Source organism: Convolutriloba macropyga, chromosome 4, assembly GCF_964194025.1.
Source record: "Convolutriloba macropyga chromosome 4, txConMacr16.3, whole genome shotgun sequence".
Classification (NCBI taxonomy): Eukaryota; Metazoa; Xenacoelomorpha; order Acoela; family Convolutidae; genus Convolutriloba; species Convolutriloba macropyga.
The window spans coordinates 33,202,807-33,327,806 of NC_134471.1; the positions used below are offsets into that span (position 1 = coordinate 33,202,807).

General features: G+C 36.1%; 3 protein-coding genes across 7 annotated transcripts in view; 1 reads left to right on the forward strand and 2 right to left on the reverse strand.

Annotated features, from left to right (window-relative positions):
- Nucleotides 1–12,834, forward strand: part of LOC142337628 (uncharacterized) — a 93,319-nt gene extending 80,485 nt beyond the window's left edge. For all 5 annotated transcript variants that reach the window (XM_075386997.1, XM_075386998.1, XM_075387000.1 and 2 more), the window contains 3 exons: nt 1,864–2,574; nt 6,046–6,178; nt 12,654–12,834. In XM_075386997.1, the coding sequence (XP_075243112.1) occupies nt 1,864–2,574; nt 6,046–6,178; nt 12,654–12,807 (998 nt within the window). In that variant the 3' untranslated portion in view covers nt 12,808–12,834. The remainder of the gene's footprint in view (nt 1–1,863; nt 2,575–6,045; nt 6,179–12,653) is intronic.
- Nucleotides 12,835–14,484: 1,650 nt separating this feature from the next.
- Nucleotides 14,485–101,025, reverse strand: LOC142337626 (TPR repeat-containing protein DDB_G0287407-like). The gene is made up of 9 exons (XM_075386993.1): nt 99,062–101,025; nt 92,672–93,085; nt 92,379–92,559; nt 65,061–65,309; nt 47,117–47,236; nt 37,090–37,218; nt 17,323–17,476; nt 16,498–16,706; nt 14,485–14,742 (listed from the first exon to the last, which is right to left on the reverse strand). Exons 1-9 carry the CDS (start codon nt 100,990–100,992, stop codon nt 14,701–14,703), a joined length of 3,429 nt encoding a protein of 1,142 aa, XP_075243108.1. The 5' UTR covers nt 100,993–101,025; the 3' UTR covers nt 14,485–14,700.
- A 427-nt stretch (nt 101,026–101,452) lies between these two features.
- LOC142338399 (galactosylceramide sulfotransferase-like) lies at nt 101,453–109,555 on the reverse strand. The gene is made up of 5 exons (XM_075388157.1): nt 109,143–109,555; nt 106,579–106,713; nt 105,806–106,009; nt 105,347–105,506; nt 101,453–101,806 (listed from the first exon to the last, which is right to left on the reverse strand). Exons 1-5 carry the CDS (start codon nt 109,445–109,447, stop codon nt 101,603–101,605), a joined length of 1,008 nt encoding a protein of 335 aa, XP_075244272.1. The 5' UTR covers nt 109,448–109,555; the 3' UTR covers nt 101,453–101,602.
- Nucleotides 109,556–125,000: the final 15,445 nt, after the last annotated feature.

Genomic DNA, 125,000 nt, shown 5'->3' on the forward strand with positions numbered 1-125,000 from the left:
AAAGTAGGAGACACAGCTTGTATCGCTATTTCGCGTTTTAAAATTGGACACTTTTGCAAACATGGGATGCGCAATTCCCTTCAATTTTGCCTGATTTTGCTTAAGAGTCTATTTTTTGAATCAATGTTGCATTTTGAATCCAGAGATGGACAGATCGGGTAAATTTGCCCGTCACGATTTGGGTATACCTTTTGCAGCGTAATGTTCTGAGCACTACGAGGCTCGGTACAAATTATACAATGTACTTATTTTAAAATGCTTTTTCATCTGAAAAGTCGACTAATTGCGTTGGTGAGATCTCAGGTTCGTATTGCACAAAGCTGGTAAACTTTAGCATTTTTTTGCATGAAAGAGCTGCTTATTTGCATATATATGCAATTTAAAAAATGGTTAGCATGATCATCGTTTTGTAAAATTCTGTCAAAGTTTTTTGCGAGAAACTATAAGATAAACTTGTTCTTGACAAGGGGTCGGCACTATCGTGGCAAATTGATTGCAAAAAGATCTACCTAATTAAATTATAAAATCTAGTTCTTCTAAAAAAAATAATTTTGTTGATCTTTAAATCTGTATAGAGCAATGCCATACAAATACTTCGTTTTAATGATGTGTCAGCCATGCTAAACCAATAAGATATTGACAGTGTTTTGAAACGGTTGAGACATTGGGCAAAAACTCGATTAGGCGAACCAATTTATTGTTGCCATTAGACGAAAATCCAGAAATAAAATTTTGTGGAAATTAGACGAAGAGCGATTGATACACTTAAAAGAGGTACTTCAAAATCCTTTCCTTGCTATAAAGTTGCCAAGTATCCCCAATTAAAGTCTATACATGCATTTGAGCTATTGAAAGTACCTAAAGAAGTACAACTGTTTTTAATGTTTTTGCAGCTTTCTTACTCTTCTGAGTGCCATAATATTGATTTTGAAATAGTTACAGGGAAAGCATTTTGAAAGCTTAAAATTTATTTGTAGCTTTAATGTAAATGACCTAAAACTGAAAAAAGCACACAAGATTGGGTGAGTTGGGGTAAAACTACATCGTGAAAACGCTCCAATATTGAAAATTTTTGTCGTTTCTTAAGCTGTTTCTCTGCGAAGTCAAATGTTACAGTCCCGTAATTATATTATAAGATGAAACAGGATATTGCAGCACCCGCTGTAAGTGTTTTAATTGGTTTTTGTCCCAATTCCACAAAAACTTAAGTATAAATTTTTCGCCTAATGGCTACAAACATTCCTATCGCCTAATCGAGTTTTGCCTAATATCCTACTCCCCGTGTTTTGATCAAATTTAATTTGTCCAGCAACTGAGGCGTTACAATCTCGGAAGCTTATGCCAGGAGTGATAGTGCAAGTTTTTAATATTAACTTGAAGAGATTATTTTTTGAACTTTATAACTGATGCAGTTTTCTTTTTTTTGTCTACCTATCATAGTTAACCTCAAAATATTAAGTAACTTTGTCTAATGATAAGAAATAATAATAATGATAACTTTGGTTCCTATTCAATATCCGCATAACATCATTTGGCCACAGTGACTTCGTCTAAGTTGACCCTCTTTCTTGTTCACCACACTCCAGACTCTTCCTTTCATAAGAAGCATTGGTGTTTTTTCGCGACTATGGCCACTGTTTTGTGAGTCTGGAAATCACCATCAAGTATTGATGAAAAATGAAAGTGTTCTCTGAATTCATGAACAAGAGAATAAAGTTTTGTAGATATTTTGGTAGAAATGAAGCCATATATTTGAACGTTTTCTACAGGGCCTGCTATCCATACCATTATACCATTACTGTTCAAGTTTTTCAGTATCAAGTTCCCTCCATAATACCTATGGAGGAAAAGACTTTTTTGTAGGTATTAGAACCAGTTTAGTGGAAAGTCACGCAGTTACACATGCCACTACAACAAAAGGAAGCATAAATATCAACAGACAGCCCCTCGCCAAAATCACAGATGACGTTATTGAAGAACATCAATCTGATCAAGTAGAAAACGGAGAATGTGAAAACTCTGATGACGTCATCGAAACAAAGATGAGTAACGACGAAAAAGATCAAAATCGTAGCGTCCCAACAAAAAGTACTTCTGATAACAAAAGTGTAAAAGATTCTGCTGATGACGTCAGAGCTACAAAAAGCGAGGCTGCTAAGAAATCGAATAAGCATTTAAGCTCGGAGCTAAAATTCAGAAACAGTTCCGAACCAGAAAAAGCAGCAAATGTCATTAACAAAAATGGTAACACACGTAATAGTACGAGCATCAGTAGTTCTTGCAAAACAGATAACATGATGACCAGTCCAAATTGCGCTGACGATGAAATCAAGCAACCACCAACAAAAACGTCAATAATTGTGCCCAAATGTCAAATAAACAATCGAGAAAGGAGTCAAGTTGAAACTACTTCAGAATCTAAGCAAAGTAAACGTGTCAATGAGCAATTAAAAAGAGCAACGTCAAAACATTCAGACTTTTCTTCAACGTTTTCGTCAACTTCAAGCAGTCGTCAAGCTGTCCAAAGAAAAGGCAGCAAAAATGAGGATCTGGAGTCAAGTGCAACAGCTCAGGGTACGTTCTCAGCTCTTTTAAAAATCTGAACTAAGCGTCAGCTTCGTCCCTTCTGCCACTGAGCCATCCAGCTATACTAAATTTCTGAATCTTTTAAGGCCTTCGTTTTTTTTTGGTTCCCATAGATCAGTTTTAATTTGAGAGTACTTTCTGAAATTTCGAACGCAGTACCCCCCCCCTTGTTGCGCTCATTTTGGTCTGAAAATATTGACTTTCGATGTGGGATATTAGCTGGGGTATTCCTTCTAGAACGATCTAGATATTCCTTTGCTTTTTGTGTGTGAAAAATGGGAAGAATTTGCTATTCACGCAAAACACCTCGCCAAACATTAAAAGTTTATAATATGAAAATCAATTGCACGGGTTTGGGGTAATTAAAAAGAAGGCGATATTCCCATCAATGAATCATAGTAGTTTTATTTTTTAAAAAAAAACGTTTCTTATTGGCAAAGAATTTACACGCATTATGCTTCCGTTATACACAGGAAAATTACAATGCGTTTATTTTAATTTATTCAAAAAAATTCTATTTGACTGTGGCGCAACGGTACAATGACTGGCTTTTGAGAAACAGATTATTAGGTCGGTCCAAACCACGAGAGAGATAGCAAAGGCGATATTGGGACGTAGAAAGAACACTAATGCACGAAAAATTAACGTTTCTTTTAGGGTCCCAATCAGCTCTAAAAAGAGTTTTTAAAAATCAAGGATATCCCATCGATGAATTTTGTTTAATAAGAGAAAAAGCGGTAATCAACCATCGATGATTCACCAATGGAGTTGTTATAGAATTACAATGATCTATCATGGAGTTCAACGGGAACCTAATCCAGTTGGGTTCTCATGTCTACTTTTTCAATATTAGTGTTTTTGGTGAATTCTAAATAAAGTTATCCAATATGTGATTCAAGTTTTTCATGTGTTATCCTTAATTTGCGAAATCCGATGTTTATGTTTCTTTTTCGTCATCACTCTTTTAGCGTTTTATACCACAGCAAAGGAACACAAATGTATTTCCTACACCTGTGCTTTTTTTCCAGTTTCTACATTATTGTCATCCAAACTAAACTCTCGAAGATTTCATGCAACAAGTCCTTTAATTTATTTCGCCCTACTTCCTTAGTCATCCTGAATTTAAGTACTGATGATTAAATGCAGTAGAGATTATTTTTTATCGAACAATTGGTTGTCCATTTATTAAGCTGTGATGAATTGAACAGTTTTACGATTATGCGATGGAACATTGTTTCCTTTCGCATGATCCCCGTTGAAACTGATCTTACGCTTTTTAAACAAATTGTTTTTGGCGGTTAATTTTTAAGTAATAGTTGGAAAATTTACATTTGCATGTAAGAATTGATTAGTGTTCTCGACTGAGTTCAGACGAACCTAAGCCGAGTTAAAGCAATACGATTATTCAATGAGGCATCAAAAGTAGTCCACATATTATTTTAGACGACTTAGTTGAATATGCGAAGACAAATGACTTCTGAAAAACATTTTTTTTCAAAAGAGAGTTTGTCAAATTAAGAACTTCAACACATCAATCAAAACAAAACAGTGATATAAAAATCAAGGGGAATCAAGAAAATCAATTGAATCAACAGAGACGATACAAACAAAGTTTGTATGCACAAAGTTATGTAGACCGTGTTTTTTTTACAAACGTATATAAATCTGAATTTTTGTTGTCTCAAACTTGAAAAAAAAGGATGCTTGAATTCAAAAAAATCAAATCCAGGCTATATTCTACACTACCAACCAGTTAAGATTTAGCAAGAGGGATCGGAACAAAAATATCATTGTTTTATTAATTGCTCTTGAACGAAGTTCATAGCAATGATTGTAGACGTGTGTGTCTTTTTTATGCAAAATTTTTGCTTGACAATTTCGACTTTTCGAGTGACTTTTACGCCCTTGACTTTTTGCGTTTCGCGTGATCTAAAATTTGCTCTCAATCACAATTTCAAGCAGCTGAACTCAATTGGCGGCAATTTAACACTAAAAATCAAATGAAAAGTGCGCCGAAACTGGTTGTCATTTTTTACTTTGTCTTAAGTGGTGTATGTTAACCTCTAATGTGGTTATTTGACGCCCACTATTGAACTTCTTAGTCCCATCCCCCTCCCCCTCCCCCTCCCCCCCCCCCCCCGAATGAAGCAGGCTGCAATTGATTAGAGCTCCCACTAGTCGTTCGAGAGCAATTCTTCCGGCGATTAGTCGGCTATGTTTGATTTGTTCTTACATAATGTTCAAGTTCAGGGTATACTTACTGTTCAAATTAGGAAAGAAGAATTGGGGATTCATCTCGTACGAAAAACCTATTTAAAATCGCAAGCTATCGATATCACTACCCAAAACGCCAGGTTGACATAGTCAAGAACTAAATTAAAGTAACCAAATTTTGTGCTCTTCTCAGTGTACTCGACTCTGGTGCTGGCAAATTTTCTATAGTTCTATGTACTGTTTTGTTATACAACTGAAGAATCTTGGAGATAGATGGTGTACAACAATTGTAAGGAGAAAGGGGACATCAGTTAACGAAAACTGACAGCAACGAAAAATGGTCATTATAAAAACTTGACGCAAATGGTTGATTTTCAAATAAGAATTCATCAACGAAATCAAGCAAAAGAAAACCATCTTAATTTCTTAATTAAAAGTAAACCTTTAAAAATTGTAAGATTTAACTTTTGCTCGCATTATTCTTAGTTAACAAATATGTTGAAATAGTCAAGAACTTTACTAAAGTAACCAAATTTCGATGTACCGAAGTACCCAACTTTTCCCATAGCACTTGCCTTAGAAGACGGCAAAGTTATAAGAGTGTCATATACTGTTTTGTTATCGTACTCATAAATCTTCAAAAAAGGTGGTCTGAAAATAATTTCAAGGACATAGTGGCTTCTGGTTACGAAAGAGTGGCAACAGCGAAAGATAATCATCGCACAAAATGGACGGAAATTGTTGACTTTTTCTCCCAAAAAATATACCAATATTTAGTTTCGTAATTAATAATAAACTGTTCGAAATCATAAAATCAAATGAAACCTCCCTCCCATTATTAATTAACAAAATGCTCTAGTCTAGAACTTGCGGAGACTTACGCGGAGGCATCGGGAATCTAAACGGGAGTTCATTAATGACTTAAAAGTCGAAGTTTCTACTGGCTGTTGAACTTGGGTCTTCGTGAGGCCGAGCAAAATACGATACTTATATTTTAAGTCAGTCAAGTACAGTTTTTATTCCTTGGACGGAAAATTTTCAGTTTTTTGTATATACTTTTTTTTTTAAAAATGCTGTTATAGATTTTTTGGCTCCCTGAAATTTTTAGGTGGCCACGCGGCAGCTCCAAACAGAATTCCAGCGTCACTATCAGCTAATTTTGTTCGAGCAGGTTTTTTAGTGGCCCGATGTATACACTAAGTTATATCTGCATAGTAAGAAAAGACTTGCCGTTTCTGCCTCCAGGTCTCAGCAACTGTAACTACTTCTGCATGCCCGAAACTGATACTCAACCAAACTTCCAGTTCGCTTCAATGGACAGTGAACAGGAAGCACAGTCAACTATAAATGTCCGTACATTAGACACCGAGTTCTCAAGGTATTATTCAATTTTCTTCGGTTTACAATAGATGGATTGAGACTTTTCGAGTACAAAATTCTAGGAAAAAAAAACAATTTGCTCGCTGCTGAAGTGTCTGTTGAGGGTTATGTTTTTGGTTGCATAGGCCTTCTGAACAGTGCATCAGAAATAGTCTGTATAGTAGTTTACCGTTATTCCACCTTAACTAATTTGGTCAGCACCAAATGAAGCATCCCCGTGAAGCAAAACAGCCAAGAGATAACGATCTTGTTTTTTTACAAAATGTGAGATAACTCAGCAATGTCGTGTTAGGCCTAAATTTTCACAGCAATTGTTGACATGTCTTGATCTGGGTAGTGATCTTAGCAAAATACATAATTTTAAAAAAAACATGAAATAACATACAAATCGTGACATATTGGTACCAAAAATTTTCCGTGAGTAAAATTTTGACTAGACATTTGCAATTGGCTTCAAACACTTTTTTTGCGAATATATTTATATTGCGGGGTCATTTTCTGTTTGTGCGCCCTCATGTACGTTATGCACTTATGCACTCTCCAGGTACAGAGCACGTGTCATCATCCCGGGTTTAAGTTTCTCAGATTTCATACTCGGATCATATATGATTTCAAACTATCCATAACTGATTTCCTAAAAGCAATTTTGTATCAAGCAAACAAATCATATATGAGCCTTGTATGACTACCAGGAAATCATATATGATCCTAGAAAGATTACCTAGAATCCTTTATCTGTTTTTCACAAAATCTTTTGCCAATTACGTTTTATTCATTTTTGTTCGGTAAGGCATCACCGAGAATATTTCAAAAAATGACTTGGTGGTCTGCCAAAAAAACCCAAACGAAGAACATCATTTCTTAATTGGAAACTAAATAAAAGAGTTAGTCCGAGTATATAACCTAATTTTTAGTATTTTCTGAAGCCAGTTTATACCTATAAATGCTCATTTAAAAGAAAAGTTTGAAATGCGCATATTTTAAAGATATTCTTTGAGCGCAAACAGAAAATCAAATCTGGATTGCAAATGGGATTTAATTTTTTATATGACCTTTGACTACTTTTTATAGGCGCCGGTCAATGTTTTATGTGTCATATATGACCTTGTATAATTTCCAGGAAACTTTTTCAACTTCAATAGAATTTAAGAAATAAACACTTTTAAGAATTGTAACACTTTTGTATGAAGCTTGTAGTTTCAAAATTTCTAGTAAATTATATATGACCCTCGTACGACTACCATCATCTGATACAAATCATATATGACCCTGTATGATTATTAGAAATAAAATAGGACCTAGAGCAGTCAAGAGTTTCACCTCTCGGCAAACGGACAAACAGGGTGAGGTGTTTGCCGCTCATAGCAGTTTGGATGGCTGACTTGGTGGTGCTGAATGGTCCATATTTTTAAGGGCTAAAGTGATTTTAGGAAAAAAAATACATCAACGAGGCTATAAACCTCTTTTTTATGTTGTATCATCAATGTTCACTTTGCCGAGCCTCGGATGAAATTGTAAATTGTTCGCACTATCATGTCCTTAGGTTCAATGTGGGGACTGTCTTCAGGGGCAAGCCCCTCAGTCAGTCCCAATTTTACTTTATAATGGAAAAATCACAAGTCCGGATACTTTTCAAAAAAGAAAGCGTTTTTACCTAGAATTTTGGCCAAACACTATCACCCAGAGATATATATGCCCGAGAGGCACATTTTTGGCTTCAAAAATCACTTAATTGAAAATTTAAATTGTTTAAGACTTCAGCGTTGTTTGGTCAAGTATTTGAAAAATTGGTCAACAATTCAAATGTTCATCTTCAAATTTTTCAAATACTTTTACTTTTTTATTTTTTGGTCACTCGCGTCCATAAATAACCTTTTTGGATAACTGACTGGACTTTACAAGAAATCATTAGCTTATTTAGGTTAACAGTAACCTATAAGAAAATGGCACTTGTGACTCCCAACGGCTGAAGAAATGTTGATCAAAAATAACGTTCGAAGTGCTTATACGCCGTAACTAGACATCTGTGACCCTTTTTTAATGGTAGACAATCTTTATCGTAGAGATCATAGGTTATAAGGCACTATGAAATTTGGCATAAAATTCAAAAAGTTGTGAGCTGGGATGACTTTTCTCAAAATGTTTTGGCTCACCCCCTCCCCCTCCCCCCTTTCCAAACAAGTAATATCTTTTCTCACAAGCATATTTGGGAGATGAGAGCTAGAGAACTTACCAATCTCGCAATTTTGGGGTCGCATGTAAATCTCACCAAAAGTTAGCGTCAAGGTTCCGAGATCGTAAAAAAGTTAGCAAACTTAATCGGTAGTTAAAGGAATACTATCTGGCAGAGCCCCTACCCCGCTATCTGGTGGGAAACTTGTTAACTGTTATTCTGAAGACAACCACTTAATACAAAATCAAAGGAAGCTATGATAGGAAACACCGGATATCAAAATATAGCACAGCACTTGCTTTTAGGGTTGCAATCAATATGCAGCCACGACTCTAGGTAAAATTCTCACGAGGAAACGAGCCGTCCTGCGGTCTTCTTTTGCTTGATCGATTTGTTTTTTCTCTGACGTTTCTGAATATTTTCCCACCAAACGGGTTAAAATCAACAGTTATGGCCTGAAGAGCATTGAGTCACTGGGCAGCTCCATTAGAGTGCTATTGATCTTTTACTTTCCTTAAGCAGCTGAGAACTCGTAAAATATTAGCGGAAAGCCCAGAGTGGTTATCATAGATACTTCTTAGTGCTCATACCAGGTCATATCTGGCTTGCGTGATTAAAGGCATTAGACAAAAAATCAATCTTACTCCCAATGTGATCCCATCGTTTATGCAGTAAACTACTGATACCGAAAAAAAATCTGTCAACGCAGCCATTCTTTGAAAATTGTTGCTAGATTGTAATCAGATTGCACATTAATCTTTCAATTTTTCTCAAACAAAGTTTAATCTAATTATTTTAGCCCTGTTGTGTTTTTTAATGTAACTTTTCTGTTTGACCAATCATTCGTTAAAGCAATTCTTCGTTAATGTTTTAACTTTCAACGACTAAAAAACGGGATAACCAGTTAAAACCCGGAGGGTATGGAGTGACTGAGCAGCTCTCGTAGATCTTGACGCCATACTGGTCTCTACGTATAAGATTTGCCGAACAGTTTTGAGGAGACAATTTTTTAAATTTCATTAATAGTCTTTAGGTTTTGATATAGTCTTTAGGCTTTGAAAGTTTTTGTATGATGCTTGTATGATTAAGATCTTTAGTAAATCATATATGATCCTCGTACGACTACAATGAATTTTTACAAAAATTATATGACCCGGTACGATTATTAGGAATCAAATATGACCTATAGCTGTCAAGAGCTTCGTCTCCTGGCAAGCGGACAAACTGGGTGTGGTGTTTGCCGCTAACAGCAGTTCGCGTGGCTGCCTTGGTGGTGCTGAATGGTCCATAATTTTTTGGGCCAACATGATTTTTGGAAAAAAGTTACATCAACGAGGCAATAATTCTCTTTTTATGCTGTATCATCAATGTTCGCTTTGCCGAGCCTCGGTTGAAATTTAAAATTGGTTGAACTATCATGTCTTTAGGTTCAATGTGGGGACTGTTTCAAGGGCAAGCCCCTCAGTCAGTCCCAATTTTACTTTATAATGGATGTGCCAAAACTACAGTTCCGTGACCCCCAACTTTTTTGACGGAAGACAACTATTATCGTGGAGATCATAGGTTAAAAGTCAACCATTTCCAAATAAAAATCAAAAATCACAAAAAGTGTCAAAAATGACGTTTTTTGAAAAATTTTTGACTTATGTGACTTCTGACTTCTATGCGCGCTATGACATTCCTACCTGTGCTTGATCGAACAGCACTACGAAAGATTTGATAAAAATGGAACAATTGGGAGCTGCGATGACTTTCCTCAAGAAGTTTTGACTCACCCCCCCTTCCAAACAGGTAATATCTCTTCTCACAAGCATATTTAGGAGATAAGAGCTAGAGGACTTAGGACTTATCATTTTCTCGCCATTTTGGGGCCACGGGTATAGTCTCATTAAAAGTTAACGTCAGGTTTCCGAGATTGTTAAAGTGTTTGCACACTCGATCCTTAGTTAAAGGAAAATTATCTGGCAGTGCCCCTACGCCGCCATCTGTGGGAAACTTGTTAATTGTCTGTGTGAACACAACCACTTAGTACGAAATCAAAGGAAGTTATGATGAGAAACACAGGATATCAAAATATAGCACGTGCTTTTTTGGTTGCAAGTAATATGCACCCACGATTCTGGGTAAGAATCTCACGAGGAAGCGAGCCTTCCCGCTGTCTTCTTTTGATTGATCGATTTGTTCTTTCATCTGACGTTTCTGACTATTTGCCTCGAAAAAGGCTACGGTCAACAGATATGGTCCAGACAGTATTCGGTCACTAGGAAACTCTATTTGAATGTTACTGATATGTTTCTGTTTGAATGTTGCTGAGGACTCTTAAATTGATAGCAGGGAGCCCATAATAGTCATTTTAAAAATTTCTTGGCAGTCATACTAGGTCAAAAAATAATTGTACGATTTCTTAGTAGTCATTTAAGGAATACGCAAAAAATCGAAATAACTCTCAACATAATCGAATTGTTAAAGCAGTAACCTACTGATAACAAAAAATTGTCTGATTTTCTATTTAACAATATGTGAGATACCTCAGCAATGTCTTGTTAGGCCTAAATTTTCACAGCAATTAATGACAAAACGCCAGTTTTACAAATTGTGAAACTTTTAACCAAAGTTTCCTAGCGTAAATTTTTGAGAGGATATTTGTAATTGACTTCAAACTAATATAATCATATTGTGGGGATCTTTTCCTTTTGTGCGCCTCCCAAGTACATGACGCACTCTCCGAGTACAGAGCACGTGTTCCCGGTTAAAGTTTATTAGATTTCTTACTAGGATCATATATGATTTCATGCCGTCCGTATGCGATTTCTTAGTACGATCCTTGTATGAAACCAAACGAAATCATATATGGTCTTTGGCAGATTACCGGGAAATTATATAGGATCCTTGTAAAACATACTAGAATCATACATCTGTTTTTCATTAATCTTTTACCATTTACTTTTTCAGTGTTTATTTGGTAATGCATCACCTACGAGTTTCACCAGCATGACTTAGTGACCCCAATGTACAACATCTTTGGTATAGTTGGGCACTAAATAAAAGTGTAGATCCGTGTATATAACTGATGTTTTGATATTTTCTGAAGCCAGTTTCTACCAGTAAAGGACCATTTATAAGAAATAAATACAAAATTCGCAAACAACATCAATTTGATTTTCTGAGTATGTTTAAATTGCAAAATCGCGCGCAAAAAATCAAATATGGATTGAATATGCGATATAATAATTTTATGCGTCCTCTGACTACATTATATAAGAATTTTGTTGCCAGTTATTGATGCAGGTATGATATAAGACCTCATATGCTTTCCAATAATTTTTTAACTTCAAGAAAATTTGAAAAATGTAGTTTTCAGGCTTTGAAATTTTTTGTATGATGCTTGTATGATTAAGGTTTTGGGTCTTTCCCATTATAGCCCCCCCATGAAAATATAGCCCCCCATTATGGTGTATTTACCATGATTGGGGGGCTATAGGTTATCTGACCACTAAGCTGCGGGGGGCTATAATGGGAAAGACCCAAGATTTTTTCTAAATCATATAGGATTTGTGTACAAGTACCATGAATTCATGCAAATCCAACATGAACTAGTATGATTATTAAGAATCAAATATGAACAAGCACGAAATTAAAAAAAGCTGCATGATAGGTGACTTGGGATAACACTATATAGCACGTGCTTTTGGTGTTGCAAATAATTATGCAGCAACGGCTCTAGGTGAAATTCTCAAGAGGAAACGAGCCGTCCTGCGGTCTTCTTTTGCTTGATCGATTTGTCTTTCCTCTGACGTTTCTGAATATTTGCCCACCAAAACGGGCTAAGATCAACAGTTATGGCCCGGAGAGCATTAAGTCACTGGGCAGCTCCATAAAAATCAGTCTTACTCCCAATGTGATCCAATCGTTAAAGCAGTAAACTACTGATACCGAAAAAAAATCTGTCAACGCAGCCATACTTTGAGAAAAGTTTCTGGATTGTAATCAGATCCCCCCCCCCTTCCCTCCCCCTCACGATTGACACCGCTAAACCCCTAAACCCCTGCCCCCAATCCACCCACGCACCTCACTCCACCACCACGCGTCCTACACCAACCCCCCCCCCCCCCCACCATCCCCCTCAAGTTAATGCCTTATTTTTTTTTCTTCCCACCCTCTTAAGATTAAGCTTTAATAACCCAGGCAGAGCTAGCTCTACCGAAACCAACTACGCGTCATTAGTTTGAGAGCAATTCATTTCGTCAGAAGTTAGTCGGCTATATTTTCAAGTTTAGCTCCACTGAGACATTTGTTCAAGGTCTGTAGAACTGTACCAACAGCATCATGGGATGGGACCTATACACCATTTCCTACAATCGAGTGAGTTCAAAGTGGGAGTGGCCATCACTTGTGCAGTCACAGGGGCACTTCTCGTATACTTCCTAGTGCTCAAAAAACAACAACAAAAATGAAGTTGATTGAATTTATGATTGTTCATAGACTGTTTCCTTAGTAGCTGGTAACATTGAGTGGAATTTTCGAGTCGTGGAGAAAGAAGTCAATTGCAACTCTAAATCTTCTGATTCATGCCCTAGAAAACAATTTTGACAGCAAAATAGGATGAGTATCTTTTTCCTCACACAAGAAACGCCCAACACCCACCCACCGCAGGTTATCACCGTGGGTAATTGACAATACTTTACCTTCATGTTATCTATCAACTGTAAAAATTGTTCCCATCTCTTACTATGCTATACAAACAAACATCAGAAAAAAGCACGTATTAGAACAAACCTTTCTTATTTCAATAAGTTTAGGTTCACACAAAAATTTCGCGGTTAAAGCCATGGCGACAGGGGCTATAGATTTGTAACTGTATCTGCATATATTACAAATTGATAGCGCATCCTTCAGCAATAGCTCTGTAGAACCCGCAGTCTTTAGCATCCAAAGAAAAAATAGAGCAAAGAAGAGAATTTTGAGCTTCATACTAATAGTTTACATCTCATATTTCAATTTAGTAAATTTTGCATTACTAAATTGTTTCAATTGTTGTAAATTAACAGTAAATTTCAGTTGTTGTAAATTTCAGTAATTTCAGTAAATTTCAGTAATTTCAGTAATTACAGAAATTTCAGTTGTTGTAAATTAACATTCCTTTAGATTAAAATATCTGTAGTTGCGCATAACTTATCGAAAGCTGAAGTCATTTTAAAAGTCAAGAATATCTTTTTGAGAGTTAAATTGAGTGTGACCAAAATGTCAATCACGCAAGTGAACCTAAGATACTAAAAAAGCCGCCACAGACCCAATTCTTCTTCTTGAATGAGTTACAAAAAGCAAGCAGATTTGAAGGCGGCGAGGCATTATATAGTCGTAACAGAAATATTGACGAAAGATCTCCGTTGTAACGGGAAAAGTTACTGCATAGACATCAATGAATCAGACAAGCAAAGAAAATAAATACGACAGTCGGAAAAGTGTCACAACAGTCAAAATTCTCCATGTAGGCCGAAACTGATCATTGCAAAAACCATAACTGACCGAGTAATACTTGTCACCAATCAATGGGAAAGATCAACTGAAAATGTAAATTCAAGTCTTATACTGAAAACAATAAGTTCTTCGTTATGGCGTCACAGCTTTTGAACTCAACAAATAACCGCAACAACTGAAAATAGTATGTGCTAAACTTTTTAATTATAACTCAAACAGATGCATCCAATGAGGAAATTATCAGTGAGCTGTTGACATATACCATGATAACAAAATTTCAGCTCAAATATCCAATAAAAAACGATTATATTGAAAAAACTTAGTTATGGCATCGCAGCTGTGAATAATATACTCTTTGATCACTTTTCTCTTCATTTGTTTTACAGCCTGAAGCTCTATTCTGATATGTTTATTAACTACTTATCTGTTCTGTTATAGATGTCACGAAATCGCAACAATATTTCATGAAAATGATCACGCCCTAGCTTGATGATTCAACTTCGTAATGGTTTTTTAACTTGTCTACTGTTTGAAAAAAAAATAAATTTCTACATAATCGCAATGGATCAGATTGGGCGCTCCAATCCGTACGGTCTAACAGACACCTGATCTCAGCTCTCCTTTTTTATTGCCTGTTTTACCCGCAAAAAAAACAAATTGGTTACTTAAATTCAGTGAAATGACAATTTAATAATATTTTGGTATTTCAAACCAAGTGAAACAGTTCAGAACAGTAAAATTTATGTGCATACTGATAGAATGTTTTCTAGCAACCATTGTCTTCAATATGTTTTTATTGTGATCGCTGCAACATTGATCAAACATTTTCAGACAAAAGAAATCTGTTCTGTCCTGCGAGTGTTCAATCTTTATTCTACGGGTATTCCTGCTTTGGCCATTCGTTGAAGAATCTGAAACAGCAATGATAGAATTAATTATAAATTTTTGCATATAAATTATAAATTTGCGCGTCATGTATGCAATTGGGCAGATTCAAGCAGCAGAAATCATAACAATGTTTGCAATACCGTACCTTAATATCAAAAACTTTTTATTAATATCAGAAAGCTTAAAATTAAAAGCTTGATATCAAAATGCTTAATATTAATACTTTTGAGGGGTCATTGCACCGCAAAGGCAGACCTGAACTGTGTTTGGCTGGTTTTCCTCTCGTGGAATTCGGTTACGTAAATTGCAGATTTCGGGCTACACCCTTTGTATTCTATATTCTGCAAAAATGGATTTGCTGAATGCCTTTTCGCAATTTCGCTACGTTCAAAAACGGGAGCCCGTTTCAATATCCGGTAATTGGACACCCAAAACTTGTTAACCAAATTCCACGTCTTTAAAATCCACATTGATAAATTCCAACGTTTTTGAGATAATTGTACGATTAATTGCGCTTAATTATAGTGGGATTAAATCGTCGCTTACGCTGGTCAATAAATTTGAGTTAACCTTTTGAGAAGTGTCTTACTTTTTTTCCAAATTTCATGCCGAAATATTTTTCGGTAACGATTTTTAGTCTAAACTCCGATAGGTTCGATAAAGGGAATTGCTCAACGTTCAAAAATAGAATTCAAGCTACGAGCTTTGGAGCTTGGATTCGAATATTCCTATTTTTTTAATTTTGAGGAAATCGGTTTCCAATTTCCCTTCGAAATAGCCTACCTTTTGAATGTAACACAATACAGCTTCATATAGATCCCCTGTTTAAACATAGCCAAACGAAAATAGGTCACAAATTAAGTCAAATGTGACCGAGGTAAATTAAGTCTTCCTTTGCTCTGCAACGATTGTTTGCCCTGAAGCTTTACATGAATCATTTTACACATAAACATTTTTTCTGCAGCAGCCAAAAGTATGTACATAAGCTACAAATGTATGATTATATTCTATTCAGACTTAATTTTGGGTTATGAGTAATTTTCAGACTATACAGGATAAGTTTAACCTGGGCCAACTCTATGGCCTCAATTTAATCATAATGAAGAAAAACTGCACATAAAGAAACTTAAAATATTCTAAAGATATTTAGATGTTTTAAAATGTTTAAGTATTTAATTATTTAATTTAAAATGTTTAAGTATTTAATTAAGTTTTTACTCTTGAATCAGCGCTGAAAAGCTCTGAGACTCATGTCCGGGAATTAATTACAGGAAAGTTAAGTCTATTCATTTTATAGAAACTTATCTTAGATTCTAAGATTGGCTGGTGACTAGAGAGATTTACAGCTAAGCAACAAATTCATTTCTGGACAGAATTTGATCGCTTACCAATATTTGTGCAATCCGTTTCCAGCCTTACAGAAGTTTTCAAAAGCCCTAAAGATCGCCAGTTCTCCTCAAAAACTTCTGAGTTGTAAGGCACCTTAGTTCAGCACGCACAGGATTCAAACTGGTTATAGTGAGCCTTACAAAAAGTTACACATGCACGACAACGACAATCTGCCTCCATTTTTGACAAATTATTGCTCATCAAGTTGGAATCATTTCCAAAAGAAATTGCACATATTTTTTCATTTTTTACAGTTCTTGAATGAGTTTACTCTCCGAGAGGTATAACATTTACACGCCGTTAGTTCTCGTGTTTTATATCTGGAAACTATGATTGAGCTCCGAACCAATCGGTTGACAAGTAGCCTCGGTAGAAGAACTCTAACTTACAGTTTGCACATCTTCCTCGTTGCCTTTTTCCTTGTGATACTTGAGGTACAATCTGTTCATGAAGGGCACAGACATGTGTAGAAGACCCATCTGGTCCAGGAGCTTCCCCCCGAAATGGAACCAGGGAGTGCCTTCTTCAAACTCACCCATATTGCACATGGCCATTGCTATGTTCTCAACTACCAATGCAGTCTCATGGGACATTAAACCTATATAAACAAAACCCCTGGTAGAAATTTTCCCGATAAAGGTAAAAGACCTATTTTGATTGGGTTTTTAGGCTGGGAAAAACGGTCAATGCCTTTATGAAGTGTTGACGGGTTTGATAGTTTTCGACCGCCTTTTAGGCGCAAAAATGGTCGTTTTTGAGCAGCAGTTAGAAGATGATAATTGTAGACCATCTCTTCATAGCCATTGCTATTTTTAAAAGACAAGATTTCCTCTCTTTCCTGTACGTTTTTATTTAACGTGTATCTCTAACGTTTTTCTCTAATGTGTTTCTTCCGCCGCATTTGACCAAATTTTACCATATAAGGGAAGTCAGATTATTCCCCTAAAGTATTGGAAATTATATGAAGGAAATTAATTAACGATGATTGTACTGATATTAAGCTAGACCTCTATAGCTACATGGGAAAATTTTTCCGCTTTCTCTTTTTCAACAGCAAACACACATTACATTAAAGAAATACAAGTTTTCAGTCAGAGCAAGTATCTATCTTAAGTATTTGGTTAAAAAAAGTCAAATTTAAACGGAAGCGTGATCATAAAATGCTTGCTTCTATGAAAGGGCTCAACTAATCATAAGTTTGCTAATTTTCTCACCAATAGTTTTCCGGAAAACATTATAGGCGCTCTGATAATGTGAAGAAGCAGCCTCGAAGTTTTCACATGCCATCTCCAGATTACCCAGGCACATGAGAGTCACTGCAATTGAATGATGAGTGTCTCCTAGAAGCTGTGTCTGGATATCCCACGCCTAAGGCAACCGAAAATACATTTGTGAAATTGATGTTACATTATTGACCGCCTTAGGAAATCTTGAGACATTTATACTAATTGATCTTCAATTGGTAATAAAAAATGATTACCATTGATGACCGATTGATCAAACTAAATTGTTTACAAGGGTTTATCATTTAAGTTTATCAGTTTCAGTTTTAATTTCAACAGGCACTTGACAGTTGTCGTTGATTGCTAACGTTATGGCTGTGCAGGCCTCCGTTAATGCTGATTATTTAAATTCCATTTTCCTCCAGAACTTTGTCACCCTCTATAATAGACAATGGATTAATGGAAGTAATGGAGTAATGGAAACCATTAGCAGTGCAAAAAACATAGGAGATTAAATGTTGAATTACAATCAACATAATTGAATTGTCTTATGACTTCCACATCAACAATTTTCCCAGCAACATCAAAATTGTCGACCAATCACGCGACGCTATATGCTCAAAAATAGATAAAATATGTGAAAACAAAAAAAATTTTTTTTCAAAGTGTTGTAAAGTGAGCAAAAATTACAACAATCTATAAAGCGGTTAAAACTGCGCATCATTACAATGCAAACTCCAAACAGCAAAATTGCCGATACCGATGAGAAAGGAAACAAAAAGGGGGCAAACACAAAAAAATTTAGTGAAAATCAAAATCTCAAAAATTAGTTGCTTAATACTAAAGCTAAGCAAGAAAAACTAAATAACTACATCATTAGAATAACCTAGGCATGCAAGTAGTAAGATAATAGGGTACTAAGATAGGGGGGTTATCCTACGAATAAATACGTGTGATAATAGGGGGTTTACCTTGGCGGCGCTACATGTAAAACATTTGACTGTGGCCGTGCAAGGGTGATACAGGTAAACTAGCTTTCTTCTGCCTTTATTCCTTTCCCTTAGCGCCTTTCTCCGGTTTGTTAGATTTGTAAGAAAAGATTGAATTGAAACCAAACTAAACACTCAAAACAAAAATAATATATACACTGCGTATTACTACACGCAGTTTCACCAAATTTGCATGCAATTAAATTAGCATTAGCGCCGTCTGATTTTGCGTGCTGGTTCTTCTTCTTCGCTGCTGCTTGCTTCTTCAGCTTCAAAGTTTATGAAGGGGTTTTCAGAAGAGGAGCTTTCACTGGAACTGGCGTCAATATCTGCATTATCGTCACTGTCAATATCAGATTCAGTTATCTGCTCAGTTACTACTAAATCCGGGTCAAAAGTTTCCCAAGAGCTGGTGGTGAAGGCTGGCACTGAGAGAGCTGCTGTTGAGGAAGTTTGAGATACTACAAAATCATTATCCCATTCTGGACAAGAGCTGAGAAGTAAGTTTGAGTAACTGTCATTATCCCACTGAATATCAGCACTAACCCAATCAATTTCATCGACACCACAATCAACGGTCTCATAATGTCCGAAGAGTAGAGTATTTGTACCGCAGGGTAGAATATACCGTTTCAAATCAAACGCTGAAAGGCAAATTTCGTTGGTTGTAACAGTTTCCAATACATGATTATCGGACACTATTCGTGTGTTTTCAGTACGAAACACGTTCCTGTTGCAGTGTGCTCAATAAATCATCATGCCGGAGACGTTGTTGAGCGGCCTTTGTTACTCCTTTAGCCGAAAGTTTTCGACAACCTAAAGAGAAAAATAGAGCCTTTAATCAAGTCTTTAAATGTTGACTAACCCCCTATGTATATAATAATAAGACTAATGCCATTCAGAAGCCTACTAACAACCTTTGTAATTTAAAGATAGATCTAACATGCTTTACAAAAACAAAGAATACTTACTTTTTGAGAGTATTGAGTATAATTTCGGCTTTAAACATGCAAACTCCTTAATAAAATCTCCCGCAAATTCGTCCTTAAACTTGAGAACTACCCGTTTATTTTCTGAACTGTATAAATAGTGATCGTTCGGATAATTGGAGAAATCGAATGCGCTAACAACTGAAGCTGGCTTTCTTGCTAAATCCTCATAAAAGTCTGTACTCCGGATTTTATATAGTAAACTATCCGTGTCACTATATAACAAACGACAATCAAAATGAGCGCGCATTGCGTAGTAATGGAAGCTGTACACTTGATACTTGGCCAGATCAAGTATAGTTGCTCCAATTATTGTTGGGGTATTCCAATAAATCTTTCTAGTGCGGAAAGACAATGCCACCATATTACCTCCGAATATCATGAACCGATCAAACTCGAACCTTGAAATGGAACTCAGAACTTGATCAGCATCTCCCGCAACGGTAAGCTTACTTCGTCTGCGTTTGGATTCGCAATTCTTACCATATACTCCATGGTTCATGAGCTTATAAAAGTTCTCTTCAAATTTATTGCTAGCGGCTTGACGTTTATTACTGTTGAGTGTAATATTCGGTGCTAACCAATTCGCTTGTTTGAACTGTAGGACACGGTGTACTTTCGCAATTATTAGCCCAAGACTAACGTATAACTTGAGAAGTTTGTAATGCAATACGTAGTTCTTTTTGTCGAATAGCGTTTGAAGCAGCTTTTCTTTTAACTCAAGTTGATGTTCGCCCAACCAATCATCTTGAACAATTTCCTTGGTAGGGGCAAGGGGAAAGTCTCGGTGGTCATCGTGTAAGTGAACAGGATAATTTAAGTCTACTTCAAGAAAATAACCAACTGAAGCGTCGTTAGGGGTATTGAGGATTTCGTTAAGGGTAATTTCTACGTTAAAGGTAAATTCCCCCACTGGTAGCTGGTCCATTTGCGTGCCATCTTCATAGAGATTGTTTGCGTCTCAACAGAGCGCATAAGTTGACTCCTCAATGGGGCGGTAATCTGATAAATACTTATTATTTGCAACAAAATGACGCTCCTCGTAAACAGATGTTACTCCTCCTCGTATTGCTGGTTCAATCATGTCCAAATGTTCTCGTTCTGTCATCAGCTCAATGTTTGCCTTGCATATCTTTAGTGACGCTTCTTTTGCCATATTGGGGAGAGTGTAGAAATGCATGCAGTCGAGTTTGTATGTTCGAAAGCTAAGTTCACGTTGAATCTCACATATACAGGCCAATAATGCGCAGTCCTGTTTAAGGTATGCGTCATGATAGTCTTGTAAATTTTTGCACCCCGTTAACTTCCACATCTGGTTAGCATGACTTATATTTTCTTCACTAACAGCCAATTTTGCGCCTTCAAATGTATTGCGCCATTCTGAGAGGGGTGGTAGACGTTCCTCAGAAAACTTTGTACGATCACATACATAAAAATAAGGATAATATCCTTTTTGTTTGTGTAAGTGTGCGTATGATTCGGAAACCGAGCGGAACATTGCTTTCATGATATCAAAATGTGTGTCAGGCAAAATTTCCACCAGTTTTTCCAGCTAAATGTTCATCATTTTGTACGAATCGATGAATCTTAAATACTCGTAAATTTTTTAAATTCTTCCTTCTTGAGTTGTAATAGTATCAATCAAAACTCCGAATGTCATTGATATGTATTTCTCATCTGTAGACGGAATGACTTTTATTGTTGTGGTATACTCACAGTCGTTCAGAGCCCGACAAATATGGTGTAAGTCATAGTTTTATTATAAGGCGTAAAATTAACATATCGTCTCGCTCGATTACACTTTTCATGTGCCTAGCCCAAGAATTGACCACTAAAATGACAATGGTATAAATCTATGCTCTCTTCGGGGTAAAGTTCGCTGTCAAATGGTTCTTCGCATATCCAACAGTATGTAGCGCTATTTTTGTCCAAATTTCTACGATTTCCGTTGTAGAAAGGAAACTTTTTTTTGCGTTCATGTATGTCCCTTGCTAAGGAATGCAGCATTCGAACAAAATTGCCCATACAGTCTTCTGAGTTGTACACATGATGAAAATAGGAAACATTCGAATGATGATCAACAACTGCCAAAGCAAAGCAAAATGGCTTGTGCTTTTCAATCACGCGAGTTGATGATTGGTCAGTTGCTGCATCACATCCAGCGACAAGTAGGAGAAACGATTCAAAGTCAAAATAAATGACCAGAGGAACAAACCACGTGGCTGAGAAATTTGATAATTTGTATTCATTTTTATCTGGTGATGGCATTTGAATAACTGCAGGGGCATTTAGATAATAGTTTTCAGTATGAATATTATAACTTTACAGTCCATCACGACACAGCCAGAAACAATTACGACAAATGTGATAACCAAATCTGAATTTCAAATCTCTAACTTTACAAACAACTTTCAAAAGGTCAGTAATGAGAACATAGTGATAAATGTCGTCATCATAAAGAAGTAAAAGATCCATAACAAAATCTGATTCAAAAGAGGATAAAGTGGAGGGTAAAGATGTCCTTTAATATAACCAAAGACGTTGGTTGCCATTTCATTGAGAGTTTCAAAGGCTTTCATTTGCTCAAATCCCATTGGCATTTCAAATTCGCCTACAGGTTAGTGAATGTTCTGTTGTTGATTTGTTGCTGGGGATGTTTTATCAATATGATAGTTCCTGTCATCTCTATCAAAACTGATTCCATGATGCCCATGATACGCTGCCACGAAACAAAAATTGAAACAATTTGCATCGTCGTGGTTTCGAAAATTGAGCAATCCGCGACAGTTTTCAAGCTTAAGGGCTAAGGCAAGATAGGATGAGCCGCGAATTGGTCGGTAGCGGGCAAATTTGGTGCGAGTTTGATTATTTTTTCAACAACCCAACCACTTCCAGATGAAGCAAACGTAGACAAGACGGCCATCATTTTCTCCACCATACTCCAGTACAACTCGTCTGTGAGACTCTCTACGTAAATGGGCGACATAAGAGAGTTGGCATAAATTTCAATGCGCTCCTCCGTTTCGGTTGAGTTTTCATCTTGATGCAGCTTCAATAACTGTACTTTTACCGCAAAATGTATTTTTTGGGGCCCTTGGCTGAGCCGTTGCTCAATTAGCGTTGCAATTGCAGATATTTGATTGAGCATGAAGCTCCCAAGATCTCTGTCAGCTGTATTATTGACAGTTTCGTAAGTTTGTGACACACCGTTGAAGTCTGTCTCCGCTGTAGCCTCCTTCGGTTGGTATGCAGGTCCAAAAACAGGCAGCGAGTGAAGGGAGTTCATATGCAGCGCAAACAGGTGCGCATCATTGAATCCCATCAAGCACGATCGGCAATAGTTTGTAAACTTCGAGTGGCAAGTTCGCATATGCTGTTCCAGTTCAGACAGTTTCCGTGAATTGAACGCACATAGGGAGCAGTTGCATACAGGGAGCCCAACGTCGTCTGGATGAAATTTATGTTGATGTCTTGAACGGTTCCCACAAGCGCTAAACGTAGCGGAACAGAAGTTGCCTGAATAGACCATTTCTTAGAGTTTTTGTCGAATTTCAAATTCTAAAACTGATCTAACTACTTTCCTTATGGTACTTCATATGCTAATTAATGACAGATGTTAATGTGACATTAATTTCCATATAATATATATAATGTTAACAAAATTTTTGTAGATTGAGAAGAGTATTTCTGGATATAATGTTGAAAAATCACATCACGTCATAGTAGTTGTATTAGTTGAAATTTTGTTATGAAACGAATTTGTATGTTTACGTCATAATGAAAATCTTTTCTGAACATGTCGAACTTGATCAGTAGCAAAGTTTCACTTTCTTTGGCTCAGCAGATTTAAAACTGTAAAAACTGATATAAAAAGTTATATTCAGCTTTCAAAAAAATGAAATCACACATTATTGAAACAAAATCAAGTTAGCATCTCCCTATGTAAAAAAAGTTTTGTGGTGATTAATTAAGTTTTATTTTCAAGTTAGTCAATTAAGTCCATTAACGAATTCTCAGGTAGGCGTTTCTTTGGTGCATTGCAAATCTTTGGCGTGTCTGTGACACCAAAAACACGTGCTGGTTCTGGTGTTTGAAATTGTGTAGCTGACAGTAACACTGTATCAAACTGGTTATCATTGAACAGAGCCGTAGAATTGTTCTTGTGAATTGCCGCAAAGAGAGAGGGACTAGATGTCGGTGTTAAACTGGGACTCGGATCAACTGCTGGTGTTACTGGCAAGCTGGCTGAATCCAATTGGGATTGATTTTCTGGGGAGCAAGGTGATGACTTTATGCTCCACATGTCAGCTAAGTTTTCACAAGCTTGATAAGCCCCTAGCTGGTTTTCGAACAGAGGCACACAGTCGCAATCGTAGCGAAACAAAACTCGTTTAACGTCGTCAGGTAATTACTCCATGCCAAGATGTTGAAATGTTGGCAAAATTTTTGGAGGTGTCGAGTTTGATTATTTTTTCAACAACCCAACCACTTCCAGATGAAGCAAATGTAGACAAGACGGCCATCAATTTCTCCACCATACTCCAGAACAACTCGTCTGTGAGACCCTCTACGTAAATGGGCGTCATGAGAGAGTTGGCATAAGTTTCAATGCGCTCCTCTGTTTCGGTTGAGTTTTCATCTTGACGCAGCTTCAATAACTGTACTTTTACCGCAAATTGTATTTTTTGGGGCCCTTGGCTGAGCCGTTGCTCAATTAGCGTTGCAATTGCATATATTTCTCTGTCAGCTGTATTATTGACAGTTTCATAAGTTTATGACACACCGTTGAAGTCTGTCTCCGCTGGAGCCTCCTTCGGTTGGTATGCAGGTCCAAAAGTAGGCAGCGAGTGAAGGGAGTTCATATGCTGCGAAAACAGGTGCGCATCATTGAATCCCACGAAGCACGATCGGCAGCAGTTGGTAAACTTCGAGTGGCAAGTTCGCATATGCTGTTCCAGTTCAGACAGTTTCCGTGAATGGAACGCACATAGGGAGCAGTTGCAGACAGGAAGCCCAACGGCAACTGGATGAAATTTATGTTGATGTCTTGAACGGTTCCCACGAGTGCTAAACGTAGCGGTACAGAAGTTGCCTGAATAGACCATTTCTTAGAGTTTTTGTCGAATTTCAAATTCTAACAGAACGTTGATAACAAGTAAATAACTCGGAACTGACTAAAGTTACCAAACTTTAGCACGAATGCAATTTCTGAGCGCGAAACTCAAAACGTCAAAATGCTGCAATCTGATTGGTCGGTTTTGGCGGGTACCTTTAAGTCGAAATTTTGTTATTTATGAGAGAAAAAAGATGTGTTTTCAACTCTCCATTGCAATCGTATGCCAAATATTCCACCATAAGGAACCCTACCGAGTTTTGCTGATCACCGTTTGTTTCAAAAAAACGTTTTTTGAGAAGCTGGAAAAACATGTCAATTTTCAAAATTGTAATAAAATGCGCTATTTAATGCTTTTTCAATTACGGTTGGTTAGAGTTGTCCTACGTTGTTAAGTGTGATAAGCTAAAATGCTCCCGATGCCGAAAAATATAGGACCCACATAAAAAAATTGCTCAAAAAGAAACAAAAAAAAGTTTGTTTTTCTGTCAATCAAGTCGTTGATTAAAAATTACATGAGAATTACATGAAATAAACATGTGTCTTTTTTCTGAGGCCTTTTTTTGATGACAGCTGTTATGAGATAAATTTGCACTGAGGACCCAATAAGTCCAAAAACGTAAAGAAAACTGATCTAACAACTTTCTTTATGGTACTTCATATGCTAATTAATGCCAGATTTTAATGTGACATTAATTGCCAGATGTTTTGAAAATCAGTGAAGGAGCCATTTTTTGATGGTGATGCTCATGAGCAATAATGTCAGGCATCAAGCAGTGATTACAAAACCGTTTCAAAAATTTGAATTTTTTTTTCAGTATTTAGTAAATAGGTTAATTAACCCTTAATTAGTCGCTAATTAGGGGCTAATTATCTCCATAACGGGTGAGTAAAATTTGACAAGTGTGTTGAGATGATTTGTACTTTGGAGTATGCTGAGTCTTACTGAACAATCAGTTTCATCCCAAGTATTTTTTGGAAACCTCTTTTTTGGGATCAAATGTCAGAGGTCATATGTCAAAAAAAATTTTTTTGAGTTCTTTTTTGTTTTTTTTAATCAAACATGCTCTTTTTCTTTCAATTGATCCCAAAGTAACAAATAAGAGTTGATTATAGTGTAAGCTGAAGAGCACATCTACTGAAATAAGTGTCAAAATTTGACGTTTGAAATGCATTTCTTCGAAAATTTCCTTTGAATATTTTTTATATTTTGAACATTTTTTTAACTTATGAATTGAATTTGGATTTCAATCCATGCCTCAGCTGTGGCATGGAGTTAGTATGTCATTAGCGTCAATACCGCATACTATAAAAAATGGCTATATCTCTAAATTTTATGTATAATATATATAATGTTAACAAAAATTTTGGTAGATTGAGAAGAGTATTTCTGGATATAATGTTGAAAAACGACATCACGTCATAGTAGTTGTATTAGTTGAGTTTTTGTTATGAAACGAATTTGTATGTTTACGTCATAATGAAAATTTTTTCTGAACATGTCGAACTTGAACAGTAGCAAAGTTTCAATTTCTTTGGCTCAGCAGATTTAAAACTGTAAAAACTGATATAAAAAGTTAAATTCAGCTTTCAAAAAAATGAAATCACACATTATGGAAACGAAATCAAGTTAGCATCTCACTATGTAAAAAAATTTTGTGGTGATTCATTAAGTTTGATTTTCAAGTTAGTCAAATAAGTCCATTAAAGAATTCTCAGGTAAGCGTTTCTTTGGTGAATTGCAAATCTTTGGCGTGTCTGTGACACCAAAAAACACGTGCTGGTTCTGGTGTTTGAAATTGTGTAGCTGACAGTAACACTGTATCAAACTGGTTATCATTGAACAGAGCCGTAGAATTGTTCTTGTGAATTGCCGCAAAGAGAGAGGGACTAGATGTCGGTGTTAAACTGGGACTCGGATCAACTGCTGGTGTTACTGGCAAGCTGGCTGAATCCAATTGGGATTGATTTTCTGGGGAGCAAGGTGATGACTTTATGCCCCACATGTCAGCTAAGTTTTCACAAGCTTGATAAGCCCCTAGATGGTTTTCGAACAGAGGCACACAGTCGCAATCGTAACGAAACAAAACTCGTTTAACGTCGTCAGGTAATGACAAATCAGCACAACAAAAATTTTGAACACTGTCTGATAAACCAATGTTCGCTCCAACGAAATTATAGATTTAGCAAGTACTTGAACGGACATAATTTTTTGTACAAATTCTGAGAAAGAAATTCAAACCAATTTGATAGAATACGGTTGGTAGGTGTTTGTCTGCGAACAAAGCAATGTAAACTGATCACAAGGTTTAAAGAAAATGAATAACTGTTTTTAAAGTTATATTGCGCAATGTGTAATTCAACAATTTATATCTTGGGGTCAAAATTAGTTTTAATATTGGTAGTGTATATGCTCTGTTATATGCTCTAAATTTTGTTATTATACACGGGTTGATACACTTCATAGTGTGTACTGACTCAATTCTTATCTAGAGCGTATTTTTTATTAGCATTTCATTGTACACATTATTCTTATCAAAATTTCCTTACTGCTGTAGGTTCACATGTGCTACTAATTATATCACACACCCGGGGTCACATCTGTTTCAAGTTATAAACTTATGGTCCGCATATAATTCCAATAAACAGTGTACACTGCACTGCTGGTCCAAATGAACACATAGGGTCACATTTGTTTTCTCAAAACATATTGTCCGCATATAATTTCAATAAACAGTGTACACTGCACTGTTGGTCCAAGTACACACCTAGGGTCACATATGTTTTTTGTCTTATCTAAGGCCACAGCTGAAGTTAATTATGCAATATGTGAAGAACAGACAGACTCAAGTACGCCATAGGCGTACTTGAGCCTGTATTCACAAATCATTTGGATTTAAATAGGCAGTTTGACGACACTTGTTTAAACCCAACCTGCCGCTTCCAATGAATTGGAGTTTCATAACACGTGAAAGCAATAAAAAAGGTTGCAAACTATGCCTTTCAGGTCCACTAAAGACACAGAGTTTGGAGATTGTTTTTTCGATATTTCCAAAACTGATAAGCGCTTAATCAGGGCAACGCAAAAAACCTATGAAAGGACAGGGACATATGTATTTCTGAAACTATTCAAAAAAGCAACAGACGATTACGAGTTTGAACCGAGAATTTCGTTAACTTGGAGAGTTTGAAAATTTGGTCAGCTCAGCTAGCAAAATACAGAACTCAGTGGATGATCAGCAGTTAACAACAAAACCACTACTAGCGAAGAAACCAAAAATTCAAAAAGAAGCTGTCAACAACGATGGTTGAAGCGATGTTTGAGCGTTCTCCAAATTACTTCAAATAATTTCAGAAACAGTTCAAATTTCTCATTGTGGAAGAAAAACTTAGCTTTTCTATTGGACAATTTTATGCAGTGTATGCACATTTTGATTCCGAATTTTGCAATTTATTAAATAGCCATTATCACGTTCTGATTGATACAACTACTTTTGAAAACGAAACATTGAAACGATATCAGAGCTTTCCTGTGCCTTGTGTTTATACAGCTTTCAAATTTTTGTTTTGGACTGCACCAAATTTGGAGACTAAAGGAGATGTGTTTTCAAAGCTTAAATTAGCAATCGAATTCAACAGTTCTGCAGAAAAAACGATTCGCAGTCAGTGCGCAAACGACTTCCAGCTTTTGCTAACCACAACAATTTATCGAAAAGCGGCTTTGCAAAACAAACAAATGTCAATCCCAAACCGAGTGCACAATGCCATTAGTTGCTCAAAAGACTATCTATAATGCCCGGCCTCCATCAAAACAAATTCAAACTGATTTTGTTAATAGTGAAACTTTACGAAGAATTGAAACAATTTTGTATGGTCCTCATTCTGGTTCTTTTTTATCAAATTATGGATATTTTTATGGGTGAATATGGAAAATTGAATATTGATTCTGATTTATTGAGTGTTCGCTTTGTGTATGAAGAAAAAGTAAAGATTTAAAAAAAAACAATTTTTTCAAGTTAGTAAGGTTAGAAAATCAAATGAAAAGCAAAACGAATCAATTCATTAACGTTAATATTTACAAGTTTTTGAGCATTGAAAACAAAATGAGCAATATAAATACAAAAAAATCCACAAAGTTTAGAGTTTGCAATTTGAATTGGTTGATTCTCCAAGAGTTGATAAATATGGTGATTGCTGCCAACAAAAAGGATTCTTTGATATAGGTGTTTGTACGATGAAAGGGGCTGACCAAGGGGATCAGCAAACAAAATTGATTGTTTTTTTCTGCATAACAGTAACCAGTGGGTGCCAATATTTTCAGCAGTTGCTGCCTTAACAATAAGGAAGATGTTTCTGTTCATTTTTTCCGGAAAGTTGTTGGCCGCAAACACACCATTGAATTTATATTTAAGAGTTTTGCAGCCTTGGATTAAATCATTAATATCATCTTCATCCATCATTAATTTGTCAGAATGTGATTCTTTTATACTCTTCTTGCACTATCAACAAAAATTGTGCTGGCTTTTTCGCCAATAATGAATATCTCTATATTGTTCGGAAGGCTGCAGAAAATTTCATCTCAATGGAAATTGAAGAAGTTGTAAGCTCAGAATGATTAAAATCGTGGGATGCTTGTTGGGTGCTGGTCAAATCAAAAACCTTTGTAAAATGGTTCGGGTAATCTGTCAAACTTATTCCATGACCATTGTCGATGTAAACTAAATCGGATATTGTATTAAAGTAGAGACGTTTGTCTTCACTTGTTGATATCGGACTGTCTGCCACAGGTAAACCGTTTCGATAAATATAAATTTGCTCAAGGTCAAATTTGCGGAAACTAATTGGATTTTTTCTGTTGTTACCAAGAAACGCTTCGTTAGTGTTCAGACAAATTGTTAGTCTACGAATCGGTTCTCTGGCAAAAATATCTTCTTTTTTCCAACTGTGGAGATCCGTTGACGCCAGAAATAATTTTGTTAGAGTCTCCAGGTAGAGATACGAAGCTGGACTTGTTAATAAAGTTTTTTCTATAGCCGATACGACATCATCGTTCAATGTCATTTTGCGCACATACAAATTAGCTTCGACAATTTTTACTTTGTAAAGCTTGGCTGCATCGTATGCAATGCAAGCATGCAATGCGAAGTGTCACACCACTTAGCAAAGGTCTGTCACAAGTGAAGAAGTCAACTGCAACTTTACCGTAGAATGTGCACTCAGCCGATTGCCTCACTGAGGCTTTCCTTCTGTTCACTTCTCCAGTTGACAGCGCTCCAGGATTTTCTTCGTAGGAGTAGCCCTGACATGCCAACCAAGTGTTTTTTGCATCTTTATTATGTGAAAATTCTGTTCCAATAAAACTTTTATGAGCGTATTTTCCGTTTGCGTTTGAAGTTTTTAGTTCATTAGAAGACACTGTACAGTCAGAGTAGAGTAAATGTAACACATTATTGCAAAAATAGGGAGCATCTGTTTTTGTAATGTCAGCGGTGGCTGTAGCGTTATATCTCAAATCAGCTTCTGATGACTGGACAATTCTAAATTTCACTTCCAGAAAAAATTTTTGTAAGTCAATAAAATTATTTCGGTCACCGGCGACTTCAAATTATAACATGGGTCCTTTTGGACTGTAGACTGGGCCAACTTTTGACAAAAACTACCATCGAAAGTTACTAAAATAGAAGATTTTTCGAATAAATCCAAAGAACTGTGAGTTGCCTCTGATGGTAACAAATTAGCGATCATCGTTTTAGCGAAATCTGACCGACTTTTGGAGCTCTGTGCGTTGAAATGATTTTTTTGCCTTTGTTGATTGCTTTCTGTGGCTTGACTCGAATTGACTTCCTCCGATTCCCCTGTCTGTTTTTTAAGAGTTTTTGCTAGTGTATTTTTAAACGCCTGTTTAGGAGATTTTTTGCTTCCGACTACATCCAAAATCTCTGGAACATTTTGTTTCAAAAGCTCTTTCCCGATACGCTTCGCTGTAGGCAAAATAAAACGACGTGCTAAAGGCAACGCAACACGTCCAATGCCTGCAGCTAGAGCTCCAAAACCACTTCCTCTTTGACGATAATGTCCGGAGAAGTGAGGCAAAGACGTTGCTTGATTAGCATAATAAGAATCCATCTTAAGGGGAAAATTTTTTGAAGTGTAGTGTTAAAATAACTTTTCCAGTTCCCAAAAAGGGAACTAATTGTCCTGTTTCCGTTCTCAGTTCAATTGAAATGGGTTGAATTGTGTTGGTCAGGAGCTTCTTATAGTCTAAATTTTTTAAAAACTATCCGATGAGTTGGTTCAAGCTCACAAACACTACCGTTTTTCAGACGTTGTTTTGAATCATTGACTCGCAAAAGAGGAACCTTAGTGTCACCGACGTATTGATATTCAATTACGTTAGTGCAGATGAAAATTAGATGCTTTCCAGCACAAAGGTCAGCTGGGAACTCCCCATAATAAGCTTTTGTATCATCACTTTTCATAAATCTATTCGCATTAGGAATCAAATTGTACCCAATATGTATTCCATTACCGTCAGGAATACCCTTAAATCCAATAATGCTCGTAATTTCCTCGCTGGGAAATGTAATTCCCTCATACTTGCCAAATAAAATTTCATATTTTCCAGAGCTCTTCAACTCTCTGAAAGAAAAATAGGGCAGTCCAATTGTTCGCTTAATTGCAGCAAGAAGTTGTGCCACTGTATCAAAGGTTCCTGGCATAAATCTAAATTGTTGTCCAATATAAGGTTTAGAAATAACATTAGCTCCCTAAGACATCTTTTGGGAATCTTCATAGTCTTTTAAGTTGTACGCAATTAGATTTCCGTTTACTATGTTTTTTTATTTTTGTCGGGAAAATGATTTCACTTAACGCCACTCTCCAATCACCTGCAAGTTGAATTTCATCATTAAAAAAATTCCAAAACGTTGCAAGTGTGTTTGAATCAAGTAGTTCCATTGAAGCGCATGAAACAACGTGAACTGTAAACTCGTCTTCAATCCGGTTGTTGGACATTTTCAACGAGAGGGAGCCTGACAAGCTGTAATTCGGGTTGATAAAACTGTCCTTGAATTGGTTCTTTGTCTGCGACGACTAAGGAGTATGTTGGTGGGCTTAATGTCGGTATTCCCGTTATTTCAAAGACTTCGTCTGTGAATGATTGCTTGTAACTTTTCTTGAATGCTTTATCTTTTTTAACTCTTCTCACAAAGTCTCCAATGTAAAACTTGGGCTTCTGAGTTGAGCTTTTTTGGGCTGCCAATGACACTAGTCGCGGCATATCCTTTTTTGTAACTTTGTTAGGAATAATTTTAGTTATTCGATTGACTCTTGAATTGATTGTTTTCATAAATTGGTCTAATTGGTCAATGTAGCTAAAGGTCCACTTTTCCTCGAGATACCGATGAATTATCTTTTTGAGAGATCTAATGTTCCTGTCTGCAAAAGCTGATTTTTTTCACTGAAAGTACTATATATCTGAATTCAGCGTTTGTTGCACAATTGTGTGAATTCTCCAAGAAATTCTGTGCCACCGTCAACCCATACTTTTTCGGGCTGTTTGTTTTTGATCATCTTTTTGAATGCTTCAGATGCTTCTGTTGAGTACTTTGTTTTTAATGGTTCCACTCGTAAATATCTTGACAGACAATCAACCGCTACTAGGAGATACTTGATTTTGCGGTTATACTTTGCTAATTTATCAACATGTGCCAAATCTAGAGACCAAATTTCGTTAATGTCTTTTACAAAAAATTGAAGCCTGGGAAAATTTAATCGAATTGAACGGTACTTTGTGAAAGACGGCTTTGTCTCCAAATAGGACAGGACTTTACCCATAGCGAGCTTGCTTTGAGTCTGTAGTCGTTTTATACCTCCATACGATGCTGGTTCTTTTAAATAAAAGTGATTCAACTTTTTTACTTCAGGAAAAGAAAGACCACATCTTCTGACTGGTCTCTTCTTTGTCTGGCGTTTTGTCTGTTACTCCTTTATATCTTTTTTGGGTGCCGTTCCCCAGTAGAGAAGAGCTCTTGTCGACTGGGTTGCTCTCTACTTGGGAAAAATTCTTGTTCACTTTCAGACGAGGCTTCCAAAATTTGCTTGGCATGTGTATTTGCAACAAGATGAGGTGATATATTAAGAGCAATTAAAATTTTTGAGTATTTTTCAAGGTCAATTGTTTTAGTTGGTTGCTGTAGATTGTTCAGAAATGTTGAACTTGTAATGCCCAGTGTTTCTTTATTAACGCGAAGAACGTCGTTCGACTCTATGGTGACTGTTTCAGATTGGTTAATCAAGTCAAGTATGATTTTTGATCTTCTGATTTAGTTTTTTTTCATAAATTCTAGCTCTATCATTATGGAGTCGAAATCGTCGCTTTTTCTTTGTTTTTTCACTACCGGTTCAATCTCGCTGCCTTCGCTCATGGGTTCTGTTTTTTCCTCTTCTGCTGTTTCAATCAATTTCTTTGCAGTCTCAACTAGCTCAAGTGCTTTTTCTGGTTTTTGCATTGAGTTGGACTGGTTTCTTTGCAAAAGAGACAGCTGTACAGCTTTCTGTTTATAAAGGAGATTGTCCAAAACTTCTTTTTTTACCAGTTGATGTGAAGCAAGCATTCGTTTTGGTATAAAAATGAGTTCTTCGGTGTGCATTATGATTTTGTCAAATAACGATAACAAGGGAATCCAACAGTTTTTACCAAATCTGTTTCTCTAGCAAAAAGTTGCCTCTTTTCTTTCAAATTGTTGGTCTAGACAATAGCTTTCTGAATGATTTTTCATAACCTTCTACAAAACTTTTTCTTATTGGAACATTACCGTTGATAAAGTTGAGCAAACATTCGCAAATAAAATTTAATGAAGTTATTTGGAGCTCTTTCGATCTTCTCTTTTAGTTTTGTATCCAATATGTCTAGCAGCCGCCCCAGCATACAAACTTCTTTCTTTCTAATCGCTCAAATTTGTGATAACGGCTTTAGCTGATGGCAGATAAAAAATTGACGGTCCTGGAGGAACAATATTTGAACAGTAAGGCAAGACGTCTGATGTTTTGGGAACCAAATCAATTAATAAATGACCAAACGGTTCTTTGGTTGCAAGCTCATAGCTTTCTTTTGAAAATTGTGCATTATTCAACTGTCGACCAATAAAACTTATCTGTTGTGTGTCACGTGGTGATTTAGACAATATGATATGTGTTGTGTTTAGATCAATTGTTCTGGATCATTTGCTTTGCTGGAACAAATAGTGTATAACATTAATTACACTGATGTTTCTATGTCGCCCTGCGGTTGCTAATTTGGAAAATTCTTTGTCATTCAAAATTTCTTCACATGAATCATCGAACACAAGAAGGCAGTTCTCCCACTCTGAAATGAGCTCAAAATTGGGGAAATGTTGAAAATGAATGTTCAGTTTCTTCTCTAACGATTGGAATTTTGGCTGATCATGCTGATAAAAATAATAAATTGTTTGAAACTCTGGGAAAAACGTGCCAACTAATAACATTTCGAGAATGAGCTCAGTTTTCCCGCAACAAGATGGCCCGCAAACAGCCATGAACAACCGGCCAGTGGTCGAAATAATTTAATTCATAACTTTGGATTTGGATGAGCGTATCCAACTGTACAAGAGAGAAGTGAAAACCAAAATGTGGATTCTTCACAGTGAAGACTGAAAAAAACCAACTTGGCGAGAGATACAGTCATAAGGAAAATTATTACAACGATTTGTGTAAAGTATACAACCTCTGATTGAGGCAATCTCGAATTGCAAAACCTCCAAGAACGTCTTTCTTGGTGCTCGGCGTCAAATACCAAGTCAGTTATACCTCCGCCCAAATCTAATTGATCTTCGGTTTTACTCATTTTGAAATAAAATTATTCAGAAAATGAATTGCTTTCCAAGAGATTTTACATAATTATTTAACAATGAAAAATTCAAAGGAAACATATCCAGAGTCTTCGTCTCCTTTTTTTAAGTGATTGTATAGTTTGCATTCATTGAATCTTGTTTTTCTCTAAAAACAATTGACTCTATATTGTTCTCTTTAATCAGCTGCTAGATGTCCTCGGGAAGAGTCTCATCGTCCAGAGACATCTGAACTGATACTGCAAGCTTGGGCGTAGGTAAAGGGGTTAATTTCAATCTTTTCATTTTCTCTTGTAAAGACATGCTACAATTGAAAGTACTCCAGTAGAGAAAGATACCTTTTGAAAGCTTCTATTTCAGCACCAGCACACAAAATCTGCTGTTCTCTCAAAACTGTTTGGCCTCTTGTGTCAATTTTTTCTTCCTTGATAAGAGTAACCGTTAACTGATTTTCAGGCGTTATGCAACTGTATACTGTCAAATTTGGAGACAAATTCACTTGCAGTAGAGACGGGGCTGGTTTCTCTAACCGACGACTCATTCGTCAGCCACTGGTAAAAGACTTTTGCCTTCTTATTGGCACAATGTTTGCTTCTCTGTCGTTTTGGGCAACTCAATGCATGTAATTTACAAACAGCTGTCTCCCGATATAATTTCAAGTGTTCAATTTTTGGGCAGAACAAGTTTCCAAGTTGATAACGTTCCTCTGTAACAACCAGAAAAGGCGTAAAACCAGAAAAGGGAAATCGAGGAACTATCGTTTGAAAAATCTGTTGCAAATACTGATAAGGGTACTCTCCTGTCTCCCACGAGAGACCATGAAGGAATTTAAAGGAAAGATCTTTGCTCACTCGAAGAAAGTATGTTGAATGAGTTTGGAGGTAAAAACCAAATTATATCGTTGTAATTTTCGGTAGATACCGCAAATTTTTTTATTATAAATCCAGATTTTTTACTTCGAAAGCCTTCAAAATCAAGAACAACCGCTCTGGATTTCAACATTCCAGCAAATTAAATAAATTATTTTTGAAAGATTTTACGTATAAACAAAAAGCAATTCCAGTCACATGACCAAGGTACTCATTTGTCACTGAACAAGGTAATACGTAAGAATAGCCTGGACTTTTTTCACTATATTCACATAAAAAACCGGCAGCGTCGTGAAGTATCGTATGCAGTCTCAAAATTTTGAATGGTTTAAAATATTTTTCGAGGGCTGGATTGTCGATACCAATCAAACCACCATAAGGTCGTAGTTTCAAAGCTATATCTAAATCAATCTCAGGATCCAAATGCAGACAAGTAGCTAAAAAGTATAAAAATCGTTCACCGTATTGTGAATATTCTTTTTCGATTTCCTTGTAACTTTGGTGAATACTCTTCAAATCAACTGTAGCAATGGTGGCCATATGATTTTATAAACGCTTACTCAAAAATGACTCTAGCCACATAAATGCACACTTCCACCTACATGTAGCTAGTTTACATGTATCACCCATACACGGCCACAGTCAAATGTTTTACATCTAGCGCCGCCAAGGATAACCCCCTATTATCACACGTATTAATTCGTAGGATAACTCCCCTCCCCATCTTAGTACCCTATTATCTTACTACTCATGCGATACTACTTTAGAAGTTGTAGGTCATTTTTAATAAAATCCATTAGGTGATGAAGGAACAAAAAACACATAACGTAGAGGCAAAATTAAAAATTCAGTAAAACGTTTCAAAAACAAATAGTGCATTAGTTCATAAAAGTAATAGCAAAAAGTGGGAAACAATCAACTGATTGAAATTATGCCGCAATAGAAAGCCAATAAGAACTGTTATTATTGAGGTCAAGCGACAAGACTAAACAAAAAACTCGAAAATTGGACAGGTTTTAAAAAGCTACTGCTCTCAACTCACGCAACAATTAGGATTAATTGTAATAGTAATTTTAAAAGTCATAGAATCCAATAGCTATGTACTAAAGCACATAACTTTATTCAATTTTGATTTAATAGCAGTCGATTAGATATCTTATAACGACACTCTGATAAGATAACAGCAATGAAAACCGCCAAAAATCAAAAATTCTCTTTTTTTATGACAACAAGTTTGGTAAAAAGTCATAAAGGCATTAGCTCCAGTTGAGAGATTAAGGCAAATGCAAGTAGGCGCAATTAGAACATATGTTCATCATTTCCATAGCACTCAAGAGAAAAAGCACTGAAAATGGAATGCTGCACGTGAAGAAAATACTTCAAAAAATCTCTAAACTCAACTCCTTACTCTATTTTGAAAGTAAGTTGAAAAGAAATTAGGCTTCAAAAATTCTCATTTTTTCTCCCTTTACTACTCACGCGTGGCTGAACCACTCTTTCTCACTTCTCATTGACTTGAAGAAAAAAAAGACAGCGCCCCAATGCAATCCGAATCCTTCGGATTGTAGTATGCACTAGTTTTAATGAAAGTGCACATTTTGTTCAAAGAAAAGGCTTTAAGGAACAGCATTGCTAGTTCCTTTATGTTTATCACACCAGAAGCAGCAAATCCCCTAAATTATTTTCTGTATTGGTAATTAGTGGCAATCTGTAACCCAGGGTACAAGTTGTTTAGAAAGTTTCTCGCATTATCCGAGTTTTTCTCAAACAAAGTCAAATCGTGATGTTTTTCCTGTGGTCTCGATTGTTCAAATGTAGTCTGAAGTAATTAAACGCAGCAGTTTTGAAAACTTCTAATATCTTTTGCTTCCATAATTTTTGCTTCCATAATCGAATGCAACTAACGTTTGCGATATAAGTTATTAATACCTTTTTGTATAAAGCTCTGGCTTCATCGCTCTTTCCATTTCGTCTAACAGCATTTGCTAGATTGCATATCATGCCTGCAATTTGAGAGTCTGTCGTGGTCAATGCAGTTTGTTCGTAATGCTCCACCACCTGAGAAATACAGAATTTCGAGTTTAAATGTCTCATCCACAATGCAGCAAGGTACGTTATGGAACTGTTTTCTAGCCCCAGGGGATAATAAATTGCGATGCCTAATTCCGCCACTTACTGTTCCGACCCCTCTTGAGGGGGGAGGAACTATATACTCAAATGGGTTTTTTGTTCAGACAATTTTGGCCGATCGATGTATTCATTGTAAAGAGTTGAGAATTGTATCATTAGAAAGCTCGTCCAGAATTTGGAATTAAAAAGATTTTTTAGATTTTCGTTTTTTTTACAGGGAGTTATTGTAGTATAAACTTTTTGAGAAAATAGAGTGAATTCCGTTGATTTTATTTACATTTTCCGGGTTTTTTTTTACTAAAAATTCGTCAATTTTGCTAAAAATAGCTAACACTTTTTAGGAAAGTGGTGTTGATTTTCTTTTTAAGGACAAAATAATAATGTTAACTATTTCTTTTAATTTTTTGTCAAAAATTCTGGCTAAACAATTCAAAATTCAGACTTTTTCATCAAAACAGCACGAAATAAGTTACTTTAGTCCACTTTGATAAAATTTGAATGAACACCCAAAAACCATTATACAATCTTTGCAGACTCAAAAAAGGTATTTACACTTCAACTTCCATTGAGAGTGCTCTGTAATTAGAACTTTGCCGTTTTTTTTCTAACTTTACTCGTTGATTATCAAAGACGCAGCATGATTTTTTTGATTTTTTACTAACAAATTATCTATATTGATAACATTCAAAAAATTTACTGTTCCTAAGATACAAAATGCATTAGCAGGGCTAGTTTTGGACCAATCTTGGACTGTTACAATCTAAAAGTATTTCGGATTATAATCAGTCGGTCTTTTTTTAAATTAAATTAGTCGATCTTTTTAATATTAATTAAAGAACAGAACATCTCAAATCAATGCTCAGTAGTGATAGGTCCAATTGGTTTCCTAAGCAGCTTCCAATGCATCTGAATTTTTACTTGAAAGCTGATGGTAATTTTTGACTTTTAAAGATGTTTGATTTTTAAATAAATAATGGCTTATTGATCTTTGCCTATTTTTTCTTAATTTTAACATCTTATAGCTTAATGTCATCTAAGAAAGAATGCATCTTATTTCCCATGATTTAAAATTTAAATTCTATTGCGGGTTTTAAGCCTTAATTTAGGGTTTTCAGGCTTTGATAATACTAGATTTCACATTTTCTTATTTTTAGCTAATTGCTCATTTTTCAATTTCTCTAGTTTTGTCAAATTATCAAGTTATTGACAGTTCATATATGACATTATTGGCGTTTAAAATAAGACACAATTGATAAAAATAAAATCATTCAAGAATTAGAATATGGTTTTAACGGCTGGAACACTACTCTCTCGAAGAATGTAAATGATTTTTTTAATTTTGCCTTCAACTGTCGTCTTCACTCTGTCTTTTTAGTCGTATGAAATTTCCTGTACATTGACTCCGTTTGATTGTCTTTTCATGGAAAGATAGATGAGCTGATATTCTGATATTAGTACATAGTTGATGGCTTTCATGACTTTGAAAAAAATTGTTTTCCAAAATAAAAAACAAAACACTTTTTAACTTCGCAGTTTTGCTCCTTTTATTGTTTGTTTGTTACCTAGTCTCGTTAATTGCTGACCAAATATGACATTATTGGTGTCAAGGGAAGGTATCAAAAGGGATTGGTTTGAAACATCTAATGTTTTTAAAGGATTCGTTATGACTTTACTGGCTTCGACACGGGTTTTTCACAAAAAAAGTAAATTAGTTTTTAATTTTTGCCATATTCGACGTAGTTTTTGTCAATATAAGACTTATTCTGGAAATTTTTAGGTCTCAAAAGCTTCCTTTGGAAGAATAAACGAACCTATTTATTTATTTTTGTTGTAATTAATGGCTTTCATGACTTTGAAATAATTTTTTTTCCAAAGAATAACACTTGAATTTAAAAAATCAAGTATTACTTCATTTTGCTTGTTTTTCTCTTTTGTCAACTTGTCACCTCATATCAATAATGAGAAGTCGCATAATACATTATTGATTTTCGAAGAAGAAGCAGTCTAAAATTTTTAAGGGCTAAAGTATGACTTTACGGCTTCGAAAGCCTTTCCTGGCAAGTTCTAATTGAATTTTTTTGTTGTCTATTAGTTGTTCTTTTTGTATTCGCGTAAAAAAATGATTACCGACAGTTCTTAATTCCCTTCCATAGAAGCATTGATTATCGAAAACATATGGGATATTTTAATTGCTTTCTAATGATTTTCTTCAATTTGAAAATCATTCTTTCTTAAAAAAAATAATCGAGTTTTTAAATTTTACTGTTTTTGTTTTTTAATGTCTAATTGGTACCTGGGCTTACTCTTGATTAGCCTCATATCCTTCCTGGTGAATTAGAAGTTATTTTGTTTAGTTTTAGTTTTGTCTGACGGTAATGTGACTTTGTTAATAAGTTTTGTTTTTAAAACAGACAAAAACTTTTTGATGTAATTAACGTTTGTTGTTGTTGTTTGATTTTGCTGTTCGTCTTGACTCGCTTACTTAATATTGGCCTATCTCATCAACCTCATGCATCATTTTTTACTCTACTGAGTGATTTGCTTTGGAGGCTATATTTTCACCAATTTTTTTTTTGAAAAAAACTTGATTTTTTGATTATTTTCTATCTGTCCCTCATTTGGTAGACAATTATGCCAAAAATGTGGATGAGCGGGGTCGGAACCTTATGTGCAATCGCACATTACCGAGCCGTCATGTTAGATCATACCAACTAAAATTAACGCAAAAAACGCATGTGTTTGTTGGCACAGTTTAATAAAGAAAGTTTTGGTTCACCGGGTAAATAGAAATCCTTAATTTTAATACGTGCGTCTATCCAAAAGCAATATTTCAAAAACTACTATATGTTTTGATACAAAGAGTAAAAATGGCACTTGATACAATTTACAATGTTGAATGAGTACTTTACACTAAGTGTTAATTTGCCACTTGACAACGTTAAAATGGCATAACACCGCAGATGTATACCCAAATCGTCACGGGCAGATATGCCCGATGCGTGTATCTGGTGTTCGTTTTTACTATAATACTGCATTGCAAATGGAACGATATTGCGGAAACTAGCTACTTTAGCAAAAACCGGCAAAATGGAAGGGAAATTAGCAGCCCGTGTTCGCAAAAGTGTCCTAATCCTAGCCGCGAAATACAAGTAAAAACTTTACAATCTGTTTTTCGCATGCCTTGCATCACGCTAAAAATAGCTAACACTTTTTAGGAAAGTGGTGTTGATTTTCTTTTTAAGGACAAAATAATAATGTTAACTATTTCTTTTAATTTTTTGTCAAAAATTCTGGCTAAACAATTCAAAATTCAGACTTTTTCATCAAAACAGCACGAAATAAGTTACTTTAGTCCACTTTGATAAAATTTGAATGAACACCCAAAAACCATTATACAATCTTTGCAGACTCAAAAAAGGTATTTACACTTCAACTTCCATTGAGAGTGCTCTGTAATTAGAACTTTGCCGTTTTTTTTCTAACTTTACTCGTTGATTATCAAAGACGCAGCATGATTTTTTTGATTTTTTACTAACAAATTATCTATATTGATAACATTCAAAAAATTTACTGTTCCTAAGATACAAAATGCATTAGCAGGGCTAGTTTTGGACCAATCTTGGACTGTTACAATCTAAAAGTATTTCGGATTATAATCAGTCGGTCTTTTTTTAAATTAAATTAGTCGATCTTTTTAATATTAATTAAAGAACAGAACATCTCAAATCAATGCTCAGTAGTGATAGGTCCAATTGGTTTCCTAAGCAGCTTCCAATGCATCTGAATTTTTACTTGAAAGCTGATGGTAATTTTTGACTTTTAATGATGTTTGATTTTTAAATAAATAATGGCTTATTGATCTTTGCCTATTTTTTCTTAATTTTAACATCTTATAGCTTAATGTCATCTAAGAAAGAATGCATCTTATTTCCCATGATTTAAAATTTAAATTCTATTGCGGGTTTTAAGCCTTAATTTAGGGTTTTCAGGCTTTGATAATACTAGATTTCACATTTTCTTATTTTTAGCTAATTGCTCATTTTTCAATTTCTCTAGTTTTGTCAAATTATCAAGTTATTGACAGTTCATATATGACATTATTGGCGTTTAAAATAAGACACAATTGATAAAAATAAAATCCTTCAAGAATTAGAATATGGTTTTAACGGCTGGAACACTACTCTCTCGAAGAATGTAAATGATTTTTTTAATTTTGCCTTCAACTGTCGTCTTCACTCTGTCTTTTTAGTCGTATGAAATTTCCTGTACATTGACTCCGTTTGATTGTCTTTTCATGGAAAGATAGATGAGCTGATATTCTGATATTAGTACATAGTTGATGGCTTTCATGACTTTGAAAAAAATTGTTTTCCAAAATAAAAAACAAAACACTTTTTAACTTCGCAGTTTTGCTCCTTTTATTGTTTGTTTGTTACCTAGTCTCGTTAATTGCTGACCAAATATGACATTATTGGTGTCAGGGGAAGGTATCAAAAGGGATTGGTTTGAAACATCTAATGTTTTTAAAGGATTCGTTATGACTTTACTGGCTTCGACACGGGTTTTTCACAAAAAAAGTAAATTAGTTTTTAATTTTTGCCATATTCGACGTAGTTTTTGTCAATATAAGACTTATTCTGGAAATTTTTAGGTCTCAAAAGCTTCCTTTGGAAGAATAAACGAACCTATTTATTTATTTTTGTTGTAATTAATGGCTTTCATGACTTTGAAATAATTTTTTTTCCAAAGAATAACACTTGAATTTAAAAAATCAAGTATTACTTCATTTTGCTTGTTTTTCTCTTTTGTCAACTTGTCACCTCATATCAATAATGAGAAGTCGCATAATACATTATTGATTTTCGAAGAAGAAGCAGTCTAAAATTTTTAAGGGCTAAAGTATGACTTTACGGCTTCGAAAGCCTTTCCTGGCAAGTTCTAATTGAATTTTTTTGTTGTCTATTAGTTGTTCTTTTTGTATTCGCGTAAAAAAATGATTACCGACAGTTCTTAATTCCCTTCCATAGAAGCATTGATTATCGAAAACATATGGGATATTTTAATTGCTTTCTAATGATTTTCTTCAATTTGAAAATCATTCTTTCTTAAAAAAAATAATCGAGTTTTTAAATTTTACTGTTTTTGTTTTTTAATGTCTAATTGGTACCAGGGCTTACTCTTGATTAGCCTCATATCCTTCCTGGTGAATTAGAAGTTATTTTGTTTAGTTTTAGTTTTGTCTGACGGTAATGTGACTTTGTTAATAAGTTTTGTTTTTAAAACAGACAAAAACTTTTTGATGTAATTAACGTTTGTTGCTGTTGTTTGATTTTGCTGTTCGTCTTGACTCGCTTACTTAATATTGGCCTATCTCATCAACCTCATGCATCATTTTTTACTCTACTGAGTGATTTGCTTTGGAGGCTATATTTTCACCAATTTTTTTTTTGAAAAAAACTTGATTTTTTGATTTTTTTCTATCTGTCCCTCATTTGGTAGACAATTATGCCAAAAATGTGGATGAGCGGGGTCGGAACCTTATGTGCAATCGCACATTACCGAGCCGTCATGTTAGATCATACCAACTAAAATTAACGCAAAAAACGCATGTGTTTGTTGGCACAGTTTAATAAAGAGAGTTTTGGTTCACCGGGTAAATAGAAATCCTTAATTTTAATACGTGCGTCTATCCAAAAGCAATATTTCAAAAACTACTATATGTTTTGATACAAAGAGTTAAAATGGCACTTGATACAATTTACAATGTTGAATGAGTACTTTACACTAAGTGTTAATTTGCCACTTGACAACGTTAAAATGGCATAACACCGCAGATGTATACCCAAATCGTCACGGGCAGATATGCCCGATGCGTGTATCTGGTGTTCGTTTTTACTATAATACTGCATTGCAAATGGAACGATATTGCGGAAACTAGCTACTTTAGCAAAAACCGGCAAAATGGAAGGGAAATTAGCAGCCCGTGTTCGCAAAAGTGTCCTAATCCTAGCCGCGAAATACAAGTAAAAACTTTACAATCTGTTTTTCGCATGCCTTGTATCACGCATCTGCTCCATTTGTGTAACAATTTTTTGCACGCAATATAGCCCGATTTCGCATATAATCCGCATTTCAGCCTAATTTTATTACTAATTAATTAATTAAACCTAACTTATTACTACTAGTAGTACTTTATTACTACTCTATTACTACTTATAGTACTTTATTACTACTTTTTACTTCTTATTAGTACTATTTATTACTACTTATTAAAATCAGCCAGTCCCACATTGATATACAAAGCCTCTGATGTGCAAGGGATTTTTCGGGAAAAAAATCAGTTTTTGTGGTTGCATGTATTTAAATCACTTTAAAGCTTTGAAAGCTTCAATTAAATCCATTAAAGTGCTTTTAACAAAGTACTAAATTACTTTGCTTGCTCAAAAAGAGCGCGTTTAATAATGCTCAATAGCGGATTAGAGATACTTTTAATGCGAATAATAGATGCCTAAAATAAGCGGAAACGTGCTAAAAGACTAACCTACTTTTCGATCCGAATGTTCTTTTATTTCGCAAAGTTGGCGGAACCCCTTTCGCGAAAGGTAAGATACAAAGGATGTCTTCTGATTTCGTTCATTTTATGTATCTAATTTTCGAGCCAATTTTACAAAGGCGGAATTTTTTGGGTATACCTCTGCGGTGTAATGGGCACGAAATTACAGATTGAAAAATATAATTCATACGAAAATTATTGAGCTGAAGGCATATTTGGCGGTAATTTCCACAGCAAGGTTACAGAATGTGTTTTATGGTACAAGTTCTGGTCGTTTTATTATTATTATAAATTAATGGAGTCAAAAAACGCTGTTTTGGTTGATCGATCGAAATTTTTTAAAAGAAACCAAAACTGATCAATTTCAGAAAGAATCCTCTCGTTACTATCTGTTTAATATGACAGAAATTACCAGTTTTACAATTACCCATAGCAGTCTTCGCAAAAACAATTAGGCTTTTTAATTGATTCTCAATTCATTACTAATAAAATTTGCTCATACAAATCTCAAATCAATTACAAGCTGAAAATGGTACAATTGGATTAAATTAATCCACAAATAATAGTTACAAAAAGTAAGCTTTTTGTAAGATATAAGTTACTCTTTTCCATGTTTTGGAAACCACTGTTCCATCGTGGAAAATGGTTATGATAAATTGAAAATAACGTCAAACATTTCCACAAAACGCAAAGTTTAATGAAAGTGACCGTTTCGAACACTGGACACATAAGTTCGAATCTTATTAGTCTTAGCGTGATAACTTACGTTCAAGGATGATGACTTAACATGACGATGAAGAATTTGTTTTCTATATTTAGTGCACGTAATTGGTGAAGAAAATCGCAAAAACACAATAAGGATAAGAACCAGTGATGCAACTTATTTTTTATTTTTTTGTATATAACAAATGTTCAGGCTGCTTCTTAGAACATTAACGAATAAAAATATAGTGGGCAAAGAGGACTTTGCATGTAATAAACCTACTATATATTAACGTATTGAAAAACTTCAGTGAGAAAATCTTTATGCAACATGATATAACCCAAAGAAAATTAAAAAGAAGTGAAAAAATTTGACCTTCGCATATACAACACTCAAAAATGGTTTGTTTCATTTGTTGTATTTTACACAATTGGTTTACTCATTTGCTCTATTTGATTCACAGTTAACAATATCTCCAAAAACTTTTTTTGTAGAGTTCATCAAATCTCTTCGGCGTTTTTAAAATTTAAATATGAAAATGATTGAAACAGTTTTTAAAACCTCAGATTTTAGCAGATAATCAGAGTGAACATATTTTTGACGAAGACAACAAAACTGTATATTCCAATTTTTTGCGGATGCTGTAATTTTTACGTAGACAACGAAATAACTGATTTCAAAGTGTTCAACCTCTGAGAGAGTGACTAACGGTATCATTTTTTTGCAGACAACAATTAAACGAAACTATTAATTATTCAAAAATTAATAGTAATAATTATGGGAGGATTTTTTCCTCGACTTCCATCTTCCTCGGCTGCACGAAATTTGGTCGCGTAGACAAAGTCAATGTTCATTGATCAATCGTAGAAGCTAATGTTCAACTTTCCCTTAGTTTTGTTCGAAATTTTCCTTAGTTTTGTTTGAGAAAAAAAAACTTTAAAAAGCATTCATTAGTTGCATTGAGCATTTTTTTTGTATTTCAAAACCTCTACTTAAATTGAGGACTATTTATTCATTATGAAAGTTCGTAATTAGAGTACTGATCATTACGAAAATAAAATGCAATATGCTTTGTAACAATTCTACTACCACGTGCAAACACATATTTCAAAACATGGATGAATAAAAACTCTCCTATAAGGCGTCTTCGGGAAAGTTTGTTCACTTTTGTTAAAGTTATAAATAATCAATGAAAATTTCGTCAACGAAAATTTGTTAGTTTTTAATAATTGTTACAATAAGTTGTCTATTTCGACTATTTTGAGAATCAATGAAAACACACTACCAAATTTTTCAAATATGAGAAACAAATATTATTTAAAGTTAAATATGAATCGAGTGGGCGCTTATGAGAAAATTCAAGCAATAAAAATTCTTAAATGCTTTTAAAAGTTCAAAAAATAGAGAATCATAAGCTCAAAATTGCAAAAAATCTTTGGTAAATTACAATTTTCCAGTTTTCAGCAGATTGGCAGCGTGGCAACGAAAACACTTGCTATCTTTGATATTTAAAGATTGGTTCTGTCCTTTATTTAAAAGTTAATGAAATTATAGCCAAGAAACCAGTCAAAAATTTTCGTGTGTTTGTTAAATATTTCGGACATAAACTGCTAAATAATTTGAAAACAAATCCATCGCACCGACTACTTATTTTATTATTTCTTTAGAAAAAACTGGATTGTTTGTCATGTACCCTCACCCTTTTCTGGCGCGCTTTCAGGGACCTCCTTGCATATTCTATATGTTCCACATTTATTTTTTTGTACTGTAAGTTTCTAGTGCAGTGTACATCGATTCTAGCTTATACGTAATGTTTTTAGGTCTAGATATCCGAAGCCCAGATCTTTTGTGTAAGAAAGTTGTAAGAAAGAAAAGCAAGCAGATTTTTGTGTAATGTGAGAGTTAAGGACTCTCATAAAAAAACTTAAACAAAATTATCGATGGGTTTTTATGCTGCGGTTTAAACATCGGCCGGCTAATAATAGATACAAAAACTTGTTGACCTAATTTGTTCATTTATGATAAAGACGAAGTGTTAGAGAAGTTTTTAAAGAAAAGTAGAATTTTTTGTTCTATGATAAAAAGTATCCATAAGAGGAAAATTCTAGAACAACTGTTTCTCACCCCGGGTATTTTACTCTAACTACCTAAATACTTAATGCCAAATACCTAATACTCAGGAGTGATTTTGATTAAACTATAAACTTGAAGGCGTTAATTTTGATAGTCAGATAACCTTTATATGAATGTAAATAAGTAATTAAAATATTATGACATATTATAGAACGTACAGTTAAAGTGACAAGGTCGCTTGTAGTCAATTCATAGAAATGTTATTTTCAAGAATTTGGCTTATTCTCAAGATAAACGTTTTTACAGCACAATATTGTTTCGGATCTAATTTGCTTTGGTTCGGTCCGCAGTGCAGTCCTAAACTCCAATAACAAACTTCAGATGGTTAAATGTCATATTTCTATTTCAAGCTAAGTGCGCCTTTGGGTGAGGGGTAGTGCAATAACCAAACTATTTGGGGAGAGGGAATATGATAGCTCCCGAATACTTAGCCTTACCCCTCTGTACATTCGTTCAGCTGTTTGAGTGTCACCAACGAAGAAAGCACAGGAAGCCAGTCCATCCAGACTAGTCCACTGCTTGTCTGAGAAATTCTGGCTGTGAATCTTCACTGCCTCCTGTCAAAACGTATTCCAAAATAAAATGTTGAGGAAATTAATTATCATTATTACTACTAGGGTAGTATGAGCCCAATCAACGGATCAATAAATTTCCTAGTCCAACTCCGACGGTAATCGCTTATCATCGTGAAAGATCTTAATGAAGACGGTCATGTTACAAGATTTAAGAAAAAGACGCCACTTATCTTGCAAGATCTCGCAGAAGACGGTTATCTTGCAAGATCTTGCTTAAGACAGTTATCCTGCAAATTCTTACTGAAGACAATAATCTTGCAAGATCTTGCTTAAAACAATTCCTGCAAAGTCTTGCTGAATACAGTTATCTTGCACGATCTTGCCTGAGACGGTCATCCTGCAAACTTTTGCTGAAGAGTGTCATCTAGCAGAATCTTGCTCAAAACTTTTGTCCTGCAAATTTTTGCTGAAGACAGTCATCTTGCAGAATCTTGCGTAAAACAATTGTCCTGCAGTCTTCGCTGAGGACAGTTAGCTTGCAAGGTCTTGCATAAGGTGGTCATCTTGCAAGAACTTGAATAAGACTGTTATCCTGCAAAATTTTGCTGAATACAGTTACCTTTCAAGCTCATGCTATGGTGGTTATCTTTCGAGATATTGCCTCAGACGATTACTCTGAAAGTTTTTGCTGAAGACAGTCACCTTGAAGAATTTTGCTTAAAACGTTTATCTTGCAAATTTTTTTCTGAGGACAGTTATCTTGCAACATCTTGAGTAAAACAGTTATCCTGCAAATTATACTGCGGAACTTGTCTGAGGAATTTTTGCTGCGAAACTTCACTGCCTCCTAACAAAACATATTCCAACAAAAATTGTTGATGGAATTATTTATCATTATAACTACAAGGGTATTATGAGCCCAATCGAATGATCAATAAAATTCCCTAGTCCAACTCCGACGGTAATCGTTTATCATTGTGAACGGTCTTAAGGAAGACGGTCATGTTGCAAGATTTAAGAAAGACTGCCGTTATCTTGCAAGATCTCGCAGAGGACGTTTATCTTGCAAGATCATACCAAAGACGGTTATTGTGCAAATGCTTGCTGAGAACAGTTATCTTGCAAGATCTTGTTTAAGACATTTATCTTGCAAGATCTTGCTAAAAACGGTTGTCTTGCAAGATATTGCGTAAAATGTTTAACTTGTAAGATCTCGCCTGAGACGGTCATCCTGCAAACTATTGCTGAAGGCAGTCATTTTGCAGAATCTTGATTAAAACGGTTGTCCTGCAAATTTTTGCTGAAACAAGTGATCTTGCAGTTTCTTGCGTAAAACCGTTGTCCTACAGTTTTTTTGCTGAGCATAGTTAGCTTGGAAGATCTTGCATAAATTTTGCTGAAAACAGTTAATTTGCAAGGTCTTTCTATGGCCGATATCTTGCAAGATATTTCCTAAAATGGTTATCTTGCAAGATTTTGCCTCAGACGGTTATTCTGAAAGTTTTCGTTGAAGACAGTCATTCTGAAGAATTTTGCTTAAAACGGTTATCCTTCAAATTTTTTTCTGAGGACAATTATCTTGAAAGATCTTACCTAAAGAGGTCATCTCGCAAAACCTTGAGTAAAACGGTTATCCTGCATAATATACTAATTGTCTGAGTTACTCTTGCTCTGAATCTTCACTTCCTCCTGTCAAAACGTATTCCAACAAAAAATGTTGATGAAATTAATCACTTTTTTATTAGGGTACTATGCTCCCAATCAACGCATCAAAAAATAACTAGTTCAACTACGACGGTAATCGTTAATCATCGCCAGAGTTCTAAATGAAGACGGTCAAGTTGCAAGATTAAAGAAAAAGACCCCACTTATCTTGCAAGATCTCGCAGAAGACGGTTATCTTGCAAGATCTTGCTTAAGACAGTTATCCTGCAAATTCCTGCTGAAGACAGTTATCTTGTAAGATCTTGCTTTAAACGGTTATCCTGCAAGTTCTTGCTGAAGACAGTTATCTTGCAAGATCTTGACTTAGACGGTTATTATGCAAAGATTTGCTGAAGAACTTCATCTTGCAGAACCTTGCTAAAAATGATTATCCTGCAGCTAAGGAGAGTTATTTTTTAATATCTAGCCAAAGGCAGTCACCATGCAAGACATTTTAATAAGACGGTTATCCTGAAAAATTTTGCTGAAGACAGTTATCTTGCAAGATCTTGCTTATAACAGTTGTCTGCTGAAAACAATTATCTTTCAAGAATTTGCTTAATACGGTTATCCTACAAGTTTTTGCTGAAAACAATTATCTTGCAAGATCCTGCCCATGGTGTTATCTTGCAGAATTTTGCCCAAAACGGTTATTCTGCAGCTGAGGACAGTTATCTTAAAGCAGTCATCATGCAAGACCTTCTAATAAGACGGTTATCCTACAAGTTTTTGCTGAAAACAATTATATTGCAAGACCCTGCTAATGGTGTTATCTTGCAAGATATTGCCTAAAACGGTTATCTTGCAAGATCTTGACTTAAACGATTTTCCTGCAAAGTTTTGCTAAAGACAGTCATCTTGCAGAATCTTACTGAAAAAAATTATCCTGCAGTTGAAGACAGTTATCATGAAAGATATTCCTTATAATCGTTGTCTGCTGAAAACAGTTATCTTTCAAGAATTTGCTTAATACGGTTATCCTACAAGTTTTTGCTGAAAACAATTATCTTGCAAGATCCTGCCCATGGTGTTATCTTGCAGAATTTTGCCCAAAACGGTTATCCTGCAGCTGAGGACAGTTATCTTAAAGCAGTCATCATGCAAGACCTTCTAATAAGACGGTTATCCTACAAGTTTTTGCTGAAAACAATTATATTGCAAGACCTTGCTAATGGTGTTATCTTGCAAGATATTGCCTAAAACGGTTATCTTGCAAGATCTTGACTTAAACGATTTTCCTGCAAAGTTTTGCTAAAGACAGTCATCTTGCAGAATCTTACTGAAAAAAATTATCCTGCAGTTGAAGACAGTTATCATGAAAGATATTCCTTATAATCGTTGTCTGCTGAAAACAGTTATCTTTCAAGAATTTGCTTAATACGGATATCCTACAAGTTTTTGCTGAAAACAATTATCTTGCAAGATCCTGCCCATGGTGTTATCTTGCAGAATTTTGCCCAAAACGGTTATCCTGCAGCTGAGGACAGTTATCTTAAAGCAGTCATCATGCAAGACCTTCTAATAAGACGGTTATCCTACAAGTTTTTGCTGAAAACAATTATATTGCAAGACCCTGCTAATGGTGTTATCTTGCAAGATATTGCCTAAAACGGTTATCTTGCAAGATCTTGACTTAAACGATTTTCCTGCAAAGTTTTGCTAAAGACAGTCATCTTGCAGAATCTTACTGAAAAAAATTATCCTGCAGTTGAAGACAGTTATCATGAAAGATATTCCTTATAATCGTTGTCTGCTGAAAACAGTTATCTTTCAAGAATTTGCTTAATACGGTTATCCTACAAGTTTTTGCTGAAAACAATTATCTTGCAAGATCCTGCCCATGGTGTTATCTTGCAGAATTTTGCCCAAAACGGTTATCCTGCAGCTGAGGACAGTTATCTTAAAGCAGTCATCATGCAAGACCTTCTAATAAGACGGTTATCCTCTAAATTTTGCTGAAGAACCTTATTTTGCAAGACCATGCCCATGGTGTTATCTTGTAAGATTTTGCCTAAAACGTTTATCTTGCAAGATCTTGACTTAGACGATTATCCTGCAAACTTTTGCTGACGACAGTCATCTTGCAGAAACTTGCTGAAAAGGGTTACCCTGCAGCTGAGGACAGTTATCTTTCAAAGTCTTGCTTAGGGCAGTCATCTTGCAAGACCTTCTAATAAGACAATTTTCCAGCAAATTTTTGCTGAAGACAATTAATTTGCAAGATCATGCCCATGGTGTTATCTTGCAAGCTCTTCACTTAGACGGTTGTCCTGCAAAGTTTTGTTGAAGAAAGTTACCTTGCAAGATCTTGCTATAGCGGTTATTCTGCAAGATATTGCCTAAAACGGTTATCCGGTGAGATCTTGCCTGAGACGGTTTTCCTGCAAATTTTTGCCGAAAACCGTTATCTTGCAGAATTTTGTTTTATACGGTTATCCTGCAAGTTTTTGCTGGGGACAGATATCTGCGGCAAGATCTAGCTTAAGACCTTTGTCTGTTGAAAACAAATATATTGCAAGATCTTGCTTTAGACGGTTATCCTGCGAGTTTTTGCTGAAAAAAGTCATTTGGCAGGATCTTGCTTAAAACGGTTGTCCTGCAAGATTTTGCTGAAGACGGTTATCTTGTAGGAACTTGCTTAAGACGGTTTTTCTGCGAAGTCTTGTTGAAAACAGTTATATTTCAAAACCTTGCCTAAGGCAGTCATCTTGCAAGACCTTCTAATAAGACGGTTATCCTACAAGTTTTTGCTGAAAACAATTATATTGCAAGACCCTGCTAATGGTGTTATCTTGCAAGATATTGCCTAAAACGGTTATCTTGCAAGATCTTGACTTAAACGATTTTCCTGCAAAGTTTTGCTAAAGACAGTCATCTTGCAGAATCTTACTGAAAAAAATTATCCTGCAGTTGAAGACAGTTATCATGAAAGATATTCCTTATAATCGTTGTCTGCTGAGAACAGTTATCTTTCAAGAATTTGCTTAATACGGTTATCCTACAAGTTTTTGCTGAAAACAATTATCTTGCAAGATCCTGCCCATGGTGTTATCTTGCAGAATTTTGCCCAAAACGGTTATCCTGCAGCTGAGGACAGTTATCTTAAAGCAGTCATCATGCAAGACCTTCTAATAAGACGGTTATCCTGTAAATTTTGCTGAAGAACCTTATTTTGCAAGACCATGCCCATGGTGTTATCTTGTAAGATTTTGCCTAAAACGTTTATCTTGCAAGATCTTGACTTAGACGATTATCCTGCAAACTTTTGCTGACGACAGTCATCTTGCAGAAACTTGCTGAAAAGGGTTACCCTGCAGCTGAGGACAGTTATCTTTCAAAATCTTGCTTAGGGCAGTCATCTTGCAAGACCTTCTAATAAGACAATTTTCCAGCAAATTTTTGCTGAAGACAATTAATTTGCAAGATCATGCCCATGGTGTTATCTTGCAAGCTCTTCACTTAGACGGTTGTCCTGCAAAGTTTTGTTGAAGAAAGTTACCTTGCAAGATCTTGCTATAGCGGTTATTCTGCAAGATATTGCCTAAAACGGTTATCCGGTGAGATCTTGCCTGAGACGGTTTTCCTGCAAATTTTTGCCGAAAACCGTTATCTTGCAGAATTTTGTTTTATACGGTTATCCTGCAAGTTTTTGCTGGGGACAGATATCTTCGGCAAGATCTAGCTTAAGACCTTTGTCTGTTGAAAACAATTATATTGCAAGATCTTGCTTTAGACGGTTATCCTGGGAGTTTTTGCTGAAAATTCATTTTGCAGGATCTTGCTTAAAACGGTTGTCCTGCAAGATTTTGCTGAAGACGGTTATCTTGTAGGAACTTGCTTAAGACGGTTTTTCTGCGAAGTCTTGTTGAAAACAGTTATATTTCAAAACCTTGCCTAAGGCAGTCATCTTGCAAGACCTTCTAATAAGACGGTTATTCTGCAATTTTTTGCTGAAGTCAGTTACTTTGAAAGAGCTTGCTATGGCGGTTATCCTGCAAGATATTGCCTAAAAGGGTAATTCGGTGAGATCTTGCCTGTGACGGTTATCCAGTAAATTTTTGCGCGAAAAACGTCATCTTGCATAATTTTGCTTAAAACGGTTACCCTGCAAGTTTTTGCTGAAGACAATTATCTGCAGCAAGATCTAGCGTATAACCGTTGTCTGTTGAAAACAATTATCTTGCAAGATCTTGCTTAAAGCAATTATCCTGCAAGTTTTTGAGGAAAATTGTCATTTTGCAGAATCTTGCTTAAAACGTTTGTCCTGCAAGATTTTGCTGAAAACAGTTGTCTTGTAAGATCATGCTTAAGACGGTTATCCTGCAAAATTCTTGCTGAAGACAGTTATCCTGCCAGATTTTGCTTAAGACGGTTATCCTGGAAATTTGTAATGAAGACAGTCATCTTGCAGTCTCTTGCTTAAAACGGTTGTCATGAAAAATTTTGCTGAGGACAATAATTTTGCAAGATCTTGCTTGAGACGGTTATCCTACAAACTGTTTCTGAAGACAATGGCTTTGCTGAATCTTGCTCTAAAGGGTTGTACTGCAAATTATTGTTGAAGACAGTTATCTTGCAAGATCTTGCTAGAGCGGTTATTCTGCAAGATATTGCCTAAAACTTTATCCGGTGAGATTTTGACTGAGACGGTTATTCTGCAAATTTTTGCTGAGGACAGATATCTGCAGCAAAATCTAGCGTATAATCGTTCTCTGGTGAAAACAATTATCTTGCAAGATCTTGATTTAGACGGTTATCCTGCACGTTTTTGCTGAAAATAGACATTTTGCAGGATCTTGCTTGAGACGGTTGTCCTGCAAGATTGTGCTGAAGACAATTGTCTTTTAAGAACTTGCTTAAGACGGTTCTCCTGCGAATTCTTGCTGAAGACAGTTATATTTCAAAACCTTGCCTAAGGCAGTCATCTTGCAAGACCTTCTAATAAGACGGTTATTCTGCAAATTTTTTGCTGAAGTCAGTTACTTTGCAAGAGCTTGCAATGGTGGTTATCCTGCAAGATATTGCCTAAAACGGTTATTCGTTGAGATCTTGCCTGTTACGGTTATCCTGTAAATTTTTGCGCGAAAACCGTCATCTTGCAGAATTTTGCTTAAAACGGTTATCCTGCAAATTTTTTTGAAGACAGATATCTGCAGCAAGATCTGGCGTATAACCGTTGTCTGTTGAAAACAATTATCTTGCAAGATCTTGCCTAAGACGGTTATCCTGCAAGTTTTTGCTGAAAATGGTCGTTTTGCACAATCTTGCTTAAAACGTTTGTCCTGCAAGATTTTGCTGAAAACAAATGTCTTGCAAGATCATGCTTCAGACGGTTATCCTGCAAAATTCTTGCTGAAGACAGTTAACCTGCCAGATTTTGCTTAAGACGGTTATCCTGGAAATTTGTAATGGAGACAGTCATCTTGATGTCTCTTGCTTAAAACGGTTGTCATGAAAAATTTTGCTGAGGACAATAATTTTGCAAGATTTTGCTTGAGACGGTTATCTTGCAAACTGTTTCTGAAGACAATTGATTTGCTGAATCTTGCATTAAAGGGTTGTACTGCAAATTATTGTTGAACACAGTTATCTTGCAAGATCTTGCTAGAGCGGTTATTCTGCAAGATATTGCCTAAAACGTAATCCGGTGAGATCTTGCCTGAGACGGTTATCCTGTAAATTTTTGCGCAAAAACCGTCATCTTGCAGAATTTTGCTTAAAACGGTTGACCTGCAAGATTTTGCTGTAAACAGTTATCTTGTAAGATAATGCTTAGGTCGGTTATTCTGCAAATTCTTGCTGAAGACAGTTACCTTTCAAGATCTTGCTATAGCGGTTGTTTTGCAAGATATTGCCTAAAACGATTATCCGGTGAGATCTTGACTGAGAGGGTTATTCTGCAAATTTTTGCTGAGGACAGATATCTGCAGCAAGATCTAGCGTATAACCGTTGTCTGTTGAAAACAATTATCTGGCTAGATCTTGCTTTAGACGGTTATCCTGCAAGTTTTTGCTGAAAATAGACATTTTGCAGGATATTGCTTGAAGCGGTTGTCTTGCAGGATTGTGCTGAAGACAGTTGTCTTGTAAGAACTTGCTTAAGACGGTTCTCCTGCGAATTCTTGATGAAGACAGTTATATTTCAAAACCTTGCCTAAGGCAGTCATCTTGCAAGACCTTCTAATAAGACGGTTATTCTGCAAATTTTTGCTGAAGTCAGTTACTTTGCAAGAGCTTGCTATGGCGGTTATCCTGCAAGATAATGCCTAAAACGGTTATTCGTTGAGATCTTGCCTGTTACGGTTATCCTGTAAATTTTTGCGCGAAAACCGTCATCTTGCAGAATTTTGCTTATAACGGTTATCCTGCAATTTTTTTTTTGAAGACAGATATCTGCAGCAAGATCTAGCGTATAAACTTTGTCTGTTGAAAACAATTATCTTGCAAGATCTCGCCTAAGACGGTGATCCTGCAAGTTTTTGCTGAAAATGGTCTTTTTGCACAATCTTGCTTAAAACGTTTGTCCTGCAAGATTTTGCTGAAAACAATTGTCTTGCAAGATCTTGCTATAACGGTTATTCTGCAAGATACTGCCTAAAGCGGTTATTCGGTGAGATCTTGCCTGAGACGGTTATCCTGCAAAGTTTTGCCGAAAACCGTCATCATGCAGAATTTTGCTTAAAACGGTTATCCTGCAATTTTTTGCTGAGGACAGATATCTGCAGCAAGATTTAGCGTATAAACTTTGTCTGTTGAAAACAATTATCTTGCAAGATCTTGCTTTAGACGGTTATCCTGAAAGTTTTTGCTGAAAATAGTCATTTTGCAGGATCTTGCTTAAAACGGTTGTCCGGCAAGATTTTTCTGAAGACAGTTATCTTGTAAGATCATGATTAAGACGGTTCTCCTGCAATTTTTTGTTGAAGACATTTGCCTTGCAAGATCATGCTAAAGCAGTTATTCTGCAAGATATTGCCTAAAACGGTTATCTGGTGAGATCTTGACTGAGACGGTTATCCTGCAAAGTTTTGCCGAAAACCGTCATCTTGCAGAATTTTGCTTAAAACAGTTATCCTGCAATTTTTTGCTGAGGACAGATATCTGCGGCAAGATCTAGTGTATAAACTTTGTCTGTTGAAAACAATTATCTTGCAAGATCTTGCTTTAGACGGTTATCCTGAAAGTTTTTGCTGAAAATAGTCATTTTGCAGGATCTTGCTTAAAACGGTTGTCCTGCAAGATTTTGCTGAAGACAGTTATCTTGTAAGATCATGATTAAGACGGTTCTCTTGCAATTTTTTGTTGAAGACATTTACTTTGCAAGATCTTGCTATAGCGGTTATTCTGCAAGATACTGCCTAAAACGGTTATTCGGTGAGATCGTGCCTGAGACGGTTATCCTGCAAAGTTTTGCCGAAAACCGTCATCTTGCAGAATTTTGCTTAAAACGGTTATCATGCAATTTTTTGCTGAGGACAGATATCTGCGGCAAGATCTAGCGTATAAACTTTGTCTGTTGAAAACAATTATCTTGCAAGATCTTGCTTTAGACGGTTATCCTGAAAGTTTTTGCTGAAAATAGTCATTTTGCAGGATCTTGCTTAAAACGGTTGTCCTGCAAGATTTTGCTGAAGACAGTTATCTTGTAAGATCATGATTAAGACGGTTCTCCTGCAATTTTTTGTTGAAGACATTTACCTTGCAAGATCATGCTACAGCGGTTATTCTGCAAGATACTGCCTAAAACGGTTATTCGGTGAGATCTTGCCTGAGACGGTTATCCTGCAAAGTTTTGCCGAAAACCGTCATCTTGCAGAATTTTGCTTAAAACGGTTATCATGCAATTTTTTGCTGAGGACAGATATCTGCGGCAAGATCTAGCGTATAAACTTTGTCTGTTGAAAACAATTATCTTGCAAGATCTTGCTTAAGACGGTTCTCCTGCGAATTCTTGATGAAGACAGTTATATTTCAAAACCTTGCCTAAGGCAGTCATCTTGCAAGACCTTCTAATAAGACGGTTATTCTGCAAATTTTTGCTGAAGTCAGTTACTTTGCAAGAGCTTGCTATGGCGGTTATCCTGCAAGATAATGCCTAAAACGGTTATTCGTTGAGATCTTGCCTGTTACGGTTATCCTGTAAATTTTTGCGCGAAAACCGTCATCTTGCAGAATTTTGCTTATAACGGTTATCCTGCAAATTATTTTTGAAGACAGATATCTGCAGCAAGATCTAGCGTATAAACTTTGTCTATTGAAAACAATTATCTTGCAAGATCTCGCCTAAGACGGTTATCCTGCAAGTTTTTGCTGAAAATGGTCTTTTTGCACAATCTTGCTTAAAACGTTTGTCCTGCAAGATTTTGCGGAAAACAATTGTCTTGCAAGATCTTGCTATAACGGTTATTCTGCAAGATACTGCCTAAAACGGTTATTCGGTGAGATCTTGCCTGAGACGGTTATCCTGCAAAGTTTTGCCGAAAACCGTCATCATGCAGAATTTTGCTTAAAACGGTTATCCTGCAATTTTTTGCTGTGGACAGATATCTGCAGCAAGATCTAGCCTATAAACTTTGTCTGTTGAAAACAATTATCTTGCAAGATCTTGCTTTAGACGGTTATCCTGAAAGTTTTTGCTGAAAATAGTCATTTTGCAGGATCTTGCTTAAAACGGTTGTCCGGCAAGATTTTTCTGAAGACATGAAGACAGTTATCTTGTAAGATCATGATTAAGACGGTTCTCCTGCAATTTTTTGTTGAAGACATTTACCTTGCAAGATCATGCTATAGCAGTTATTCTGCAAGATATTGCCTAAAACGGTTATCTGGTGAGATCTTGACTGAGACGGTTATCCTGCAAAGTTTTGCCGAAAACCGTCATCTTGCAGAATTTTGCTTAAAACAGTTATCCTGCAATTTTTTGCTGAGGACAGATATCTGCGGCAAGATCTAGTGTATAAACTTTGTCTGTTGAAAACAATTATCTTGCAAGATCTTGCTTTAGACGGTTATCCTGAAAGTTTTTGCTGAAAATAGTCATTTTGCAGGATCTTGCTTAAAACGGTTGTCCTGCAAGATTTTGCTGAAGACAGTTATCTTGTAAGATCATGATTAAGAGGGTTCTCTTGCAATTTTTTGTTGAAGACATTTACTTTGCAAGATCTTGCTATAGCGGTTATTCTGCAAGATACTGCCTAAAACGGTTATTCGGTGAGATCTTGCCTGAGACGGTTATCCTGCAAAGTTTTGCCGAAAACCGTCATCTTGCAGAATTTTGCTTAAAACGGTTATCATGCAATTTTTTGCTGAGGACAGATATCTGCGGCAAGATCTAGCGTATAAACTTTGTCTGTTGAAAACAATTATCTTGCAAGATCTTGCTTTAGACGGTTATCCTGAAAGTTTTTGCTGAAAATAGTCATTTTGCAGGATCTTGCTTAAAACGGTTGTCCTGCAAGATTTTGCTGAAGACAGTTATCTTGTAAGATCATGATTAAGACCGTTCTCCTGCAATTTTTTGTTGAAAACATTTACCTTGCAAGATCTTGCTATAGCGGTTATTCTGCAAGATACTGCCTAAAACGGTTATTCGGTGAGATCTTGCCTGAGACGGTTATCCTGCAAAGTTTTGCCGAAAACCGTCATCTTGCAGAATTTTGCTTAAAACGGTTATCCTGCAATTTTTTGCTGAGGACAGATATCTGCGGCAAGATCTAGCGTATAAACTTTGTCTGTTGAAAACAATTATCTTGCAAGACCTTGCTTAAGGCGATTATCCTGCAAGTTTTTGCTGAAAATTGTCTTTTTGCAGAATCTTGTTTAAAACGGTTGTCCTGCAAGATTTTGCTGAAAACAGTTATCTTGTAAGATCATGCTTAAGTCGGTTATCCTGCAAATTCTTGCTGAAGACAGGTACCTTGCAATACCTTGCTATAGCGGTTATTCTGCAAGATATTGTCTAAAACGGTTATTCGGTGAGATCATGACTGAGGCGATTATCCTGCAAGTTTTTGCTGAAAATAGTCTTTTTGCAGGATCTTGCTTAAAACGGTTGTCCTGCAAGATTTTGTTGAAGACAGTTATCTTGTAAGATCACGCTTAAGACGGTACTCCTGCAAAGTTTTGTTGAAAACAGTTACTTTGAGAGATCTTGCTATAGCGGTTATTCTGAAAGATATTGCATAAATGGTTATCCGGTGAGATCATGACTGAAACAGTTATCCTGCAAATTTTTGCCGAAAACCGTCATCTTGCAAAATTTTGCTTAAAACGTTTATCCTGCAAGTTTTTGCTGAAAATAGTCATTTTGCAGAATCTTGCTTAAAACGGTTGTCCGGCAAGATTTTGCTGAAAACAGTTATCTTGTAAGATCATGCTTAAGTCGGTTATCCTGCAAATTCTTGCTGAAGACAGTTATCCTGCCAGATTTTGCATAAAACGGTTATCCTGGAAATTTGTAATGGAGACAGTCATCTTGATGTCTCTTGCTTAAAACGGTTGTCATGAAAAATTTTGCTGAGGCCAATAATTTTGCAAGATCTTGCTTGAGTCGGTTGTCTTGCAAACTGTTTCTGAAGACAATTGATTTGCTGAATCTTGCTTTAAAGGGTTGTCCTGCAAATTTTTGCTGAAGACAGTTATCTTGCATGATCTTTCCTGAAGAACTCATCTTGCAAGACCTTGAGTAGAACGGTTATCCTGCAAATTCCTGCTGAAAACAGTTATCTTTCAAGATCTTGCTTATAACCATTGTCTGCTGAAAACAGTTATCTTGCAAGATTTTGCCTCAGACGGTTATTCTGAAAGTTTTCGTTGAAGACAGTCATTCTGAAGAATTTTGCTTAAAACGGTTATCCTTCAAATTTTTTTCTGAGGACAATTATCTTGAAAGATCTTACCTAAAGAGGTCATCTCGCAAAACCTTGAGTAAAACGGTTATCCTGCATAATATACTAATTGTCTGAGTTACTCTTGCTCTGAATCTTCACTTCCTCCTGTCAAAACGTATTCCAACAAAAAATGTTGATGAAATTAATCACTTTTTTATTAGGGTACTATGCTCCCAATCAACGCATCAAAAAATAACTAGTTCAACTACGACGGTAATCGTTAATCATCGCCAGAGTTCTAAATGAAGACGGTCAAGTTGCAAGATTAAAGAAAAAGACGCCACTTATCTTGCAAGATCTCGCAGAAGACGGTTATCTTGCAAGATCTTGCTTAAGACAGTTATCCTGCAAATTCCTGCTGAAGACAGTTATCTTGTAAGATCTTGCTTTAAACGGTTATCCTGCAAGTTCTTGCTGAAGACAGTTATCTTGCAAGATCTTGACTTAGACGGTTATCCTGCAAAGTTTTGCTGAAGAACTTCATCTTGCAGAACCTTGCTGAAAAGGATTATCCTACAACTCAGGAGAGTTATTTTTCAAAATCTAGCTCAAAGCAGTCATCATGCAAGACCTTCTAATAAGACGGTTATCCTGCAAAATTTTGCTGAAGAAAGTTATCTTGCAAGATTTTGCTTTATGCAGTTATCGTAAAAAATTTTGCTGAGGACAATTATCTCGCAAGATCCTGCCCATGGTGTTATATTGCAAGATATTGCCTAAAACGGTTATCTTGCAAGATCTTGACTTAGACGGTTATCCTGCAAAATTTTGCTGAAGACAGCCATCTTGCAGAATCCTCCTGAAAATAGTTCTTTTGCAGCTGAGGCAGTTTTCTTTTGAAATCTTTCCTAAGGCAGTCATCTTGCAAGACCTACTAACAAGACCATTATTCTGCAGATTTTTGTTGAAGACAGTTACTTTGCAAGATCTTGCTATGGCGTCTGTCCTGCCAGATACTGCTTAAAACGGTTATCCGATGAGATCTTGCTTGAGACGGTTATCCTGCAAATTTTTGCTGGAAACTGTCATCTTGCAGAGTTTTGCTTAAAACGGTTGTCCTGCAATTTCTGCGGCAAGATCTAGCGTATATCTGTTGTCTGTTGAGAACAGTTATCTTGCAAGGTCTTGCTTAACACGATTATTCTACAAATTTTTGCTGCAGACAATTATCTCGCAGAATCTTTCTTAAAGAGGTTGTCATAAAAAATTTGCTGAGGACAAAATTTTTGCAAGATCTTGCTTTAGATGGTTATTGTGCAAATTTTTGCTGACGACAGTTATCTTGCAAGATCTTATTTATGACACTTGTCTGCTGAAAACAGTTATCTTGCAAGATCTCACTTAACACGGTTATCCCACAAATTTTTGCAGAAGACATTCAACTTGCAAGATCCTGCTTATTGTGTTATCTTACAAGATACTGCCTCAAATGGTTATTTTGGAAGATCTTGGTTTAGACGGTTATCCTGCAAAATTTTTGCTGAAGACAGTCATCTTGCAGAACCTTGCTTAAAACGGCTGTTATTTTGCTGAGGACATTAATTTTGCAAGATCTTGCTTGAGATGGTTATCCTGCAAACTGTTTCTGAAGACAATTGATTTGCTGAAGCTTGCTTTAAAAGCTTCTCCTGCAAATTTTTGCTGAAAACAAATATCTTGCAAGATCCTGCCCAAGGTATTATATCTTAAGATATTGCCTAAAACGGTTATCTTGCAAGATCTTGACTTAGACGGTTATCCTGCAAAGTTTTGCTGAAGAACTTCATCTTGCAGAACCTTGCTGAAAAGGATTATCCTACAACTCAGGAGAGTTATTTTTCAAAATCTAGCTCAAAGCAGTCATCATGCAAGAACTTCTAATAAGACGGTTATCCTGCAAATTTTTGCTGAAGAAAGTTATCTTGCAAGATTTTGCTTTATGCAGTTATCGTAAAAAATTTTGCTGAGGACAATTATCTCGCAAGATCCTGCCCATGGTGTTATATTGCAAGATATTGCCTAAAACGGTTATCTTGCAAGATCTTGACTTAGACGGTTATCCTGCAAAATTTTGCTGAAGACAGCCATCTTGCAGAATCTTCCTGAAAATAGTTCTTTTGCAGCTGAGGCAGTTATCTTTTGAAATCTTTCCAAAGGCAGTCATCTTGCAAGACCTACTAACAAGACCATTATTCTGCAGATTTTTGTTGAAGACAGTTACTTTGCAAGATCTTGCTATGGCGTCTGTCCTGCCAGATACTGCTTAAAACGGTTATCCGATGAGATCTTGCTTGAGACGGTTATCCTGCAAATTTTTGCTGGAAACTGTCATCTTGCAGAGTTTTGCTTAAAACGGTTGTCCTGCAACTTCTGCGACAAGATCTTGCGTATAACTGTTGTCTGTTGAGAACAGTTATCTTGCAAGGTCTTGCTTAACACGATTAGCCTACAAATTTCTGCTGCAGACAATTATCTCGCAGAATCTTTCTTAAAGAGGTTGTCATAAAAAATTTGCTGAGGACAAAAATTTTGCAAGATCTTGCTTTAGATGGTTATTGCGCAAATTTTTGCTGACGACAGTTATCTTGCAAGATCTTATTTATGACACTTGTCTGCTGAAAACAGTTATCTTGCAAGATCTCACTTAACACGGTTATCACACAAATTTTTGCTGAAGACATTTAACTTGCAAGATTCTGCTTATTGTGTTATCTTGCAAGATATTGCCTAAAATGGTTATTCTGGAAGATCTTGACTTATACGGTTATGCTGCAAAGTTTTGCTGAAGACAGTCATCTTGCAGAAACTTGATTAAAACGGCTGTTATTTTGCTGAGGACAATATTTTTGCAAGATCTTGCTTGAGACGGCTATCCTGCAAACTGTTTCTGAAGACAATTGATTTGCTGAATCTTGCTTTAAAGGGTTCTCCTGCAAATTTTTGCTAAAGACAAATATCTTGCAAGATCCTGCCCAAGGTATTATATCTTAAGATATTGCCTAAAACGGTTATCTTGCAAGATCTTGACTTAGACCGTTATCCCGTAAAGTTTTGCTGAAGAACTTCATCTTGCAGAACCTTGCTGAAAAGAATTATCCTACAACTCAGGAGAGTTATTTTTCAAAATCTAGCTTAAAGCAGTCATCATGCAAGACCATCTAATAAGACGGTTCTCCTGCAAATTTTTGCTGAAGAAAGTTATCTTGCAAGATTTTGCTTTATGCAGTTATCGTAAAAAATTTTGCTGAGGACAATTATCTCGCAAGATCCTGCCCATGGTGTTATATTGCAAGATATTGCCTAAAACGGTTATCTTGCAAGATCTTGACTTAGACGTTTATCCTGCAAAATTTTGCTGAAGACAGCCATCTTGCAGAATCTTCCTGAAAAAGGTTCTTTTGCAGCTGAGGCAGTTATATTTTAAAATCTTTCCTAAGGCAGTCATCTTGCAAGACCTACTAACAAGACCGTTATTCTGCAGATTTTTGCTGAAGGCAGTTACTTTGCAAGATCTTGCTATGGCGTTTGTCCTGCAAGATACTGCTTAAAACGGTTATCCGATGAGATCTTGCCTGAGACGGTTATCCTGCAAATTTTTGCTGGAAACTGTCATCTTGAAGAGTTTTGCTTAAAACGGTTGTCCTGCAATTTCTGCGGCAAGATCTTGCGTATAACCGCTGTCTATTGAGAACAGTTATCTTGCAAGGTCTAGGTTAACACGATTATCCTACAAATTTTTGCTGCAGACAATTATCTCGCAGAATCTTTCTTTAAGAGGTTGTCATAAAAAATTTGCTGAGGACAAAAATTTTGCAAGATCTAGCTTTAGATGGTTATTGTGCAAATTTTTGCTGACGACAGTTATCTTGCAAGATCTTATTTATGACACTTGTCTGCTGAAAACAGTTATCTTGCAAGATCTCACTTAACACGGTTATCCCACAAATTTTTGCTGAAGACATTTAGCTTGCAAGATCCTGCTTATTGTGTTATCTTGCAAGATATTGCCTAAAATGGTTATTTTGGAAGATCTTGGCTCAGACGGTTATCCTGCAAAGTTTTGCTGAAGACAGTCATTTTCAGAATCTTACTGAAAAGGGTTATCCTGTATCTGAGGACAGTTATCGTTCAAGATATTGCCTAAGGCAGTTATCTTGCAAGACCTTCTAATAAGACGGTTATTCTGCAAATTTTTGCTGAATACAGTTACCTTGCAAGATCTATGGCGGATATCCTGCAAGATATTGCATCCTAAAGAATCTTGCTTGAAACGGTTATCCTGCAAACTTTTGCTGAGGACAGTTATCTTTGACGAGATCTTGCAAAATGACTATCTTCAACAGGAATCTGCAGGATATCCGTCTTAGGCAAGATCTTGCAAGAAAACCGTCTTAGGCAAGATCTTGCGAAATGACTACCTTCAGCAAGAATCTGCAGGATATCCGCCTTAAGATCTTGCAAGATAACTGTATTCAGCAAAATTTTGCAGGATAACAGGTTTAAGCAAGATCTTGCAATATAATTGTCTTCAGCAAAAAAAGACTTGGGCAAGATTTTGCAAGATAACCATCTTCTGTGAGATATTGCAAGATAAGCGTTTTTTGCGAGATCTCGCGAGATAACCGTGTTCTGCTAGATCTTGCAAGATAAGTGTCTTTAGCAAGATCTTGCAGGATAACCGTCTTCGGCAAGATCACCCAAGGTATCCGTCTTCTGCAAGATCTTGCAAGATAACTGTCTTTTTTTGTTATCCTGCAAATTCATGCTAAAGACAGTGATCTCGCAAGATCTTGCCTAAAGCGGTTATCTTCCAAGATCTTTCTTGAGAGAGTTATCTTGTAAGTCTCTTGCATGAGAACCGTCTTATGAGGGAAAATTGTGGACAAAAACGTTTTCATCTCACCCAATGATATTGAAAACAATTAGGGATATTGAATTATTACCGATTGGGGAAACAATTATTACCGATTGGGGATATTGAAAACAAATTGACAGAGCGCAAAACAAGAAAAATTTTTTGTCGAAAAGTAGTATTACCAATAATTGGGCGTAAAAGGAGTCAAATTCTAAATATGGTTAAGATTTTTTTATAATGCTTATCAATGCGTTTGATTTGCTAATGATTGACCTGTCTCTCTAATCAGAAAGCTATAATTTTTTCAACTCTTTCCTCTACTATCCTGGCAAATCCTTAAAACGGACACAATTTTTTACAGGACGCAGCAAATATCAACATACAAGAAATTTTTTAAATTTTTGACCGAATAACTTACTGTTAAACATAAGTTACTTACCTGAAAACAAGGAATGGCTGGTTCTATTTTGCGGAATGTCTTGTAAGTGTTTCCCAGAGTGTGAAGAGAGACCGCAATTCTGCTCTGTATATCTGGAATCAAATCTCTCCTGTCAGAATGGGCTCTTTTAATTGCCAGGGATCTTTGAAGGTATCCGACTGATGCTTCGTAGTCGTTAAGGTAGCTTAAGATTATGCCCATTCGGTTGAAGATTTCGGATAGGAAGATTTCTTCAAGAATGGCATCTTCCTGATAACGAGCTTAAAAAGTTACTATGACTCTACAAACATGTCCTGTATAAGTTACAAAAAGCTTGAGCGTTTAAAAGGAGTCAATCGAGACTATTCAATTTTAGTATCTTCTCCCCCCCCCCCCCACAAGTACGCTATTGGCCCCCCAGTGTTCCCCACAGAGCATAATCCGTTACATATTAAATCATTATGTAAAAATATAACACGAGCTGTTGGGGGACGGGGGCTGCGAATAATAATGACCAACTAAGGGGGAAGGGGCAGAAACGGAGGGAAAATATCAGAATTTTATTTATTTATTTCCATTAGATCTCAAATAGTGCTTTCTTGATTTTCCCAACTTTTTATGACACTTTTAAAGTAAATGATTTATATTAAAAACCGCATATGGTGTCTTATTGGTCGATTGTCACTGGCTTTTTATTGTTCCAAAAATTTTTTTTAGTCATCATCAACAGTATATGTTGCATCTTGGGATTCCCTTTAGCACACACTTGCAACAGCATAAAACATTATTATTTGAGAATCGATAGGCCCCCGGCCGAGGATTTTGCACAAAAATAACGGAGAAAAGAGTGCAAAGAGTGTAAAATTACGATTTTAACATCGTTAGTGCCCCACTTAATAAGTGTGGCTAAAGTGTAATTTAAAGATTTAAAGGTGGAATAAGGGTGGATTAACCTATTTTTACACTCTTTGAATTACAGCATTTAAACTATTTTTTTCACACGCTTTTGATTACAACATTACTTTTTTTACACTCTTTGAATCACATCATTAACATTTTCCACTCTTTTTCCATTTCACACAACATTTTTGAGTAATTTTAGGATCAAGCAAAGGAAAACGTAGCAAATTTCGAAATGATACATCACTTCAATTCAACAGTGATCAACATGCAATGCAACTCAAAACTGCAACAGAAGAAAATTTCTCTGTAGAGGCAACGAAATGAAAGGGAAGGAGTACACTACAAATCCCAATGAGAGTGTTGTGCTCAATTGCGATGAGTGGATCCAATTGAGCCGCGAATGCTTTATTTTGAATTGGAGTAGGCAATTGCACCGCGAGTGGCAAGCCAATTCCTACTATCTGAATTCTTACTTTCTAGATTAGTCAATCGCGGTGCGATTGGCACTTTCTACTTTGCTGAGCTTAAATTGAAAAGCGAATGGCTAGATTTGAATTGAACTGAGTTGCAGCGTTGCAAATGAGGGAATGAAATTAAAATGTTTACAATTTAAGAAATAAGGTTTGTTCAACTCGATCACGAACAAGGAAGCAACTTTTAGATTTATTTATAGTATGAACAACTGAATTTCCTGCATAGACAGTATGAACAGACATATCATTACTAAAAATGGGATGAAGTAAAGTTAACTGAAATAAGAGTAGCACTTGCCCTTCAAATGGAACTAAATAATGAAATTGAACTAAATACGGACATGGATATGTGAAGGGTATCCATTGCCGTATGACATTTCCCCCTCTTTGAGATAAAAATAATATTACTAATTAAAATCAGAAAATTATTAATTATTCACCGGTTACTAAATACTAAAATATTAAATAATAAGTAAAATATATGAGTTTATAAAGTTTGATGATGTTTATTCTGTATCAGAATTTTCTTCATTTTCTGCTTGGAGAACGGTCATCTCCCTAGGCAAATTTTTGGGTTCCTCTGTCCAATCCGATGAATTTCTTGTAGAAGTTTCTCCAATGTCTTGTCGCTCATTTTCAGAATAACCTTCAGTGTTCCTGACTTTTTTTACAATAGTATGAGATGACTTCTTTTTCAGCGTTCGCTTACTTTTTCTTACCGAAGAGATGTCCGAGTCAGAGGTATCGCTAATTGTGAGTTGTCTTTTACTCGACTTTCTCAGAATAGGCGTTGGTGGTTTTGATGAAACCATTTGCGTCGTAGATGGGCCGGGTGCATCAGAGTTGGTCGATTGTGGTGCGTATGGTGAGATTGGACTGAATTGTAGAATTTGCGTGAGATCGGGCCGATTAATAAATGCTTCGTCATGTTTTGGGTTCCTTTTCGGGATTCTCATTTTCAGGGATCTGGCTACATTACTCGCGGAGGAAATACACGATCTGCCTGATGAGACTACACTAACATCGTCAGACTGCTTTCTGTTTCGCTTTATTTTCTTATCCCCTGTATTTTTTCTTATCAGATCCCGCTTATGTTTGTATATTTTCTGTTCAATGGTCTTCTCGTTTATCTTTTTCGGCCGCCATTCTATATATTCTGATAAGTCAGTATCCCGTTCCGCACGCGTACCGAATTTTGCAATGTCAGAATTTCTGACTCGTACTTCCTGTCTGTTCGGTTCCTTAATTACACTGGCTGTAGGGCTCACTTTGCAAACTGTGCTCCCGGGTGCCAATAACTCGTATAACCCATCCAGGATTTTTTTGTCTTTGATTCTCGTGGAGTTTTCGAGCCAGCTTTACTTGGATGCTACGTTCGGAGCAGGGAATTGATCTGGAAATTCCCTCCGATTTAATCAGTCGTTGTTCCCCGTCATTTCGTTTGTCTTGTTCAGCTCTTGCTCTAGAACTCGCGGCACAAATGACGCGTTCGATTTCTGTGTCCGAAAAAAGGGCCGTATCTGCCCATTGTTCCTCTGACAGGTATGACCGACCCGGAATTGTATCTTCGTCTAAATAATATTTAGTTATTGCTTTATAATTAAGATTTTTACTATTAGATTTAGTAGTGATATTTGATATAGGTGTGTTACATTTCCTACCAAAAGGTGCCTCATATGGTGTAGTGTTTATTGTTTTTTGTTTAGATATTCGTAATCGTTGTATTATTGCTCTAAGTGAATTTTCTAAGTCAAATTTTTTATTCAATTGAGATTTCATGGAAGATAATTGACGTTTAAATGTTTGAATAATACGTTCTAGTAACCCAATTGCTCTGTGATCATTTGCTGGTGCAAAGATAGTTGTAATATTATTTTCTGTACAGAATGTTTCGAACTTCTTTCCTGTAAAACATCTAGGTTGATCTAGTCTAATAGTTCTAGGTACTCCGTGTTGATATATCTATATAAATATTTTTTTAAAAAAATTTTAGTACATTTGGGCCTGGGGCTTTTTTTACTTTTTCTGCTGTGGGATATTTTGAATATCTATCTATACTTGTAATGAAATATTGTTCTATGCCGTTTTCAATTGAAATTGGACCGCCAAAGTCTATTTGTATTTCGTCGTTTGGTTCACTACATTTTGGAAGAGGTGCCCATTTGCGGTGCGAAATCACTGATTTAAGGTTCTTACCAGTTTCCGTGCAGGCTTTGCACTCACTGGTTTTTGCCAGTATATCTCTATGTATGTAGGGCCACCAAATGTTCTGTGCAAGGGATAGGATGGCAAAACTTCCGGGATGTGTTGAATGGATGTCCTCCAATACCGCGTCTTTAATTGCCTTTGGAATGGCTATCCGCTCAACCAAACACACACAGCCGTGCTTGACACTCAAGTCCCGCCAATATGAAAAAAGAAAGGGACTTATCTCTTGCAGTCTGGCGGGATCAATCCTAATGACACAATCCCGGACCTCCTTGAGGATTCCATCTTTTCCTGTTAGGATGGCCAGGAACTTCTTGCTGAAGACCTTGTTGAGAGTCTCAGTGAACAGTATATCGTCTGTCTCCTCAATCACGCTACCAGTGGGTGTTTCTGTGTTTGAGGTAGTGTTGGTACCTGGCGTAGATGGGGTGATATCCGAAAATGTCACCCTCGCTTTGGTTGGTGTAGAATTGGATCGGGTTGTTTTGGCTTTGGACATTGTACTAATAGAGTTGACTGAATTATCCAAGATGCAAGAATTTCCAAGATGCAAGAATTTCCATTTGCACTTCTTTTGCAGCGAATTCGTTAATGGAATGTGAACTATTAACTTTGCAGTTATTTGGTGCAAATTGGATTGTTGTAACTTTAAGTGGCATTTGCGATGCAATTGGATGTGTAAAATACGGATTAGATTTAGAAGTAGTAAGTGTCAATTGCGTCGCAAATGGTGTTTTTGGTAGTGAAGGGAGTGGTTGCGATGCAAATGATTTATTGCGTATATGTGAATTAGGTGTTTGTAATGTAGGCAGTTGAGGCGCGAATGGCCGTTTTAACTTGTGTGAGGGTCAATTTGACTTTAGTATGCTATTGAATTTTTTAGTTGCATTTTTTTTATTGATAATCAGGTCTTTCATAGAATTACGGATTGTTGAGATTGTTGCCACAACAAAGTGCTCGTCATATGTTGATATCTTTTTAGCTCTCGCATATGGATTTCTTGAGATATAGTCAACGAGACCCATTTTTGCTCCTGGCATATGTTCTATTGTGAAGTTGTACGTAATTAGTCTATCTATCCATCATGATAATCGGCTGTTATACGATTTGTTTGATCTGTGCTCTTTAAGTATGGACAGGAGAGCTCTATGGTCTGTTACTACGGTAAAATTTTTTCCGTACAAATAGTAATTAAAGTAGTCAATTGACCAAACTATTCCCAATAACTCCAATTCATTAACACTTTAGCGTTCCTCTGTTGAGTTGACAAAATCGTGACGCGAATATTATCGGTTTCCAACCGTCTGGTGTATTTTGCTCCAATGCGGCCCCCAGTCCGGAGCGAAAGGCATCACATTTGACTCTGACGTCATGTTTTGGGTTATAATGTCTGTTTTCTGTGCTATTGGCAAATTTTTCTTTAATCAGATTGAAATGTTTTGTATGTTCGTCTGTCCAAATAAACTTTACTGATTTTTTGATAATTGGTCGAAGTGGGTGGCATAATTGTGCAAGATGTGGTATGAATTTACCAATATAGTGTACTGACCCTAAAAATGATCTAAGGCGTTTTAATGTCGTTGGTGGTGGTATTGTTAAAATTGCTGCAGTTTTACTTTCTAGGGGTGAAATTCCAGTTTGTGTAAACTAATAGCTTAACCATTCAATTTAAGTTTTTGCGAAATGGCATTTCTGAAGGTTAATTCTTAGATTATCATCATCTAACTTTTTTAAACATTTGAAAACATATGCCAAATGGTCTGCTTCAGTGCCGGTGCTGACGATTATGATATCGTCCAAGAAACAATACGTGTTTTGTAGACCTATAAGAGTGTAGTCCATAGCCTTTTGAAATTCTGCCGGCATATCTGTAAGACCATAAAAACCAGTTTTAAATCTATATGTACCAGTAGATTCTCCGCAGATAATGTTAAAATTACAGTGTTTTGCTGTATCGTGGTGTAATTTTAATTGGCTATAGGCAAAGTTTAAGTCTAATGTGGTGAAGTACGCTTGTTGACAGTTTTGTGTGTTGGTAAGGTGCTGTAATATTGTGTCAATGAGCATGTCAATTTTCGGCATTTGATATTTGTTTTTATGTATTGCTTTATTTAGTACTTTGGAATCTAATGCAAATTTTATAGATTGGTCTTTTTTCACTGTGATTACGATTGGAGATATGAAATGTTTGTCAGAGCAACTAGATAGTTTTTCAATGTGGCCTTCAGTCTGTAATCTTTCTAATTCCTCCGACACTCTAGGTTGTAGATTTATAGGAACACGTCGACCTTTTTGATGCTTTGCTGTAAACTTTTGATGAAACGTTGATTTCGCTAAATGTGTCTTGGACAAACCAATTCTTGATACTAAATGAGGAAATTACGTTGCGATTGTCTCTTTTATTTTACATGTAGAACTATTAATGTTATTAACACATTTACCAAATTCTGGTTGTTGTTGTACCACTGCACGTCCAACAGTTGTGAACAGGTCTCTCCCAATTATGTTTTTGTGACCATCTTCTACCACAGTCAACATTGCTGCTCTATCTTTCCAGTTATTGTAAGCAACTGTGGTCTCCAGATAGCCAAGAACTTTTATTGGTTCGTTTGAAAATGTTTTGAGATTCCGTCTTTCTTTCATATCTATCCATTTCACAGAATTTGTGGTTTGAATGATTTGGTTTGCCAACGTTTTCGTTATGAGGCTAACTGCACTTCCAGAATCGATCATTGCATGTGCTTTAGCTTCCCCAAATTTTACCTCAACAGGTATCGGTGCTAGCTGATGTGCTGAGTCAGACGAAATTGCCGCCACGTAATTATCAGAATCACTGTCGTAGTTAGAGTCATACACCTGTTCGTACAATTGCTGAGAGCTGGTTATATAATTATCGGATTCTTAATCATCAGTCTTTTCAGGAGACTGGTCAATTTGATTGACATTCGTTTGTTGGGCTTTCTGTGTTTGTCCCTGTGACTTTTTTGGTTTTCGACACTTTCTTGCAAAATGGCCTATTATTCCACAATTATTGCATTTCTTTCCATTCGCGGGGCAAATCTGCTTATGTTTATAACTCCAACGAAGGCCGCAGTTGGTACAAAAATTTGTGTATTGAGAGTTCTGGGGCACAGTTGCGTATCGTGTGAAATCTCGCTTAGTTTGTGGAACATTCGCGTTGCGATTACGTAAGTAGTTACTGTTGATTGCATTTACAGAGTTTGTACCCGACAACAAATTCTGGTTGATCTTTTGTTGATTCTGAGCTCCCATCTCCATTTGAATAGCTATCTCTAGTGCTTTGGATGGTTCGACTGTTTCTTTTAACAGTTCTTTCTGGGTCTCGTGATCAATCATATTTAGTATGAATGCATCACGAATCAAGGTAGTTTCTTCACTACCGAGACTACAATTTTCAGCTTGTTCTATGAGACAGCCATAGAAGCTTTCACAGATTCACCTTTTTGCTGCTTACATGAATAGAAGACAAAACGATCGTAAGTTATGTTTCGAATTTTCGTGAAGGAATCCTCCATTGCCTGCCATAGTTCTTTGAACGGTTGTTTTTCTTTTTGAAAATGGAGATATTTACTTTTGAAAATTCGTCGTCCTTCCGTTCCGATACTCAAGTACAATAGGGATATCGATTTTTGCTCACATATTCCCAATGGTTTATCCCCACACAAGATCCCAATTTCCTCAATCTTTTTACAACGATTTTGCCAGTTTACCTTCAGTTAATGATTACGAACTTTTCGATCCCTTTCCGTCGCTTGTGTATGGTTTTCCACTGGTTCCTCATAGGTTGGTTCAGGCGGGTAGGTTACTGCTGCTGGTGGATCGTTTAGTAGATTGTCAAGTTGGATTCCCTCTTTAGCTAGTAAGGCCAGTTTCCACTGTTGATGCCATTTGTCCCATGTCAGAGGAGGTGTTGCTGTCGGCTTTTCCCAGAATGCCTCTATGTGAAAAGTTGTCTTCCTAGATTCCGCTGCTAACTGCGCCATGTTGTGCTCAATTGCGATGAACGGATCCAATTGAGCCGCGAATGCTTTATTTTGAATTGGAGTAGGCAATTGCGCCGCGAGTGGCAAGCCAAATCCTACTATCTGAATTCTTACTTTCTAGATTAGTCAATCGCGGTGCGATTGGCACTTTCTACTTTGCTGAGCTTAAATTGAAAAGCGAATAGCTAGATTTAAATTGAACTGAGTTGCAGCGTTGCAAATGAGGGAATGAAATTAAAATGTTTACAATTTAAGAAATAAGGTTTGTTCAACTCGATCACGAACAAGGAAGTAACTTTTAGATTTGTTTATAGTATGAACAACTGGATTTCCTGCATAGACAGTATGAACAGACATATCATTACTAAAAATGGGAGGAAGTAAAGTTAACTGAAATAAGAGTAGCACTTGCCCTTCAAATGGAACTAAATAATGAAATTGAACTAAATACGGACATGGATATGTGAAGGGTATCCATTGCCGTATGAAAGAGAGAGACGTGAAACAAAATATTGTTTGTTCTTGAAGGGCAGCCAATAATGTTTTAGATATATTGTATGCAAATTGTGCACCAATCAATCTGCAATTGAACACTTTTTTTGCCGCAGTGGTATCATCTCCTAACGCTGTAAGTGGAAGTAAAGAACTAACCGAACAGGCCTCTGGAACAGGAAAAGAAAGAAATAGAAAAATCTTCTAAGGGAAAATTCAACGTTATTGTAAAAACATTCATCATTGGCATCATTGATCAATACCGGAATTCAATTGGTTAAAATTTTCTCACTGCTTTTTTCTCAGAAAAAGCGCACTTTAATTTGCTGAAATTGTTCACTAAAATATTCCTCAAGTTATGTGATGATAATTACTATTTCAGTTTTTTGTGTACTAATCTCAAATAATGGTTGAATTTTGTTGTCACAAAGTTCTCTCTGACAGGAGAATGTGGTATACACATCAGTTCATTTACCGTTTTGCATTTAACACTCGCGTTACACTATAGTTTTTTAGTTGTTCGTGCCTATCGGGTAATCATTTCAGTTCATAATTTATACATTGAACTTCTGTTAGAATGAGTTCTTTTTATAAATCTCACATTACAGGCTTTTTAAAAAAACCGCTCACATATCTCTGCGATAAATTTATCAATCAGCCAAATTTGACTGAACAAAAATACCCAATTGAGCATTTAGTTCCTCACCAATGAAGTGCGTTCGAGCAAGTAAAGAATTCAACGACCCGTATGGAGAATGGCGCGCTCTTTTCTAAGCAACGCATACCGTCTGTAAATTGTTTTTGAAAAAAGTCTGGTGTTTTTGAAGCATTATTGCAGCACAAACCAGCGCTTAAAATTATTTTCAGAATTTCTGTGGAAATCAAACATAATTTTTTCCTTGCATGCACTACTTGACCAAGGAGAGCTTCGCTCACAGTAAAATAAGTTAGTAAATTAGGACTAAACTGTGCAATTGTAGCCCAGGTTGAGGTCCAGACCCAAATTGAGTTATGATCAGACCGAGTCGAGCGCACACCCGTGTGTTTCCAGACCGAAATTACAGGGTCTTTTCGGAAGTTCGAGCGCACTACGGTCTGGAACATGGTCTGGAGATGGTCTGATCAGAGGTCATTTTGGTCTGAAAAGTCTGATCATAGGCGGATTCGATGCGCACTTGGGTCTGATCAGAAATGCTTTTGAACGCAATTGGGTCTGATCAGGAACCATTTCGAGCACATTTTTTTCCATTTTTTTGTTTTTTTTAATGAGAGATGTTGGCTCTGCCAGGAGGCAGCTATAAAGCAGCGTTCTGATCAGAGACTCATCTAAAATCCGATAGCCCTGATCAGAAAACAGGAGTCCAGCCGATAACAGAGGCCGGTCCCCTTCAGAAAAAACTTTGATCAACTGGAGACCACGATGTTTCATATGGAAAGCTGTCTAAACTCATCCATTCAGTCAGAAATATACACTAAAAGGTACATTAAATGAAATTTGTTCTCAACAGTTGGGTTTCGTTTTCTTTAGCAATACTTTTATAATTGATTTTTCCTTAGATTCATTAAATACTACAAACATCAGTTGTTTTGAAATGAATATATTATAGCAAAATTAGAAGATTTTTTCATAATTAAAATCTTTCTCTGATCAGACTATTTCGAGCGCACTTGGGTCTGATCAGGGGCAACTTCGAGCGCAATTGGGCCTGATCATAGTCTGATTAAGGTCTGGGCAATGGTCTGAATTTGAATCTGGACCATGGTCTGGAGATGGTCTGATCAGAACTCCTTCAAAACTCCTTCAGTCTGGAAAGTCTGATCAGAACTCAATCAGTCTAGAAAGTCTGATCAGAGATAATTTCGGTCTGGAAAGTCTGATCAGAGATAATTTTGGTCTGGACCTCAACCTGGGAGGATATTTCTAAGAAGATAATTTCTTCAAAATTACACTTTTCCACTTTTCCCTGCTAAAAACTGGAAAAGAAAAATTTGTTATCTAAAATCTAATAACAGGGGTTTTTTAAAGCGTAATGAGAGTGGAGTAAAGTGTGTTCTGAGTGTAGTAACTAAGACAGAAGGTAAAAAGTGTAAAACAAAAGTGTAAGATCCTCAAAAGTACAGTTTTACCTGCTATTTAAGCCTTATTCTCGCCTAATAACGGTGGAATACGGTCGGACACCTCGGCCCGGGGTCAGACTACAATTGGTTTTGCAACGAGGAGACTGTTTACCTAAAGTGCGCACAATATAAATTTTTGGCCACTCTAGTTTGAATTAGTGCTTCAAAACTAAATCAAACGAAAATTATTTCCTGATTGAAACTTCGAAAGTTTTCTCAGGAAATTACCCCGGGAACTTACTCTATGACATTTTAATTTTATATCAGATATGAAAGCGAGTGATTCTGAAAATAATTGACAATGAAAATGGTAATTTGTCAAAACCTGACTGCAAAATTTTCGCCAGTCGCAATCTTGAAGTGCACCCAAATAAGTTAACACCAATAAAAACTGAATCACTTTTGCTGTAATTCAACTCTTATTTCCTCATCAAAAGGTTTTGTTGACAATTTTGATTGGTAAAAAAGCAACAAAGATTGCATCGTTTTGCAAAATTTGTTCACCTATTTGGCAACTATGTATGTGAGTATTTTCATTACAAAGACTGTGTGATACATATGAATACCTGTATATATATATATATATATATATATATATATATATATATATCGAAACCTTTATGTGTACCTAATTATCAATCTACCCTCTATTTTAATATTCATATCATACATATAATAACTTAGGTTATGACTTCTTATTATTCACGTATAAATATGTTCCCGCTAGTCTACTAAATTATTTCATATTTTGTTCATAGTATTTTATTATAAGTAATCATAATCTCGAATATCAATCTGAATTCATGTTGCTTCTGTAAACGCTCTTAATCTACTCAAGTCAAATTCTAGCTTGGATTCGCACCGCGATTCCTATAAGCAAAATTAGCAAAACACACTTATTTACGGATTCGCTACGCGATTCCTGTATAGTTTTGAGATAGTGTATTCATGACACTATTATAACTCTGTCTGCTAAATCAAAATATAACACGGCGCAGCCAGCAATAAAGGACAGCAGCAAATCTCCACTCTGAATTCAACCGTTCTGGGAGGAAAAGTCAACCCTAGAGCCCCCAATTCGATGGGAATCTTGGAGGACGCAGCTAAAACTTGCAATTCTTGCTCGCGAAGGAATTGAAGTGGACCTTCTATTAGCTGATTCTCCAGAGAATGTTATTCTGCCTCGTGAACCGGCTTATGAAGTCGCAGTCGAGAACCCGACAGCACAATCAGAAAGAGATCGACGCACCCGTAACGAACAGGCAAAAACAGCGTGGAAGAATCATTGTCAACGCATTGAAGCGGTAGGCATACTATGCGGAGATAAACCGTGGAAACTCTGTGATCGAAAAGCATCTTCAATGATGTACTTGAGTCTGGGAACGGAAGGACATCGAGTATTTAATTCGAAAAACTCGACTGTTAGTCTCGAGGAAATTTCAACGAAAAATCTTTGGGAGGTTTTGAATATAACTTTCATTCGAATTCATAACATAACTTTTGACCGATATCTCTTTCTTACACGGAAACAGCAAAAGGGAGAACCGATTGAAAAATTTTATGGTCATCCCGAAGAACTTTCGGAGAATCGTGATCTAGGAGAAAAAGGGGATACTATTATCAGAGACGTTTTCATCGCAAACATGCAAAATGAAGATATTCAAAAAGAACTCCTAAAAGAAACGGTCGAACCCGACAAAGCATTAGCAAAAGCAATCAACATTGAAATGGGTACCTTTAATCAACTCAAAATGAACGCAATCAAAACTGAACACAACTGAAAAAGCCCACAACTTGTCATTTCTGTGGAATGAATTGGACTTCTGAACACCGCAATAGATGTCTTGCCCGAGGAAAGAAGAGTAATAACTGTGGAATTGAAAACCACTTCACAAAGGTTTGTCGAAAACCCAAAGACCCCAATTCGTACCCAAAACCTAAAGCACGGGTCAACAATGTAGAAAAAGATGACCAAGTTGAGAACGTCAATCAAATTTCGGTTGATTTTGACCCCGATTTGGAATCAAACTACTCATCAGATGAAGATAATTGTGTAGCTGCAGTATCTTTGACAGACTTCGCAATTTCTGTGGAAGCGATCAATCTTCCTGTAGTGCTTGGAAATACAGCAACGAACGTCTTGGTGGATTCGGGTTGCGTATGCACAATAATAAATGAATCATTGGCAAATTCAATCGTTTCTCAAGACTCAAGTTCGAAGTGGATACGAGAGGCGAATACCAAACAATTGAAAACTTTCTCTAACGAGCCTAGTCATACGCTAGGCATCCTTCAAACTTCAATTCAAAGCAACAATTGGTACGAGAATCCAATAGAAGTTCAAGTAGTGACGGATGGTCATCGCCAACTGTTGGGTAGAGATTTGTTTCCTGCTCTCGGACTCTCAATTCAACAATCAAATAATCAAACAACAATTTAGCAGGTAGAACAAGAATACTGTCCAATCAAAAAACAGATTGTAATCGATTTTCCTGACCTAATCTCCAGAATTGGTAAGTCCAAAGTTCTTATAGTTCGTTCAAAATTTCATAGTAACTATACCCCATCACACCAAAAAGGTCGTCGTGTTCCTATAAATTTGTTAGATATGGTATCTGACGAGTTGAGGAAACTTTCAGAACAAGGGTATATTGAAAAACTACAAGAATCGTCTGATAAAAACTTTATTTCTCCCGTCGTAATTACAGTCAAGAAGGACAAATCCGTAAAGTTAGCTCTTGATTCGAAAGTTCTGAACAAAGCAATACACAAAAATAAATATCAAATGCCAAATATAGATAGCCTCATCGATTCAATTTCAAAACACATTAATAAGTCTAATCATGGAGAACATGTTTATTTTTCGACGATTGACTTAAAATACGCATATAGTCAATTAAACTTGCACCCGGATACCGCACGTCATTGTAATTTCAATATTATTTGTGGCGACGCAACGGGTACGTATCGTTTTAGAACGGGATTTTATGGTCTTACTGATATGCCGGCAGAGTTTCAAAAAGCGATGGATTATACACTGATTGGTTTGTCTAACACATAATGTTTTCTTGATGATATAATCGTGGATAGCAAAGGTAATAAGGAATCGCACCTCAAATAGGTTTGCAATTGCCTGCAGAAACTCGAGGCCGATAATCTCAGAATTAATTTAAGCAAGTGTCACTTCGCAAAACATCAGATAAATTGGCTTGGTTTCACATTTTTACAAAGTGGTGTTAAACCTATAGAGACTAAAACAGCAGCAATTGCAGAAATCAAAGCACCTAAAACATTGAAACAATTACGATCATTCCTAGGTAGCGTTCATCATTTAAGTAAATTTATCCCTAATCTTGCCAAAATATGCCATTCTCTTCGGCATTTATTAAAGAAAAGTAAAAAATTTATTTGGAATGAAAATCACCAAACATACTTCGAGCATATCAAAACTGCCATTGCAAACGCTACAGAAAATACTCATTTTAACCCGACATTGGAAACGCGAATCAAATGCGACGCATCCCGCCAAGGTTTAGGCGCTACGCTTGAGCCATTAGATTGTGACGGGTGGAAAACGGTGGCTTTTGCATCTCGTTTTCTTAATAGCAATGAAGAACGTTATAGTATAGATGAATTAGAATTACTTGGTGTGGTCTGGGCCATTGAATACTTTAAATACTATCTATTTGGGAAGAACTTTACAGTCTTGACAGACCACAGAGCACTACTTTCAGTCTTAAAATCTACTACTTTCAATCACCCTTCCAATAAATCCTACAATAGCAGATTAACACGATGGATTGATCGTCTGTTACCCTTTGATTTTAATATAGAGCATATTCCTGGCACTAGAATGGGTTTAGTTGATTCTATTTCGCGTCAACCAAATCAAAAAGCAAAAAGCATCACTCAAAACGATGAGGAATTCATGGTAGCAACAATTTTCCGTATTCGCGACGCAATTACATCTTTATTTAGGTGCTCAAATAAAATTCCTTTCCACAGGTGGCACCATACCAGCAAAAGTCAACTACAAGTAAACAAGACGCGCGTCCACTCTTGCAAACCTGCTAAAAGTAGCACGCATACTTCAAATGCCTCAAATAATTTACTCACTACTCGAGCACAAGTAAATAATTACAATTCGAAATTCATTTCTCGCTTTAATTGCCACGCAAATCAATTGCTCAAATCTAATACTGCAGGCGCATTGCGAATCCAGTCGACAAATTTTCATTGTAATTCAACCGCAAACTTGAAGCAACACGTACAATATATCACAATGTCAGCAAACGATGCATCTCAAAACAATCCCTCCGCTTCGCCACAAACCCCAAGAGTGACATTCCGCACCCAATCTACACCAATCACAACTACAAGTGCCGGACCCAGCAACACTCAAGCCTCATCATCGCCCGAAGATTACGATATTGAGATATTTCGGGAGGAGATCTTTGAGAACAACCTCAACCAACTATTTACAAAATCATTTCTCGCAGTTCTCGCCAGCAAGGACGCGGTGCTGAAGGAAACTCGAGACTGCGTCATACAAGACGACGAGGCCCGGTGTAAAGAGGTCAGCCCGTACATTCATTCATTCTGAAAGGACCTTCATGTGAAATCCGGCTGCCTATGTGTCGACCAACGTGTTGCTATTCCCAACTCCATCAAAGAAGCTGTGTTAGAATCCATCCATATGACACTTCCCGGTAGTTGGGGGATGATCTCCCTTTCTCAATACGCATGGTGGCCATACATGCACAGAGAAATTCTGACAAAAACATCAGATTGTGTCCCATGTACAGAGATTGGTAAGAATTTAAAGCCTATTGTACCAAAATCTAAATGGCATCCACAAACAGCTTGTCAAGAACCTAATGAAGAAATACAAATTAATTTTGGGGGTCCTATAATTAACGATAAAGATAAAGATATTTATTTCTTAACATGTATTGATCGTTATTCCAAGTATCCGACAATTCGAATATTTGACAATGCTAATAGGGTAAATGTAGTAAAACTCCTTCGTGACTACGCATATACTCATGGAGTTCCGCGAACAATACGTTTAGACCAAGCAACTTGTTTCGTAGATCAACTAATTACAAACTATTGTAATGAAATTAATATTAACATTCTCGACGCTCCGGTCGGTGATCATAGAGCTATTGGATTGGTGGAGCGAATGCTCCAAACAATAAAAAGACGTTTATCTTGTATGAAAGCTGAAAATAAAGATATATTCTCAACGTCCAAAGCGATTAAACAAATCGTTTCTGATTAACGATTAACAAAACAGAAAACGACAAAAATGACACCGTTTGAAGCTCATTTCGGCCGTCCTGCAAATACTCCTTTAAGGAATATTAGCACCCTTCCATCAAGTTTAAATTTAACTTATGAAAAAATTATTAATCACTATTTAGATGCCGATACAGTACCTGCTAATGATTTTCTGGATGAAGCTGGATGGCTCAGCCTTAACAGAAGTGACAGTGAAGTTGGAGAGAACATGTGCCAGAAATCATTAGACGCAGGCCAGCGTTATCGAGATGCAGATAACAAGGAATCCCGATTCATTACCCACCCAAAACTTACAGACCCTATACCCCGAACGGAACAGTCCCTCAACGTTAAATTGGCCCCAAAACTCCCGAACAAAAAGAGAGCAAAGAGACAACTAGCAGGTCTTTATGAGGTCCTTAAACCAAGATCATTTGTGACAAAGTCATCGCCAACAACAACCACCATTAACGAGCCAGGACGAGCCCCAGTAAAAGTTCTTGACAGTGACCTTGCACAATTTGGAACCAGAGCCGAAAGATCTACAAACATCTGGACATATGCGTAACGACGTCCCGCACCATATGAAAAAACAACAGAAACCAAAATTGTGAAGCACAGCAACGATCTGAGGAAACAAAAATGGGCGAAATAAAGATCCGATACGGACAACGTGATACTACATCTGTAGTCTCATCAGTGAATTCAAATGTTTCACGTGCTTTGACAGTGCGTAAACCAGCCAAGCCGCAACTTAAACGTCGTCGCAACACTAATCTAAATGAATCGAACGAGAACGTAACGATTTCAGACCAACCATTAATTTCAATTGTACCGGCTCCACCTGCACCTACCCCACAGGCTCCACAGACATCATCCATACCCCCTAGTTCTGAAGATCAAACTGAAGGCCGTAAATGAAAACGAACACAGTTTTACGGTTTTACTGAAGCGGACATTTCTCCAACCAGTTCCTTGGCGTCTACAAGCTCAGCTAAACCAAAGAAACGAAAAACCAAGAAGCACAAGAAAGGTCTCACAACCGAAAATTCCGTAGTTGCACTTATTCAAGATGCAGAGCAGTCACGAATTCCATCACCAGCCCGACCTGATCTGCAATTAGGACAGACTTCACCACCTGATCCCCGAATCAGATATTACGAATATGAACAGGAACGTGAAATGTCAGTGTGGGAAGTTGAAAATGAAATCTAGTGAGAAGTTAAAACTTTGCAAACTTTGATGAACTACAGCATCCTAATTCTTTTATGCATTTGCCTTGCGTTTGCAATTTTCAATGTGTATATCTAACGTAATTTATTTCTTTTGCTGTTTAATTTCAATTTATAATTTGTTCATGTATTCGCTCCGCGAATCCACTTCGTTATGTACGTGCAATTTAATTTCTTTCTCATTTTGGTTATATACATGCTATAATTTTACAATGTACTCGCTCTGCAAATCCAATCTTATTTGGATTTTCTAATTTATTGTGCGGTAATTGCTATTCTAATTTCTCAATACAATAATCACATACATATGCTTTGCATATACATAAATTTTAATCTTGTTGTTCATAAAACTAAAACAATTGCAATACCTTTCCATTCTACTTTATGTTGTGTTCAACCAATTTAGTATTTCTTGTATTGATTTTAAAATTGTAAATGCATTTAAAATTTTCTATGTCATGGGGGAAATGTGATACATATGATTACCTATATATATAGCGAAACCTTTATTTGTACCTAGTTATCAATCTACCCTCTATTTTAATATCCATATCATACATATCATAACTTAGGTTATGACTTCTTATTATTCACGCATAAATATGTTCCCGCTAGTCTACTAGATTATTTCATATTTTGTTCATAGTATTTTATTATAAGTAATCATAATCTCGAATATCAATCTGAATTCAAGTTGCTTCTGTAAACGCTCCTAATCTACTCAAGTCAAATTCTAGCTTGGATTCGCACCGCGATTCCTATAAGCAAAATTAGCACAACACAATTATTTACGGATTCGCTTCGCGATTCCAGTATAATTTTGAGATAGTGTATTCGTGACACTATTATAACTCTGTTTGCTAAATCAAAATATAAGAGACTGGCATAGTTCAAGGGTTTATCTTTGAGATGAAGTAAAAAATTTACCTAATGAACAAAATGTTTTGTGAACCAGTTTGAGTTTGGTAAATTTTTACATGTATCAAAAGTTGTGTTACTTTTTGATTGGTGCTCTTACTAAATAAAAAAAAATGTCAAATGAGCTTTCGCTTTGATTTTAAACTTAACATTTGAACAAATGGAAAATATTCTAACTATAGTTAAGTCAATATTAATTTCGTCAAAAAAATTTGTCCTCACTAGAGAAAAAATTGAAACTGTCTCCGGCTAACGGCATACTTACCAACAATTAGAGATTAATTTTTCTTTCAATATAAATTAAACTGCCAACAAACAACTTTTAACAGTTAAAGAAATATTAACAACTGCTGACAATCTTTGTTGAATGGTGTAAACGGTCCGCAACCGTTTAGCACCCCAATCCTTCCCTTGTTATTTAGTTCAAATTAATTGAGTTCATATTCATAACCGCTGTAAAAGTCATGTATCTAACTTTGATTATTCAAGACTTTAAAAGCCAAACCTTTTCATTCATTATCATACATGACTTTCATCGTGCCATACCTAGCTTTGATCATAAATGCGGGTATAAGCAACACCTATGTGAGCTATTATTTAACATTTATACAAGCTTATAGAAGAAGACACAGCAAATTAAACTCTTGAAAAACAGACGGTGTCTCTGAAAGCGGATCAGACCAAAGAAAAGAAAACAAATTCTGGCGCATCCTAAGTTTTAAAACCGAACCATCGACTCACAATACAGAGACAACTTGAAACTTCTGACTTGTAGTTTTTCATTAAAACTTTTAAAAACCCACCACCTAGCTGAATTAAACGTGCTATAGATTTTTTCTATCTATCATTTTTGGTGCTTTAAATTTATAGGCTGTCAGGCTTTCTAAGTAAGTTACACTTCGATGACCTTCCCCATGCATTGTTCATTGCACTCCGAACAATATGATGCAGTCCGCTCAATGCAGTTCTCTAGTCCATGCGGCTAGAGGTCCAATTTTTGCTAATAAGATTGGTTGGGGCGTGAGTGGGGAGGCTGCGGGCGGGTTCTCTTTTGATTCAACGTATAGGCCTACGACGGGGATAGTCGAACATATTTATACATAGGTAGAAAAGCCTTATTCTTCTAAGATTATAGCGCGTTCTAGTTCGGCTAAAACTCTCTGACCCTAAGTCAAGCGAAAATGCATTAAAAAATTCAGGGTTTGCGTAAGCCCTTCTTACATTCAAAAAAAACAATAGCTGATTCTGATTTACAGTTTTGCACCTGCTGACACGGAAGTGCGAAAGATTTTGTTACCACGCGCAAAATTTTTTAAAAGGTAAAACAGTATAATCCCAGTTTAGGGTGTTTCTCTGCAACCGCTATCAGACAAAAACCCTCCCCACAACGCAAAGCGTAGATAAAACACTTTAATAAACAGCATTCAATCAAGATTTGGTAAAACATAAGACAACCAACCAAACCAATGATATCTGTCCACACCAGCAACATAAATAGCATTCAAGTTATTTTAGATACAAAAAAAAACAATTAGTAAGCGTTCTAACAGCACTTCAAGCGCCAACTATAAGTGCAGTGACTCATAAAACTCCTAGTGCAATAAAGTTTTTCTGTGAATGCCATCGTGCAACCATAAACTATGCAACCATTAACCATTGAGACAAGGCAAAGCCATCTCAAGCGAACCCAAAACAAATTCAACCTCCAAGGCTCAACACATGCAACTCTTGAAGTTCAGCGTCATTGAGTTGGAAGCAGCACAAGACTTACTCGGCAAACAGATGCAACAAACAGAAGCAGCAGTAGATCTCCAGGAGCTCATTGGCGAAATTCGAATGCAAAAAGCGGAGCTTGATCATATTTGTAACAAACTCATAGACCAACAGTTGACACAAGATCAATTCGACACAGTTGCTTCAGAGTCTGCACGGAGAAAATGCAAATGGCTGAGAACAAATCAAAAAATCAGATTGTTTCATGGGTCAACCATCAAAGGTTCCTCTCTTCCCACACCTCCTCGGAAGAACCCAACAAACTACGGAGCAAGGTTGGTGTTTCAGGAACCAGACGTGAACAACCAAGCGGAATTAGACGAAAAACACCAATGTGAAATGCAGTTGAAAACTCTGAGATGAGGTGTTCAGTTCTGATGACCTTGATGGTGTACTGTCCAAAAACCGACATCGTGACCTTCAGAAAGAGAGAGCAAGTGTAACAAAATACAACGCTCACCAACAGAAACCAAAAGAGAAGAGTGAGATGCGGGAGCATCAAAGCCTCAGTGGAGATGCGGAGCAGGTTTAAAGTTGTCCAATTTTTGATGTTAATGTTCCAAATCAGGGTTTGGCTACCCTCAATATTTCAAGCGATCAACCATCAGACACTGTGTACTGGAACTCCGGTACAATCTCGGGATTTCAACCTCAAGCAATGCCTGACAAATTCACTCAACCTTTTACAGACAATCACTATCCACGTGATCAGCAACAGTCATGTCTTTTGTTCGGTAGTCAAATGGATCACTCATTTACAAAGACAAACAAAATGATTAACGCTCCCAACGGAGAGATCAATCGTCACTTAAGTATAATGCCACAACAGTTTTCTGAGCAACAGTTCCCACAACGGCCCCACAATTCTGAAGGGACCAATCATCAAGTGATGATGAATGCGTTCAGTCAACCAAAGATTTGTATTGACTATTTTTCCTTTGATGTGGCTTCAATGGTACAGTTTTTTCAAGTCAACTATTCACGCCAATCCAGCTCTTTCAACTGTTCAGAAAATAACATACTTGCAAAACTCTGTAACTCACAAAGCAAAACATTTCATCTGTGGTTACTCTTACAACGGGTACTTCTATGAGGAGGCACTTCAGGAACTTATCAGAAAATTTGAACAGTCGCAGCATGTTGTGAGTGGGTACCTCACACAACATGAACAATGGCCTAAGACCAGAATGGATGATCCCAGCAGCTCTGTAAGTTTTGCGTCCTTCCTCAGACGTTTAGTACAGACCTTTCAACTTCACCATTTTGAATCGGATCTAAAAGCTTCTGCGGTAGTTAAAATTGCCAAGAAAAAGGTGACAACACCAAGGACGATTCGCTGGAATCAACATGTAAGGAGGATGATAATAGAGCAACCCAATTTGGCTAATTTTGCAGATTGGATCAGCAAATATGCAGAGGCTTGCAAGAATTTCTTTCCACAAAGACCACAAAAAACAGAACGGTTTGAACGGCTCTCCCAAGGCCAGAAACACCTCGACATAATTCTTCAAGCCAGCTCAAATTGTCAACTATGTTCTGGGGATCACAACCTTGGTCGCTTCAAAGAATACCTGAGTAAGTCTGTAGCTGACCGTCAGCAATTGGTGAGGCATCACAACTTGTGTGTCAATTGCTCGAAGAGACAAGAGAGTGGATTCTGGAAATCAAAAATTCGATGTCTTGTAGACAGATGCAATGGGTTTCATCATTCAACTCTCCATCGAGACGACTTCATGACTTCGCAGACAAGTGATTTCCAAGCAACGAGTAAAGGGGGATTTCAAACCAGGAACAAACCGGTGAAGTCAAATTATGGTAGCAACTTCAACCATACAACGTCTCAGCTTTCGTCAGCAATCAAAAACACGCCGAATACCAACAACAGAAAGGGATACAATCAAAACAATTTCAACCCTCGTAATCCAAGCTATGAAAACAACAGCTCGCATCAAACTGCCAATCAGCAGCACCGCAATCATCAGCAATCTAATGACAGGAGTAATACCTACTTTCAATCAGTGACCAGCAACGAACTGAATGATGGGTCAGCAAAACTTCCACGGGTGCAAAACCACACTTGCAGCAAAAATCGGGAACCCACATGGGTCAGTGCTTTTTAATAAGCTACAGGCGATACCAGTCACGCTCTTCTACGAAGACTTCAACATAGAGACTTATGCACTTTTGGATAGTGGAAGTGATAATACACAGATCACACAAAACATTGCTGATGCTCTTGGAATTAGAGTCCCCAAAGATTTAAAACTTCCTCTAGCTTCACTATATGGGGAGCACACAGTGACAACAGCAGACTTTGGTAGAGATCACAAATCACAACGGGGAAAGATATAAGATGGGACTCCCACGGCGAGAAAACGCCACACTGCCCATCAACAACTTCATGGGAAGGGTTCAGTGGCACGCCCTGCAGAAGCGATTAGAGGGAGACAACCAACTGAAACAGAGATATATGACCATTTTATTTGATGATATGGATAAGGGATTAATAGCAGCTGCTACGACCCAGGATGCAAAGAATGTTTGGTATCTACCGCATCATCCCGTCATCAACAAGTAAAAACCAGACAAGATAAGACGAGCGACAAATGCAGCCTCAAAATACAAAGGGGTTTCTATGAACGATGTGCTGCTAATGGGACGGGACCTTTTGTGCAATCTACACGGACTTCTTCTACGGTTTCGTCATTACGAGGTTGCAATAACAGCAGACATAGAGGCTATGTTGATGCAAGTTGGAATCAGAGAAGAAGACCAAGATGCTCTCCGTTTTTTGTGGATTGACCATGAAGAGGAGAGGACATCCAAATACCAACTAATCGCTTTTGGAGCAACTTGTTCTCCCGACTGCGCAATTTTTGTTCTGCAAATGTGCGCCAAGAATAACAGACAACAACATCCAGAAAAATTCGACTCAATCACAGAACAATTCTACATGGATGACTTTATTCAAACATTTCCAACGGAGGAAGAGGCTGCAAAAACAGCGACTGAGCTGAAACACGTTCTCAGAACAGGGAAATTTAACCTCAACAAGTTTCTCAGCAATAACCCTGCTGTGGTGGAAAAGATTCAAGAGGACGACATAATTGGAGTTCTAAAGTTGCAAAGGATACTTGGTCAAACATGGAACCCTGAATCCGATCAAATTCTTTTTGCGAAACCCAAACTGAGCTATGAAAAAGAGAATATCAATCAAAGAAAGCTTCTCTCAATGGCTGTTTCTTTGTTTGATCCCATTGGGAAAATCTCGCCTTTTGCATTTCGACTGAGATGCAATTTGCAAAAAGTTATCAAACAAGGACTCAAATGGGACCAGCTACTATCAAAGGAAAAATACCACGAAATTCAGCAATGGATGGAACACTTTCAGAATATGCCTCCAATTGAAATACCCAGATGTCTAGTTCCCAACGCCGATGGAACTCACGAGTTGCACACCTTCACAGACGCTTCACCTTTAGCAGTATCAGCAGTGGTGTATCTGAGGACAATCTCCGCTGACGGCACAATAGCTACCCACTACGTCAACAGCAAATCCATTGTGGCACCAATCAAACAGATCAGCATTCCCAAATTGGAGCTCGAAGCAGCTACATTGGAGCAGAACTAGCAGGTTTTTGTGAGACCGAGGTTATAATAGATGTGAAGAGCAAAAAAATTTGGACCGACAGCACAGCAGTACTCAACTGGATCAAATCAAAGGATCGACAGAAGATTTACATCGCAAAAAGGATCAACAGAATTGAGGAGAACTCAAACAAAGACGACTGGCAACACATACTAGGAAAATTGAACCCGGCTGATCATGGTACCAGAGGTCTAGCTCCATGCGATATTCAACAATTGTCGATAACAGCGCCTTCTTTCTTTATCAAACCTGAGAGTGAGTGGACATTCTCCGGTGACAAAACGACTCAAACATACGCCACTCAAGTTGTTGATAAGACCAGTAAACAACAGTTGGTAGATCTAAACAGATTTTCAAATTGGCCTAGACTCCTTGGCACAATTAGGACAGTGTTTTGAGCAAAACGCGTACTGAAGAAGTCGATCAAACGCGACGTGCCTTGCGACTTGGACGACTTCGTGGCAGACGAAAACATGGCTCAAAACTTTCTCCTCAGAACATCTCAGTCCACACACTTCAAGGACACAGTTTCTCGACTTAATAGTGGACTACCCCTAGATAAAAGGACAAACTATTACCATATACACCCTTTCTGGATAGCCACGGACTCCTTAGGGTTGAGACACGAATTCAGAAGTCTGGATTGCCTTTTCGGAGCAAACATCCGGTGATACTCCACAGCAATTGCAGAGCTGCCAACCTGCTCATCTAGAAAACACATCACGATTGCGGGCATCATGGAATTGAACAGATTTGTGCACATATCGAAACAACGTTCATAAAAAGTGGAATCCGCAGAGCTTTCTGAACTTTGGGGAAGAACTGCTTCTTCTGCAGACGCTGGCTAGCAGACGAAGTCGGACCGGAGATGGCTCCTCTACCAAATTTTCGCTTTCCGGTGCACTCCAAACTCTACCCATTTGTGAATACTGGAATGGACATGTTCGGTCCTTTTCACCTTGAAAGATCCAGAACCAAGATAGAACTCAAATGTCTGCATATGTCTGCATGTTTACATGCTTGGTCACACAAGCAGTACACTTGGAAGTTTGTGAGGGCCTCTCCACTGACCATCTGCTAATGGCTATTTGACGTTTTGTAACCAGAAAAGGATAGCCTGATGTCATTGTTTCGGACAACGGGAACAACATCGCTGGAGCTAACCAGGCAATGAAACTCATTTTTCAGGAAAACTACTAACCAGACAGCAACTACATACATCTCCAGCTGCCGCAACAGAATATCCAGTTGACGCTCAACCCACCTCTGGCACCGCACTTCGGAGGGGTTTGGGAACGATTTATCCAGTCGGTCCTCAGAAGCCGCCGACTAAACTTTTCAATCTTCCATACAGTTGTAGCGGAAGCAGAAGGAATTCTTAATTTACGCCCACTGACGCATGTTGGGAGCACTTTGATCGACGAGGAACCATTAACAGCGAATCATTTCCCAATGACAAGACGCCACTTCTGCCTAAAAGCTCTCGCAAACAGAAGAACTCGGTTTTCAATCAAAGATTTCAAGGAGTCACAGACCCTGTTGGACCAATAGTGGTCTCGTCTTCTCAAAGAGTTTGTACCGGAACTTAACAGACGGACAAAATGGCAGCAAGCCAACGCTGAGCTCAAGGAAAACGATGTTATTTGGCTCTACAAAGATTTTTTACCCCGAGGTAATTGGCCCATTGGTCGGATCGTCAAAACACATGTGAGTAGAGATGGAGTGGCAAGAAGCTTCGACATCAAGACCAGTACTGGCCTGGTGCAATGTTCCGCAGTGAGATTGGGTAAAATGTTTGAAACTGACAATGATTCTTCTTCTTCGTTGGCCGCGAAGGGTGAATGAATACTCCTTCAATCATGTCAAACTGATGCATAAAACTCACTCAAGCGGAAGCTTTTGAAACAGTAAATTTGAATTTCTGATGTCGAGTATTCGCTAAGTTTTGTTGTTGCTTGCCGGAGTGTAAACGGTCCGCAACCGTTTAGCCCCCCATTCCTTCTCCTTATATATTTTAACTCAAATTTATTGAGTTCGTATTCATAATCGCTATAAAAGTCATATTTCTAACTTTGATTTTTTATGACTTTCACTGCAAAACCTTTTCATTCATTATCATACATGAGTTTCATCTTGTCACCCTTAGCTTTGATCATAAATGCGGGTAAAAGCCACACCTCTGTAAGCTATTATTTAACAATCATACAAGCTTATAGAAAAATACACTGCAAAATAAACTCTTGAAAGTCTGTCGTTGTCTCTGAAAGCGGATCAGACTAAAGAAAAGATAACAAATGGGAATAATTTTAGTTTTTTCATGGATATGAACCAATCTATACTTAAGCGACCTCTCCTGGATCTAAATACAAAACATTTTTCCCCAAATTAAGTCTCAAAAGCTTTTTCTGAAACCATGTCTACTGAGTTGAAAAATGGTTTCATCAAAATTAAAAGCCAACACGACAAGAAATTCATTTTCTGAATTGGCGTTTGAGTTTAATCTTACAAAAACAACTCAAGCCAGGGAACGTCGTAGTTTTCAAATCAAATTTGAGTACAAAATTGAACTTGAAAAAAATCAGAAAAAATACTTTATGAAGAGAATTTCGTAATTTTTTTCTTCAAATAAACCGTAAAACATATATCTGTAAGTTCTCCGTGAAACTGTGTGCATCAGTCTGCGTTTGTTCGAATTATTAAATTCGTAATTCGCGAAGCAACCAACTAATTAACTTTTTAAAAAATTTTCTCGTGAGACTTTCAAAGAAGACCATGCTAACACCGGATCGCGTCTATTCATTTTTGTTTCCACGTTTCACAGAAATGGGTCTCACAACGTTATGCAAGCCTAATTTTTCTGATCTGTCCTTTTTCGTTGATCAAATATTTTTAGAGTGATGCAAATTGTTATCAATGAACGTTTATTGCGCCATTTTTTCTCTTCCTAATGCCTATTCGCTTATAAAATGTTTATTATTTTAATGATTGCATTAACTTTTTTATTCAATCTTATGAAGCGTGCTCAATTTTTATCGTGTCTCTAAAAACAAAGGAACTTCCGAGGGTACAAATTTTATTCGATCAAGAATATTTTTAACTTTAGCAAAGAACATGTTTCTACAAATTTTGGATGATGTGTCATTCAATTTTTCTTCAATACATCGTGCCATATTTTAAAAATATACATTTTGTGTTGAATTCGACTCTCTCTTAAATAGTGTGTTAATTTCTCTTTAAAATTGACATTGTTTGATCATTGGTTTTGAAGGCGTCAGATTGATCGCATACATAAATTTCTAGCACGTTGTGATGGTTTAATATCATAAAAATAAATCAATGATAGAGAAGACTTTAATTTTTATTTAAAATTTTAGTTCATTTTTTCCTGCTCACTTCTTTAGACGTTTAAAATATACGCCATATTTACTTTGATATCAATCCCTCATAATTGTACTGATTTTTGATTAGAGCAACGAAATTTCAGAAAATCTACAATGGTATGGTGAATCATTTAACTTGAACGTTGGGTTAAAAAAAGAAGCGCAAAATCGGAAAAATTTGTGTGTAGTTTTTTGTTCAATTTTTGGTTCAAATAATGTTAAAGTTTACACAGTTTTAGCGACTTTTAAGCTAAATAGTTTAACTAATGGCAAAAAAGTAGTTCAGACAAAAAATGTCGAATTAGTAAAATTTGTTTATACAGCAAAGATAGAACAACAACTGCAACTTTAATCTCAACAACAAGCAAAAAAAATGGTTGAGGTAAAATCATGTATTTAATTTGCGTTTCTTGTTGAGTTTGATACAAATTTCTCACAACACAACTTTCCTGAGAATGTTGCTAATTTCCTGGGAATGTTGCTTTTAAGAATGAAGCAACTGTTTGTTAATTTCAAACCAAACATTACCGAAGCCGTTGTTTTAGTTATTAATTAAATGTCCGATCTTTTTTTGGACGATTTATTTCTTATCTTTTATATCATCCTTCTTGGTTCGTTTTTGAGCTTCGAAACAGCCAAAAATTAAATTAATTTACATAAGAGCTTCAACAGATATTAATTTGAAGCGCAGAGAACTCTGTTTTATTGTTTGAGTTCTTCACTCTGGTCTATCTAATGATAGCCATTTTTTGGCCTTTTCTCCCCACACAGATTTCAACTTATACTTCCATCAAAAACATGGCTACTCGTAAGGCTGCAACACTTCATGTACGAATCACATCTTATGCCAATCCCCTTGTTTAGATCAATAACGGATAAACATTTCAAAAACCCTAATTTCCCAACCTTGCTTGCAGCGTTCCGCATTCTCATCAGTACTCCCCTCTCAATCACCACGCACAGTTCTATCAGCTTGCTACCTTCATTTGGCATTCCAATTCCATCGTTAATGAAGTCAAAGATCTTCGTCAAGGGCTCTATTATCGAACGAATTCTCGGAGCATTGCAGTTAGACGAAGACCCGTACCTGTAATGAAAAACAAAAACAAGAGATAAAAAAACAAAAAGCTAAACAAAAATCAAACTTACATATTATGCACAATTTAATTTGGAAAATTTTTAAACCTTCTAAGGCTTACCTGTTAGCACTTTCATTCACAATATCTTCTTCAACATTCCTTCTTAATATCTCTATAAACTGTGATACGTCATCAGTGGATGATTTCAGGTACCCAGCATATTTGTACGTCTGCATCGAGATCCCAGTAAAACCCAGGCTATTGTTCTCTTTTTGGCCTTTTTTCTCTTTGGTCTGGCTAACATTTCCATTCGAACTGGTCCAGAAGAAACTCAGATCCAAGAGACATTCCCTAAGTTGCTCATGACGTTTGCAGTCCTGCAATGCTGCAGGGAGTTCTTGAATTATTCGTTCGGGGACCAGAAATTGACTGTGGAAAAATTTGTTGCCTTTCTTGGAGTCTTGGAATTTGGTCCAGAAATAATCGGCTAGTTGATTTTTGAACTTCAACTTTTCCTCGTCTGAGGTCAGGTACCTAAAGAAATGGTACAGATGGAGCTTCAATATCAGCAAGGAAACCCAAAAGAACTGCTGCTAATGTTTTTTACGCAGATGTATGCAGCCATTTTATGCATCCATCCCAAATTAGCTGAGTATCGACAAAAATGCTGATCAATTTACGTAGTTCTTATAAATATTATTTCCTTTTTTAAAAAAAAATATTTTTTTTCAATCAATAGCGTTACCGAACAATGTTATGTACGAATTGAAGCATTTCAGGAGATCGGATTTTAAATTACAAATGTTTTCATTACCCTAACCCGGACTTATAAAAAGATCGTGCTGGAAATTAAGGTGGTGAAAAGAACTTGCTCGACCCAAATGGTCCATAAGAAAATTTAGGCTGGACTTTATAGAGTCATCTCTACCCTATTTGTCTCAGTTGGACTTCAGATCGACCCAAATTTTGCTGATGGACTTTAGCTCAACTCAAATGTAAGCTGGACATCAGCTGGACACAAAATGCTTACATGCAATTCAACAGTAGTTAGTGAAAGTATAATGAAAAAAGGAATTGATATAAAATAAATATCAAAATCTTCTTGTTTTTCCAATGAAAGCCACTACAAATACACACTAAGGTTATTGCAGATGAAATGATGATCACCAGTTATGCGGGGTTTCCATCGGAGGAATTCCATCGAATCAACTGATAATATGGTCTATTTGGGAAAAATAATTTATCTTAAAAAGTTTAATTTTCTGAAGTCCTATGGCAAAACTCCAAATTTTTTCAAACTTGGATTGCTTGACGCGATGCTAGTTTGAAGTTGCTCGTCAGTGGTTGCTAATCAACGGGAACGATTGAAAAAATAAAATATTACTGGTCCCAGCAAAATCAATTCTTCGACCCATGAAAAGACTATGCTCGACTCTAATATGCATTGAAAATACCTTAGCTGCACTCATGAAAATATTTTAGCTCAATTTCTACTGGGTGCTGGGTCATATAATTGAAGACAATATTGCTCCTATCTAAAAATTAGAGGTCTTTTCATAAGTCCACCTCTGAATTAGGAAGCCACGTAACTTTCCTTAGTCACAATTCGTTCCGGTTTTCTATAATGCAAACAAGCAGCAGTCATTTCTTTTGTATGGTATTAATTACTCAAAGGTTCAAATAAAAAAAAACTTAAGCAAACTCCGTTTTGAAACGCTATTACTCCTGTATTGAGATAAAGAAAAGGATATTGGCTACTATTCAGAATAAATTTAGTCGCCTTTCATTGCAATCCTTGTCGTTGTTTGTTAGATTAGTTATTAACCATGTTTCCGAAGTATATTTATAATTGAAGATGAACCGTTCAAATCATTATCTAAAATCCTTGAAGATTAAAAACAGGGATCTTTTCCGTTTTTGCCCCACCCCGGTACGTTATGCACCCCCCGTGATGGTTTCAAAGAAACATCAAGAAACTTAGAAGTTTTCTTTATTAAAGTTTCAAAGAACGAAAGAAAAACTTACCTGACGAACTTTATTGCTGTGTCGATAAGAAATGGCCACAAAACTAAACTCAATTCTAATTTTGTATTGGCGCTATCATTATCTTATTGACCTATCAATCATATGTCAGAAGTAAATTCTCCCACCAACAGAAACCTGATTCTAACATCCACCGACCTCGAACTAATGAACTCGATTGAACCCAAGCCACATATGATTCTCATGAAATGCTGATGAAAATAGAAAGTCACCTCCGGGATTCGGAGTTAAGATCTATTCACATGCCAATCATGTAAAATATTTTTAGCTAATCTAAATTTTCTCTGTGTATTTTCGCATAGATAACTACTATAAATACAAGCTAATTTTTGTATAATTTCAGTTCAAAATTTAATATAAAATTCAACATATTGAATTCTTTTACCCGTGTTATCGACCACGACAATGGTGTCCAGACCAGATACTGACAGACAAATTTTGGATCTACAGAATGCAGAATCAGCTACTGCGTTGATTATGTCTTTTGTGGCAAAATGTCGAGCAGAGAAGAAAGACGACAAGGTTAACAACGATGGTACTGTACAGGAGTTACAGGTAATCAAACTCTTCCTTAGTATGTGCGGGCAAGATGCAATTATTAAACTTAGGAGTCTAATGAGTCCTAGGAATTTTATATCAGATTGGCGATTCAAAATTATACTTCTCCTAAAGAGAGAGTAGTAACGGCTGAAAGGGCTAAATTTCTGTCCGTAATACAAGTTGTAGGGGAGTCAGATGACGACTTCCTAGCACGTTTTAGAAAAGAAGCACGCTATTGTGACTTCGAAAAACTGAAAACAGCGGCCAACCCCGAAGAGGAGTTTGTAAAAATAAAGTTTATCTCAGGTTTGAGGGACCCTGAAGCAAAACTTAGACTACTAGACGGTATTAAAGCAAAACCAGCAATGTCGGTTAGTGAAATGAGCGAGAGCTTACAGTTGAGAAGTCAGAGAATGGCTTTTCTAAGTTCTTCATCGGGTAATAAGCCCTTTAATGTGAAAGAAGAAGTTGGGTTCAACTTCAAAAAGACCTTTCGAAAACCAAATGAAAAAATTACGGCTAAAAAAAGCAACAACATGTGCATTAGGTGTGGAGGTAAGCCACACTTTAGTAGACCCTGTCCAGCGCTAACTAAAAAGTTCATCACCTGTGAAAAGGTGGGACACTTCTCAAAAATGTGTAGAAGCAAACCCCAACCAAATTCAGGTCAGTACAATGAACAGAATAACTTCTGCGAAGAAGAAAATGTTTCTTCAGAGCAAGCATCTCCAGCATCGGAGATAGGAATGTTTTTTACTAAAGAACAAATCTTTAGCATGTCTGTGACATGGGAATATATCTCAAAAAAAACTGCAAAGTAAAACTGCAGGTGGACACAGGTGCAGATAGCACAGTGATATCATCAAAAATATGGACTGAGCTTGATAAACCTCTGTTGAATGGTAAGATTAGACATCTCGAAGCTTATGATGGTCATCAATTAACGCTTCTGGGATCACTTACTTGTGACGTTGAGTGGAACGGAACCAGGCTCACGCAAAAACAACTAGCAGTTGTGCAGTCTGATAAAGAATTTGGACTACTTGGTAGAGACCTTCTACCCAAGCACGGTGTGAACAACATCACAGCCGAGCACCTACCTGCTGTGAAGGGTTATAAAGCTCATGTGAAGTTGATACCAGGAACATAGCAAAGGTTCTGCAAAGCCAGAAAAATACCTCTACCTCTTCAAGACAAGGTCACAGAGAAGCTGGAACAAAGGGCCAGACAAAGCATCATTGAACCGGTAGAGCCAGGAGGAGTCACTAATGCATCTCCAGTGATGTGGCAGAGAAAGAAGAGTGGAGAACTGAGACTTTGCGTGGACTTGAAAGTGCACATCATTGGCAAGATCATGGATGAGGACTACCCAATACCAGACATGGAGACGATCTTCCACAACCTACATGGGCCTCATACTTTGGCAAAATTGTCCTCTCAGATGCCTACTATCAAATTGAACTTGACGAAGAAGCAAAAGATATATGCACAATCAACACATCTCATGGGTTGTTCAAGATGTGCCGACTACCTCAGGGATTGAAAAACTCTTTTTCAATCTTCCAGAATTGCATCGAATCAACACTCAAAGGAATCAAAGGTGTTGTAATTTTTCAAGAGGATGTATTGGTGTATGGAACTACCAATGAGCAGTTCGACAAGAGAATGCTTGCAGTCAAGAGTCGACTATGTGAGAAAAATTTTACTATTAATGAGAAAAAGTCTAACTCAAAACCAGTCGATAGCGTTAGCTTTTTGGGATACTCCAATTCAAAGGAGGGAATAGCACCAGATCTCAAACAAGTTAAAAAAACAAACAATGCAAATGCACCAACTAACAGTAAACAACTCGAATCGTTTGTTGGGCTAGCTAATTTTTACAAAAGAATGATTCCTGATTTTGCAACAAAAATGCTACCCTTAAATAACATGAGAAATGGTAATTTCTCATGGGGAAAAATGCAACAAAAAGCCTTTGAAGACATAAAAAATGAATTCTGTGCTAGCTAACCCACTAGTACAGCCATATAGTCTACAAAAAGAAGCAACAGTTACTACTGAAGCCTCTGAAAAAGCCATTGGCGGGGTTCTTTCGCAAGAAGGACATCCAGTTATATATGTATCGAGAAAATGGACTCCAGCGGAGCAAAATTACTCGAACATAGAGCGGGAAGCAGTGACAATTGTGTTTGTGGTCACAAGACTAAAACAATTCCTCCTTGGAAGACGATTTACCCTACAGACTGACCACAAACTACTCAAATATCTCTTTGCACCAGACGAGGAGATCCCGAAGACAGCGTCAGCGAGGATCACAAGATGTGCAATAGCTGTAATGGGTTTTGACTATGAGTTGAAGTACACGCCAGGAGAGCAGATATCCCATGCAGATGTTTTGAGCAGAATGTATTTTGACGAAGACGAATCGGACAACGATCGAGTGTGCTTCGCAATCAATAACGTCTAGTTCGCCCAGAGTGATTTGGTGACGCAAGCAGAAATCAAAACTGAACTTGGAACAAACAGACTCTTCCAGGACATAATGAAGCGAATCAAAAGCGGCAATTGGAAACAATGTTCAGAAGCGGAAAAAGGATTCGAAGAACAGAAAGATGCACTTACTATACATAATATTGTTCATAGATGTTGTTCCTTTCATTCCACCCAAACTACGACACTTGGTTTTGGCAAAGGCGCATGAGACACATCCCGGGAACAATGCTACTGAGGCATCAGTCAGAATGATAGCATGGTGACCTGGCATTACCCAAGACGTTCAAAACTTTGTTAGTAAATGTAGGAATTGTCAATTGAACAGGCCTAGCCTGTGAAAGACAGTCTCTACGTGGCCAGAAGCTGACGTTTGGGAACGGCTCCACATGGACTGGGGTTATGTTAGGGACCAAGGCAATATCTTAGTAATTATTGACGCAGGTTCTGTTTGGATAGAAGCCTTCCCCGCGGGAAATAGAACATCAGAAACAGTTAAAATATATCTTAGTCAAATCTTTGCAAGACTCGGAATACCAAGAACTTTAGAATCTGATAATGGTCTGAATTTGTAAGTGATGACCTTAAACAGTGGTGTGAATCACTGGGAATTATGAAATGGAATCACCCGTCTATCATCCAAGAGCTAATGGACTATCTGAGTGAGCAGTTCAGACAGTGAAGCGGGCATTTCAGGCGTGGAGTCCCAACCTTAATGTGTCATTTGAAGCATTCCTACAAAGGGCACTGATGACACATCGCAACACTTCGAAGACGAGGAGCAAAACTCCAGTTGAACTCTTATTGGGACGCAGAGTGAGACTACCAGCAATAGCAGATTTCGACTTGTGCGAACCCATTCTATTCAAGGCCAACGAAAAGACAAAGACAGTTCCTGCTACCTTCATGATCAGGAAGGGCTTGAACACATCTTTCATACAGCCCCAAAACTCAGCACGGACTATTCTAGTGAGCGACAACCAAATTGCGAGACTAGACGAGGACAATGTGAAAACTGAACCAGCAGTGGAGGAGACCATATCTCAATCAGAACAACAACTTCAGAGCACAGATGTGGGACCTTCACTTCAAGATGAAGCTTCTGCAGCCACATCATCTGCAGAGCACCAACAACCCGAAACCTCAGAGCCTTCACGAACATCAACAAGAAACAGAAAACAACCCGACAGATTTGGAGAACCTATACCCACAAACTTGCTTAAAAAGGAGGGAGGATGTGATGGTTTCAAGGAAACATCAAGAAACTTAGAAGATTTTTTTATTAAAGTTTCAAATAACGAAAGATGAACTTACCTGACGATTTTTATTGCTGTGTCGATAAGTAATGGCCACAAAACTAAACTCAATTCGGAAAACGGAAAAGGTCCAAAAACAGATCTCGAAGGATCCTTGAAAGATACGTAAAAGTTTCTGTACCTGAGTTCCACTGCTTCTCTAAGTTGTGCATACTGAATGCTGTACACTTGATTACCATTGTCAAGCAAAGTGGTTCCAACAGTTGAGAAGAAAGTTGCCCATAATCTCGATTCCCAACCCAACATTTCCATAACTTCCGTCTCCATCAACCCCAGGTGAGATAAGGACAATAAACAAAGTGCCTCGCCGGCTGAGCCTTCACGATAACTTTCGCCCTCGTATTTCATAACAATTTCTAACTTATCCAAAAACAACAAGAAGATCTCTGTAATTGACTGACAGTTGCAGAGATCTTTAATCTCGCCCTCTAGCGAGAAAAATTGAGCGTGTGAGAAAAGTTGTTCCAACAAAATTTTCAGAAACAGGAAGTTGCAAATTTGGTCACATTGTTCTAATGTTTTGAAGCAGAACTCGTTCAAACTTTTCCCGCGCACTTTAAGTGCTGATTCGACGGCTAACATAGCGTCGGCAATATGAAACCTTTGCAGTTCTAAAGAGAACACTTTCTGATCGCCCTGTTCTTCTTCAATGCCAGGTAAATGAAACGAATCAGTGCTTTTTGTGCATACAACTTGCTTTAATGGTAACCGTTTTGGTAAGAACCCCAGAGGGATATCGGTTGTCTGCTGCGAATCTATTTTGTCGATTTCGTCCAATATGAAAATTATTTTTCTGTCAAATTGTTTGAAATATAAGCAACAGACTATAATTCGTTCAAGCAGATCGCCAATATCAGAAATGTTTAAAATTTCATCGCTATTAACTTCGTTTTGAGGTTTGGCTTGTCGTTCAAGAACCGTAACTAAGTATTGCAAGCAAGAAACTGCGGAGCTTGCACTGGGATAGGCGCTCATACTGTAATAAACAAAAATGTCCGAGTTTTTGTCCTGGTTTTTAATTATATGGTTCACCAAAAGGGCAGTTTTGCCTGAACCTTCTTCACCTTTCAAAACTACCCTCCACGAATCCGGGTTTGAAATCATTTCTTCTATTGTTTTTTGGTCCTCTACTCTTCCCAAAAAATCGAACCCAATAGCTTGATGTGTATCCATAAAAGCTGCCTGACCATCAACCCACGAATCGAATTTGGTCTGAGTTTGTATCTGTTCAGTATTTAAGAAATATTGATTGAGCATGTTCATCGTCTCATCAAACATCAGCCTTGCGCCCTCTTGTGGCGTTTTGTAGTACTGCACTGTACAGTAATCTAACTGCGTTAAATTTCCATCGCCTTCCTTGTTGTTCGCTAGTGTATTCAATTCTTCGTTGTAAGACGCAACACTCTTTTTCAGATTCTGTAAAAACAGCTCCGCATTTGGACCGTCGATTGCAGCCGTGTACACTTTAGATTCTCTTAGATCACCTGCTTCTTCCAATGTCTTGGACATCTCTGCATCGTACGCAGGATCTCGAAACAGAAACGCGGAAGGTTTCGGGCTTCCAGGACTCTCGGACGTTGACAGAAGCTCCCCATGTCCAACGGATTCCTGAGCAATTGCCGACGTTGAGGAGCCTACAGGATGTCTGAGCCGCGCTTCCAAGAACTCCATTTCTGTAACGCTTCGATCTCTGTAATTGTCTAACCATGGGTGCTGCGGAAGTGCTTTGTCAACCGCTTGCTGAAGGGCGGAATCGGAGGCGCCATGCCAACCGTATCTGGCGCCGAAGAACCCGACAAACAAATCACATCTCGCGACTTCATGAAGACAGATCGAAACTGTGTTAGCAGCCGAACTGCTTTCTTCTGTAATGCCCCATCGGAAATCAATGGGTACAAATGTGAAACCTCGCTGTGCACAAGCTTGACTAATTCTCGGCCAGTATACCCCGGAAAGCATTTCTCTCTCCCGCTCCAAACCGCGAAAAGGAGATGAGTAAAAGACGCGGATTGTGCGTTTTTGGTGTTTTTTACCAGCGTTTATAGACGCCATTCAAATTGTTTTTCTATACAATAAGCAAGGACTTTTTACAATGATTTATAATGCAGTTGTAGCTGTATGTATTTGTACTCAAATTTGCGTTATTGTACTGTAAAAAAGCACGCGCTTTGAAAAGTAGTTTCTCAACCACAATAATAAAAAGTGTTTTTGTTGTTGTTTCAAGGTTTTAAGAAGAAACTTTATGCATAATTGTTCTATTTTCGTGAAACGATTGTATTCGTGTTGGTTAAACAACAAGCTGAACAAAAATATTTTGATAATTGTTCTACATCAGCCGAAAATGTGAAACTCAATACAAGTAGACGTTTAAATTCTCCTTGTCCGGATTGAACTTCTCCGAGCTAAAAAGTCGATGAAAGAAATCTAATTTCTGAGGTTAAGTTCCATCTCACTTTATTTCATTAACTAGCACACCATGGGTAACACTTTGCATTCTAAAATCGTAAAAAAAGTTGGAGAATATTAGTAACGCTAACTCATATCCATTCAAAAAGTTGTTAGAGTAAAATCTTTTTTGATTTTAGCATATTCAAGAAAATGTGATGCCATAATTACAGCAATATATTAAATTAGGAGCACAAAAATTATCCAATATAAAAATTTAGTTTCCACGATCTTCTTGAACATGTCCAATGGACTGTTTCCGAAGAAGTTGGCCTTTTGTCAGTTGATACTTTTTGCCCTTGAGATTTCTTGCTGATACTTTCAACAGATTTATTTTCTTGTCTGGTTTGACGAATTCGCCCATTGCGTCTTGATTCTCATCCGACCACTGGAATTTTGAGTTCCGTATTCCCTGCAGTACCTGAAGGATATGAAAGATGTTTGTTTCCTGGTGCTTTTGATTTTTGCTCCGTGGTTAACCTAATTCTCGAGCGCAATTTAATTGATTGCAGGAAAATGTCATCTCTGTTATTAAACGCATACTTTTCAGAAAGCTTATCTAATTGCGCCAAGAGAGTAGAACAGATGAAAACATGGAAAAATTATTTGAAAAATCAACAAATGACTTTTGTGGCTGGTATACCGCCGACCAGTTTGCCCAAATCGCTGAATTAAGCTTAAAAACTTATGAAACAAAACCAATTTGGAATTTAAAACTATCTGTGAGACAGTTCCTAATTTGGAGATAGTTTTCCGACAAGCATTGGGCCAGTATAGATTTATCAACACATCGTGACTGCAATTATTCATTAAGTTTAGCTTTTTGAAAATTTGATTAGCTAATCGATGCTGATTTTTGAAGCACGGTTATTGTCTGTAAGCATTTTTATGGTAAGTCCTGGTTGCAGCCCGGTAGAGGGCCATAGAATTGAAAGGCACAGAGTTGGAGTCCCATGCAGGACACACATCTCGTATCAAATTTTTTAGAAACTTTATTTCTCGGTCAATGCCAGTCCCAACAGGTGATGAAAGAGATAGAGGGGAAACAATTAACCCAAATCATACTTAAAATAGCCCAGAAGGTCAGTTCCCGAGTCGATACTTCAACGACGTTTCAGCTCATTTTTTGTAAGAAGTGAGCTGAATGCGTTGAAATTAAATAAGAAATCCACTGAATGCGCTGAAAAGTTCTGAAATTTTGAGAATGCACTGAAACTTTTGATTTTCAGTGCAACTTGTCCACATTTTTAAATATATTCAGCGCTTTTTCAGCACATTTCCAAATTTTTAACACCTTTTTTGGTGCTTTTCTTACTTAGTTGCAGTGCAACCGTCGCCAAATTTCACCGCTTTTTTAGCGCATCTCTTACACACTTTCAGCGGATATCAGCGCTTTATTTAATGCGGGTTTTCTGACCACTGAATTTTTCCAGTAAATTTGATTATATATTATTAATAATCATTTTTTTAAGAAATGCTCTGAAAAACGCTGAGTTCCGCTTATATTATGTAAGAAACGCGTTGAATTTTCAACGCATTTATTACATAATTTCAGCACCTTTCAGCTTATTTCCTACAACGCGGTTCAATAATACAAAATCCAGTTAATTAAGAACAAAGTCAGGAATCAATGGTACAGTGGATTGGGTAATCACTAACAAACTGACTAAAACAAACTCCCAGACTAAGGCAATGGGAGAAAAGTTTGACTATGAGCTACAATTTTTTTTAAAAATTTCAGCCAATTTCATCACATTTTTCCCAAAATTTCAGCTCATTTCAACACATTTAAGCTTATTGTTCTGTAAGGTTATTGCGCTGACATTTATTTGCATTTCAGTGGATTCCTTACTTAATTTTCTGAAAATATCTCGATCTCGGTTTTCAAAATAAAATGGGATAGATTTTTAACAAACATTTAGCGAGTTTTTGTATTTTTGGAGGGTTGTGCGGGTCAATTTACACCGTGCCCTATCAGTATAACTAATCATCATTGTAACTCATCCACTTCCAGTCCCGAGTCTGAAATTAAAAAGGAGGAGGGAAAATGACTCAAAGATTAGAACAGTTCAAATCAAGGAGCCCAGAAAATCAGCTTTCAAAATGACTTGAGACAATTTGCCTACCATTTATTAGCATCCTGATGTTTAACATTGACATTTTAAGCTCAGCTGCTATCTTTATCCGTGCATTTATAAAAGAATAAAAACTCTTGCAAGAATCTTGTCACAAGTATATAGAATCTTGCAAAACTCTTGTAAGAAGATTTCACTAATCGCAAAACCCTTGCAAGATGAATTGTAGAATAATGTCTATCTTGCCATATTTCTTGCAAGATTTTGAACACTAGGGCAGCCTCTAGTAGCTTCGATACAATTGGAAGAGCTATATTTTTTGCATATTTTTGGCAGGGAATTACGATTAATCTGAGCAGCAGATTTGAATCCAGATCAATGATTATCTCAAGAAACGACCAAGTAATTTTGTAAACGAAACATTTAACTAACTATTTAAATTCAGACAGAAAATTTGAACTTCTTCGGGACAACTTTTTAATTTTTTTCAGCAATTTGTCTCCTCCAGCTTTGCTTCCCATTGCAAATCTTTCTACCATTGATTGAGAGAGGCATTGCAATGGCAAGCAGCTTTTTATAATTATAATTTTAGCAAACGCAAAACAGCATTTGAGGTGTTCGCTCACCGACAACTATTTGTAAGATCATTGACAACTATTTTGATCCAGTCTATTGACAAAATTAATTACCATAAAAAGTTTTGAATGCAATCCCTCTAAAGAAAAGAACTAGTTTTGATTGCGTTAATTCTAAGTACGCATGTAGGAAAATGTTTTCGTGATTTTTCATCTTTGGATTATATCAGCTACAAAAAATTGTCCATTTTGTTTCCCATTCTTTTCACTGATAGGGAACATTGCCTCGCACTTATAATTTGGTTGTTCACGTGCCACTAATTAAAGAACTTTTGTCGCGAGTGTTAAGATTGTTCAAAATTGTGTTGTCCAAACATTCTGCACTAGTTGAGAAGACCGAACAAAAACGACAAAAAATAGTAAGAAATTTTCCTTATCTTTGGTTTCAAACGCAAGAAAGTTTCGGTATGGTCGTTTTTGGATGCAAGAGAGACTTGGTATGTTTCGTTTTAAAAACGACGATATCGAATCTTACTTACGTTTAAAAATGACGATACCGAATCTTTCTTATATTAAATACCGAACAAAAACGACGATACCGACCAAAAATTCATAGGGAATTTTGTCGTTTTTGACTAGAATAGAACGACGATACCGACTATTTCTTATGTTTAAAAACCGAAAATTTCTCAACTAGGGTGATCATAAAATGTTCAGACCAAAGATTCTGCGTTTCAAAATACCCAATGTTGATACCAATGTTACTAAATACCCAATGTTGATACCAATGTTACTAAATACCCAATGTTGATACCCAATGTAAAATGACGACTAGTGAAAATGAGGCAGACAGCATTCAGTATCTCAATAGCTGTAGTGTGATAATCAATTGATAAACCCAATTTAAAAAAATAGCATCCAAAATACCGAATTAAAAAACACAGAATCTTATGCCCAAGAAAAAAACGGAACAACGAAACCGCATTTTCTGAGAAAAAAACATCAAAAGCGTCCGAAAGTTAATTTCCTCCTAATGAAAGTAAATAACGGTTTTTCAAGAAGAAATAAGATGATTTCCAACAGAAATGTTAACAATTTTATACATTATAAAAGAAAAGAAAACATTTCCCGCACGCCCCATTTACTAAAACTATTAAAACGTAACCAATACGACAAGGGCATCGCATTCTCCATGACCACCAGTAGGTAAATCAACCCATTTTAAAGCGCCTGTAGTGGACAATAAATCCAATCCATTTAGTTTTAGTGGAAAGTTCACGAAAGTTGAGCAAGACTATAGAAGTAATTTACCTGAAGTGTGCGGTTGTTTTTATTTTGTAGTTTAAGAATGTAGTTGAGAACGTGTAGACGCAGTCTGTTGCAAAGGTACTTGTCTATCTTGAACTGTTCGTTGAATACTGATGCCTTGATTATCACTGGCTTGTTTAGACCAACTGACTTGTTGCAGTATCTAAAAAAACAAGATTTATAAATTTTATTGATCAATGAAAATTTGAAGTTCCTTCCTAAATTATTATGATTGCTCCAAACATTAAACATGTCCAATATGCAGAAACTTTTTTAGAGTCGCTAGTTTTTGGAGTTGGTCTTAATGAAACATCACGTGCATTGTAATTGTGGGTGCATAACGTAATGGGAGGGGACGGAAAAATTATAGAAAACAGAAGACCTAAAATAACGAAACAACGGATAGCCTCTTAAAAACTTGAGTAACATTTACATAACTTTTAACGCATATGCAACTCTAACTTTCTAGTGATTTCTCTCACTCTCCTGTATACATTCAACTCTTCCTGGAAAAATGGCTCTTTGGCAATTCGGTCTCTGAGGATTTGGAGGAATGTGTCATAGAAGATGATGTCCTCCTTACTCCACTTCTTATAAAGAGCCTCTCTCTCTTGATAAAGTTTCTCTCCTTTTGGCATCGTTGATGGATCTGCTATGTTTTTCCACCTGTAAGAAGCAACCTTACATAATCAGTTCACCAGAAATTTTCACGCGCCGAAAACTCATTAGTTCAATATATGGCTTTGGTTAAACTTTTTTAAACCAGCTTTCAAAATTTGTTATGAAAAATCACAGTTAATTGTAAATAATTAATTGTTTCCTGTTTATGCTGTTGAAACATTTTGTATCATCCGGGGAAATGATAACAATTTCGATAAGTGGGAGTTTTATCCGGCGCAGCCCAGTCCACTCTCCCTAGATGTTAAGTTGAATGAAGCGTCCCGCTGCACAGCTTTTTAGTTTATATGACACATCACGAGCGCAAAACGAGCATTCATTTTGTCGCTTGCGTTGGTATGAATAAACATACTTTAAATGTTCAGGGGGTAAGGGGAAAATATCCTAAAATTACACCTGTGTGAACGATTAAAACAAAGAAAAGTTGAAAGCGAGCCGAAAATTGCTAATACTTACATTATCTTGTCGTTACCTCAATATGTAAATCGTGAACCATCCGACAAGATAGCCTGTTATTTTCACAAAATTTCTGTTTTAAATATTTAAAAAGTTCTCACCTTGACTTATTCTTAGAGAATATCAAAATGTCCCTCATATTCCAGCACAATGTCCTTTTGAGTAGAATCAGACTCTCGTCCATGTAGTCAGCCACAAGAACCACTGCAAATCGTCGCTTCACATAAGCCAGAAACCTTGATGCAAAAGATTTGTCTGGAAATTCTTTTTCTTAACTCAAATAGGAAACATTTAAAATAGTGTTTAAGGGCAGCTGAAAATATTTTTAAACTTCGGAGAGATGAACAGGGTACCACATTAAAGCTCTAGGTCCAACTCTTAGCTGCTTGATTTTTTTCGGTTTTCTTAGCTGGGAAGCTGTAGTGTGACTAAATCACGGTAATCTGGAATCACTGCCTAATTCTGTTAGTGCTATTAACTCTATTAATTCTATTTTGTAAGATCTGTTCACCCGTATTAAACTTATAATCAGTTGGATTTCAAAATTGAGTTATTTAGTTCACATTGCAAAGTTAAGAATGCAAAAAAAAACAAAGAATTTTACTGCTTAGACTTTTTATGTGACTGCTTTGTAAAACGGAGTGTGAACAAAGTTTCGATTTTTCAGAGAATTTTTCAGGCCAACGTATTTGCAAATGTTTTTAAAGCTTGGAATGTTGTTTTCTCTCGATTTTCTTAATGAAAACTATGAGTAGATGACGCATGTTTTCTAACGCTGCTTTGATGCAATTGTTAAATGTCTTCAATGCGCAGCTAAGTTTCTTATGACATATACATTACTTGTTTGAAAGAATTTTCAGTGAATTTTTGAGTTTTGTCCTTTAGTCTCTTTAGTGTCTCATTTCTTAGTGTCATTGTTGATGTTTCTTTGATTTCACAACCAGGGAAAACATTCAAATGTTTCATTTCAAACATTAAGGATTTGTAATTTACAGAAATATTGTACAACTTCTGAATTTGCCCGTCTTTGTAATTGTGTGTTCCAGTCTTGCAGCTTGTTCTAAATAATGACAGCTAACATTGCGAATCCAATGAGTTAGCATGGAACTAATTTAATAGTTTGGTTTAATGTCTAACAGTTTTGTTGACTATGATACTGTTGCTTTCAAAAACATAAATGACTTTTTTATAAGGGACTTGTGCTTGTTGATCACGCTCAGACTTTTTGTTTAGGCTAAGTAGTGTCTGTCTGCAATCTTTTTCCAGTTGGTTTTGAAAAATTAGGCTGTTATGACAAATGGATAGAAGTTATGTTTTAGCCTTCAAGCAATTAGTTTTTTAGATTTTTGATATTTTTTTTCAAAAAGTAATCAAATCTGATATTGGATATGTTCTTAATTTTACATTGGTTTCTAGGTAAGCATTCTCAAAAAAGAGGTAATCTTATCGATTTCATGACCAAGCTTAATTGGAATTTCAACCGAAATTTACCTTTGATAATTTTTTCTTTTATTGCCTCACGGTTCCAATTGCCTCACTGCTATTCTTCACTTTGAAAACTCTTATAGTGATTTTTTAAATTTTGCTCATGTTGTTAATTATGTTTTCCATTTATTTTTGCTCCTGCTTTTTTCTCAACAACCGTTTTATTTTGCCAAATTTAGTCCAGATGATAGCTCCGGCTGTGGCTGATGCATTTATGACTCTCACGCTACTTGTTCTGAAAACATTTTTGGTACAATTAGTTTTAATTATGAAAGCTGGTGTTTGCTTCTAATGTTTAAAAAAATTACAATGATAGCTATCTTTAGCTTCTGATACCTAATTTAATTGCTCTGATACCATTAATTGGTGAAATTCGGGTTCTGGTAATTTATTGCTGATGTGTTTTACTGTGTCTCTGGGGTTTTTCGAAGTTAGTAAATGCTCTTCAGTGTATCGTAGTGTTGACGTTGATTTAAATTGTTGTTATTAAATGCAGTAATTTTTACAATAAAACTACTGAAAAAAATGTAAAATGAATTTTTCAATTTTCTGTTTGTTTTTTTTTCTTGGCATAGACTTTTTAATTTTCCTATTTTGTTTGTGAATCATGAGAAACTCCGCGCATTTAATGAAATGATTGATTTAGATGTCGTCGTCAGCACACCATGGAAGCTCACACTTGGCGCAGACTTTTATTATTTTTTTCAACTTTCCAATCTCTCTCAAGTCTAGTCACCACAAGTAATAATGGATCCAAATTTAAAACTTTGTTTGTGTTTCTATGAGTGATTTTTTGGTTTTTGTTTTTTGTTTCCTTTCTGAAGTCCCTATCCATTACTGATTTTATTTTTTGTTTACTTCATTCACTTCTTGGACCTCATTTGTTTTTTAATCTATTGCTGATTTCTATTTTTACGACTTAAGCTATGCCACGCAATATCAATAACCTCTTGCACTTCTGGTTTTTATAATTCCTTGACATTTTTAATCTAATCAATTTTATAAACAACTGCCAACTGTTGAAGTTATAGTTTTTGATTGCTTTAAAGAACAACATGTGAATAACAAAAATATTTCATTTAGTCAATGTATTGTGATGCCTCAAACGAACAACAAATTGATTTCATTTGGTTAATGCATAGCATAGCCTTTTTATTTTAAAAAAGCAGTCCAGACAAACCTTTTCAGAGGTACGTTGCTATCTTCTGTATAGCCGAAATCGAACAAGAGAGGATTCTTGAAAATGAAATTTCCATCATCATGTGCGAAATACTTAAAATAGACGTTAGGATGCTTTAAAAAATAATCGAAGGCAGTAGCGTTTGATACGTTGAATTCTCTACTGATTCGAACTGAAACTGCGAAATAGTTGAAGACAGATGTAAAATGGTCGAATGGATTCCGAATCACCCCTAGCAATTTGTAACCCGGTTCCAGCAAACTGTGCCAGACTTTGGGCACAAATACGTGATGTAGAACTTGCATATCGTATAGTTTAGACTTTTTGAGCGATGGGAGGTAGAGAGATACTTTAGGTTGTCGAGGCCATCCCAGATTCCAAGCTCCGGTTTTTCGAGGTAATAGAACTTCTAGGTTCTGAAAAAGGCTTCCCTCAAAATGATTCTTACAAACAATCCTATAACCCCTTGTTGCTATATTTCAAGAATTTTTAGTCATAGAAAGGTTAAATGAAAAATTTGAGAGAAAATTATGAAGCGCCAAGTCTTATTCTTTTCATATCCTTTGAAACAAAACCCTTCAAAGAATTCATACTTACCCTAGTCCCATACCGACGGCTATATTGCAAGGAAAGCCGTCCAAAACTCACAAACCTTGCAAGATAACCGTGAGTCGATCTTAACAAACTTTTTTCTAAGTCAGCCTCCTTTGCAAAAATCCCTGCAAGATAAGCTTTCGAATTCGACTAATTCTAATAATTTCTATTAATTTCGCCTTACCTTCTGATAATCATCTTTTCAGTTTCTGGATACTTTTCAAGTAATACCTCCAATTTTTAAGTAATTTCAAAGTAATATCCCTATACATGATCAAGAAGAACAAAACAACAGATATTGGCAAGGAGAATAAAAAATGACAACCTTGAGTAAAAATTCTCAGCATATATGCCGAAGTTTTAAATTGTTATCAGCGGTCATTTGCGACAAAAAATATTCACAGTGCTGTCAATTGAAATCGAATGCTGGTTTGAAGGAAGCCAATCAATTAATCCCTGTTCGTCTGCAACTCGCATAAACATCCCTGCCAATGTATCACTTGCACATTTATGGGTCTTCACAAACCCAATTCTGTACTTTGCAGTCTCATTGGTACATCGACTTGTGTAGTTACTCCCAATCACTCTCGTCAAGTTGACTAAGTCGTTTTGTAGTTTGATGACGTCAGCAAAACAAGGCACTCTGTTTACAGGAACGCATTTTTGGTGGAAAAATTTTAACGAATAGTCGTGGCAATTTTCGCCGAGTATGCATGATGAAATAATTTGCGCATTTGAATTTTTTCAATTCCGGAGATTAATTAAATTAATTAGTAATTTGATTTTCCTGTAGTTTTTTAGCAACGCTGAGCTGTATTATTTTACACCATTGACCTGTCAACTTAAAACAAACTGTGCCTTTCGCAGTCTTCAGAGTCAACCAAACAAGACATTTTAAGAATCTTTATTCAGATCTTACAAATTTAACTTAGACAAATTTCAACTTATCGCTAGAATTTCTTCCTCATTGGATGCTCATCTCCACTCAGTATACAAAACCAGCCGTGTCAGATCTGTGCGCCAGTATTGTTGCGTGTATTAGGGAAAGAACTGCATTAATCATGAAAAAATATATAAAAAGTTTCAAGGCTCAATTCGAGAAATTAACTATGTATCGGCACAGAGCCAAAACTCAAAACGCCAAAATCAACACCTATATCATCATTGTCTTTGTGCATAACATCTTTTTTCTACATACAAAAACCTCCATTAACATAAGGCTCATCATGAGAATAACCAACGTAAAATTTATTTCATTAGATGAACAGTAGGTTGTCGGCCAAACGCATTTTGATGCTCTTTTGGAGGCCAACCTAAGAAACTTTTATATTTTATAGATCACGAAAACCATTGGCCCCAAATTCGAACACACTTCGCCTACCCTTAAGCGTAAGACTGAACCACTCGATAATAACCCGTTAAAAATAACTGTCAGTTATCTTTCGTCTACAAAAATAAGTTTGCCAATAAAGATAAGTTTGCATTGGCAAAAATCTGAAAAGAGCATCCGTAACAACCCAACTGTGGTATTAGCTAACTTTGTATATTGCTGAAGACTTAGAGCTAAAAGCACTCGAACCTTCTATCACCAGAACCCCGACCAGGCAGGCTACCGTTGCACCATAGCTCTGGTTAAGTAGAAACTTTGTTAGCTTTGTTAGAAACTTTGTTAGAAACTTTTTATTGCAATACTCCCTTCTGAAACGAGTTAGTTCCACACAACTCAAATTCAACTAAGGGTACACAGAACACAAAGGTCAAAGAGCCACTTACATAATTTCTACCAATTGTAACAACCCAACTGTAGCGTCAGCTAAATCCATATACCGCTAAAAAAAATTAGAGCTTGAGAGCACTCGAACCTACTATCTCCAGAACCGCAGCCAAGCATTCTGCCGTTGCACCAAAGATCTGCCGGAGAATCACTTTGTTAGCTTCATATACCACAAACTGGGTTATTGTTCCGACCCCCACTTTAGTGGGGAGGAGGAACTATATACTCAACTGCCTTTTTTTGTTCAGTCAGTTTTGGCCGATCGATATATTCATCGTAGAGAAATGTGAGTGGTATCATTGAAGAGCCCGTCCAGCTTAGAGTATAAAACTCAAAAGATTTTTTGATTTTCGTTTTTTACAGCGATTTATCGAGGTTTGAATTTTTGTGAACATTCGACTGTTTTTGTTCACATTTTCAGTAATTTTTGCTAAAATTTGGCACAATTTTGCTACTATAGTTCAAAGTTAAAATTTTTAACGGCAGATTGTTGTTGTTAGAGATAGAAGAGCGTTGCTGAGTTGTTGGATTGAAGTTTTTTGGCTAAAATTGTTGATAAAATTTTCAAAATTCAAACTTTTTTCATCGAAAATGACACAAAATACGATTTTTAATCCACTTTGATAAAGTTTGCCAGACTTAGTGACCAAGAAACCTTAAAACACACTCCCTAATCACAAAAAGATTGCTAATTGCAATTAAGCGCCGTATGAAAGTCTTTTGGAATTAAAATTTTGACGTTTTTTGCGGATTTAACTCGATAATTAAACAAAGTGCATCGTTCTTTTTTTAATATTTGAAGAATTCCACGCAACAATTGGTCTAATTTGCAAACACTTCGAAGTTTTGGTCGGTTTGCTGGGCGCGCAACAAAATCAGGAAGAGGTTCGAGCATAAGAATTCTTAGAATCAGAGACCATTTGGTTTTTATTTTGCTTCAAAATATTTTGCTTTTCTTTCAAAATATTTTGCTTTTTGTTTTTTTAATGTTAATTACTGACAATTTTTTCTATTCACGGCTCCGTTAATGATCGCTCCAATTTACGTAAATTTGAGGCCAAATGTAGATATAGTTTGTTTTCAGAGAACCAAAGGACTTTCATGGCTTTGAGGAATAGTTTTAGTAAAATTCAAGAGACCTCTTGTCTTTTGCCTTCAATTTTCATTCTTTTGGCAGTCTGAATTTTAAGTTTAACCAATCAAAGATCTAAATTTCTTCCTTAAAAGAAGCAAGTCAATTTTTTATTCATTCGGTTGTTACCTAATGTCTCTTATGTTATTGAATTTATTAATGGAATTTCTGTGATTTTTTGAACTTTTTTAAATTATTTTAGTCAGCCAATTTTTTATATTAATTTAGTCAACATTTTATTTATTCTCAGTAGGCGCAGGTCAACCTTTCCTACTTATAGAATACAAACTATTTTAGTGGCGGCTTGTTTTAACAGAAGGTTTTCTTGGTTTCGGTACTACGAGTTCTCACGCAAAAATTTCTGCTTTTGTGCATAATTTCCCTTTTTGGTTGTTGTTTTTGTTTCTTTTGTAATTTGTAACGTTATTTAACAATCCAACTGAAAAAAAACATTACAACATTTGAAACTAAACGTATTATACAATGTTTTATCATTTTCGTAAATTAGCCCCATTGTTTAGAGCTTTTTAATGTTTTGTTGAATTAAACAATATTTTTTCTGTTGTTTAAACGTTTTAAATGATGTCTTCAGGACTTAGACAATTTGTTTCAGAAGAGTTTTGTGAAGTTTAGATACTTTTCAGTTTTTGTGGTTATTTTTGTTGTCATTTTGTGATAGTCGTTTTACAAAAAGATGTTATGATGGTCAAAGGAGACGCAAATGAAGATTTTACATTCTCGCGGTTAATATCTTAAAAATTTAATGGCTTCAAAATTGTGGTTTCGTAAAGTTGTTTGTGAAACTTATTAGTTCAGCTTGTAAATAATGTTATTTAATAGTCTGATGATTTAGTCTCACTAATAACAGAGGAAGTTAATTTTCCGAGTAGTTGCAAGACAAACTGTCTACTCTTTTAGTCGAAAGCTTTTGTTGGCTATGATCTTTAAAAATCTTTGTTTTTAATAAAAAAGAGATAGGTTTTTGAGATCTGCGAATTTTTTTCTGTTAAATTGTAGCTAAGCATCTCTATATACAATTCACGTCAATTATCTATTGAAATACAATTTGCTCTTTATAACGGATTTGTTTTCCTCGAATGGTCTTTCTTCTTAGAACAACCAGTTTTCATAAAACCAATTTTCGTGACTTTTACATATTTGTCCTTTTTGGTAGATTTTTGTTTTCTTTTCACAGTATCACAATAATGGGCGCCATTTGATTTACAAATGTTGTCATTTTTCAAAAAATGCAAACTCAGATTTTTATTGTTTTTAGTGATCAGCTTAATATTTAACTGATTGGGGGGACATCGTTTTCGTGCATAATTTTTCGTGCAAATTTTTAGCGTTTGCTTGTATTTGTCGTTCTTTTCGTAGTCGTATGACATATCCCGGATAATTAAATGCCTCAGTCGCTCTCTATTGAGGTATAAAAGACTCTCTCAAGGATTTCATTTGATGCGTAATGTTTCTAATCAGTTCGAATTCAATTCTTTTTTAAAAAATGTTTCAATAAACATTTGCCGCTTTTGCTCATTTCTAGCCGACTTGTTGCCAAGTGTCGTGGAGGAAAAGTCCCATATTCTGTTCCAAAAAGTACAGGTTAATCTTCTGAGTAAAAATTTTATCTGATGCCATTATGATTTGGTTTTTAGTTGTTTTCAAAAAATGGACAAGGAGTTTTGGTCGTATTTAATATTTGTAACTATCTGATTTTTATTGCCGTCTTTTCTGGTAGTCATATTATGGTAACGACAGGTCTCATAGGCACTCTAGAGTAGATTGTTTTATTCTTTTAGTAGTTTGTTAAACGATAGGTTGATACATTATTTTTTTTATCTCTGCCTCATTTGGTAGACAATTAAGTAAAAAATGTAGATGAGCGGGGTCGGAACTTAATGTGCGAACGCACATTACCGAGCCTCCTTGTTACATATCTATGATCTGATAAGAAAAATTAGTGTTGCTTCTGATTATATTAAAAGGGATTAAAAAAACAATTTGTTTTGTTGTTTTTTTCCATTTTGTAGCTATTATTTCGTACTAACGCTTGAATTTTGTAGCTACAGAGTCTAACATTTTTGGGCATTATATTCTCCTTCTTATATTGCACCTCCAACAAAAACAAAATCAATTGTTAAATAAAAGTTGCTGAAGTTCTTTTTAAAATCTTGTAGAGCAGCATGAGTTTGCACAAACTGTTAAAATATTTGATCTTTGCTTCAAATAAAGCACAAAGATAAAGCTTCGAGAAATCAATATTTTCTTGAATGAGCTAATAAAAATAAGTACTTTATACTATTAATAAAAGCTACAAAAACGCGAAAAAATCTGAACATTTACCACTGAGAAAAGAAAGGGTTCAGGAAAGCAAATAAATTAGAGAAATGCCTAATTAAGCAAATTGGTAGGCCAAGGGATTCCAGTTTCCCGAAGAACGCAGAGTTTTTCACTTTACTTCTCATATTTAATTTAGACCAATTTTTTAAGCGTGAACTTTTCTCCCGAAGTTAATAAATTTAAAAGTATCAAGGTTTGTTTTTTGCAATTCAAATTTTGTCAAATGTTATTGAGAAAACATTATGCAATTTGCACAAATTAGGAGTCCTTTTAGTTTTGTTGGAATGTCTTTAATGGAGCACTTTTCGGTGAGCCCGGATCTACTGCAAAGTCATTTTCATTACTGAGCAAGTCCAACTGCGAGTCTGATGTCAGCACTGTCTTAAACAAAATTGGCAAGACTACTTCCAATCTTGACAAAAACTTGCCATCCTAAGCCAAAAATTGGCAAAGAATCCAATCTTGGCCAAGTTTTTAGGTCTAGTTCCAAGACATGGATAAGACTTGTAACCCTTAATCAAATCTTGGTCAAAAATTGTGAGCCTAAATGCAATCTTGGCCAAGACTGCTAATACTAAACGCAAGATTTGATCAAAACGTGGCAATTTAAAAAAAGCAAAACGTCGAGAAAATGCCAAAAAGGAGTCGGAATTTGCCAAAAATATCGGGGAAAGCGCCTAAACAGCTCTGCAAATTGAAAGAATAAGGTCAAGAAAATCTCAAAAAAATCTTTCCAATTGAAATTCTCATAATATCAATGACCCTCGTTTTTTGTAAACTATGTAAATTGAAAGAAAGTTTGCCTGAATGTCTCTCCGATGTAATAATTAGCCATTATTTATTTTAAAAAAAAACAACAAAAATGCTTTCTTGGCCATCGCTTCGGGCATAAAGAGATCATCCAAATGCTTTTCATTAATGTCCCTATCATCTTGGTTCCTCCAGTTACCCATTCGGAACCCCCTCGTCAAGTCATCGACAGGTTCTGAGCGTAAATTGATTACAGTATAGTAATCAACCACCATGTTGGCCAATATGTAGCAGAAAGCAGCGAAAATTAGAGAGAGAACTAACGTAGTGCCGCGTCCGCCTGTACTCCCTCGTCTGGATAATCGGTTGCTGACTTTGGTGTTTGTGAAACTCTGTAGGCAGGATTCTCAAAAAAAATCACTCCAAGAAGTTCATAAAATTAAAAATATGTCTAAAAGGACACTCGAGACTAACCTTTTGGTTTCAACGCTAGAAGATGCTTGAAAGGCAAGAACTCCGATTAATGCGGTGAATGGGTATGCTGTATACGGTGATAGTGGTGAAAATGAAAATTTTATCACTAAGAAGAGTAAATCGTATATGATTTGTCGTCTTTAGCGCTAATCGCCAAAAAAGGTTAGTAAATTTGATTTAAACAGAAAGAAATCAATAAAGATATACAGCGCGGGGGAAGAAGAAACGGCTAGCAGGCAGGAGGGCAGGGGTGAGAACCCTGTTGGGGAAGTAATTTTGCAATTATTCCATAAAATGAAAAAAATTTCACCGCTAAAAACCCCAATTTTTGCTAATTTTATGCCGCTAAAAACCGTAAATCTTGAAAATATTCAACGGTGTTTACTTTCAACGTTTTTGACTTCTTACTGGGCAATATCTTTTAAAATGACTTGAGGCAACGGCTGAATGGTATACGTTATAAAATGTTTGAGGTTAATGTTTTTGTGTTTTCGTATTTTGTATACTTGAAAAACTGAAGCTTATTCTGTTTACAAAATCAACTCAAACCGTTTTTATAATATAGAAGCGCCAATTGAAACAATGAAGACCTGCATGAACGAGAAAATTGAGTGACCTTCAAAGGATTATAGGCAAAAGAGAGTTTTATTTTATTTGCGGCAATCAATGAAATTCATATGTTTTTGTAATTTACATTAGTGTTTCTGTAATATTTTTTTAAAATTGTGAATCTTGGAGTATTTCATTGTATTCTGATTAATGAGAGGTCTGCAATACGTTCTAACGAGGCCTTGCTGATATTTGCAAAACTTCAAAAACAGCTGATTAAAAAACATTCAAAGTTTCTGTAAAATCGATTGATTTGAGTGAGTCCCATTTTTTGTTCCGACCCCCATTTTTGTGGGGAGGGAGGAACTATATACTCAACTGGGTTTTTTTTGTTCAGTCAATTCTGATAGATTGATATATTAATCGTACGGAATTGTGAGTGATATCATTGAAAAGCACATACATCCTAGAATATGAAAATAAAAAGATTTTTTCGATTTTCGTGTCTTACAGGGATTTATCGTGGTTTAAAGTTTTGTGAATACTCGACTGTTTTTGTTCACATTTTCAGTAATTGTTGTTAAAATTTGGCACAATTTCGCTAATATAAATCCAAATAAATTAAAAATTTTAACGGCAGAGTTTTGTTGGGTATGCTGTATACGGTGATAGTGGTGAAAATGAAAATTTTATCACTAAGAAGAGTAAATCGTATATGATTTGTCGTCTTTAGCGCTAATCGCCAAAAAAGGTTAGTAATTTTGATTTAAACAGAAAGAAATCAATAAAGATATACAGCGCGGGGGAAGAAGAAATGGCTAGCAGGCAGGAGGGCAGGGGTGAGAACCCTGTTGGGGAAGTAATTTTGCAATTATTCTATTAAATGAAAAAAATTTCACCGCTAAAAACCCCAATTTTTGCTAATTTTATGCCGCTAAAAACCGTAAATCTTGAAAATATTCAACGGTGTTTACTTTCAACGTTTTTGACTTCTTACTGGGCAATATCTTTTAAAATGACTTGAGGCAACGGCTGAATGGTATACGTTATAAAATGTTTGAGGTTAATGTTTTTGTGTTTTCGTATTTTGTATACTTGAAAAACTGAAGCTTATTCTGTTTACAAAATCAACTCAAACCGTTTTTATAATATAGAAGCGTCAATTGAAACAATGAAGACCTGCATGAACGAGAAAATTGAGTGACCTTCAAAGGATTTTAGGCAAGAGAGAGTTTTATTTTATTTGCAGCAATCAATGAAATTCATATGTTTTTGTAATTTAAATTAGTGTTTCTGTAATATTTTTTTAAAATTGTGAATCTTTGAGTATTTCATTGTATTTTGAATGATGAGAGGTCTGCAATACTTTCTAACGAGGCCAAACTGATATTTGCAAAACTTCAAATACAGCTGATTAAAAAACATTCTAAGTTTCTGTAAAATCGATTGATTTGAGTTAGTCCCATTTTTTGTTCCGACCCCCACTTTTGTGGGGAGGGAGGAACTATATACTCAACTGGTTTTTTTTGTTCAGTCAATTTTGGCCGATCGATATATTAATCGTACGGAATTGTGAGTGATATCATTGAAAAGCACATACATCCTAGAATATGAAAATAAAAAGATTTTTTCGATTTTCTTGACTTACAGGGAGTTATCGGGGTTTAAAGTTTTGTGAATACTCGACTGTTTTTGTTCACATTTTCAGTAATTTTTGTTAAAATATGGCACAATTTCGCTAATATAATTCCAAATAAATTAAAAATTTTAGCGGCAGAGTTTTGTTGGGTATGCTGTATGCGGTGATAGTGGTGAAAATGAAAATTTTATCACTAAGAAGAGTAAATCGTATATGATTTGTCGTCTTTAGCGCTAATCGCCAAAAAAGGTTAGTAAATTTGATTTAAACAGAAAGAAATCAATAAAGATATACAGCGCGGGGGAAGAAGAAATGGCTAGCAGGCAGGAGGGCAGGGGTGAGAACCCTGTTGGGGAAGTAATTTTGCAATTATTCCATAAAATGAAAGAAATTTCACCGCTAAAAACCCCAATTTTTGCTAATTTTATGCCGCTAAAAACCGTAAATCTTGAAAATATTCAACGGTGTTTACTTTCAACGTTTTTGACTTCTTACTGGGCAATATCTTTTAAAATGACTTGAGGCAACGGCTGAATGGTATACGTTATAAAATGTTTGAGGTTAATGTTTTTGTGTTTTCGTATTTTGTATACTTGAAAAACTGAAGCTTATTCTGTTTACAAAATCAACTCAAACCGTTTTTATAATATAGAAGCGTCAATTGAAACAATGAAGACCTGCATGAACGAGAAAATTGAGTGACCTTCAAAGGATTATAGGCAAGAGAGAGTTTTATTTTATTTGCGGCAATCAATGAAATTCATATGTTTTTGTAATTTACATTAGTTTTTCTGTAATATTTTTTTAAAATTGTGAATCTTTGAGTATTTCATTGTATTCTGAATAATGAGAGGTCTGCAATACTTTCTAACGAGGCCAAACTGATATTTGCAAAACTTCAAATACAGCTGATTAAAAAACATTCTAAGTTTCTGTAAAATCGATTGATTTGAGTTAGTCCCATTTTTTGTTCCGACCCCCACTTTTGTGGGGAGGGAGGAACTATATACTCAACTGGGTTTTTTTTGTTCAGTCAATTTTGGCCGATCGATATATTAATCGTACGGAATTGTGAGTGATATCATTGAAAAGCACATACATCCTAGAATATGAAAATAAAAAGATTTTTTCGATTTTCGTGTCATACAGGGAGTTATCGGGGTTCAAAGTTTTGTGAATACTCGACTGTTTTTGTTCACATTTTCAGTAATTTTTGTTAAAATTTGGCACAATTTCGCTAATATAATTCCAATTAAATTAAAAATTTTAGCGGCAGAGTTTTGTTGGGTATGCTGTATGCGGTGATAGTGGTGACAATGAAAATTTTATCACTAAGAAGAGTAAATCGTATAAAATTTGTCGTCTTTAGCGCTAATCGCCAAAAAAGGTTAGTAAATTTGATTTAAACAGAAAGAAATCAATAAAGATATACAGCGCGGGGGAAGAAGGAATGGCTAGCAGGCAGGAGGGCAGGGGTGAGAACCCTGTTGGGGAAGTAATTTTGCAATTATTCCATTAAATAAAAAAAAATTTTACCGCTAAAAACCCCAATTTTTGCTAATTTTAAGCCGCTAAAAACCGTAAATCTTGAAAATATTCAACGGTGTTTACTTTCAACGTTTTTGACTTCTTACTGGGCAATATTCTTTAAAATGACTTGAGGCAACGGCTGAATGGTATACGTTAAAAAATGTTTGAGGTAAATGTTTTTGTGTTTTCGTATTTTGTATACTTGAAAAACTGAAGCTTATTCTGTTTACAAAATCAACTCAAACCGTTTTTATAATATAGAAGCGTCAATTGAAACAATGAAGACCTGCATGAACGAGAAAATTGAGTGACCTTCAAAGGATTATAGGCAAAAGAGAGTTTTATTTTATTTGCGGCAATCAATGAAATTCATATGTTTTTGTAATTTACATTAGTGTTTCTGTAATATTTTTTTAAAATTGTGAATCTTGGAGAATTTCATTGTATTCTGATTAATGAGAGGTCTGCAATACGTTCTAACGAGGCCTTGCTGATATTTGCAAAACTTCAAATACAGCTGATTTAAAAAAATTCAAAGTTTCTGTAAAATCGATTGATTTGAGTGAGTCCCATTTTTTGTTCCGACCCCCATTTTTGTGGGGAGGGAGGAACTATATACTCAACTGGGTTTTTTTTGTTCAGTCAATTCTGATAGATCGATATATTAATCGTACGGAATTGTGAGTGATATCATTGAAAAGCACATACATCCTAGAATATGAAAATAAAAAGATTTTTTCGATTTTCGTGTCTTACAGGGATTTATCGGGGTTTAAAGTTTTGTGAATACTCGACTGTTTTTGTTCACATTTTCAGTAATTGTTGTTAAAATTTGGCACAATTTCGCTAATATAATTCCAAATAAATTAAAAATTTTAACGGCAGAGTTTTTTGCTACCGTTAGAGATAGCGTTGCTGAATTGTTTGATTGAATTTTTTTTGGCTAATGTTTTTGACAAAATTTTCAAAAATCAAACTTTTTCATCAAAAATGGCACAAATTATGCTTTTCTGGTCCACTTTGTTAAAATTTGCCAGACATAGTGACCACCTAGAAACCTTAACACAGACTCACTAATCTCACAAAGAGCGCTAGTTGCAATTAGGCGCCGTATGAAAGTCCTCTGGAATTAAAACTTTGCCGTTTTTTGCAGATTTAACTCTATAATTATACAAAATGCATCTTTTTTTATATTTGAAGAATTCCACTCAACAATTGGTCTAATTCGCAAATACTTGGAACACTTGGTCGGATTGCTCTGCGCGCGACAATGTCAGGGAGAGTTCCGGTAATATCAAGGACTCTTAGAATCAGAGACTTTTTGGTTTTTTAGTCTGATGCTGCTTTTTTTCAAAACATTTTGTTCTTGTTCTTTTATTGTTAGTTACTGACAAAATTTTTTATTCAGGGCTCCGTTAATGACAGCTCCAATTTTCGTAAAAATGGGGCCGAATGTACATACATTTTCTTTGCAGAGAACCAAAAGGTTTTTATGGCTTTGATTAAGAGTTTTAGTAAAATTTAACTGAAATCTTGAATTTGCCTTCAATTGTTATTCTTTTGGCAGTCTGATTTTAAATTTTGACCACTCAAAAACCTAAACTTCTTCCACAAGAGTCGCAAGTGAACATTTTATTTTCATTCGGTTGTTACCCAATGTCTCTTATGTTATTGAATGAATTTGTTTTAAGGAAACTTCTGTGATTTTTTGAACTTGTCACATATTCATATTATTTTAGTCATTATTTTGCTTATTCTCAGTAAATACAGGTCAACCTGTTCTCCTTACAGAATCAAAACTAATTTTTGTGACCGATTGTTTTAACAGAGTGTTTTCTTGCTTTTGGTTCTACGAGATTTTATACAAAATTTTCTGATTTTTGTGCATAATTGCCCATTTTTGCTGTTGTTTTTGTTTCTTTTGTAAATTTTCACAATATTTAAATATCTAATTAAAAAAGCTTTACAACATTTGAAACTGAACATAATTTTTGTTTTCATAACATATGGTTTGAACGGCTGCGACTCCGTTCTCTTGCAGAAATTGGTAGAGTTTTTATTTTTGCCCTTTATTTGTTGTTAATTTTTGTTGTCATATGCCAAAAATTGTGTGACTTAAGGTCTCAGTGGCCAACTATAGATAAATAATTGAACTTAAAAAACTGATATCGGTAAATAACTAATGGTTGTATTGACTTTCGAAATAAATTTCTAAAAAAAGGGTAATAGTATTCTTCAACTTATACCTTTTTGTTCTTGTTTGAGTTTTTTTTCGTATTCAACAATGTTGTATCATTTTCGTAAATTAGCCTCATTAATTAGACCTCTTTTTAAATTTTTGTTGAATAAAACAATAATTTTTCTGTTGTTTAAACTATTTAAATGATGTCGTCAGGGCTTAGACAATTTGTTTCAGAAAAATTTTGTGAACTTTAGATACTTTTCAGTTTTTGTGGCTCTTTTTGCTGTCATTTTGTGATAGTCGTTTTAAAAAAAAGTTATGATGATCAAAGGAGACGCAAATGAAGATGCTATATTCTCGCGGTTAATATCTTATAAGTTTAATGGCTTCAAAACTGTGGTTTCGTAAATTTGTTTTTGAGACTTAATAGTTCAGCTTGTACTTAATGTTATTTTATAGTGTTATGATTTAGTCTCATTAATAACAGTCGCAATTACTTTTCCGAGTAGTTGCAAGACAAACTGTCTACTCTTTTAGTCGAAAGCTTTTGTTGGCTATGAAAATTTTGAAAATATTTGTTTTTAATAAAAAAAGAGATAGTTTTTTGAGATCTGCCTATTTTATTATCGTTAAATTGCAACTAAGCATCTCTATATACAATTCACATCATTTATCTTTTGAAATACAATTTTGGTTTAATTTCCTCAAATGCTCTTTCTACTTGGAACAACCCAACCGGTTTTCATAAAACCAATTTTGGTGATTTTTGCAAAATGGTCCCTTTTTTGTAGGTTTTTGTTTACTTTTCACAGTATCACAATAATGGGCGTCATTTGACTTACAAATCTTTTCATCTGCAAAAAATGCAAACGAAGACTTTTATTTTTTTACTGATTAGCTTAATATTTAATTGATTGGGGGGACATCGTTTTCGTGCATAATTTGCCTGTATTTGTCGTTGTTTTTGTAGTCGTTTGACATATCCTGGATAATATAAGGCCTCAGTCGCTCTCTATTGAGGTATAAAAGACTCTCTCAATGATTTCATTTGATGCGTAATGTTTAAAAAAATCAATGTTTTAATAAGCATTTGCCGCTTTTGGTCATTTCTAGTCGACTTGTTGCCAAGTCGCATTGAGGAAAAGTCCCATATTTTGTTCCAAAATGTACCGGTTAATCTTCTTAGTATAAGTTTTTTCTGATGCCCTTTTGATTTGTTTATTTGTGGTTTTCAAAAAATGGACAAGGAGTTTTGGTCGTAATTAATATTTGTAACTATTTGATTTTTATTGCCGTCTTTTCTGGTTGTCATATTATGGTAGCCACAGGTCTCATAGACCCTCTAGAGTAGTTTGTTTTATTCATTTAGTAGTTTGTTGAACGATATGTTGATATGTTAATTTTTTGTATCTCTCCCTCATTTGGTCGACAATTAAGTGAAAAATGTAGATGAGCGGGGTCGGCATTTAATGTGCGAACACACATTACCGAGTCTCCTTGCTTCAATTTTTTGTCTTATCAAAAAGACTCCTAAAGGGCAAGCCCATTGATCTTTTAGGAACCAATAACTGATCAATTCTAATATTTTTGGTTGATTACTAACTTTTTTACGTTTTATTGTATGTTTTGATAAATTTTTAAACTTACTGTTTTTGTCGACTAGTAACATAGTCTCAGTGACGATTTTTTTTATTGTAAGACCATTAAAAATTCACATAAAATTTCTGTGTTACATGCTGAATATCATAGTAGTTCTTCGAAAGAAAGGCTGATCGCAAATTAACCCCATTGTTCTTCTAGATTTTAAGCAAGATTTTGAATTGAATTTCAAAGAATTTAAAATTTGTACAATTCAAAGAATCCTAAATTTTTCCCTCTCTATTGATCTTTTTGCTACGTTATTACTTAGTATCAATAATTGCAGATGCAATTTTTGCTTTTTGACGCATACACAAGCGTAATCAAAATTGAAAATTGATAGTATTTTTTTTTAATTTATTCGGTGTGTGATCTCATAATTAGTTAATTTTTGAGTTTCTATTCCATAATCGCAAAAATAGTAGGTCAACTGAATCTTTAATAAGGCATAATTCATAATTCATTTTTTTTCTTTTTGTTTATATCTAAATGTCTAAATGTACTAGGGACTTGCTGGCTCCCAAACCTTTCAATTCTGTCTGGTCTTTTTTGCTTTGCTGTCACTTATACGCATTAGCACAGGATCTCATAAGCTCTCTTGAGAGGTACAACTGGAGCTTATCAACGGTTTTAAAATGAATGCAACAATTTTAATAACTGTTACACCTCGTATTTCCAGTAATTTTTGTGTTTGTTCATTTTTGTGTTGACACAATCAGGTGTTTCTTTGATAAAATTTTTTTTATTGAGTATGGTAGTAGAGCCGATTTCACTTTTTTAACCAAACGTTACGATCTGTTCACCTTTTCTCCGTTGTAGTCAAATAAAGTAATTTCACTGGTATATAATTCTATCACTATTATGGAATCCATCCTTCATGTTTCATATTACAAAGAAGGAGCAACTATTCTATTTCAAAATTTCACTTCTTTGCTTCATTCAATCCATAATTTAGTCAAAAATTAGGGTTTGTGCCGTCAGTCAGAACATGGTGTGCAAACGCATATTTCTGAGCGTCCTTATTGTTTTCTACTATTAGATTGTAAGTCGACCGGTCATTTTCTCGGGCATTTGATTTGAGCACTATTGTTTGACATTATTTACTTTGTTTCGTTTATTTTTCGAATATTTTTTTCCTTATTTCTTTTTAAAATCCGGCTCTAGATTAAGTTTCTCGCAAAAATAAATGCTGAATCTTTAAGGAGCGTCGAAAATCCATTCTTCATTATATTATGAAAATTCGCGGTTGACTAAAC

What these genes read in the sequence shown, in the direction of transcription:
- LOC142337626 (XM_075386993.1), bottom strand. Translation starts at nt 100,992, where the DNA reads ATGGCGTCTATAAACGCTGGTAAAAAACACCAAAAACGCACAATCCGC. An exon ending in CCAGAGCTTTATACAAAAAG is followed by an intron (nt 17,477 to 37,089) that starts GTATTAATAACT and finishes CGGTTGCCTTAG; the next exon opens with GCGTGGGATATCCAGACACA. An exon ending in TGTTTTCCGGAAAACTATTG is followed by an intron (nt 16,707 to 17,322) that starts GTGAGAAAATTA and finishes TTGTTTATATAG; the next exon opens with GTTTAATGTCCCATGAGACT.
- LOC142338399 (XM_075388157.1), bottom strand. Translation starts at nt 109,447, where the DNA reads ATGCAAGTTCTACATCACGTATTTGTGCCCAAAGTCTGGCACAGTTTG. An exon ending in AGCAACGTACCTCTGAAAAG is followed by an intron (nt 106,714 to 109,142) that starts GTTTGTCTGGAC and finishes TTTTGCATCAAG; the next exon opens with GTTTCTGGCTTATGTGAAGC. An exon ending in TTCTCTAAGAATAAGTCAAG is followed by an intron (nt 106,010 to 106,578) that starts GTGAGAACTTTT and finishes TGCTTCTTACAG; the next exon opens with GTGGAAAAACATAGCAGATC.